This window comes from Balaenoptera acutorostrata, chromosome 4 (assembly GCF_949987535.1).
Source record: "Balaenoptera acutorostrata chromosome 4, mBalAcu1.1, whole genome shotgun sequence".
NCBI lineage: Eukaryota > Metazoa > Chordata > Mammalia > Artiodactyla > Balaenopteridae > Balaenoptera > Balaenoptera acutorostrata.
This window is the reverse complement of record NC_080067.1, coordinates 144251476-144395654: the sequence shown is the minus strand read 5'-3', so window position 1 is coordinate 144395654 and position 144179 is coordinate 144251476. Positions and strand designations below refer to the sequence as shown.

The following is a 144179-nucleotide window of genomic DNA, read 5'->3' as shown; positions in this document are numbered from 1 at the left end:
CGGGGCTTCTCAGAAGCTGGGGAACCACGGGGAATGCACAGCAGTCAGAGCAGCCTGTCCTCAACTGCCCATGTTTATCCCTCGGTGCAGATTCTGGTGGAGGGAAGAGATCCCTGCTGAAATGAGATGGGAACATCATTCTTCTCGGCCGCTGCTTCTCACCCATAGCCGCCTGTTAGAAACAGCTGCCCATCAGAAACAGCTGCCCAGGCCCCACCCCAGAGGCTGGGGTTTAAATTGCCTTGCGGTGGAGCTCAGATGATGGAATTTCTTAGGATCTTCCCCAGGATCCTAATGTGCAAGCAGGGCCAGGGACCACAGCTGAGCAGCTCTAATCATAAAGTGCAGATAGCTGGGTCCCCAAGGACCCAAGGGAGCATAGATCTTTCTGCCCAAGGCTGTGGCGGAGACCACCTGCATCTTGGTGACCAGTCCTCTCAGCTCTGGTCAGCTGGTGCACTTGGCTGCGGGTGTGGTTGGCAAGTGTGGATCTCGCTGGCGACCTTGTGGCCTCCTATTCGGGGCCCCCATGAGAGTGGCTGGCTTGGTGTCCAGCCAAGGGGCAGGCAGTCCTGCGTGGCCAACGCCTGGAGGAGGGACCTCTTTCCTCCCCTCAAAGGCTCAGGCCCAGCCTCTCCATCAACCCAGAACTGGAGCCCCTGTGGCCAGCTTGGCCCTTAAATGTTTTAATTTCTAGTAACTTGGGCAGGAAACCTCACAACCTTTTATGAGTTGCCTTCCACAGACCAGGTGTCTACCTCCACCCAGGAAGACACTGGAAGCATGGCGTCGGTGGGCAAGGCAGGGATGCCAAGTTCAGCGACACAGGGCCACCAAGCTGAGCAGGGCCCCCGGGAAGGCAGGGAAGCCATGTGGATGGGCTTTTCCCTCTCGCTTCAGCTCCCATTGGATACTTAGCTCTTTCCGTGAGGCCTCTGGGCGAGGGGCTGGGACGCGGAGGAGAGGAGAGCTGCAGGGCTTCTTGTTGTGGACAGTGGCATCCGGTAGGTAGAGCTGGGTGCCCACTCTGTCCCAGCTGTGGGCAGATCCTTTCTAGAGAAAAGGGGAGTTTCCTTGGAAGCATTCAACCTATGAGAGTGTTCTGGGCACTCCTGGCTCGGAGTGACCGCCAACCTGTGTTTTATGGCCGCTGTGGGCGTCATTATACCCTCAGGGCCACTGTCCTGATACTGGGGTTGGGGGGAGAGTTCAGATGGACATCAGATTCTCCTGATGAAAAACGAAGAGAGTATGTGATGTCCTTACCCGGTGAAGACTTCCACATTCGGTATCTCAGACTTCAGGTCAAATCTTGCCCACACATTTGAGAAAAACTAGCCAACCACAGATAAACGTCTCTGCCCCCAGGGAGCTACAAGGTCCCAGGCCAGCCCCAAACCATCTTAACTACTTGTCTGCTATTTCTACATAACCCATGACAGGTGGACCTCACTCCCCTCCTCCCTAGAATTTATCAGACTCTGGGGTCAAAGGAGTAAAAAGTTTAGCAGTGAGCATGTGTGCATGTGTAAATGTGCATGCAAGCACACACGCACCAATGCACACAAACACACCAAACACACACACACCACACACACACACACACATATCCCAAACCTGCTCATACTCCAAGGGGTATGCCATGGTAACCTTCCTAGCCCAGTTGCGTGAGCCTGGACCCAGATCCCCAGGACCCCAGGCTGTGTCTTTCTTCCGGCTCCTTCCTCACCTCCTTGGCTTTGTCTGAAACAGCTGTGTCCCTGTGAGCCCAGGAACTCAGCCCAAGGCCCTCTGGCCATCCCCTAATCAACCCTTGGCTAACACAGTGCCCCCCAACTCCAGAAATGTGTGTTGAAGGGGTGGGAAGGTCCATTCCCAGCACAGGTAAGGAAAGTAAAAGAAGAGTGAGCCCTCTTCATCCTGGGCCTCCTGTTGCAGATGACAAGAGGGCCAGGCAGGCTCTGATGAAAGGTGGGGAGGAGTGTTCTTGGACCCCAACATGTTGCAGATAAGGGTGAAAGGACAAGACAAGTCCTTGAGCAGGAAGAGCTCTCCTGAAATTCAAAGTGGACACAGAAGTAGGGGCACCAGCACGTGACAGCTGGATGATGGGTGGTCCTGAGGCAGGATTCCCAGTCCCTGGGGTGTGGGACACCAAACTGAGTCAGAGGCCTCTCTCCTGTTTGCAGGATCTGAATTTGCATCTGACTGCAGAGGGGAAGGCCCAGTGCCTCCCCACACCCAATCCGTCCCTCATTTGGGATACATTGTCCACAAGTAAAAAGGGTTTGAGAACATTTTGGGGGGAGATAGCAGAGTGTAGTGGTTAGGAACACGGGCTGTGGAATCCGACCACCACTGTCCAAATTCTGACCCTGTGTGGCCTTAGTTGAGTCATTTAACCTCTCTGTGCCTCAGTTTCCTTACTCATAAAATGAGGATAATGATAGCACTTTAATGTTCATATTAATTTGCTATTGCTGCTTTACAAACACCCCAAAACCTAGTGGCTTAAAATAGCGGGAAACACTATCTCTGGCATTTTCTGTGGGCCAGGAATTTTGGGGCTGGCTTGGCTGGGCAGGTTAGTCTCAGGGTTATTTGGGGTTCCATCTGATGTTGGCTGGGCTGTCATCTCGAGGCTCAGCTGGCTGGAGGGTCGGCTTCTAAGGGGGCTCACGCACACACCTGGCAAGTCGGTGCTGGCTGTTGGTGGGAGGCATCTGTTCCTCCTGACGTGGGCTTCCCTGCAGGGCTGCTTGGGCATCCTCGCAACACAGCGTCTGGTCCCCCCAGAGAGAGCAATCTGGGACAGAGAGAGCCAGGCAGCTGCTGCCCTTTTATGACCCAGCCTGAGAAATTCTAACCCCATCACTCCTATTCTATTCATTCTATTCACATCCTCTTCATCAGAAGAGAGTACTAAGTCCAGCCCACATTCAAAAGGAGGGAAATCAGGGTCTACCTTTCGAAGGGAGGACTGTCAAAGAATTAAGAATGATAGGAATGCCAGGAGGGAAAGAAATAGGGTGCTATACAGAGAAGGCCAGAAAAGCTACTTAGATGGAATGATCGGGAGACACTTTCTAAAGGACAAGAAGCAACCAATACAGGCAAACCTCAGAGATATTATGGATTTGTTTCCAGACCACTGCAATAAAGCAAACACTGCAATAATGCGAGTCACACACATTTTTTAGTTTCCCAGTGCATATAAAAGTCATGTTTACACTAGACTGTAGTCTATTAAGTGTGCAATAACATTGTCTTTAAAAAAAACAATGTGCATACTTTAATTTAAAAAACACTTTATTGCTAAAAAATGCTAACCATCATCTGATCCTTCAGTGCTTTGTGATCTGTTTGCAATAGTGACATCAGAGATCACTGATCACAGATCATTATAACAAATATAATAATAATGAAAAGGTTTGAAATATTGCAAGAATTACCAAATGGGACACAGAGGCCTGAAGTGAGCAAATGTTGCTGGAAAAATGGTGCCTATAGAATTGTTCAATGGAGGGTTGCCACAAACTTTCAATCTGTAAAAACACAATACCTGTGAAATGCAATAAAATGAGGTGTGTCCATAATGGGAATAGCCAAGGGATGCACATTCCTGGTAGATGGAACCATAAGCTCAAGGGCCCAACGGAGAGAAGGATCTTGGGGGGCTCTGGAACATCAGTGAGGCCAGGATGCCTGGAGCCAGTGAGTGAAGGTGAGCGCTGCTGGAACAAGGGTGGAAAGGCAGCATTTCACCTGTCTTTCCAGGTTCTCAAAGGCTCTGCCACTTAGTGCAATCTCACTGCTTGCTACAGAGTGGCTCATTCAGGAGTGCTGAAAGGAGGGAGACGGCACCAGGAGAGGTCAAGGGCATCAAGGATGAGACAGAGGCACCAGCAGCAAGACAGTTTAGAGTGGGCAGAGAGGAGGAAGGGAGAGCAAGTCACAGGCCATGGGATGTGGCTGGACAAAGGCAGCTCTCCAAGGCCACTGGCGTCGCCTGACCTGGGGGGGCAGGAAGCTGAATTGCGAGACAGCCTCTTCCCCAGCCTTGAACGTGAACAGTTCACCACTGGGCTGAGGGTCAGATGGAGACCAAGAGGCAGTGAAGAAAAAGGCTCGGACAGTTCTTGCCAACCCACATTTAGAGGGCAGGTGACTTCCAAGCCTCCATTTCCCTACCTGTAAAATCTCTAATCCTTACCTCCTACATCTGTAAGATCCCTGATCACCTCAAATATGCTGGAGCTGCTCCTCTGGCTCAAGAGATCTGCCTGGTAAATATTCAGGGATTTTGTGAACTGGTTGTAAAACTGCTGACAAGCCTGAAATCAGCAGTGGTGGGAGTGTTTACACCACGGAAATTGGCAAACACTGCAAATCTGGACTTTTCTCCACCCCCCTTTTCTGGGGTGTTGGTTTATCCGTCTGCCACTAGCACGTGCTCTTGTTTTCAGAACTGAAAAAGGAGAAAATATGTACAGCACCCGGCACACGGTAACTTCTCCCCAGACAGTTGCTACTCGTCCACACATACTGTCATCAACGCAACCATAATGACCGCAAACACCTTTTGAGTCTAAAGACAGAAGAGTTACAGGACCTCCGGGAAGTCACACTGCATCCACCTTGCAGACCTCTGCGACCAGCCACCTCCATGATGCCCCGCTGCTCTGGACACTCACATTCTTACGCTGTCAAGCAAGTTACGTCACGGGGGCTTTAAGAGGAAAGACAGCTGAAGCAGCCTCCACAAAACCCGCTCCACTGCGGCCACGTGACACATGGCCCCAAACCAAGGGGGGTCTCCTCCTTGCTACCCTCCCAGTCTCCCCCACCCGCCCAGGCAGGACCCAGGACCTGCAACTTCCCCAGACAATGCCAGGCAGTCATTCACAGCCAGCGAGCAAATGCAGGGGTAGGGGGTCAAAGCCTGATCTCATCCCAAGAGCTGAGATTCTCATGCCTTCTTGCAGCTGTTGTTTTAATCAGGAGTCGTTTTCTAGGAGACACATTTTGCGATAGAATCGGATGTCAGGTCAGACGACCTGGCCTCAAGCCAGCCAGTTGCCAGATGTGTGACTTCATCCAAGTCAAGGTCATCTGTCGCTTTACCATAACATGGAATGATTGTTTTGACAATAAAGGAAATCATCGTGCTGTAACTGAGCACTCATAATGGGCCAGACACTCCCCCGGGTGCTTTACACTGGCGATGGCCACAGAGCAGGGTGGAAGTGGCAGGTGCCGGCAGGCTGCCCGCCCTCCCGAGCAGAGGATGGACAAAGATGCCAGGGCCGCTCTGCAGGCTGGAGCCCCAGCCCCCGACTAGCCTCTGTCCCCTTGCACATCAGCTGTCTTCTCCCAGGGCCCCCAGCCAGCCCTATTCCTGGGACGTATTCCCTGAGCGTGGGGCTCGTGGCCCCCATGTCCCTTCACGTGGTGGTCTCATGTGCCCTGTGTTTATTACAAAACAAGGTCCAGCCTTTCATTTCTAACACGGAATGAACGATTATCTGTCGTAGTGTTTGTTTCCTTTGAGTCAGTTTTTCTACTTTTGCTCTTTTTTTTTTTTTGGCCACACAGCACGGCATGTGGGATCTTAGTTCCCCGACCAGGGATGGAACCCGCGCCCCCTGCAGTGGCAGCGCAGAGCCTTAACCACCGGACCGCCAGGGAAGTCCCTGCTTTTGCTCTTTTTTTTTTTTTTTAACTTTTTTTTTTAAATTTATTTATTTTTATTTATTTATGGCTGTGTTGGGTCTTCGTTTCTGTGCGAGGGCTTTCTCTAGTTGCGGCGAGCGGGGACCACTCTTCATCGCGGAGCGCGGGCCTCTCACCATCGCGGCCTCTCTTGTTGCGGAGCACAGGCTCCAGACGCGCAGGCTCAGTAGTTGCGGCTCACGGGCCTAGTTGCTCCGCGGCACGTGGGATCTTCCCAGACCAGGGCTCGAACCCGTGTCCCCTGCATTGGCAGGCAGATTCTTAACCACTGCACCACCAGGGAAGCCCTGCTCATTTTTAATGATGGTTCTGCCAAAGTCATAAAGGAGGCCAGCAGGCACTGAGTCCAGAACTAGGAGCTTGACAAACCTATCATCTCACTAAATCCAGAACTGTGCCACCAGCTCCATTTCCAAATGAGGGAACTGGGCGCCACCCATCCCTCCAGAAAACCTAAAAGAGCTCTAATCCAAAAGCATCTCAATGAAACCAACCCCACTGGCTATTTCTTTTCCTTCTCAATCTCTACCAAGTGACCATTTAGAGCCACTGAATAAAGACTTCAGGCAGTCTATGCATCCTGCAGGACTCATTCACCCAACACGGAAGTTTCCAGAAGTTGATGGCTTCACCAAGGGCCAACAGGTGCCGTGTGAGAAGGGCTGGAGGGAACCAGCGGCCTCCACGCCGCTCCCAGGCTCGCACCACGTCCTCATCTCTGTCCCTCTGCCTGCGCTGTCAGGCCCCATGGCAGCACCCACCTCACTCCATCACAGCTGCTCACGCTACGACCAGGAACTCAAGGTGGCTGGGCCACCTTTCAGATCCAAGGCAGGTAGAGGAGGCCCCTTAGCTTTCACAGTTATGAACATCTAAACCTTCTAAACTAAGAGCAGCTCAGGCCCTTCTTTCATTTAATTGCCACTGGTGACCAGTGCACACAGATTTGCATCTGTAAAGCCAGTGTGTTTGTTTTCAAGAAAGCCTAGCCTCTCCCTGCTTTCTCTTTTGGTTTGATTTTTTAAAAAAGACATTCAACTACAGATGAAAAGCTCTCAGGTAGCATTTGAAGATTTGCAGGACTTTTAGATAACCAAGAAAAAAGTCTCAGAAAAGAGCCTTCTATCCCCGGGGCACTGCTTTTTCTTGCCTTCTTTGAGGGCCTTTGTGTATGTGTTTGTGTATTTTTTTATTTTCAGGATACCACTGAACATGGATATCTCAGAAATAAGGAACCAGGGACTATAAAAGTCAGCCAAGTTCCTTTTGATATTATTCCTTCTTTATTGTAATCTCTGTTCCTTCCATGACATTAGACAATTCTATTTATCTTGACTTTCAACCAACTACGCCAGTGACTGACTTTTTAGATTTCCATGTGGATCTTTGAGGAATTAAGACTTGTTTCTCAGGGAGACCGGCAGTCTATATGTCTTAGGGTTGAACACATCTCAGATTGGCTAGTTTGTCACTTTGCTACCTATTGCAAAGCCTCAGTCCTTCAGGAACCTTCAAAGCCCTAAGACACCTCAGCTGCTCCCATCCCAACGGCACGTTGTCCAGCATGTGCTCACACATGCCAGCCTATGGCTGGCAACCATATAACCCTCAGCACTGAGAATGTGACTAAAGGCCCAGGGACAGGCCCCAGAAGGGAAATCTACCACTGCCAATCCCGAAGGAAGAAATCCATGTCTCTCCTTCACCATGGCAAACATCTAAGCTGGAAATCTACCTCAATTAGGGGTGAGGCAAAGCCCGCCTGGATACTTCACCCCACAGCAACCCTCTCCCTCCTGCAACTCCTGGTGGGCACGGCTCTCCCACATGCACCATCAATGGAACCTCACACACCCATTGTAGGGGTGAGTAAACTGAGGCAATTGATGGCATTAAGTCCCGGTCCTATCTGCTACGGCAGAGTTTAAAGCAGATAAGCCAGAACCACGGGAGATAAAGACATAGTGTGTCTCTTCTTTCATTTATTTATTCAACAAAATGACATTTATTGGGTGCTTATGAACTGCCAAGCACTGGAAAGACACATCCGTCCAAACCACGGGCTTCAAGCCATCGTGACCAGTTCTGTGTTCTGCTCACAAGCTATGGCGTTAGAAGATACCTGATAAAAGGCCTCCTATGTCTCACAGACTCATGGTCTATTAAAAAGCCAGTTTCATTTTGCTCAAGCAAGCAGCAGTGGAGAATTAGAATGCTTTGTCTTGGGGTCCCAGAAGGCCTCCTTTCAGGGAAGCCTCACTACCCTAAAAAAAAAAAAAAAAAAAAAAACACCAGGAACACATCCGCATCCCCAGTAACTGCCTGGCGTGGGCCTTCCTTCCCCTGGCAATTCTCTTCCTCTAGTAACATCTATTTCATATGCAAAACGTAGAGAATGACATATGACATCCATGTTTAATTCTCCATTGATTGCAGTATCTTAGGTATTATCCAGGCTCCAAGACGTTTTCACACATTCATGACAACTACCTACAGGCATGCCGCCTCTGATCTCAGACCCCACGAGGGAGCAGCCCTATGCGCCGAAGTCAATTAGTACGTGCTCCAGGGTCCAGCCTGTTCCCAATGGAATGAAACCAGCCAAGGAAGTCCAGAGCATCCCACAGGAGCGAAGGCAGCGGCGTCAGATGCCTCAGAGGCCAAGGAGAGGGAGGACTCAGGCCAGCCCCCTGCATGACAATCCAAGAGTGCTAAGGATTCTTTCAAGGCTCACCTATAAAACATCACAGGGAGTGTTCCTTTGTTCTACTGGTAACAGGTATTTCAGATGATGAAAAAGAAATAGGAGAAAGCAGAACAGAGGGCCCTCTGAAATGCATTCTTCCTTAACATTGTCTGAATAGGCTTTCCCAGCTTCCTCTCCAGAGTCCCCTTCCAGCCTCAGGAGCAGAGCCTGGCGGAGAACCCCGAGAACTCCACGTTCCTACCTGGTTACCAGGCAGACCACAGCCCTCTGTTTCTATTTTGCTTATGAAACTGGGACATAGCCTCACTGTGTGAACAGAACACTGTGGCCCTTTGCAGTTGACACCTGGCTGAAGCTTCTCCCGTCGTGGTCTCTCTCCTCTCAGTGACCTGTGGTTCCCAGGAAGAAACAGACGTGTCCTCAGTGTTCTGATTACAGGGCACTAGGGAACATCCAAGGTCACAGCTGTCACCCGAGCCAGGAAATGCCATCTGGGGCCCTAACTGTTCACTCTGGTCGTCTGAGAAGTTCAGAGAGTCATGCTTCCATGTTTAGGCATCAGGAGGCCCCCCGGGCTCGCAGAGGTTCAGGTGGCCTCCCTCACCCACCCTGGCTGTACACAGTGCGTGCATTTGCCGTGCACACGTGTGCCTTTGCACGTAGGCGTCTATGCAGGCATCACCCAGCTCAGGGGTTGCCTTCTCAGAGGCCTTCCCCCTGCTCCCTGCCGGGCCCATGCTGCCCTCACCCACTTCTCACTCCTGGAAACCTTCATTTTCCCTTTCACTTAAGAAATTTAATATACACCGCCTTGGGTTTTTCTTGCATTCTCAACTCAAGTATTAAATTCCCTCCCAGGCAGAAGCAAAGCCTTACAGTTTCCTAGGGTCCCCTCAGTTCCCCACAGCACACAGAACCCTAAAATCTCAGGTTTAGTGCTGCATCTCCTAGACTAGCTGGCCTGTTGAAATGAATGAGGCTTCTTGAGGAAGCCTATTGGGCTGCCTGGGGTCAGGGATTTTGTTTAAGTCATGCCTGTGGCCACCTAGCCAGGTTTCCTGGGAACTGAAGCCTCATTGGTTTCCAGGATTTATCAGCGCCGTTGAGTTCTGGTGGCTCTGGTGACCCAATAGCAGCATGTCTGCCGTGTCGGGACCCAGCTTCTCCACTTCCGCTCCTCTGCCTGCTGCTGGCTTTGCTCTCCTCTCCTTCCTGCTCCCTCAGAGCTTCTTCTCATTGCCTTCTCTCTGCATCCCTCTTAGCTTTCGCTGCTGCCTGTGACTTCTCCATCTGGCTCACATTCCAGGGAGAGAAGAGACTGGGTGACCGGCCACTGGCCACTAGAGTCATCTCCTTCCTAGTGGGCGGAGCTCCATGTCAGGTCATCCATTGGCTGGTGGTCAGCTGCCTTTTTGGTCAGGTGTCCCTCTCTGGTCCAATCAGCTGTGAGCAGAGTAGCAGGGCCTCCTGGCATGAATCAGGGCAGCTTATCCAGGAAAATCCCTCTAAAGGGAGGTACAGCTGTGGTAGACTCTGGTGTCCAAGGTCTCATGAGGACACAGAGCAGTACGCCTTGCGGTACAGTGATTTTTCACTTTCCACTTGATGAATGACAGATCCTTGAGACTCCTGGAGGGCTTTTCTTTTAACGGCATGGTTTTCAGTAGCCACTGAAGGCTAAATTGAATTTGCAAAGGAACGGGATTACTGTACATTGTGGATAGCTTTCCATTGCTACCCATTCTTTAACTGTGCTAATACACTCTTTTGAACTTGATGCATTCTGTTCACACAATGGAAATGTCCTCTTTCCCTCTCTCCTTCCTTCCTTCATTCATTTACCAAGAATGCACTGAGGAATGACCATTTATCAGGTATTGTGCTAGGGCCTGAGGGTACAGAAATCAAAAAAAAAAAAAGTTGTTCCTGTCTTCAAAGACCTCATAACAGTAAAAGAGCTTACAGTAGTACATGGGTTTGTGAAATGTTCATCATTTTTCCACAACATTCTTCCTTCTGGGAGGAAGTGTTTTAAAAGGTGCCACAATCACACTTTTAAACTCAGTACACAGAACCCAAATTGCTTAGAGTCAGGACCCAATATTTACCCTGGCACCGTAAATATTGCATTTAAAGGGGAGTCCATTCTTGGAGTTGAAATGTCTCTGGACAGCTGGGTTCTTTCCCTACAACCTCCCAGACCGCTGGGTCTGCTAAGCAAAGAAGCTCTTCACACTTCCCACTACACTCGGCAAGTGCAAACTCACTCCAAACACAGGAGTGTCCAACCTTGCACTTGACTCCCAGAGGGCTCCAATGTGTAAGTGTGAAAAGAGACACGTCATCATCATAACAATAAGGTCCCACTTCCCTCCCGCTCTCCCTGGGCCCAGCATCACCCAGGGAGATGGGGGCAAGGCCGAGCTCCTTAGCAGTTCAGCAGGTAGCGCTGTGCACATTTTCCTAATAAAATGCCCAGCAGCCCAGGACTCACACTCCAGCCACATCATGAATTACTTTAGGCATGAAGAATTCCAGTGCAAGGTTGGACATTTAGCGAATGTTCATGAGATTGAAGGCAAACGGTATTGCATCCTCTCTGTGTGTCTGGCTCTCTCCACTGTTTCTTGGACTTGCTTAAGCAGTTCCCTCCAAAAAGACTATTCCTTCAGAGCTCTCAAAGATGTTCTCTCCTCGATTGTTTAGTGACTTCTTCAAAAGGACATCACGGAACACAAATACAAGCAGTGTTCTCTTATTTCCGGGGCTTTATTGTTAGTTTCATTAATTTTATTAACCCTAAACCCATAACAAGAGCTTTAGGGAGTGTGTAGGAGATCGCAGCTTCAGGCAAGCTCCCAGTTCTTACCAGTTGTAGTTTCTAATAAAACTCCTGCATAAATGTAGACTTCTGTGCTCTGCTACCAATAAAACAGTAAGCTTTTTAAAAACATATCAACCCAAATGTTTTATCCCACAGATAAAGGTTCAGATCTGTGACTACGTAGCCCAGGCCCTTCCTCTCCTAAGATAACGTCCTACCCATCATCGGTTCACACTGGCTTGGAGCTCCCTTGGCAACAAGTGTGTTGGATTATTGCTCCTTGACATCGTCATGCATTCTCCAGCACTTTGGCTCCAAAGGCAGTGGTTTGCCCTGCCCCCCATGCTGCCTCAATAGATTATGTCCTTACAACAAGCAAGAGGACTTGCTTAAGACCATTTTTCAATGTCGAGCATCTTTTAGATTCCATCCTTAAGCTAACAGAAGTTTCTTAGAATCGTGACCCACAAACATAACTTCCCACATTTCTTGCAATACGATGAGTTTAAACACAAAGCCTCCCTTTAAGCCGGAGTCTAAGTCCTCTTGGAAGGTGGCCAGGACATCCCTGACATCTCTACTTTGTCTCCACAGCACAGAGAGTTACAGCTGGGTTCCAGGCATGGGTGCTATAAAAATTCCATCTCACACAGCCTAGTGATAAATCAAATCCAAGTTTATTTATGAAGCGGCTCCTGCAGGGTCCCCGGCACGGTGCAGTGTTCTGTCTACCGGCAGAGGATGTTTCTTCAGGTTGTGTTGATGTTTGCCCAGTCTCACCCACACATACTCATTCTCTGCTCAACTGTTTCCCAAGCAAAGTTGCTCCTGGCACAAACCCAGTTTCCTTGAAGGGATGCCAATGCCTGCTCCCACCCACCTTTCCTTCTGACCAGCTAGTTGATGTCTACATACCTGCTGTTGTGGTAACCCAACCCACCTCCTTCCTATCACCTAGACGGCCCATGCTGCAACTCGAAAACTAGAAATTATAGAAATTAATCTATACATTTCTAAAAGTAGTGCCCTCCATCAAAAAGTGTAACTGTAGGTGTGTAGGGTTGAAAGATACATATAATCTGAGGGTTAAATATCCATTGTCTACTCAGGGTTGATTACTCTTTACCTAGTAAAACAGCACAAGGCAAAGATCACCTTGGAATCCTTAATGTTCAGGTTTTTCCACAGTTTTGTCCCTGGACATTTTTCCTGTCATTGCAGCTTCATGGGGCTCCCAAGTTTCAGGTCAGTGAAACCCCAGTGGGGATACTCAGACCCACAGGTTTGTCCTTTGTAGTACAAAGCCGAGTATGAATTTGAGTAAAGCAAACAAAAAAATAAACTGCAAAAAAATAAAAAATAAATAAAAAAAATAAACTGCAAGATCCTGGAACAGCTGTCAAACCTCAACCTAGCGTGTTGGGACTTAACAGACAGGCAGTGGGAGAAGCAAAAAACCAGTCTAAGAAGAAAGAAACTGGATCTTTGAAATTTTTTGCTGAGACCTGACCCTTCTGATTATGAATTCTTCCACTTTCTATCACCAGTACACTCATTTTGTCATATTTTCCCCAAGACAAAACCAAACTCTGAGAAAGCCTGAAACCCTGTGGAGATTTCTAGAGATGGACTCCTGCCACCCATCTCTGAAAGTCTTCTCTCCTCCCATCCTCAACGCCGTGGAGTCCGGTTCCCACCTCCCCACCTGCCCCTCCCATCCTGGCCAAAACACAGCCGAAAACCCATCTCTTTTGTGAGCTTGCTCTGACAAGTACAATTCTGCAACAATTACCATATTCTTCCAGAAAAATCTCAATTAGCAGAGCAGCTGTGAATCCACTCACAACCCTTGGGGGCAAGGTCCATTACAACCGCAGATTTTCCGAGTTCTGAGCACCTGCCGCCCTCCAGGGTAGAGGAGCCGTCCTGTGGCTGTCGTTCTTGAGGGACACCAGCTCTCCCTGGGGTTGAATAAGTAGCTCAAGTGGTTTACACAGTCCACAAACCCTGCGGAAAGATTTCTGGTCCTGGTCTGTGCTGTCGTCTGACCTCTGCACCATCTCTTCAAGGGAACAAGACCTTGTGAGCATGGAGTTCATGCCTCTACATCCACTGAAGCCTTCTCTGCCTGCTACAGGCTCAGCAGAGTGGCTTAGCCTCCAGGCATCCCCGCGTCACCCTGTGTTAGCTTCCGAATGCTGCTGTAAGTAGCTACCTCAAACCTGGTGGCTTAAACAACACAAATGCATTATCTGACAATTCTGTTAGAAGTCTGGACCGTTGGGCCAGTCCACCTGAGTTCCTGTCTCGCTGCTGGAGACATCCCGGCCCTCGTTTTTTTGTTTTTGTTTTTGCTTTTTTTTTAAAAAGAGTTGCATTCTTTTTTTTTTTTTTAATTTATTTGTTTATTTTTTAGCTGCATTGGGTCTTTGTTGCTGCACGAGGGCCTTCTCTAGTTGTAGCGAGCGGGGGCCACTCTTCGTTGTGGTGCACGGGCTTCTCATTGCGGTGGCTTCTCTTGTTGGGGAGCACGGGCTCTAGGCGCACGGGCTTCAGTAGTTGTTGCACGTGGGCTCAGTCATTGTGGCTTGCAGGCTCCAGAGTGCAGGCTCAGTAGTTGTGGCCCACGGGCTCAGTTGCTCCACGGCATGTGGGATCTTCCCAGACCAGGGCTTGAACCCATGTCCCCTGCACCGGCAGGTGGATTCCCAACCACTGCGCCACCAGGGAAGCCCCCCAGCCCTGGTTTTTGGCCTCCTCTTTCCTGTTACCAGCATCGCCTTCCTTGTGCAAATGAGAAGGCAGAAAAGACACCGAAGTGGGACGAAAGGGAGGGTCAGCTACCACCCAGCAGAGGTCACGGAGACTGTCGCCAAGAGGCCTGCAACTTGGAGAATGTGCAGAGAAGCTGGCCAGAGGAATCTGAGGGGGAGCTGGAGACTTTGTCCTGCCCATTACACTACTTCCTTTTAAACCTCCAAAGATATTTTTTTAATAAATATTTCTATTAAAATCTGTGGAAGGCATATCCTTGTTCCCCGTCCCCCCCCCAAAAAAAATACTGGGCTCAAATCAAGTTTTGTGCAGGACTGTGTCACTTCTGTAGGTTCTAGGGGAAAATCCATTTCCTTGACTTTTCCATTGTCTAGAAGCCACCCACGTGACTCTTCCTCCAAGTGCAAAACCAGCAACATGGGGCCGAGTCCGCCTTGTGCTGCCATCTCTCTGGTTCTCCCTCTTCTACCTCCCTCCACCACTTACAAGGACCCTTGTAATTACAGTGGGCCACCTGGATAATCCAGGACAACCTCTCTACTTGAAGGTCATCCGATTAGCAACCGTAATGCCACCTGCAAACTTATTTCCCCTTTGCCATGTAACATAACATATTCACAGGCTCCAAAGATTGACACGGGCATCTTTGGGAGGACGTTATCCTGCCTACCACACACTCCATCAGACATCCTGCCACTTCCCCGCATAATGTGCTCAGGTGTCCCCTCCCACTTGCAAAACCAACCCCCTTCTCCAGATCTTGGGGATTCCTCCCTGTCCCTAGCAAGGCCTCTACCAGCTTTTCCTGATTAAACCTCAAAGCTTCACCCCTTGAGAACAACCCAGCTCTTTGTCTCCTGAAGCCAAATCTTTGGAAAACAAAAGAACTCTGAAGAACTCCTCAAAGGCAAGACACCAATCCCTCTGGCCTTCTCCAGGTGGGGAAAATACCTGCCCCTTTCAGGGAGGGAGAAAAGACAGCTGGTTTCTCAGCTGTCTTTCTGATAATTGCCTTCTTGTGTCTGTTCGATGCCTGCAGTGTGCCTCTTCCTATCATTATGCTTGTTTGGGTTTGGGAACACATCTTATACTCTGGAACCTTCCATCAGAGCTCACACAGTGCTCTGCACACATGTTCAAGCATTCACTGATTTCACACCAACACATGCAATGGGAGAGATTTTAGCTTTGTCTCGGCAGGGCTTCAAAAATCGTCAAAAATATAGAAGAATGTAGGGCTTTGCCACCAATCTCGATAGCCAACAAAATCCTACAATTGGAAAGCTTAAAACTTTTGCTTGGGATCTATTTGGATATTGTGCTAGAACATTTTAAAAAACACAAGCCATAGAGCAATCAAAGAGAATGAAGTACCATTTGGAGAGCATGAAAAAGTTGCAGACTACCATTCCAAATGTTTAGCCTTAAGGAAAGGAAATGACTCATTCATCTATTCAAGAAACATTTACTGAGTTCCTATTATATGCAAGGCCTTGTTTGAAGTACCAAGTTTATGGTCACAGGAAACCTTGTGTTCTCTCTTGTTTCTCCACGGTTTAATCAGAGGGGAATTACTCAGAGTAGAGTAAGTATCGTGGAGGATGTGGGCTTTGACATGAAACCAGAGGTCAGATGTCCTGGGTAAGCTACAAAACTTTCCAGAAACTTCTCCCCCCTATATCTTAACAATGGTAATACAAATGACATCTGCTCACAGCATTTGGGAGAAGACAGAATTGCACACATAGAGTGAACTCAATAAATATCCCTCTTCACCCCTCTCGTCTCACAGAACACACTCAAAACAATCCCAGATCACTAGACTTCCAGGTAGAAAGAAGGAAGTGGCTTTCTTGTAATCCCAGGCTTTGTTTAAACTGTTCCCTATGTCTGGGATGTTCCTAAGCCTCCGCTTTTCCACTTAAGAACTCCCTGCTTTCCTCAGCCTCTCCCTTCACACCTCATCCCAGACAATTAGTCCACCATCTCTGCATTCCCACATGCTACGGACTGAATTGTGTCTCCCCAAAATTCATACGTTGAAGCCCTAACCCTCAGTGTGATGGTATTTGGAGGTGGCATCTTTAGGAGGTAACTAGATTGTGAGGGTGAAGCCCATTAATAGAATTAGTGCCTTCTAAGAAGAAACCACAGAGAGCATTCTCTCTCTCTCTCTCTCTCTCTCTCTCTCTCTCTCTCTCTCCATCATGTGAGGACATCTGCAAACCACAAAGAGAGTCCTCACCAGGAACTGAATCAACCAGAGCCTTGACCTAGGACTCAGCCTCCAGGACTGAAAGAAATAAGTGACCGTTGTTGAAGCCCCCCAGTCTGGTATTCTGGTGTAGCAGCCTGAGCTGACTAAGACACCAGAGTCCTGGGATCACCACTGCTGCCCTAGTGGCCATCTGCACCTACCTTTTCTTCAAGGCTGCGAACCCACAAGGGCAGGGCTGTGTCCTTATTCCCCATCTTACCCCAAGCATTTAGCACAGGATCTACTGCCCTGAATTGTTTCCTGTCGCTGCCATAACAAATCATCGCCAATTTGTTGCACTAATAACACAGAGGTATTATCTTACAGCCTTACTCAAAAGGCTGACATGAGTCTCACTGGGCTAAAGTCAAGGTGTCATTAGGGCTGTGCTCCTTTCTGGAGGCTCTAGATGAAGATCTGTTCGCTTGACTCCTCCAGCTTCTGAAGGCCACCTGCATTCCTGGACTTGTGGCTTCATTTTACCATCTTTGAAATTATGCTGCCATCTCTCTGGTCTTCCGTCTTCCGCTTTTGAGGACCCAGGATAATCTCCCAACGGACTAACAACCTCACTTTCATCTTCAACCTCAATTTCCTTTTGCCGTGTAACATACATATTCACAGGTTTCAGGGAGTGGGATGTGAATATCATGGGGGCATTATCTTGCCCACTACAAGCCATAGAAGGAGAAATTGAATAAACCTGGATCTTAATTTATGATGCCTGCAACTCAGCAAAATCCTAACACCCTCTTCCTGCTGCCATCCTTTACAACCCATACCCCCGATAAGCCTGGTTTCTAGTCTTGAATATCTCAGGAACTTATTCTGAAAAACATTGCGTAAGAGATACATCACCAGTCCTATGATGCTTGAGTTTTTTCTTGCTGGCCTTTAGTCCAGCAACCACTTAATCTTCACTTGTCTCACTTGAATTACTACTGTAAGTGCAGGATAGCCTTCTGGGAAAGGTTCTGGAATGGGGAAATACAACCCGCTTCTGGCGGGTTGGACCTCTAATTCTTTCTGTTTCTGGAAAATCATAAATCATCTGCGTTGCTTCCCAGTCATCTCTCCTGAAAGTCTCTCATCTGGGAAAATAGGGATGTGTGCTATCTACTATTTATAAGGGAGCGTGGCTCCCTTGTTGATTTGGGGAAAAGTGGATTTTCCTGCAAAAAGCTCAAAGCGTTTTTATGAATATAACATCTCACTTCCCACAAGATCTTTATAGAGTTATAGACAGAAGAAATAAAAATGGCGGCAACTTATAGAAGTAGTACTGAACATATTTAAAGGCAATAACTGAGATTTTTAAGTGGTTTAATTGGCCACCCCATAGAAGGTAGGTGTTGGCATTTTCTATTTGATACTCCAAATCAACCTGACATGCGACCAGTTCCTCTACAGATAGATATGTGTGTGGAAACACACACACACATTCATATAATTTCATCCATCCACCAACTTACTCATTCAGGCAGTGTCTACTGAGCCTCCACTGTGTTCCCCACATCATCACAGGCACGGGGATGTGGAGAAAGTGGGTGAGACGTAGTCACTTACCCTTGAGGGTTCAGGGTCTGCCAGGGCAGAGTGGCATGGAAGCCAGCCGTAGTCATACGATGTGCTGAGTGCTGTCTTTGCAGGCACTGGGTGGGGAGGAAGGGAACCAACATTCTTGGGAGCTCCCCAGGGAGGGGAAGTTTGAGCTGAGTCCTGAGGACTCAGGTAAGTTGTAGGGGGTAAGAAAGAGCATGGAAGACAGCGGAAGTGAAAAGACATTGCCATGTGAAAGGACACATGTGTGAAAGAGCATCGTGCCTCAGAGCACCCTGGGAACTCTAGGTTCAGGCAGAGGGAAAACCAAGGTCACATCATCAGCGGCGTGGGCAGCCACTGCCAAGGAGCTTGGACTTTACCAGTGGGGCCCCTGCATGACGTAAAGCAGGACAGGAACACAGTGGGATCTGAACTGGAAAGAGCCCATGAGGAAGCTCTGTGAAAAAGAAAGGGGAGTCTATTTCTGTTTTACACCTGAAACTAACACAAATTGTAAATCAACTATACCTCAATTTTTTTTTTTTTTTTTTTAAAAAGGGACGTGGAGGTAGGAAAGACTGGAGCTATGATCTAGACTTGGAGACACCTGCAACGATCCAGATGAAAACTGATAAGAGGGCTGCAGAATAGCACTTATGGGCTGATCACTTGTGTTTGAATGTGTGTTGATGCACAAAGGTACCTGGAAAGATGTTCATTAAAATGTTAACAATAGTTACCTCTGGTGGCAGGACACAGGGTGAATTGTTTGCTTGCTTCTTTATACTTTCCTTGGTTGCTTGAAATTTTCTACGTGAGGATATGTTATCTCTATAAGCAAGAACAAACAAAAAAAAGTTTTGTTTTTGTTGCTTGTTAAAAACTGACACTGACCCTGAGAGACTGAATATACAAATAGGCAATGGCCAGACCATGTATAAAAATAGAACGTTGACCCATATCCTTCAGCAATCTGCCCAGGAAACCAACCCCTTATGTGCAATAAACAACCCAGGAAGCTAGCCTGCTTCCTGGGTCAGACTGTAGTCGGAGGTGTAGAAACCCAGACTGTCATCTAGTAAAACCCAGGAAGCTAAATATTGACTTCCATAACAACTGGCTCAAAATGGCCGGGACTTGATTAATAACTGACAGCTTTCCTAACTTCTGTCTCTGCTTCCAACTTAGTACCAACTAAAGAAAGCTAACTATGCACCCCTAAGCAATCACATAGGATACCCCCCTACTCATTGGCCACCCATAGCTTCTCCAGACCTATAGCCTCCAATCAGGGCACACCCGAAGCCTTCCCTTTTCTCCGCTATGAGACTTTCCCACTCCTCTGCCTGCCTTTGAGTCTTTGCCAAAATGCAAGTCACATGGCTGACTCTCTTGCTATAGCAGACTCTAGTAGTCTTTGTTTTTCTCATGTGGTTGGTCTTCATTTATTCCACAACACAATCAGTTCTGCTACGGGGGATAGTAAAGTGGGGACAAGAGGAAAAGCTTTTAGGAAGAAGAAGCCACGGGATTTGGTGTCTCCTGTCAGTGGGGTGAAGGCGAGAGAAGCAAGGATGCCTCTGGCTTCTGGCTTGGGGTTCTGAGCAGATGCTGGTACCATCCGTGGAGTCATGTAAAGGGAAGGAACACACGGGCAAGGTATGTGACAGGGTCTACGGGACACAGGAGGCACACATGGTGGAGGGGGTGTGGAGGTTCGGAGACAGACTCTACGGAGGTGTGGGGAAATCTAGGGGAAACCAGCCAGGGGTGGGGAGGCATCAGGGCTGGGAACAGCTGGAGCCATCACCACCCGGAGTCCACAGGTGCCAAAGAAGGAAACCGGACAGAACTGTGGGAGAGAGGGCCACCGAATGGGACTGTGGTGGTAGGAAGAGGAGCTCAATCCATTTCAATTCAACCTGGAGCCCACAGGAAGGCTCCACTGTCCACTTGCCCTTCCATCTCCTGTCAATGCTTCCCATGAGCTAAACCCACCAGGAAACCAGAGGACATGAGAGACCCAGTGCATCCATAATAGCCATTCTCCTGTGATGTGGAGAATCAAGAAGGGTTCAGGGAAGCTCTGCAGGGGCACTTAGAGAATACTTAGCCCAGACAGCCTGGGGATAATGAGCTCCATCTTGAAAATGTTCATTTTGAGGTTCCCATGGGGAATGCAGGTGGAGTTGTCTAGCAAGCAAGTCAATATGGCAGCGTAGACATTGAAAGATCTGAGTTGGAGAGGTGGGTGTGGAAGTCATCTAAATATCAGGAGAGTTTCAGCACAAGTGACCTCTCCCAGAGAAAGAGTGAGGGATGAGAAGAGAAGTAGGCTGAGGACAAACCCTGGGCGACCCCAACATTGAGGTGGGAAAACAGGAGAAGGGGTCAGGGAAGGTCACTGGGAAGGAGAATGGATCAGAGACCTAGAGACAAGAATCAGGATGTTCATCCGATTTTCAGTCATACTTTTCAGCAGTCAGGTCTACCAATAAATTAGGGAAAGATCTAAACAAAGGTACAAGGTCAAACCAAACACAGATAACTTTTGAAGTTCACGGTCTTTCGGGGCTCTAGGGGGAAGGGCAATAAAGGAAGAGTTACTGGGAGTCACAGCATTTGCACTTCCTTGAACACGTTTTCTAAAGTAGTCCCAGCAAGGGACTTCCCTGGTGGCGCAGTGGTTAAGACTCCGCCTGCCAATGCAGGGGACATGGGTTCGAGCCCTGGTCCAGGCAGATCCCACATGCTGTGGAGCAACTAAGCCCGTGCGCCACAACTACTGAAGCCCGCTTGCCTAGAGCCCGTGCTCTGCAACAAGAGAAGCCACTACAATGAGAAGCCCGTGCACCACAACGAAGAGTAGCCCCTGCTCTCCGCAACTAGAGAAAGCCCATGTGCAGCAACAAAGGCCCAACGCAGCCAAAAATAAAAATTAATTAATTAAATTAATTAATTAAAAATAATTTTAAAAAATTTTTAAATAAAGTAGTCCCAGCAAGCCTGTTTGACAAGCTGCCCTGGAGGAACTGATTTGGCGGGAAAGATTAGGGTGACAAACTACATGATTGTCAATACAGGTGATGTCACCAGTGCTTCGAATATGAGACTCATACCTTCAGCACTGGATGCCAATCAGTGCTTGGTAATTATTGTTATTTTTCTTTCAAAATCCCCGAGGAAGTTTTAACGAACACAAAATTACAAATAAATTCATAAAACATCCGGTCGCCTAAACCAAAAGACACACTACCTGCTCCCCGCATCTCACTTTTTCCACTTGCAAGGGTACGTTTTTCCAAGAGCTCTTCCTCTCTGCCAAGCCCCCTTGTTGTGCAGAGCACAAAAGTAAGATGTTCTCAATGTCTATTTTCTCCAGCCAGGCACAAATTAGGTTATTGCTGATGTGCAGAAAGCCAGCCCATGCTTGAACAAATGGGCTAAATGGCCACCGTTTCCAAAGATGGAAAACGGTTCACACTATCAGCAATCTCTTAACCCTTTTTCGACTCGTTGTGTTTAATTCCAAACCCTTATTCATTTTTTTTCCCAAATCCTGGGCCCTCAAGTTTGCTCCTTCCATAGGCAGCCTTTTTTTTCTCACTTAGGCCAGGGAGTTGGCTGCTCCTTGGAATCAATTCCAGTCCCAACACACTAGGAGTAGGCGTTGCTGAAGAGTGGGTGTTCCACAACAGCCCTGTCCAGCAGAAACATAATGCCAGCCACTCTGTCATCTTACAGCTTCTAGGAGGCACACTTAACTGGAAAATTAAATAGGCGAAATTAACATAGTGATATATTTCACTTAACCCAATGTAACAATACAGAGTATTATCATTCTAATGCAATCAATAGGGAAACTATTGACGAGATATTTTACATTATTGCATTATTACTTTTCTCATTATGTCTTCAAGATCCCCTGTTTCGATTGCACCTACAGCACATCTCAATTTGGGTCAGGCTCATTTCAAATGCCCAGTAGTGACAACGTGGCAGGTGGCTGTCATATTAGTGCAGATCCTGGCCCCTCCTCTGGTGACCACCCCAGGGTTCTCTCCAGCAAAATTTACTCATTCTTCCCAGAAAAAATGAGCCCATCAGCCCATCCAAGGAGGAACTTGTGGGCTAAAGAGGCTCTCTTTGTTTTGCACGTATCAGGAAGTTATTAGAAATTATCATACTAAGTGAAGTAAGTCAGACAGAGAAAGACAAATGCCATTTGATATCACTTATATGTGGAATCTAAAAAAAAATGATACAAATGAACTTATTTATAAAACAGAAACAGACTCATGGACGTAGAAAACAAACTTAAGGTTACCAAAGGGAAAAGGTGAAGAAGGGATAAACCAGGAGTTCGAGATTAAAATATACGCACTACTATATATGGAGTAGATAACCAACAAGGACCTACTGTATAGCACAGGGAACCATATTCAATAGCTTGTAATTATATATATATATATGTATACTGAATCACTTTGCTATATATCTGAAACTAACGCAACAGTGTAAATCATCTGCATTTCAATAAAATTTTTTTGAAAAGAAAAAACCTAAAAAAAGGAAGTTATTAGAGATGCTGGTGCAGGAAGGAGAGTGAGCTGGCACATAATCCATTATGCCTTATTGTGTGATGAACAGCGTTATCCAAACCAACGCAGGGTCCATTAAAGCTAACACACAAACAAAATCTCTCCTGGTCCACCTGAGCATTTATTTGAAAAATATTTCTTGGGACTTGGGGAAAAGGAAATAAATAGGAACATTAGATTTCTGGCTAGGAGCACCAGCATCTCTGAATTTATGATATAAGCCAAAAGTTTGCAAAGCTAGATAAAACATGACTTTTCGAGGACATATCATTTGCAACTGTTGACTTCCACAGGCAAGGCAAAGTCGAGAGAAGAACACCAATTTCTATTTTTCCTTTTAGAAAGAGCAGATGTAATTACTTCAGTGTATGTACTTGTGTTGAGAATTCAATCAAGTGACTTTAGAGAAATCAAATACACCTTTGCTGGAGAACGGAAAGGAAAGAGTGATTCAGTGGGAGGCTGAGCAAAACACACAGCACCGCCAATGGGCCCCAGGGGAGGAGCACAGAAGCAGGAGAAAATGCAATTTTAAAAGGACTGTATCCCAAGAGCATGAAACCCAAACAGCGTTGCAGCAGACAGACCCCAGGCGCGGGAAGCACGAGGCCATTTGCAACCTATGGGTTGTTAATAAGTCAGTCTCGGGAGATACGGAACACCAAATGGGCGTCATAGCTACCCCCAAGGGCTGCCTGTTACCATGGCCTACGCCAGTTGTCAGTGGGAGCAGAGAATCAAAAAGAGTTCCCTGTTTAAAAAGAGTATGATGTGAACATTGAACACATGCAGCAACAGAAAACCCCAGAAGCCACTGTGCCAAACCCATCCCTCCACCCGGCTTCTCCGAGAGCTGACCAGGTGCACAGCCCAAGAAGTTCCTCTCGCTGAAGGTGGGAGTTTTCTCCCTTTCTACCAAAGGCATCTTCTGTGAGAAGCACATCTCAGCCACAGGGCCTTCCAAGCTCATTCAAACGTAGACTTGAAAACTTAGGACCAGAATGGCCTTAAGTCCCCAGACAGAGCCATGTAGGGCTAAACAGCTTTATTGTGCAGTAATTTGCCACTTTCTATACAGAAACAGTCCAGAGCTGTGGCTTAGTGGACCCAGAGCCTTTGCTGGTGTTCCGACCCCATCCCCAGAGCTCACTCAGGCCCCACCCTCACTAGCTGTGAATAGACAGGAAGGAATCAACAGTCCCCTTTCCAGATCTCTTTCCCTCCCAGGATGGAAGACGCAATTTGAGTCCTACTGTGGTCAGAGCTGCCCAAAGGTGTTCCACAATGCAAGGCTGTTGCTTGGGGAAACTGTTTCTTCCTTTTAGCAAGATGAGACCAGAAAAGAAACAAACAAAACTGGCAAAGGATCGCAGAGAAGTTGCCCTCTTGACTTTCCTTCGGCTTCACTTTACAAAGGCGCTTAATTTCACAAGAGAAACACGCAGCCTGAGTTGGGAGAAGAAGGGAAAGGCAAATATTTCCAATGCCTGATGAATATTCACAAAGTATTGCAGGTTCAAGTGGGAAATCGCCCGCAAGGAGCGAATGAATGATAGGTACAAATCCAGCCGACTTCTGGCCACTCTAACCCCAGATGAGACTTCCGTCTCCAGCAAACACACCCAAAGTGAGGCAAGATGAAACAGGTCTTCCCTTGGCATCAAGCCCGGACGGAGCGGGGCGGTGGGGGGGTGCCTCAAGGAAAGAACAAGCCGTGCTTTCTGAGAACACTGCCGTGCACCCCGTGACATCAGTGCCAAGCCAGGAATGCCAGCACCCCAAAAGGAAAAGATGATGCACCCAAAGTGATTTGTTGGGAAATTGATCTCAGGAGGAAAGCTCACTGTCACCCAGTCACCCGCAATGGCCCGTGGTGGCAACTTGTGTCTAATTTGCATAAGAACATGATTAGGGATTGCACCTCCCATCCAGCGAAATGCTAACGTCGGTTGAAGCTCACAGGCATTCATCACAGTCACTGGTTATGAATGACTTGCCAGGTGTTCTAGGCTGGCTTCGGCACGATGGTCGGCACTGGAGCCTGTAGGGGGGCTTCGGCACGATGGTCGGCACTGGAGCCTGTAGGGGTGAATGGTACATGAACAAGGAGCTGGGCGGACAGTCCTCACCCTCTGTCCATCTCCCTGCAAAGCCAGCGGCCCCGGGCAGGCATCCCGACAAGCTCCATCTCCCAGCTGCCCGTATGCTTCTCAGGCTTCGGCAGATGGGGAGGCATGACCTTCTGGATTTTCGCCATCCGATGCAACTTTTCTTTTTAGGTGAAATCCACATAACATAAAAACTAATCTTTTTTTTGTTTTTTTTGTTTTTGGCCACATCCTGTGGCATGCAGCATCTTAGTTCCCCAACCAGGGACTGAACCCGTGCCCCCCTGCAGTGAGAGCGCTGAGTCCTAACCCCTGGACCTTCCAGGGAATCCCGAAAACTAATCTTCTTCAAGTACATTTCAGTAGCATTTAGTACACTGATAAAGTTGTGCAGCCAGCCTCTCTATCAAGTTCCTAAACAGTCTCGTCACCCCAAAAGGAAACCCCATGCCCATTAAGTTGACATCCCCTATTCCAGCACAACCTTTAAAAGAACATCTTCTCTAATTACAAAAAAATAGCTCCCCACACTCCTGCCCTGACCTCAGACCAGTTTCTAGCCACAAGAAAACATGGCGTCCTCTGGCAGGGATTTAGGTTTTATTCATCTTTGTATCCCAGGGCCTAGCACAGTGAGCGACATGTGGTTCCCAGTTGAAGTTATGGGATCAAAATGGTAGAGACAGGGCGCTGAGCCTGCACTTAAGGCGTCAGGGATGCATAATTCAGCTCATCTGTTTTGAGGTGAGCCCTGAAGCTGCACTTCACCCCAGACTCCATGTGAAGTTCACCCAAGGCCTAAGCTGGCTGGGAGGCCAGTGAGCGCCAGGAGGAGAGAATCCTCCTTCCTTTATGGAGTCCAGACCCCAAGGGCATCCCAAATGGCATGTCCACAGATGAGCTCCATGACACCGTTCCCTCTCCCCTTGGAAACCCAGCCATGGGTGGTCCATGGGATGCTGTGATGTGATAATATCACATCAGGAAACAGCAAGCATTTTTCAGGGATGGGCATTTGATTGTGGCATATTTTCCCCTAAGAATTCCATCCATCTCCAATAACAGCAGCAGCTGCTGCTCTAGGAATGGGGGCTTTGCCCTCATTCCCCACCAGCGAGGCTGTTTTGGCTCTTTCAGAGCAGATGTCCTTTTTTCTTTTGCCTCCAGCTGTGGGTTTCCACCAAATGAGTCACTTCAAGGACTTTAAGTCACTTGAGGCTTTAAGCACCCCTTCTGCCCGGCCGCCCCACACTATGCCTCTGAGGAGGGTCCGGGACTTGCACTGACCCTTTGGGGTGGGGTCTGGTCTGGATACTGCACTGGCCCTGGCATCAGCCTCCGCCAGAGGCGAGAGCTTTGGGGAGAAGGGCTGGAGGGGATAAATACGCAAAAATGCCCAAAGCCTGGGTGCTGAGGTCTGGGGTCTCCCTGGCTCCATGAGGGGCAGCACCACGCTTGAACATAGAAGGATTGCATTTTCAAGCCCATAGGAAAAAACGCACTGGGTGAAAGCAGAAAAAGCAGCACAAAGAGTCTGTAGGTGATTCCCAGCCCTGGGCTGTACCCGTTTCTGGTTAAGTGATTCTATTTTAGAAGCTCGACTTCCATCTACCCTCTGAGTCTAGCAACAGAGTCTAAGGTAACCTCCCATGTGTGTCAGAGAGTCTTCCTCTATTTGGATAATATGTCACTCTCGTCTTTGCTGTCACCGGGTGACTGAGTCTCTCTTTCCCAAGTCGAGGGGAGGGAGGAGGATTGTGGGTGGATGGGCCCCGAGAACAACGGGTACCCTGAGAGTCAGAGCAGCCTGTGGCGCCAACCGTGTCAGCCAGACGGAGAGCGAGGTGGGCCAGCCCCGAGCAAATAGCAAAGAAGGCCAAGTGTGGACCCGACAGTCTCCAATTCCCACTGCACCCCAGGAACCAGCAAATCTGTACATCAGATACATGTTCTGTGGAACCTAGATGTGGAATTCTGGGAGAAACACATTTAAGCAATTACAAATAATTGTAATATTATATATCTGTAAAACAGGATGATTCGGAACAAGCCTAGCTTGTTCTAGAACACTCCAAGAACGAGACAGAGTCGGCAGCATTTCCTAAACCTACTATCCCTTCACTTTCCTTCCCCTTCAAAACAGGATCCCTTCACCCTCACTCTGGGATGTAGAACTTGTTCCAGCCGGGTGAAGAAGTAGGTTCATACCAGCTCATAAGAGCCAACTGTTACATATTCAGGAATTTTGAGAGCTGGTCAACAGTTGATAGGTTGGAATCAGCCGTGGTGGGAGCTTTTACAGCACAGGAATAGGCAAACTCTCTGATCAAGGCTTTACTTCCCCCCTCCCAGCCAACCCCCGTGGAGCTGCCTTTGCGGCAAAACAGTGGTCTTAGCCCAATTTACGGAGTCTCCTGGACTTGGAGGGGGCGTCAGGGCGTCTGAGGATTCCCCATGTCTTGCTCTCTCCTCCGTGGAATCCTTGGACTGGCTCCCCTTTGTGGGGCCTTCTGAGGCCTCAGCAGTTTCCCTTCTGCACAGACTGGAAGGGAGGGGGTACGTTCCACTCCACTTCTCCCAGTGGGAACACCTTGAACCAGCCCCCCAGTCTCAGCTCTAATGGGAGGAAACCCACCCCACGCTACTTATGACATGTCCCCAGACAGTGACTTAATTATGAGAAGAAAAATGGTATTCCTGGAGCCTGGCCAAATGGAGAACCAGAAACCAGCATCCAGCCTAGAGATTCAGGTTCTGCTTGCCAGCCCCTGAGAGCCTTGGGGGCAACACACGGTGACTCAAACAAATGAAAACACAAGAGACTGCGGAAGGTGAAGGCAGTGAGATTTGATGCCTACTCAGTCACCTGGTGGGCTGCGTCAGTCAAGTGCCATTTGAAGAGAACCCAGAATGCTGGTACAGGTTCACAGAAAACTGGGCTGCCCGGGAAGTTGGGGCAGAGGTGAGGGAATGGCCACACCTACCTGTCTGATGCAGGTGGAGGAGAGCCGTTCTCTTCTTTGAAACCTGGGGGAATACAAGCCTCATGGAATGTAATCATATGTGTGAAAAATGGTGAGATGGGATTCTCACATCTACTGAAACCTCACAGAAGTCTTTTGAGAACTTATGGCTAAGATTGTATTTTATCTGCTTCCCAGGGAAAATAAGATGCAGTGTACTTCATTGGATAGAGACCATTCAAAAATACATCAAGCTTCCTTTTTTTTTTTTTTAATTAAAGTATAGTTGATTTACAATGTTGTGTTAGTTTTTGGTATACAGCAAAGTGATTCGGTTATACATATATATATATATATATATATATATTCTTTTTCATATTCTTTTCCATTACGGTTTATTACAGGATATTGAATATAGTGCCCTGTGCTATACAGTTGATCCTTGTTGTTTATCTATTTTAAATACAGTGGTGTGTATCTGTTAATCCCAAACTCCTAATTTATCCACCCCCTTCCCCTTTGGCAACCATAAATTTGTTTTCCATGTCTGGGAGTCTGTTTCTGTTTTGTAAATAAGTTCATTTGTGTCATATTTTAGATTCCACATATAAGTGATGTCATATGATATTTGTCTTTCTCTGTCTGGCTCACTTAGTATGATAATCTCTAGGTCCATCTATGTTGCTGCAAATGGCATTATTTCATTCTTTTCAAGCTTCCTGTTAAAAGGAATTTCTTGTTTCATCCTAAAAAAAACAATTGTAGATGGGAAATATTTTTCAGGATGAAAGCTGATGGGATAAGTTGTCTACCAGCAGTCCTTGGAAAAAAATGCACCGAGAGGTGGGGAAGTAAGGTCAGTGGCCCAAGATAAGGGACCAAGTGGTTGTCTGGGCACTTGAGTCTCCAGACCCCAAATCCAGTGCATTTGCCCTCCGCAAAGCCCTGGCTGAGGACATGCCCATTCCTGAGTGCTAAGGCAATGATTGCATGGAACAAGCTTCTCTTCAAAAGACTGTCAAATGCCAACAGCAGATTTTGCCAGAACAACACAGACTTAATGAAGTGCAAAATGTAGGCCTTTTGCATTCCAACCGGAATTTCACCAGGAATTTAAACCACATCTCCGGTAAAAGCAATGCAGTTTCATTGATGCAGGAATTAGTGTAATCACTGAAATACATTCGGAGGATACAAGCTTTCATAGGAAAAGAGGCCGTCGGCTTTAATCTGCTCGAAATGCTATCGCTTAAATTTTAAGTGCAAAGTTAAATGACAGGATGCCTATAGATCGTGCAGTAAAGGTGAAGTTGAAGGGGGAAATGATGCAGGGAAATAACCGTTTTCTTGTAAAATTAAACATATCTTGTTAGAGCAGAGAAAATACCCTGAATCCTGCTCTCCATCCCCCCACCAATTTTTTTGCTGGTAGCAGGTGGAGTCTCCCAACATGTGTTTCATGGTGGGGACCAGTTATCCTGAACCCTCAATTACCTGCTCACTGCTCAGAGTGAACTGCCAGGACCCTTCTCCTGAAACCCAATTATTGTCGCTCCTAGGAAACGGGCAGCAGAGGAAACAAAATTCAGTTTTCCACTTGCTAGAATCCTTAACAGCAAGGGGTCTGTGGGAAGCAGTGAGCTGAAACAATTGTCCGAACTTGGAACTCTGGCTAACGTGAGGGCTGAACTCCTTCCTGCACTGTGAAAACCCGCGATGCGGTGTGGCCTTACTAGGCTCTGCCAGTCTCGCCCCAGAAAATGGGCAGAAACGTCATGCCCATCAGTCAGGGAGGGACTGGGTGTTCTGAAGCAGCTTCCCCTGTCCTCACCCTAGAACTTACCAAACCCTTCATAGAAAATTTGGCACCTCCCAGTTCTAGAATCTTCGGGAGCTCGTCTTGGGGCTCAGCTCTGCTGCAGAGCTAAGAAACTACTTTCTCACCTCTCCCGGCCCCTCCTCGTCCCTCCTCAAGACTGGAAAGTCAGATCTATTCTGCTGGCTCTCCAGGATGGAGGACCGCAGGCCAGGGGCAGGAAGAAGAAAGGACTGGAATGGCTGTCCCCGTTCTGAGCTGGACACAGCTTGCCATCCTTCCTGTGCCAGGCGCGGTGCCTTCAGCAGACAGGAAGGGGTGGTCCTCTGTCTGCGGGCGATGCTTGAATTCCATCCCTTCCCAACCCCGGGATATCCTATTCGCTCCCATGCCAGTGCTTCCCTCCAGAATTCCCCAACGCTCCGTTTCCACCAGCTCTTCCCCTCCCTCGTTTGAAAATCCAGGTCTCATGCTTATTATTCCCAGCCACCTGCCACCTCCCTCTACCTACAGACAAAATGTCCCCTGCATCTTCAGCCCATCGTCACCCTCTTCCCCTGCAGCCTGACCTGCATTCTGACCACTCTATTCAGAGTCGCCAGTGGTCTCCTGGCTGCCAAACCCAATGACCTCTCCTCTGCTGAATATGGGGCCTTGGCGTCCCTGACCTGGACCCTCCCCTCAGCAGAGCCTTCTCCCCTCTGCTAACTCCTCCCTCTCACTCCCTGCCCCCTCTGCTCCTCAGACCACTCTCTGTCGATACCCCCTGGGTATCTGTGGTCTCGATTCTTTGGTGGTCCCTCTATGCTCTCACGTTCTGGGACAGCTCACCCATCCCACTCAACACCACTGCGCTGGGGCGTTGCGCATCTCTGTGCTGTTTGATTAATGGAAAGAGTCCTAGACATGCAGCCAGCACCCTGGACAGTTCTAGCCGTGTTACCTCGGGCAAAGACTTCAGCCTTTCTTGAATCAGTGATTCAAGTCTGCCACACCGATTCCTGAAAGATGAGAATGAGCTGCAACAGCAGGTGAAGCCACAGAGCTCGACACTGACCCATAGGAGGGATTCGATAAATATTCACCCCGCCTTCCAACGGCCTGTCCCCCTTCCCAATTTAAAATTTTATAAAAGACACCAGAATGTTCCCACTTACCACACTGTTATTGGACACACAAAGTCCTAGAAGGTCTTTATTTTTGCATCCCTTTCCCTTCTCCTCCACCTTCCCCACTCTAGAGTGGACCCTTACCCCAGACACAACCCCGCAAATCCATCACTCCTTTATTTCCATCTCTTCCACTCTACGGGGTAATTCACTCCAAGGGCACCCAAGTGAGGCAAGATCCTTCTCATTGCCGCACTTTTCCTCGCGTTGCTCACACACACATGCACATACACACACACATCCTCACATCTCTCCACAGTAGCCGAAGGGAAAGAATATGAGCTTCAGAATCAGGCCAACCTGATGGAGAGTCCTATTCTGGCCCCATTTTAGATGCATAAGCTTCAGCAGGTCACTCAACCCGACAGATCTTCATTGCCTCCCCTGCAAGTTGGGTCAACACTTCCTGGTGGCTATGGTGCCCCACCCCGTACTTGGCACGTAGTATATGCTCATTAAAGGTTGGCTTTCATTTCCCACCTCCTTCAAGATGCCTTTGCTAATTAGCCCAGCCACTGCCTACCCCTGTCTCTGACATGCTGGCAAATTCTTAGTCTCTCATCCACCGTGTAGAGTGCAACTCACATAGATATGGGACAGTGTGCGCCTCTCACATCACCAAGCAGGTTCTTCGCTTCCAGATGGGTCTACCCATCTGTGTCTTGGATTGCATCTGAATTTCTCACAGTTTCCAGGACAGTGTTGAGCTTATAAAAATTGTGATTATTATAGCTACAAACTGGGTACCTTCTTCAACCCAGACACTATGATAATTTGTAACCATTTGTTCAATGTCTGCTACGGACCAGGTGATTTATTTCTTTTTCACAGTAAACCAGCAAAGTAGGTCTTATTATTCTCATTTTATAACTGAAGAAACGGACACTCAGAGACTGAAGTGCCCTGAGCAAATGCACACAGATTGGAGGTGGGAAAGCAGCGTCCCAGACAGGCCTGCCTGCTGCCAAAGCCCAATGCCTTGTCCCAGGCCACACTGCCCAACGCAATTACGTCATTTCATCCTCCCATCAACCCAGCAAGGCAGCATTTCACCCGTTTTACAAATAAAGATCCTGTAGCTCGAAGTCCCCCAGCTGGTGAGCCGCCCAACAGGGGTGCCGCAGGTCTGGCTGAGGCTAAGCCACGCACGGGACTAATCAGGGGAGAATCAGCAGAGGAATTCTCACTCCAGAAGGAAACGTCCAAGTCCAAGGTCTCTGAAGAAGGGAAGAACCTGAGGCAGCCCCCTCTTCAGAGAGCAGGGAAGGTGGGAAAACTTAGACTGGAATCCAAGGACTCAGAGCTCACTCTGGCTCTGCCTCCTGGCAAGTCAGTTGGCTTCCTGGGGCCTCACTTTCTTCCTGTGTAATAAAAAAAAGAATGAAATTTTGCCATTTGCAGCAACATGGATGGACTTGGGGGCATTATACTAAGTGAAATAAGTCAGATAGAGAAAGACAAATGCTGTATGGTATCACTTATATGTGGAGTCTAAAAAATACAACAAACTAGTGAATATAACAGAAAAGAAGCAGACCCACAGACATAGAGAACAAACTAGTGGTTACCAGTGGGGAGAGGAAAGGTGGGGAGGGGCAACATAGGGGTAGAGCATTAACAGGTACAAACTATTAGGTATACGTTACAAGGATATATTGTACAACACAAGGAATAGAGCCAATATTTTATAATAACTGGAGTATAACCTTTAAAAAATGTGAATCACTATATTGCACATCTGTAACTTATAGAATATTATACATCAACTATACTTCAATTTAAAAAATTTAAATTTAAATTTAAAAAGGAGGAGGACAAAATAAATGATGCCCACAGTTCCAGGACTGCTAGCTAGGCACGCAAAGCACTGACTGGATCTCAGTCATCTTGCTCCCCTCCTCTGGGCACCCTTGTGCAGTGCACAACCTACACAACTGTATGCAGTGGTCCTGAGAGGTTCTTACTGGTTCTCACTCTCCAAGGTTCAGATTCTTGAAATCCAATGAGAAGAGAAATCACGGTATTGAATGTTGGTCTCCTGTGATCTGTCCAAAGTGACCTGTCATTTCCCTCCTGTGAGCACTGAACTTGCACATTGTACAAAGTCATATCCAGGTGCAGAGCAGTCAGGGTTAGTCCTCTGACCTGGCAGTGGGTACTAGACATTCTAAATTTAGGTTCATGTTGTGGAGCCCCCAAGCTAAGATTTTTAATAGGAGCATTTGCCCTTTAGTTTCTGTCACATAGTCCCAGTGGAACGTAGTAGCCGTTCTGCCACCCACACACCTGTGACTTTAAACTTTCCAGTCTGTCAGAATTTCTGATTATTATAATGGTCTCCCATAGTTACAACAGCTCAAGGTACAGGACAAATAAAAACGACTTCACCTCCCTACGACACAACAGACGTCAGTGACAGGCATCACCACCAGCCCCCAAGGAAGGAGACTCTTCAGATAAGGACTTATGCAAAACGACGAGCATCAGGGCGAGGGGCCAAAGGCACACTATTGACTTTGAACTTTAATCACCGCTTGTAACTACAGCTCTGAATTTTCTCTCAAATGTGTTCCAGTCGTCAATGGGAGCATCAGTGGAAAAATGCAGGAACGAATATAACAGGAAACCACCCCCCGCCCCCCCCCCGTCCTCTGTCTGGAGGACCATGACCTGCAATTCATTATTGCTGTTTGTAAACCTTTTCCTGAAGTAAGACAAGAAAGCATTTTAGAAGCTAATCTTCCCCTCTCGTTTAGAAAATAGATATGCTTTTCTTTTTGTTAACACAATTTACTTTTTTATTATGGTAAAATGCATATAACATAGAATTTACCATTCCAACCATTCTATAGAATCTACAGTTCTGTGGCATTAAGTACATTCATATTGTTGTGCAACCAACACCATCATCCATCTACAGAGCTCATGATCTTCCCAAACTGAAACTCCATAGCTATTAAACCCTAACTCCCCGTTCCCTCCTCCCCCAGCCCCTGGTAACCACCATTCTAATTTCTGTCTCTAAGGATTTGACTACTCAAGGGACCTCATATAAGTGAAATCATACAATATTTGTCCTTTTGTGACTTTATTTCACTTAGCATAATGTCCTCAAGGTCCATCCATGTTGTAGCCTTTTTAAGGCTGAATAATGTTTCATTGTATGTATACATCACATTTTGCTTATCTATTCATCTGTTGATGGACACTTTTAGATGTCTTCCACCTTTTGGCTATCGTGACTAATGCTGCTGTGAACAGGAGTGTACAAGTATCTGTTTACATGTGCTTTTCTTGACCAGTAAGGATGGGGAAAGCTTTGGCTGATCTGTCATTAGGCAGAGTTCAGTTATTTGCATTGTGAGATGCAGATTCAATTCAATGAGTCTGCTGAAGTACAGATTTCTTGCAATTCACACTGGAAAATGAGCCCATCTGAAGCTCCTCCATGACACAGAGCCTGAGACAGATGTCGCCAGTATTCCCTTCCCATCTTTCTCCTTTCCTCCTCATACCACACTTACCTCTCGGGAGGAAGCTTCATCCCTTTTTCTGTACGCGCCCATCCCCCCACGCTTGCTCTTGACAGCACTATGTGTTGACTTCCATTCCACCAGACCCCTCACTCCCACACTCTCCCCTTCCTTGTTGGGTCAGCCTCTCTCCCTTCAGCTTCTTCTCTTTAGCATGCAAATGTGCTAAAAACTCCCCAGTTCAAATTCACCAACTGTATTAGTTTCCTTGACTGTCACAACAAGTTGCCACAAAGTGGAGGGCTTAAAACAATAGAAGTGTGTCCTCTCACAGTTCTGGAGGTCGGAGTCCGAAATTAAGGCGTCAGCAGGACCATTCTCCCTCCAAAAGCTCTAGGGAAGTATCCTGCCTTGCCTCCCAGCTTCCAGGGGTTCCAGGTGTTCATTGGCTTTTGACCACATCACTCCACTCCCTGCCTTTGCCATCACATGGCCTCCTCTGTGTCTCTGTCTGTCCTTTTCTGTGTCATATGAGGATGTTTGAACTGGATTTGGGGCACACCCTACTCCAGTGTGATCTCATCTTGATCCTTATCTTAGTTACATCTGCAAAGACTCTACTGCCAAATAAGGTCACTTTCTGAGGTTCCGGTGGACATGAATTTGGGGGGTGGGACAAGGTTCAACCCACTACACTAGTAAATCCCAATTGCCAAGCCCAACGGACATGGCTCAGTAGCTGTATGCAGCATTTGTTTTGGTTACTTAGAACAGAAATAGCTTTATATTTCCTACTGATTTTTTAGATGATAGAACTATTAACAGAAAGTTTAAACATAAAAAAATTGAAAGAAAGCAAATCCACCCACAAACTTACAACTCAGAGATTGATCTCAATTAATATTTTGGAGGACATTCTTCTACACACACACACTAATGCAAAAAGGCAATATATGCAAAGTAAACGATATGTTTTATTTTGTTTTTTCACTTAACGCTATGGCATGGACAACCTGCCAGGTTGATAAACGCATACTCATTCATTCAATAAATAGGTGCTGGGGCTCGCTATGTGTCAGGCACTTTTTCCAGAGCCTGAGATCCATCAGTAGATAAAACACACAGAGATCTCTGCCCAGGAACTTCCTTTCTGACAGTGGCAACAGACAATAAGAAATTAACACAATAAATAAACTCTTTCATGCTGGAAGGTGAAAAGTGCTACAGAAAAAGTAAACAGTAGCATAAGGAAGAGAGATGTGAGTACCTGGAGGAAGTGATTGAGATTTTTAAGAGGAGGTAAATTTCCTCATTAAGAAGGTGATTTTTACACAGAGTTGAAGACCCCAAAACATTGGGAAATCATATTTAGTAACTGCACAGTATTCCATTGATTATAGCTGCAACAATATGTTTAACTAGTGCTCTATAGATAGACATTTGTTTCTAATTTTTAACTATTATAAATGAGGCTGCAATATCCACTGCCTACAATAGATAAATGTTTGTAAAATTATTTTCTTAGGATAAATGTCTAGATCCAGAATTGCTAATACAAGGCATCTAATCATTTCTAAATTGTGAGACCTCCTGTCACTCTCTCCTCCAGGAAGACTTTGCCAGTTTACACATCTGATAATACATGCAAGTTCACAATTCCACTGCCCCCCCAACACATACACTCCACATACTGTATTTATGGTTTATTTTTAATGTTACTAACTTTAGAGTAAAAAAATATTATATTTGCACTGCTTTTACTTTGCCATGGTTGAACATATGCTTTTCAGCTCCGAGTATTCCTTCTCTTATAAACTCCTTATTCATTTCCTTTGATCATTTTTTTCTACGGGGGTATTCATTGCTTTTGTAAATCAGAAATATATATGTGATGTGTGAAAATATTTTTGGTGATTTGTCTTCTTGCTTTTTTTTTTTTACAAACATTTATAATTTTTATATTGACAAAAATACCAGCATTCCAAGATAGTTTCTGGATTCCTCTCATGGTTAGAAAGGCTTTCTCAACTCGGAGAACTATAAAAACACTCAAATCTTCTACTCCTTCTGTAGTTTTTATTTTTTTGCACTTAGATCTTTGATCCACTTGGAATTTGTTCTGATATAAGGAAGAGGGAAGGGATGCATCATTTTTCTTCCAGTTGTCCCCCACAGCGTGTGCCAAATGCCCCCTTTGCCCCCCTAAGACTCCAGTTCCACCTGCCACCTGGCTACCTGACTGCCCTCCCTCTGCTCTTCACATCTCTCACTCCTTTCTCAGCACCCGCTCTGGGTTCTCTGCTTCTGGCTTCATATTGTAATTGTTTTCCAGAATCCTGTCTTCTATATCCTCTACTCACTCCACAGCCTCCAGAAGAACTTTCACCCATGCCCATAGTTACACTTCCACGCATATGTGCTAACAACCTCCAAATCTAGAGCTCGGTCCAGGTCACTGATAAGCTTCAGCCCATAGGAGGGAGCAGACACTTGAAACTAAACCCGCCCAAACCACATCATCCTCTGCCTTCTGGTCTCAACCATCCTGCCATCCCCCTTTCTCCTGCCCACTCCCCTCCGCGGTCTCTAATCTCCGAATTATTTTAGTTGTGCTTCTTATTCAGCCCCCAATCCTTTGCCCCCTCTTCACCCTCATGGCTGCTCCCTTAATCCAGCAGCTAGCCATTTCTTCTTACCAGCATGCCTCTAACCCAGAGGTCAGCAAATGACGGCCCAGGGAGTCAGACCCAGCCTGCAGCCTCCTTCTGTGCTGCCCATGAGCTAAGAATAATTTTACATTTTTAAAGCATTGTAAAAAGTCTTTCAAAGAAAAAAAACAAAGAGTATGCAACAGAGACATCTGTTGCTTGCAAAGTCTAAACTGTTTTACTCTCAGCCCTTTGCAGAAAAAGTTTGCAGAACCTTGCCTCTAATCTACACTCCACTGGGGGCCTCCAGTGGGCTCAGACCTGCAGGCATTCTGTATACGCCCACCACTCCTCTGCCCACAAGCACCCCTTGGGGGTTACTTATGATTTTCTTAGAGTCATGTGAAACAAATGTCTCAGTTTCTAAGTTACCAGATATATGGGATGGAACACCTTCAGATCAAGTACTTGATAATTATTTAGCTTCTATGTGCTAAATTCCATCGATCACATGCCAGGAGAGTCTCAAGGTTTTGTTTGAAAATACCTTTTTTTCTTTATGATGGTAAAAGGAATATAAAGTCATTCCGGAAAATTTGGAAAAATCAGAATGTTTAAAAGGAAAATTAAAAGCACCCATAGCCCCCCTCTCAGAAGTTCCCTATTAACATCTGTGTGCATTTCCTTCCAATCTTTGATATTTCCTGTGCATTTGAGATCCATCCCGTTTTTCCGTCGGGTTTTTCCCCCACGATACTAAAAATTCTTAAAGTGCTCTTTGGACATTTTCTTAGACACCGTAAGTTTCCCCCATAGAATTCGTATATAATTTGCAATGGAGAATTTCCCATCAGGAGAACATCTATTCTGGCCTGGGCCACCACGGCGGCCTTCTCTCCACAAGCTGTGCCCCCAAAATTCGAGGTGCTTCCGGTGATTCTGGGATCAGGTCCTTTCCAGTTTGTAACTCAGTCACATGTTATTTCTTTGAGGTTAAAGTTCAACACCAGGCTATTTTGCACCTTACCTAGTTTTATGTAAACTGGTCATCTTTCTAATAGAAAGAAAAAGAACATGGGGGAGGAGGGGGGCAGGAGAGTGGCTTTTTCACACAGAGTCACATTTACCCTAAACCAAAATAACTTAGGTTAAGTAAATCATCAAGATCCTTGGCGCCGCTCCTCCCGTCCTTTTGCACGCTGTACAGCACTTCACAGTTAGCAGAGAGTTCCTCTACATTATCTCTGGTCTAGCCAGGTGCACGATGCTGAAGGACCAGGGTGGCGGGTCTCACCGAGACTCTGATGCGCATGCGCATGGCTGGGGGCCCAGGGCAAGTTCCGGAGAGGCGGTGGGGGTCGAGGGGGGAGGTGGGGGGTAAGTCGTTTGTGTCCCGGGCTGTGCAGGAACGCAGGGAGGTTTGTCTGCATTCCCAACCGCAGCTGCAGCTCTGCAGCTCCCTACGCTGAGCAGCTCAAATGCTCTTGCAAATGCAATTCACATCACCCTGTCGAATTCACACCTGGGATTCCAAGAAAGAAAGAAACGTTAAGAGCTAGAGAATCCACATTCCCTTCTGTATTTCCCCTGCGTGCATTTGCATTCCTGCCCGGGTGCTGAAGCACGCTCACAGCTCAGACCTGGAATGGCCCTCTCCCCAGTCCAGGGCTCCCTGAGACTGCTGTGGACAAGGCCTGGAGGCTGTGCTGCCTTCTTCTGCCCCCTCCACACCCCACCTCTTCTCCTCGCTGGCCTCGCCTCTTCTGCCCCTTGAGACTCCTACTTCAGTCTCCTCTACTCTCCAGGTACTCTCACAGTTCATTGGCCTTTTTGGTTTCTCAACTCTGCCTGTTCCCCACCAGCCACTGTAAAGTGGGAGGCCCAGTTTACCTCCCCATCTTCCCTTGGATGCATCTCACGTGCACCCACTGCCACACCTTCACTGGTGCCTCTGAGGCTGTTTCCAAGTCCAAGCTCGTACTGCTTGCCGCTTGACAGGCCGATAAATCAAGAGATAAGCTGTTGGGGCAAGGAATAACGACTTTATTCAGAAAGCCAGCAGACGGTGAAGATGGCAGACTAGTGTCCCAAAGAACCATCCTACCCAAGTTAGAATTCAGGCTTCTTTTGTACTAAAAAGGGAGGGGGTGTAGTTGGTTGTTGCAGACTTCTTGGTGCCCGAATCCTTTGTTATTGCAGCTATTCAGTAGGTCCAGTCAGGATGTTCCTATAAACCTCCAAGAAGACAGACTGTTACCCTCTGTTCTGCAACTTTTTATCTCATGAATGGAAAAGTGTTACACCTTTAAAGGTCAGAGCCTTGAGAATGGGCTATCCTGTGTATTTCAGGCTATAGGCAACATTCTTAACTTGTAGCAAAAGCAACAGGATACAAAGGTTAAAGTAAAAGAAACAGATCCCATGTGGAGTCAGATTTGTTCTTCCCTACTCCAAGGCCACCTTTCCACCATACTCCTTGGGATGTTCAGCTTTCTTTGTTTGCTTCCATTTTTGTTTGTTTTTAAAAGGCACTTAAGTAGCGTATGCATTGACATTTTTTCCCTGACATGAAACACAAACATTCAATTAACCACATGCTAGTTCATTAGTGTCGACTAAAAAAAAAGTATATGCGCACCTAAGAGTTGAGAGTTATGTTTTATTCAGCAGCGAGGACTTCAAGCCTGGGAGGCAGCATTCAAGTAACCCTCAGAGAACTGCTCCGAGGAGGTGAGGGGGGAGCTAGGATATATAGGAGTTTTACAGCAAAGTGCGGGTAGCAGGAGCAAAAGATTACTGTTAAGAAAAGAAAACTAGGTATCTCAAATTAAGGAATTTAGTGCTTTTCTATGCATGGGAAAATGCAAGAGTCTAGGCTCACTGAAACCATTCTTTTGATATGCACCTCAGCTATCCGAGGCCAATATCCCGTGTTTTCACATCCAAAGTTTCCTCAAGGCTCACCATGGGGAGTGGCCGCAGTCTGATGGCTGCTAGATAGCAGATATTCTTTGTTTCCTTCCTGAGTTCCCTCAGGGCTCACCAGCTCACCACTGGAGGGCTGCAATTGCTGATGACTCTGACATCCTTTGTTTACTGATATGGCTGGCAATGTTTTATTTCTCAAAAGACAATGTTAGAAAACAAAATTCAACTGAGTACATTTGAAGATCAAGTTAACTTTATTCAACAATTCATGAATCAGGCAGCATCCCGTCTAGCAAACAGGCAGGAGGGGCCCTGTACAAAATGGATGGTTTTTAAAGGCCTAAAGGGGATGGGACAGGAAGTCATAAACAATTGAGGATTATTTCAAGCAAGGTCACCTACCTTGGGGGAAGGCAGGGGTCTGTGTGGTAGGCTTCCTCATCTGTGGCCAGGAAATTCCAGACTGACTGGTAAGAGGTCACATTCCTGGGAGGGACTGAACCTGGATAGGTGTTCAGTCCCCATTGACTGATGTAGAGCTTAGCACAAGTGACTCCATTTATGGATCCCTGTTTCTTTTCAACAACACCACACGCAAACACCCCATCTTCACTCTCTTCCTCTCTCCCTGCTCTTTCCCACACCAGCCCCCTGAGAACTCTTCTGTCTGCTTATCCATGTCAATACTGCTGCCCATAAAATTAGACAGGAGGCTCAGTTTGATAACAGACACAAAATACATAGCTGCTCAAACACAATTTTTTTTTTCTTGTTTCTAGTTGGATGGCAGCTCTCTGCCACCAGTTGGGGACCCAGGCCCCTCCATCTCATGACTCCATCATCCCTCGCAGAAGGGGCAAGGGCATAGGAGGGGACACACCCACTATTTAAGGCCTTGGCCCAGAAGGGCACACCCACTCCTGATGGGCCAGGACTCGGCACGTGGCCACCCCTCAATGCAAAGGAGTCCGGGAAATGTGGTCCAGTCCTGAGCTAGGAAAAGGTAAAAAAATGGATTTGGAGGATCAACTGGCAGGCTCCCGGGACTGTCCAGAGCACTTATCTCTGCTCCCCCATTGACCCTTCAGACAGGAAGGTTACAGCTGAGCCAGAACATGGAGAAAACAGCTTCACACTGGGGGCTGGGGTATGTGTAGGTTGCCTCCATGAAATGTGAAAGCATGGAAGATGGCAGAAAACTGTTAGGAGTCAGCTATTCAGACAAAGCCCCCTCTTCCACTTCCCGACCCGGGGAAACAAGAACCCAGGGTGACGCTGCACAGGCAGCGAGCTCCTCACCTGGGCCAGCGCCAGACCTCACTCCAGCTCTGCAGACAAGGCCGCTCCACGCTGGCCGATCCTGAGCCGAATTCAGCCCACGTGAAGTCACACTTGGAGATTCCCTCTCAGGGCGAACTTAGCAGCGAGAGCTCAGACATGAGGCCCCCTGGGCCACAAACATCCCACCTTACTGGGGGTGCCTGCAGTGAGCAGGGACGTTGCCCGTGACCTCCATCCAGATCCCCCAACCCCCTCCATCCTGTCCCAATCTCAGCTGCTTCCTTCGACTCCTGTCCTGGTATCTGCTTTGAAATAAAAGCAAGGTCTTATTTACAAACGAAGAGTTACTGAGGGTAGCGGTCTAAAGTCAAAGCTATCAGACCAAACATCAAGCTTGCAGACCAAATGCTGCCTCTTCCTTGTGCTGAAATCTAAAACCGGATCTATGGGATTGATAATTAAGGAAACTATCCAACCGTGAGCAAGGTTAATCCGGTAAGTGAAGTTGGTACCACTCAAATCCCATCCCCAGCTGTTTTCTTATTCAGGTAAATGTTTTTTCTCAACAGACTGTGTTTCTCCCTTAACCAAAGGGAGAAAATGCACGGCAAAGTCAAATGACACAGAATAAAAGCCTGAGGGAAGAAACTGCTTATAAAACTTTCAGAAAGCTTTGAAATTATTGGCTGAACAAGTAATTTCCTACGGTGGTTTATATTATTTCACAGCAACATCAGTTCCAAATGTCCCTTTGCACTCGGATTCCGGGAGAGTTTTCCTAATGCTTTGTCATCAAATGATTGTACCGATGCGTTAATCATGAAGGCCATGAGAAAGAAAATAACCACAAGCCAAACCTGCAGATGTTAAATGTTGAGGCAGAAACCAAATGAAATGTGTAAACACATAGAAAGAGAAAGAACATTTCCCCCACACTTTTTTTCACCTTGGCATTGCATCAACCATTAGGGTAAAATGCATGCATACTTACCAATAAAAACCAGAATTTTTTTAAAACTGAAATTTGACTGACACCTTAAAGAGTTCACTCAAAATTCTTGCCCCTAAATATAAGGAGAGTGGCAAAGGAACAATTTATTACAAAAGAATATTTATTACATGTCTGTTCCATGCAGGCACATATCATGCATGTGGTTTTGTTTAACTTTATAACAACCCCATGAATTGGCTATCATGATTACCATTTTGTAAATGTGAAAACTGAGGATCAGTCAATGAATTTTAATAGTCTATTGGTCTACTCAGGCTGCCATAACAGAATACTACAGACTGGGGGGCTTAAACAACAGCAATTTATTTTCTCACAGTTCTGGGGGCTGGAAGCTTACGATCAAGGTGGCAGCAAGGTTGGTTTCCGGTGACCTCGGTTGGTTTGGAAGACCTTTCTTCCTGGCTTACAGACAGCTGTATTCTCACTGTGTCCTCACGTGGCCTTTCCTCTGTGTGCACACCCCTGGTGTCTCATCCTCTTGGATTAGGGCTCCACCCTTATGATCTAATTTAACCTTAATTATGTCCTCAAAGCCCCATCTCCAAATACAGTCACACTGGGGGTTAGGGCTTCAACATATTTGGGGGTGGAGTGGAGGTACAATTTGGTCCATAACTGATAGCATGACCAGGAGCCCACAGTTGCTGAGTGGTAGAACCAATACTGTCTGAATCTGAACATTTCTTTATCCAGGGTGCACTGCCTCTCACATACCACAGCATCTCAGAGAGAATGGGGACACATCCCACTGTAAAAGCTGACTCTTAGAACTTGCTGACAGGGAGACAATTTCACAGCAGTTAAGCTCTGTCCCCGTGAGAAGGGTGGTGAAGTCCTTACACAAGCTAGATCACAGAGCCCAGGAGTCCAAGGCAACCCGTCCAGATGACACCCCCCAAAAAAGGCTTCATCTATGTTGTTAATAGCTACACAAATGGTCAAATGATGGTTTCCTACCATATTCCATCCACAGTGGGATTTCCATGACCTCCAAAGAGCCAGCTTTTCATTCAGTTTCTCTTTTCTTTTTTTTCCAAACCACCAGCTAACGTCCTGGAGGGTGAGTCCATGGACCAGGATGTTGAGAGCCCTGTGGCCATTCACCAGCCAAAGTTGCCTAAGCAGGCCAGGGACGACCTGCCAAGACACATCAGCCGAGACCGGACCAAAAGGAAAATCCAGAGGTACGTGCGGAAAGATGGAAAGTGCAACGTCCACCATGGCAACGTGAGGGAGACCTATCGCTACCTGACCGATATCTTCACCACCTTAGTAGACCTCAAGTGGAGATTCAATCTGTTGATTTTCGTCATGGTTTACACAGTGACGTGGCTCTTTTTTGGAATGATCTGGTGGCTAATTGCATACATCCGAGGAGACATGGACCACATAGAGGACCCTTCATGGACTCCTTGCGTCACCAACCTCAACGGGTTCGTCTCTGCTTTTTTATTCTCCATAGAGACAGAAACCACCATTGGTTATGGCTACCGGGTCATCACGGACAAGTGCCCAGAGGGAATTATTCTCCTCTTAATCCAATCTGTTTTGGGGTCCATTGTCAATGCATTCATGGTGGGATGCATGTTTGTAAAAATATCGCAACCCAAGAAGAGGGCAGAGACCCTGGTTTTTTCCACCCATGCGGTGATCTCCATGAGGGATGGGAAACTGTGCCTGATGTTCCGCGTAGGGGATCTGAGGAATTCTCACATCGTGGAGGCTTCCATCAGAGCTAAGTTGATCAAATCCAAACAGACCTCAGAGGGGGAGTTCATCCCCTTGAACCAGACGGATATCAACGTAGGGTATTACACCGGCGATGACCGTCTCTTTCTGGTGTCACCACTCATCATTAGCCACGAAATTAACCAACAGAGTCCTTTCTGGGAGATATCCAAAGCCCAGCTGCCCAAAGAGGAACTGGAAATTGTGGTCATCCTAGAAGGCATGGTGGAAGCTACAGGTAAGGTGTGCTCCATCCAGGGGTTATCTGTGGGATCAATGCTCATTTTAAACTGAACCTCACATTCTTATTTTTGACAAAATATGGAAAACGGAACCTCACTCGCCATTGACGCCACCTCTTTATTCATGAAGTAGTATGTGGCCTATAACCTTAAGTATGTCCACCACAAAGTCTAACAATTTCGCTTTTTAAAAGCCCTTGGGAAAATAAATTAATAAACAATTTTTTAAAAACACCTCTTAATATATTTTAAATTTTCATATATTTACTTAAATTAAAATTTGATCTCTCTCTAAAGCAATTTTTAGATGGTTTTAAAACACGGTTTAAATTAAATACTTGAGGTTATTTATTGCCAAGCCAGGAGGAAGAAGTTAAGCCTTTCAAAGGAAGCCTGACAAATTGCTTTAATAAAAATACAATTTTGCCCCTTCTTTGGGAGCCATTTGCAAGACCCACAGCCTTGGTTTTTCTTTTATATCAAGTGAGCACTTGGTATCTTTTCTCTATACTCTATCTGCCAAATCCCCTGTAGATATAATAATGCAGACCCAGTAAACAACTCTAACAGGAAAGAAAAAAAAATTGAGATCCACTCATCATAATCCTATTGACCCATCTTCTTTGAACAGCTAACTACTGGTGTATTTTAACAAAGATAATCTGTTCTAAAAATAGAGAAATGGTCTGTTTTTATTGAAGTCTTCACTCATATCTTACCATAGGTGTTACACATCCCAGGAGCAAAGGAGATTCTGCCTGTATTTATCTGTAACTTTCTATGAAATAGAGCCATAAACTCTGCCTTAAGCTAACAATAATGCCCCATAGGAAAAGTATAAACTAGAACACTAATTCAGCTTTGCTTTACTATTCTTCTGAGTCATTAGTCTTGGAATCCTCTTTAGTTATACAATCTGCCCTTCTGTGCTTTGAGGTCTTCAACTTGAGGCTCAAGGTAGGTTCACACAATCTGAAAACGCACGGCCACCAGCCAGACCCCAGACTCTTCATCCACCCATAACCTGACCTCAGTCATCCGTCAAATGAAAGTCATTGTTCCCGTGTCTCAGCCTCCCTGGACCCAACAGGCAAAGCCATTACCTCTAACAAATTTCTCTTATAGTGGTAAAAACTTTTGCAATAGTTTATTAAAATGCAGCAAATAATGAAAATGTGAGTAAAAGGCTTTGCATGAAGTGTGATCCTTTGCAGAAGGCAAGAGGAACGTCTAAAACAAAAATAATCATTGTGAAATTATAAATAAGTGCTGCACATGTGCACTGGGCTATCTGTACCCTGAGCCTGACTTTGGGGTGCCCTCGTGAGCCAATAGTTGTGTGGGGGGAGGGAGGAGGAAGGAGGGGGGAGGAGGGAGAAGGAGTGGGGAAGAGGGCGGGGAGAAACCAACTCAATAAGGGAGCTCCGTCATTTTCCCACAGACCAGAAACTACTCCCACCTCGGCCAAGCACCTGGACTCTGGGTCCCCCTAGTGGTAGCCACTGAGATACAGCCTCTGGCAGCATAAACTGACCACTTATGATGCGCTTTTAATATGAGCTTTCTCGCTATAAACTCTCCGGATAGGACAGAAGGGAAGGCAGTGGACAAGCCTTGTTCTCCTTCCATCTCAGAGCTCATGAAGCAAAAGCCAGTGGAGACATACCCTCTGGTTACTGGTGTTAATCCGAGCTTCAAATTGCAGGAGCTGTGTTCCCTCAAATCAGAACCCAAGCTCTAAAAATAAGTCAGTCCGGAATAAGCAAATTACCTTTGTGTGTCTCTGAGTCGGAATTCTCCCTGGGGCAGACCCTGTCTTTCTGAAGATAGCTTGTAATAACTGAGCCTTTCCAAATAGGGGAACATCCTTTTGTTGGTAGTTAATAGTGATACTTACCTCTGAGCATTCGGTGGCCTTTCTACTGCTTTCGTAGAGAAAACTGGGTATTTGCCAGCAAAAAAAGAATCAAAGGCGACCACTATTAACTTTCTAAAAGTAATAATAATAATTTTCTAATTTCTGGAAAGTGGAGGAAGGAGTGTTCTAGAAAGTTCTGGGTTGGTCTGGAAGCTGAACACGTCTTGATCCTTTCCTGATAGGATTCGTACAGCTCAGTCTTTCCAGCACATCTCATCTCTTAACCTTACGAGGCACACTTTTTTCTTTGTGAATGAAAAGCACAATTGGGATTTATGGGTATTAAGTAGGCCCTTGGGGTGGGGGGAATGCTTCAATGAATCAAAGCCACAGGAAAGAAATAGATGTGGACCAAATGCACCCTGAGGAAAACAGATGCACAAGGATCTAATTATTCATTGGAAGGCTAGATGGGAAATCAGGAGCCATGAAAACAGCAAGCTGACACAAAGCGGCCTCTGCTTGACTCATGCTTTCTTTCAAATATGTCTTAGTTGACCTGAAACTACTCTCAGTGACCTCAGTTAGGATGCCTCTTTCAAGGACGAGCCTCACCATCGCCACCACTGCAACCTCGATGTGATGCCCTCCCTCTCTCTGTCTCGCATGCTGTGGGCACACAGCAACCCCGACGTGGTATTTTCTGGGGATCCGAGCTACCATGCAGTAGGCTGACCCGGCAGGTCCTTTAGTCCGCTGGGTGCTCAGGCCCAGCACAGACCAGCTGGCTGACACATAATATGCCCACCCCAGCTGTGCTGCCCCAAGCCTGCTTTGTCGCATCACTCAGGGTCAGGCTCGTCTTTAGAAAATGGGAGTAAGCTCCTTGAAGGCGGGAGGTGAGTCTTGCCCACCTTTGATGTTCTGCAGGTCCTGGCCCCAGTCCTTCATTCAGTGAGCTCTCTGGCCTCATAAAAGACAGACTCACACCCACAAAAGACAGACCCACGTTCTTGGTGGATGGTTTCGGTCTGGTCCTGCCCCCAAGTCAGGGGGATGTGTCACCTCTCAAGAACCTTCCAGTCATGTGGTTCTATTTTTGAAAATGAATCAAACCCTGGAAAATTCTGACACCAGCCACCCAGACATCTGGGAACTGGCCGTGTCTCATCCCACAAATATATTTTTAAAGGGGGCCCTTTATGTTCCTGACACAGGGGCAATTTGGAGATAGTGATGTTTACAGAAGGGTTCATAGCTACATAAACAAACATGCCGAGCAGCTGTGGCAAGTGTGCCTTAAATAGTAAAGCATTCATATAGACTGATATTTATAGAGGGCAAACTGGCATAGAGGCTGGATGACAGCCTCACAGAGCTGGGCCCAGTGCCAGCCAGCTCCTCACTATAGGTTTTCTGATTGATGAACTTCCATATTTACCCCCAACGATTATGCAACTATGACAGGCAGCCCTTTCCAACACCTCAGCAAATATGTCTCCTTAGAATGAATCCCATTAAGCATTTTTTTTTAATTTTTATTTTATATCGGAGTATAGTCAATTCACAATGTTGTGTTCGTTTCAGGTGTATGGCAAAGTGATTCAGTTATACATATACATATACCTCTTCTTTTTCAGATTCTTTTTCCATATAGTTTATTATAGAATGTTGAGTAGAGTTTCCCGTGCCATACAGTAGGTCCTTGCTGATTATCTGTTTTAAGCTTTTTTTTTTGCATTTTTTTTATTACAGAAACTATAAAACTTATACAAAAGTAGACCAAATCATATAATCAACTCCCATGTACCCATCATTCAATTTCTATAATTGTCAATTCATGGCCAAACTTGTTTCATCTGTGTCACCCACTCACTAACTGCCCCTCCAGCATCATATTTTATCTGCAAATATATCAATATGTCTCTGAAAGATAAGGACTCTTTTAAAAACATAACTGTAGGGCTTCCCTGGTGGCACAGTGGTTAAGAATCCGCCTGCCAACGCAGGGGACACGGGTTCGAGCCCTGGTCCCGGAAGATCCCACATGCTGCGGAGCAACTAAGCCCGTGCGCCACAACCACTGAGCCTGTGCTCTAGCCCGTGAGCCATAACTACTGAGCCCATGTGCCACAATTGCTGAAGCCCATGCGCCTAGAGCCCGTGCTCCACAACAAGAGAAGCCACCACAATGAGAAGGCTGCACAACGCAGCAAAGAGTAGCCCCACCTCCTGCAACTGGAGAAAGCCCGTGTGCAACAACGAAGACCCAATGCTGCCAAATATAAATAAAATAAAATTAATTAATTAAAAAAACATAACATTGTTATGAGACGCCTAAAACAATTTCTTAAGATCCATTATCTACTAAATGCTCCAACTTCCATTTGTCTCATAAATGTCTTTTTAATTTTTGTTAAATCTGCTGTTTGAATCCAAATCAGGTTAACACACTGTTACTGGCTGAGATCTCTTCCAAGCCTTAGTCTATGAGCTCCTCTTCCATCTCTGTGGGGCTTTTTTCTTTCAAGTTTTTCTCAGAGAAGAGAATTTCTGAAATATTTATATACTACATAGAAAGCTGGGGAAAGTGGAGGGTGGGAGGAAGCCAACTTAGTGAAGACATACTAGATAACATTTTGTAGATGAGGAAGCAGGGCTGACTGTCCAAAAGTCAGTATCTATGGGTTACCAAGGAGGAGGGGGAGTGTATATCAGAAGTAGGCAAGCAAACCAGAAGTAGGTGAGGGAAAACCGGAAGTAGGTGAGGGCAAACCATCCTTCCCCCCAGGAAAGCTCAGTTCTTTATTCACATGAGGAGAGCTTAGTCACATAGATCACATCACAGATCACAGGATCTTTGAGTTGCAAGAGTCTTCGCCCTACTCTTAATTACTTTACAGGTGAGGAAATGGAGGCCAAGCTAAGACTAGTGAGCTGCCTAAGGTGCGATAGTTACGGGCAGAGCAAGAACTTGAAACCCTAAACCACTGATGATGTCCAACCTCCAAGTTCAGTGCCCTTTGCATCATGAATGCTGCTGGTTCGTGAAGATTCTGTAGAGCATGCACCCAAAAAGAAGACTGGTACTTAACGTGCAGACAGGCTCTCTTTTCTCCCATCATTAGCTCTTTTTCTTTAAGGCTTCTCTTTCGGTCTCCAATGTTATCAGTTCATTTTAAAATTCTTTATTACATTCCCATGAATTTTTAACAAGCATATATTAAGATGAGTTGTGCCACAAAACTGTTCTGAAATCAGAATTAAATAAGCACCGTCTACAAAACTCCTGGAAGAGTATAATGTTCTGTCAAATCTGATTTCCAAGGACAACTTTTCTTTGCCATAGTCAAAATGCCACTTCACTGTAACAGAGGAGAATACGAGATCACAGAGTTTGAAAAGGTGGCATTTCTCAGCTAAGATGGTTGAGGGTTAGCATTACAGTACTTTTAAGCTGTTTCTACTAATGCTTTTCCATAGCCATTGTATTTTTCAAATCTTATTTTCTCCTTTAGATAAGTTGCTGCTAATCCCTCCACTGGCAAGTCATTATCTCCAGATTTACCGTTTTTCTTTTAAGAGTTGTAACCCCAACTACCTAGCCTAGGAAAAGAGTTAATTGATAAGATCTGGAATGCTAAGATCTTGGGTGAAAATCTCGTGGTAAATCTCTATAAGGCGCAATTTAAAAATTCAAAGACATGTGAATTTATTTTTCCTGGATGGAAATCTACCACTCATCAACATCAAGAAATCCAACCATCCTTTCTTCTTCGAGCATTAGGTTCAGGTGATTTATTCAGGGCTTCCTACCAAATGCCTACCTCAGTATAATATACCTAGGTAGTGTCGGTGACTGGATAAAAACTGATAATACCTGCTCCCTAAATACGGTAAACTTTTTGTGATCCTAAGCAGTTGGGGGACATGTTCTGGTCCTAACAATCTGAGGTTGGATGCAGTAGAGCACACGTAGAATTTTAAACTTTTCCACCACCCCTCTAGAAGAAAGATACTGTAACTCTGTTAAACGTTATACCTCTGTTAAACATTATACCTCTGTTAAACATTTCTCATAATTTAGAAGGCACTTAGGATCTCATAACTTAGATAGCAGTGTATCGAGGTCACCATATACTATTGTGGTTGAAAAGACAAAAATACTGGATAATTGGGGCTTCCCTGGTGGCGCAGTGGTTGGGAGTCTGCCTGCCAATGCAGGGGACACGGGTTCGAGCCCTGGTCTGGGAGGATCCCACATGCCGCGGAGCGACTAGGCCCGTGAGCCACAATTGCTGAGCCTGCGCGTCTGGAGCCTGTGCTCCGCAACAGGAGAGGCCGCGATAGTGAGAGGCCCGCGCACCGCGATGAGGAGTGGCCCCCACTTGCCGCAACTAGAGAAAGCCCTCGCAGAGAAACGAAGACCCAACACAGCCATAAATAAATAAATAAATAAAAATTTAAAAAAAAAAAAAAAAAAAAAAAAAAAGAAGCCTGAATTCTAACTCAGGCAAGATGTTTAAAAAAAAAAAAAAAAATACTGGATAATTATTAAACTTTTCATTATTAAAACATCAATAGCAGAAAATCCATTGTTCTTCCTTCTCCAAATGGGACGTGAGGAACTCATAAAGTAGATGTTCAGTAGAAGTCAGGAATGGTCGCACAATATATGCAATTTAAAGTTCAAACCCAAGGGAAAAAATAGACTAGCATCTAAAAGTTAGCTCTGACTCAAACTCTGAAGTCAGTACTCATGTTGGGAAGAAACTGCACCATTCAAATTAAGAGATGAGTATCAAAGAGTGGGAAGCCTCTAATTAGTGCACCCTTAAATAAATCGAGCTTTATTATTTCCTAGGGCATTCAGTAATATGAGTGCTGACAGCATGATGCCAGTGAAGCAGTTCTACCTGACAATTTCTAATGACCAGAAGAGGATCATTGGGGAAAACCATATAACTTATTCACACGTGCAAACACACACACACACACTGCACACACACACACCTCTGCTAAATAGCTAAACAGCCAGAAGCCAGAGGGGCTTCTTCCCCAGTTAAGCATGCCCTCGCTCCTGTGTTTTACACCAACTCACTTTGTAAGTGAGTTTATTTGTTCTACTAATTATCTAGTACTCCTCTTTTTTAAAAGTAATCTCTCTTGGCCATAGCTCAGCTTATCTGTACTTCTTTGTGTCCTTTATACTGTCAGGCAATCCTGGGTTCAAACCACAGTTGCTGCATTCACTGTCTTGCTTAACTTCTCTAAGGCCTCAGTTTTGCCTCTCTAAAATGGGAACAACAATGGTACCTACATCGCTGGTGACCTTTCAGCTTCACGGGTTCTGTTAGATCAGATCATTCCTTCCCCCATAGACTGCACAGGAGAAAGACAGCAGAGAGGAGGGAAGCCAGGCATTTGGGAGGGTCAGTCCCAGGGACTGGCTTCCACTGTTTCCAGGGACTGTGCAGCTGGCGTCTCCACACGATGACAACTGACTCTCCTCAGAAAGCACTCTGAATAGTCAAAATGGCAAATGTCAACCCTGTGATAGCCAGTGCAAGAAATGCACACTCACAACGTGAGAGTAAACGCCAGCCTGGCCTCTGTCCCAGTTACCTACCACGAATGATGAGCTCTGAATTAATGAGGATCACTGCACTCAGAATAGACTCTGCATTCCTATAGATAGCAACATTTCATCATTATAATTTCTGTCCAAAGGGGACATGAATATAGATTATTCTCAAGTCTTCTAAGGCAGCTGCTCAGGGAGGACAGGACCAAGAGTCTGCATTTGAAAACAAGATTTCTATGTCCCCAATCCTCCTCCTAGGTTTTTATAAGAATGCTATGGCGTCAGTTGATGCCCCAATTTGGAGAATGTATTTTTGTGCTGTTAATTCAACTGAATAATATTTATTTACATAATAAGTCCTTAGAGATACTTCTGCTTTAAAGTATAGATATACTTCAACAAAGTGGACGGTAAATGTGAATTTCTATATGGCCAATTCCATTGTTCTCTATTTACTGAGAATGATAAAAGATACGGTACAGTCTGGTTTGGCTCAGTCATGTTGCAGTAACAAATACCTCCAAGGGCTTAAAGCACAAAGGTTTATTTCTCATTCCTATTACACGTCAGTTGCAACTCTGTTCACATCCTGTTGACTCCAAGATACAGACGAAAGGAGCAGCCCTACTTAGGAACATGCCATTCTCATGGCAGGGAGAAAAAAGAAATGACAAAACACCCCGCTTCTGCTTGCCATTTATTAGTCATAGCAAGTCATATGGCAGTGCCTGATGTCCATGGAATGGGGAAATGTAATTCTCTCACAGGGACTTGGAATAAATAATTCAGAACAAAATAATACAATCTACCACAGGTACCCAAGTGGTTTTGAAAACCCCTAGACCGAGTTAAAAACTTTTTGCAAGTTAGGGTTTAAAATGTGCGGTAGTCATTAATGTTGTTTGTGAAATATGTCCAGCTTTCGTCCTTCTAAACACATGTCAGGATCACATTTCCTTGTTTCTGTTGGACACGGCCATGTGACTTACATTTGTCCCAACAGTATATGCATACGTCATGTGTATCACGCTGCTGGAAACCTTACAAGCTAAATATGATAATTCCCTTCCCACTTCTATAGTTCTCATGGAAGCACATGTCACAGTGAAGTTTCTGTCATTCTGGACTCTTGACTGGCTTTGAAGAGAAGACCCTTGCCAGCTCACTTGGGACTTGTAGCATGACTGAGAAATAACCTTAGGTTGGGTTAAGCCACTGAAATTTGGGTTGTTTGTTACCACAATATTAACTAACCTCTTTGGCCTGATACAAAATTTCATGCAAACATTTTGACAGGTTGGCTGTTGTATACTGCTCACAGCCCCAGACTTGCCATGAAATGAATTTTTGGCTAGCTACTTTGCAAAACTTCTCCTCCCTCCTTTAAACTCTCTCTTCACTGCTTAAGACTCTGAGGTCAGACAGGCTGAATTCAAATTCTGCCTCCACTCCCAACTGTCCATGATTGGGCACGATTGTCCATGATTGGACTGGGTACATCACTTTCCTTAACTTCACCAAACCTTTTTCCATTCTGAAAAATGGGAATGATATCTATGAGGAGATTCCGTGAGATAATACAGGCAAGTCATTCATCATGGGACCATAGTATGTGCTCAATAAATTTAGAGAGTGAATCTATGATTCTATAAATCATACTATTCTCATCCATCATTCATTAGGTGCCTGTTGAATGCCAATTACTTTATTAGATGCTTTCCATACATTATTTTCAATCCTCAAAGCAATTCTGAAAGGTTAGGTACCATCCCCATTTAACAAATGAGGAGGTTGATTCTGGAGTAGGGAGTCGGGGAGAGTAACTTGCCCGAGGCCACCCAACTGGTGAAGTAGTAAGGCAGGATTCCATCTCAGGGCTGCCCACCTTCCCAGTCTGTCTCCCTTGTGCCTCTCCAGGGAAGGCATAGTACACAGCAGCACACTGAAAGCAGTGGTTATTGATTAAAGGTCACCAGTGTGTGGACGATTATCGCTCAGTGATATATTCTCTTTTGATTACTGGCCTCGGCTTCCCCATCAGGCTCACCTCACCAGACCGCAGGAGGCAGGTACGGGCAATCTGCTCTTTCATAACAGTTGGCAGTGAGTCTCTTGAAAGGGCACCTACTTGTTCGTACTCTCAGATTCTGCCCAAGTCAATGTTATCAGGCAACCACGCCACTTGACGCTGGGCCAACCCCATCTGAAACAGCCTGGCACCATGCCAAGTGTAACCCAAAGAGCAACCAGGCAGCCCGCGCAAAAACCCCTAGGGGAGAAGAAAGAAAGTTTAACATTGAAAGGGAAGAATCAATTTTGACGCTGAGCTTCCTGCTAGAAAGCACAATAAGAAAATGACTTAGGCTCTGACCAGCCTAAGTAAACCCTGTTGGGGTTTCCATTTCACTGCAAAACATCCAATAAGACCCTTTTGGGGGTTTGAGGAGGACGATGATCATTTTTCTCTTGTCACTGAGGCCATCCTTAGAAGATGTTAATTAAACATTTGCGAAGTAAATACATTTTCTTTTACATTTTCTCAAGCATAGTTTCTATAGAGTGAATATTAATAGAAATCTGTGAAAGCTGATGGATAAAGGGGAGGCTGGTGGGTAATGATATTAGAGAACACACAGCAGGGAGCTCCAAGGAGACAAGACTGAATGTTGAGCCCAAAAGGGACTAAGGCTACATTGACATTGGCTCTAAATGAAGTATCTTTAATACAACTCAGAGAGCTAAAGTAGTAACAAAGTATTAGTAATAAAGTATTTGCTTTAGATACTTGGTTATATATGTTGTCTCTCTCCCCAAAGTTGGAAAAGGTGTAAAACCTAAGGAGAACAAAAATGATGCTGCAAAACAAAATTGTCTACGATTCTTACAGAAGCGCTTGAGAATCCACAAGGTCCAACATGGGGCAAGAAAGATTTCCAGACACCTCCCTGGGTCTTTACAGCATGAGCCCTTTACGTTCACCCAGAGGGACCTCAGCATGTCCAGCCTGGCCTGCAGACCCTGTGTCAGCCCCCAAGGCTGGGGGAGGAAAGAAGCCACACTCATTAAGCTAAAAATGGATGGGCCATGGCTACCTGGAAGGAGGCTGGCAGCTTGACTGGCCATCAGCAAACCAGGCCAAGAGCAAGGAAGGGCAGGGATGTTTCCAGTACCACCTCACCGCCTCTGCTGCTGTGGGGACCTGGCACAAAGTCACACCCTGTGTTTGGTGGATGACTTAGCAAAAGCCTCACCTGTGACCAGAAATGCTCACTCCTGACATCGAAGAGACTAGCTGGGTGCACTTGGAGCTCCTGTGTCAGCAAAGCAAAGTGTCCTCTATTGCCACGTTGAAGGGTGGAATGACACAGTGGCACTTCTTTCCTTGAGTTCACTCCAGTACATGTTCACTCAGGTGGAAGGGGGCATCTCATGAACGAGGAGCATCTGTAACCTGGGCAGGAGATGGCCTAGTAGACAGGAGACGGAGAAGACGTTAGGCAAAAATGTGCCACGGCCTTCAGTGTTTCTCACAGGTCCCGCCCTGGGGTGTCTTCTTTTTTTTTTTTTTTTTAAATTAAATTTATTTATTTATTTATTTCTGGCTGCGTTGTGTCTTCGTTGCTGCGCGCGGGCTTTCTCTAGTTGTGGCGAGCGGGGGCTACTCTTCATTGCGGTGCGCGGGCTTCTCATTATGGTGGCTTCTCTTGTTGTAGAGCATGGGCTCTAGGTGCGCGGGTTTCAGTAGTTGTGGCACGTGGGCTCAGTAGTTGTGGCACATGGGCTCAGTAGTTATGGCTCACGGGTTTAGCTGCTCCGTGGCATGTGGGATCTTCCTGGACCAGGGCTCGAACCCATGTCCCCCACATTGGCAGGTGGATTCTTAACCACTGCGCCACCAGGGAAGTCCGGGGTGTCTTCTTATGATGAAGCAAAATCCACAGATGGACCCGAGGCATATGCATTTACGTTTAAATGCTTAGTCTCTTTATTTTCCCATCCACCAAAATCATGAGCTCCACATCCTCCTCTCTCTTCAATCCTGCAACATCACTCCCTCTTAGATAACAATCTGGCTTCACGCTTCGTTGAGAAAATAGAAGCAATCAGACTGGGACACTGGCCTTTCCACCGGGCCCTATCTCACCACCACAGCCCCGCCTCCGCCACCTGGGCCTCTCACCACTCTCTGGAGCCCTGTCCAACCCGGGGCCAAACCTGGACCGCATCCCTGCAGCCTTCTCAAAGACTTTTAGACTACACCATCTTCTTTCCCCCATCATCAATTTTTTTTCTTAATAGTTTATTTCCAACAACATAAAAATATTTCCTAATATCTATCATTTTTGAGAACAAACAAAAACAAAACTAGACTTCTCCTGGTACCATGTCCCTTTCCAGTACTGTCCCATTTCTCAACGCGCTTTCCCACATTACTTCTAGGAAGAATTGTCTGCATCTCCATCACCACTTTTTTACTTCCCTTGCCAAATGAGCTACCATTCCTAGCACACCACTGACACACACCAACAACATCCATCCTGCTAGCTCCAGAGGCCACCCCTCTATTCCTGTCTTACTTGGCCTCTTCTCATCAACACGCTGACCACTTCCTCCTTCTCCAGCCTTTCTTCCCCGGCGTTCACCACTACTTCTGCTTTCCCTCCTTCTTCAGTGAAAGCCCCTTTCCATCCTCATCTTCAAGCTATTTCTCCTTTTCCCCAAAATCTCAGGGCCCATTCCATCCAGAGTCCTAGCCTCCATTAATTATCCTTTTCTGTTATTTCAGCCAGGACCTTGGCTTTAATTACCATCTTTTTTGCATGTGACATCAAATTTCTATCTCTGGTCCTAACCTCTCCCCTGAGCTCTGAATTCAAAGATCCAGCTGCTTACTTGGCATCCCTATTTAGATGCTTGTACAACTAATGTGACCAAAGCAGAAACTAGATATCCTAGCATCCCCTAGACTCTGCTTCCCTCTCCATCTTCCCCATGTTCATAAATATCATCATCAACCATGTGATGGCTTACATCAGAAACTTCGGGAGCATCCTTGATTCATCTCTTGCCCTTACCGTCCAGAAGTCCTATAGGTGTGACTTCCAAAATATGTCTATCTCTATGGCTACTGCCACAGATTGTCATAATGTGGAGCCCACGACATTCAATTGGGTCTCCCTGTTTAACTTGGACCACCTTACACAAATCCATTTTGCACACAGCAGCCAGAGGGATGTTAATAAAAATGTAAACCAGAGCAAGTCATTCCCATGCTTAAAACCCTCCCATGGATTCTGGCTGCATTTGGAAAATCCAGATTCCCTGCCGTGGCCTACAAGGCCCTTCTGGCCTGGCTCCAGCATGCTTGTCTGCTTTCACCTCCAACCACTTTCCCACCCAACTCACCACGCTGCAGCCACGTGGGCTCTCCGTTCTGAGCACAGAGCTCTTGGACAGGGAGGTCTTCTCTGCCCACCAGATAGAAACTGGCTCCCATCGCTGTGCATCTGTCACTCTGTGCAGAACTTGTCACCAGCTGACAGTATCCTGTGGACTTGTGTGTTAACAATTAGAATGCAAGCTCCTTGAGAACAGTGCCTTGTCCTACTTTTTGCTATAGCATACTGGGAGTTATCCCAGTACCAGGAACAGTTCCTGGACCGTAGTAGGGCACTGGATAAATATGTAGATGTAAAATAAATGAATGGAGGGATGAATGCATGAAACATCCTATAGAGTCACAAACCAGATTGGTCCCTTAAGCACCAGAGAAAGTCTAGAGTCATTTTAAATTGCCCCCCTCCCCCCAAATCAACCTGGCCTTGATCAACCTGAAACATCTCCCTCCTGACATTAAGAAATATTCTGGAAACTAGTTCCGAGCACCCCTTCTTCAAGGCTACCCACCGTTGAAAATCTCAGTGGCTTCCCGGGGCACTATCCTGGGCCCTGATCACTTCCTTCTGCACATCCTCCCAAAGCAACCCATCCCTGCCTCTTGGCATCAACTCCCATAGGTGTGCAGGTTGTTCCCACAGGTACAGCCCCACCCCTGCCTCCTGAGCTACAGACCCAGACAGCTAACTGGTCCTGGACGTCTCCATTTAAGTGGCTCTCGGGTCCCTTAAATACAACTTGTCCTAAACTCAGACCTGCTCCCTCTCTTGTATTCCACCCCTTGAGGAATGGAACCTCTAGTCTTTGGTTGTCCAGGTCAGAAATGTGGTTGTCATTTATGCTCTCCCCTCCCTCGGGCACTGCAGCCTTCTCGCTCCCAACCATTTCCCCAAGCCCACAGGGCTCCTTTGTGCAAATGAGGAAAAGCCATCCCTCCTCAACTCTACTGCCATCTGCTGGGAAATTCGTGTCATAAATATATCTGTACCGCTTAGATTTAGTGAGTTGTGCAGTGTACAACCTGCACAACCGTATGTGGTGGCCCTAGCTAAACTTATCCATTCCATCTCGTACCTGTCTCTAGTATCCACACGTCCTCTCCTCTCCAGCATCTTGGCCACTGCACTGATTCACAGCACCGCTCCCTCCCTCTGGGCTATTACACTGCTTCCATACTGACTTCCCTAATTATAGACTCTCATTTCTACAATTACCCTCCTTGCAATTAGTAGAGTAAACTTTGTAACTTACAGATCCCATCTCCTCACCCCCCAGCTCAAACATTCTCAGTAGTTTCTGGTTAACTAAAGAATCGAGTCCAATCTCGTTTTCATGTCACAGTCTTGCCACCCGTCCAGGAGCCCTGTCACCTTCCCCACTACCTGCTTGTGCTACTGAAATTCCTGAACGCACCATGGGTTATTGTGCCTCCGGCCTGCACATGTGCTGACATTATCTCTGCCTAGAATATCCTCCTCCAGTTATCTTCCCAATAACCCTTACTCACCCACCAAATCTCCCTTCAAATGCTGCCGCCTGTGAAACCTTCCTGACTGCTTGGCAAACTCTGGCGTCCTCCCTCTCTGCTTCCCCTGCGTTTCTACAAATCTCCATGATGTCTGACTGCATTGTGGATGACTGATCACATGGCTGGGTGTCCCCAACAGACTCTACATTTTGAGGATAAAGATTATGCCCTTTTTTTCTATCCCCAACAACTAGCACAATTTGCCACATGGTAGGTGCTCAATAAAAAGAATGACTACATTGATGGTTTTGTAAAAAGCAAGGTCTGGCCTTTCTAAATGTGTCTTAGACTCCCTGAAGCATTTCCTTTTCACCTGGCACCACCTTATCTCAACTCTACTGAGAGCCAAGGACTACATCTGCCTTCCCAATGAGGCCGTTATATCATTTACTTTAAAAACTAAAGACTTTTTATTTAAAGAGCCTGTTTATTTTACAAGATCCTTTCCCCATCCAATATTCACCAGGCATCTTATAAAGTCCATCCAATGTAAATACAGATAGTTTAAAGCAGAGATCCAAAAGGCAAACTTGTCCCAGAATTTGGTCTTAAATTACACAAGGGGCTCTTCCAAGTAGACATATCTCTGGGCCCCTTTCTAAAGCAGGTCTAGTCCACTGGAGGCTCAGTGGGGACAGGAGATGGGGCTCCCATAATGAGTCCCTCATGACTTTCATTCCCCCTCATCCCACGCATGGATATTTCCCTCTGATGTTGTCTGGCTCTGCTCACAAATCTCCTCCTCTCTGCCAAAGGACCAAGCAAATAGCTCAGAAGAGCAAATCATGGGAAAGGGAGATTCCTTTACCCAAGTTTCTAATCCATAAATAAATAAAGGGTCTCTCACTATATAACCCTCACCTTCTGCAGTGATGAAGGATGAGGGTAGGTGCTAGATCAGGACACACCAGCCCACATCTGAAGCATCCTAAGCGGGCTTTCTGAAGGTAAAATCTCTACAGGCAAAGTGTCTGAGGCTGAGGAGTACTCAATCTGCAGGCAAGGATTTTCCAGAACCTCCCATGTGCCTGGCATTGGGCAAAGTTAGACAAACACAGTCCTGCCCTGAGGGAACTCACATTTTAGAGCAGGAGGTTGGCAAAATGTTTTCTGTAAAGGGCCAGGTAGTAAATACTTCAGACTTTGTGATGTCTCTATTACAACTACTCAACTCTGCTGCCTTGGAGTACAAGCAGCCACAGGCAATACGTTTCCAAAGGACCGTGGCTGTGTCCTAATAAAATTTTATTTATGGACACATAATTTTCACGTGTCATAAAATATTATTCTCCTTTGGGGTATTTTCCAACCATTTAAAAATGTCAGAACTGCTTTTAGCTCTCTCCTGTTCTAGGCGATAGGACTGGACATAAAAACAAATTGCTATACAAAATGGAATAATGTATATACAGAGAACATTTTTAATGGGGAGGTGCGCCAGCGGGTACAGGAGCTCTGCTCTCGTACTCCCAGCCAGAATCCCACTTCCGACGTGTGCCACGTGATAAGCACCAGTGACAGCAGCAAGCATGACACCTCCAGGGAGGAGGGGGAGCGGCCACAATCCAGGAGAGAGGAAAGCACTTACATTTGCTCTTTGCATTTGCATTCCCCCAGAATGAGAAGATAATGGGGAGCAGAGGGTCCCTGACCTTTGAGAGAGAGCTAAAATTGAACTTCTGTTCAAAAGCGGAGATTCATCAGCAAACAGTACTATTATTAACATCATGGTTTAAAGGGAAAAAAATTAAAGAATGTGAGTGTCTTTGTTTCGGGAGGGTTCGCACTGACACTTCCTTTTGTGCTTGCTCTGTTTTTCTCTGGCTGCAAACTACTCCCCCTACTTAAAGTGATACAACTCTCTCCCAGCAACATTTATTCTTTTGTTAAGTTAAAATATGTATTTATTAATTTATTTTTTATTGACGTATGGTTAATATACAATGTTTCTGGTGTACAGCAAAGTGATTCAGTTATACAGATTCTTTTCTATTACATGTTATTACAAGATAGCGAATATAGTTCCCTGTGCTTTATAGTAGGTCTTTGTTGTTTATCTATTTCATATATAGGAGTGTGTATCTGTTAACCCCAAATTCCTAATTTATCCCTCCCCCCCCCACCCTTTCTCCTTTGGTAACTAGAAGTTTGTTTTCTACTTCAACATTTATTCTTAACATCAATTCATTTGGAGGTTGAAGGTCCTAAACTCCATTCCACCCCGAAAGAGCCTTTCTTTGTCCAAACTCCCCTCTGCCCCCTCCCACTCTCACCCCCATTTTCTTAGGAGGCTGAGGGGAATGTATAGCGATTAGCCATCAATGAAGACACTCAACCTTTGCTATGTATTACACATCCACACAACCCCGCTCTCTATCAGGCGATTATGGGACTCAGTCCACACAGAAAGGTGTCCTTAACAACTTCATTGGAAATGCCTCCAATCAAACAACTTGCTGTCAACACAACTGTCACTGACCCAACCAAATATGGTAGGGGGAAGACCTCACCAAGACCCACAACCTGCTTTGGCTGTATTGCTACCTAATCGCAGGAGCTTGGTTTAGAATAATCATAACAAACTCTTGAAAAACAGTTGCACATTGGAACTTGCCTTGACAAAAATCATTTTCCCTAGAATGGATTTTCACTGGAAAACACACATGGGAAATCCTCAGCTTCTCTCCTGGTTCGCTTTTCCCCATCTTTCCCACACTGCTTTCTGTGGCTTCTTTTCTTCCCGTTCTGAATTCTCCACACCCTGTAAAGTCCAACAAGCGCCCCTTCCTCCGCAAGGCTTTCACATGACGCAGCCGGCCCCTTGTTCTCACCTCTAATCGGGTCCTGTAATGTGCCCTCCTTTTCCAAGTGTCATTGTCACCTCCCGAGTGGACCCTAAGCTTCTTGTCTTCTCTCTCTCCAGTCCCCGTGGTACCACGCTGAGCACAGGAGACCACAGTGCACATTGGTGATAGCTCGGGGACCTGTCAAGGTACCTCCTGAGCTGCCCCTATGGATCCCAAACATGCCAGGAGGTCTTTGTTAACAATTTGACAAGTGTCGGGGCCAGAATCTGTTATGAGGTCAGTTATAGACACTCAGCATCACCCACCCATTTCGGATCCTCACGTTGATCCTGTTAGCCGTGCTGTATCACGAGTCAGGAACAGCACAAACCATCTTCCACATTTTACCACATTTGCTCAATCTACACACAGGTATCAACATAGCTACATGTGCTTACGCATGTATATGAATTTGAGATTTTTTTTAATCATTTGGAAGTAAACTGTAGACAAGCTGCCACTTCAACCCTAAATTCTTCAGTGTATATTTTGTAAATGCAAAGACAGTCTTACAAAACCACAGTCTAATCATCAAAATCAGAAAATTGATATTGATACAAGGCTATTATCTAATCTAAAGACGATTCAGATTTTGCCAATTTTCCAAATAATTTCTCTTATTGTCAAAGAAAGTCACAGGGCGTACTTTGTTGTCATGTCTCAATCTCCTGTGACCTATTGGAGCTCCTCTGTGTGTCTTTAACTTTCCAAACACTGACTTTTTTTGAAGAGTAGAGGCCACTTACTTTGTAAAACGTCCCTTAATATGGATTTTTCTCATGTTGCCTTGTGGTCAGATTCAGGTTTTGCATTTTTGACAAGAATACAATAGAAGTGAAGCCGGGCCCTTCTCTGTACATCAGATCAGGAGGCACGTGATACTGGTTTTTCCCAACTTGGGTAGGGGTGCCTACCAGCTTTCTTCATTGTAAAGTTATTGCTTTTCACTTTGTAAAAAGCATCTTGCGGATAGACACTTCGAGACCATGTAAATATCCTGTTCATCCGCAAACTTTCATTATAGCATCCATTGATGATTCTTACCCAAATCAACTATTACTAGAATGGTTATCAAATGGCAATTTTCTAACTCCATGATTCTTTCTACATTTAGGTGTTGCCTTTCAAAACTAAGGAAGAGCTTTTCTCCCTGCATTACTTATCTATTTATCTATCTACCTACCTACCTACCTATATCAGTACGGACTCATTCAGTCTTATTTTGTCCCATGGATTACAATCTGCTTCTACCATTAATTATTTGTGATGCTCCAAGTATTTGAGATTTGGCCAATGGAACCCCCTACTGGCAGGCTTCTTATCCTTTGAACATTTCCCCATAATTTTTTTGTGTTTTCTTCCTTTATGGCACAAAAAGATGTTCCAGGCTCACATTTTAATTTTTCCGGTCCCTGCTATGGAATCAGACATTTCTCCAAAGATTTTTTTCCTTTTAGTAGAGTATGGTCTTTAGCACCAAGACTTGGGCATTAGGTGTGCAGAACAGATATTCATATTAGGCTCCTCCAATTACAAAGGAAAAGGTCAGTTCTACCCCAGCTCCGCTGGCTGCTAAATGTATGTTTCTGAACTAAACCAGGAGTTCAGAATCTCTGCACTCGAGAAACTTGTCAGGGAGAAATCTCAAGCTCACTTCCTCCAATATTTATCAGAAAGTTGTTCTGGAGTGAAGCATATGGGGAGGCCTGCCTGAAGTTACACAGACCCCACATTCTTCCAGAAGGTCTATAACCCAGCTTTTGCACCTACCAGAGAAGCAGAGAATAACCCTGGACTTAGAAGCCTGCTGCAGAAGGGTTTTACTGAGCTGCGTGAAGTATAACCAGCCCCGTGAAACGGACCTTGTGTCTCCTAGAAGGCGATGTTGACTAGAGTTCACAGTTCCACCAGTTTGTTGCAAACTCTCAGGAGACATTTCTTCATGTCACAGCACTAAGAATAGCTGGACTTTTGCTTAGGAATTGATTTCCTTTTATGTGATGGGTGCTGTAAGTTCGGTATCTAGCCAGGTCTCCCTTGTGGTTGCCATAATGCCTAGAACCAAGTTTGGGGTGCACGTAGCAAGGCTGCATGTGGTTGTGGTGTGCGTTTTCATGATGCCTCATTCCTGGTGCTTTTTATGACCCCATCTTCGGTGGCTTTCTCTCCGTGGCATCACCCCCGTCATGACGGTGCTATGTATATATAGGCTACACGTATTAGTGGTGTAGAGCTGCCATTAAAAATACCACAGGCTGGGCAGCTTCAACAACAGACATTTATTTTCTCACAGTTCTGGAGGCTGGAAATCCCAGATGGGGCTGGTGGTGGCAGATTCGGTTTCTGGTGAGAGCTCTCTTCCTGATTTGCAGATGGCCACCTTCTCCTTGTGTCCTCAAAGGGCCTTTCTTCTTTGTGCTGGGAGCGAGAACTCCCTCCCTCTTCTTAAAAAGACACCAATCCTGTGGGATTAAGGCCTCATCCTTATGACCACATTGAACCTTTGTTTCCTCCAAATAGGACCCACCTCCAAGTACAGGCACGTTGGGGTTTGGGGCTTCAACATGAATTTGGGGGGAGGGGACACAGCTGAGGCCATAACGCCATGTAAACTGCTCCTATCCTTGTGGACCACGTCAGAGTGATAATAAAGGGACACAGTGTTTGCATCCTCAGTAACAGTCTGCAGCCTTTATTGCACTGACACCTAGAACACAGACCCTGACACGCCTGCCACTTGATCAGTTGTGCTTTATCTAAAATTATATACAGCAAAATCCACTAAAACTTGGCTCATTATTCTATAATCAGACAGTATGGAAAAGTCCTTAAAGTGCCCCATCATCCCTTGCCCAGAACAACCCACAACGCTTCTCTCTTTGGTGGAACGTGAGCTCACAGTTGCTGAAAGAGTCATCGGGGTGGGAAGGTGAGAACCACCAGGGTAAACACACAGCAGGGCAGCCGTGGGTCCAGTCGGCCTCGTCTCAGAAAGGGAAAGCCTGAGGGCACACGGCTACCTGAGGCTGGAGTCCTGGGCATGCCACATCTGCCGCCCAGCTTGGAGCTTTCTCCCTCCGGAACCTTCTCTACACTTCCCTTCCAAGTCCCTCTGGCAGGAAAGGTGCTGCTGGCCCAGCAGCTGGCCCAGCAGGGTTCTTCTGCGGCTCTGGGAGCTCTGTTTCAGCGCACGTGATAGGGTTTCTGCTTTTCTTCCCAAATCGCCTATCGATTCATTTTGAATGATCAGCTGTGCTGTGTCATCCATCCTCCCCTGATCCCCGCTGCTTACAATTGCCTGAGGGGCTCAGGTTCTCAGGGAAGCAGGCCTGCCCAGCAGAGAGGCCCAAGGCTCTGTGCACAGCTCCTGCCCCCTGCGTACGGCTGCCCCGGCCTCCACTGTCCTGCCCAAGAGCCACGCAGCACGCCTCGCCTCACACCTGCTTCTTGCCCATGGGATTTGGCCGTTTGGACCGCGGCTGTCAGGTCCAAGCCATCACCCAGGATTCTGTCTTGAGGACTCATCCATCACAGCCCAGACCTACATGCTCCTTCACCTCCAGCTCAGGTACCGACCCGGGGCCCTTTCCTTGTGAAAGAGGCATTTGAGACACCACCCCCCAGTCGGCGACATTCATCAAGAGACCACGGTATTTACACCCCTGCTTAGATGTCATTGAACAAGTCATTACTTGAGTGCTGCCTGAAACATCGATTCTATCCTCAAGAAGCAAGAAAATACCTATGACATAGCACTTGGCACCGTCAATTTCAGAAGGAAAGATTATTACATTTAAATAGTTGATCTGATAGAGTTCCAAATTGGATTAATGTTATTAATTTCCTGCTGCCACAACAGAGAGTATCACAGGAATGTTTCTCCCTACCCATTAACCCTTTTCTTTAATTGATTTACAATGTTGGGCTAATTTCTGCTGTACAGCAAAGTGATTCAGTTATACATACACACGCACATATATATATATATTCTTTTTTTATATTCTTTTCCAATATGGTTTATCACAGGATATTGAATATAGTACCCTGTGCTATACAGTAGGACCTTGCCATTTATCCATCCTATATATAATAGCTTCCATCTGCTAACCCCAACCTCCCAGTCCACACCCCTCCCCGTTGGCAACCACAAGTCTGTTCTCTGTGTCTGTGAGTCTGTTTCTGTTTCCTAGATAGGTTCATTTGTGTCATATTTTAGATTCCACATATAAGTGATATCATAGGGTATTTGTCTTTCTCTTTCTGACTTACTTCACTTAAGATGATAATCTCTAGTTGCATCCATGTTGCTGCAAATGGCATTATTTCGTTCTTTTTAATGGCCGAGTAGTATTCCATTGTATATATGTACCACATCTTCTTTATCCATTCATCTGTCGATCATTAACACTTTTTAATAGAAGCCGGAAAACAAAATGGAACATAAACAGAGTATAGCTAGTCATTAATGAGACTGTTCTTACAAGGTTGCTCACAGAATCCGTTTTGTTGTCGTTATTCACAATACAAATAAAGATATGTATGAAAAGCTACCCCTTCTATATTAAAAGTAAAACTTAACATATCTAATCCATCCCTTTTATTCTAACTTTAACTAAATAACCATTTAGCTGAGGGAAGTGACTTTAGAAATTTGGGCTAAATAGATATTTCCTTGGCATATTGCCAGGCAATTGTGGATCTCAATGGGAGATCTGTTTCTTGGAGAATATCAAACTGTCAATACTCTGACTCTCTGAAAGTGAATTATAAGTACTCTCCTGTCTTCCTGATTCACTCCGAAGCCAGGGTCTAAACTCTATTTCAGGGAGAGAGAAGGACTCAAGCCCTGGGCCCCGAAGTCCTCTCCGAACCAGGAGGACATAGTACATCCAACCAAGACATGGCTTATATTGGCCCCCACATTCCCATCATTTTCCTGATCTTTTTACTAAACTGGAAAACAAGGATGGGGAATTATTCTTAATGTAAGTGCAGGAATTGGGGTTGGTACAGCTGAAGTGGTTATACTTGATCTTGTCTGCTTTAAACCCATGAGCTTTAAACACAATTTGAACCCCTTATGCAGCTCCTTGGAAATTATTCTGAAAGGGAAAAAAAATAAATTGCATTTATTTCTCAAAGGGAGAGGGAGAGGAAGTTGAAACACAAAAGTTAAATGGGAATGTGGGTGCCTCTCAATGCTCTTTAACCTCTGGAAGTGGACACGTATATCAAATTCCATTGCCACCAACCCCAAGTGACTATCAAAGTGTGTTAGAATTCAACTATGTCAGGGATTGCTTGTAATAAGTGGGCAACCAGCTGAAGGTAGAGAAATCTTCTTTTAATTACATAGCAAAACATCTCAGAAGACATATTTGATCCACGCTGGTGGATCATAGCAAAAGCATGTTGAATGAATGAATACATTCATATCTGTGCCCCTGTTTTAACTTAACGGGTCCTGCAGGGTCCACGGAGTTCTAATGGCTGTGCTTTCCAGGTAAGCACAGGTGTGCTAGTAACTCTACCGATTCCACCCCTGCCAGGTGGCTTCAGCCATGTCTCACTACACCCCACTATTATTACTGATTTCAACTCAGGCCAAAAACCGAGAAAAGCACAGTGGCCTGAAGCTGTATCTGGAGACCATTCCAGCCAGGGGCAAAATTGTGAATCAGGTGCAGGACAGGACATCCAAGAGGAGTTCTTCAGAAGTCAGACTCAGCTGGTGCTTTCACCCAATGGGTGTCAAGTCCTTCCAGCTTCCAACAAGATCTGCTGGGCTCCTTGAAAGCCAGCGAAGCGAGGGGTCAGAACCTAGCTTGGTGGCCCAACTCTTCACCCACATTGAAGGTAAATTGAAATTGAAAAGTCACCTGAAGCTTCACCATGAACATGTTACTCTGATCTATGCCTGCTTCTGATTCATCTTCTGTTTGGAAAAGGAAGGACTCTATGGATTTTTTTTTAAGTCATGTTTTTGCCCTGACTGTGGCCATAGGCTATTATCTGGGCCAGGTGCCATCCTTGGTAACCAGGTCCCCAGAATTGAGCAAAATATTCACAGGGCATTGGCAAATTTAGAAATCTTGAGGTTTCCTAAGGTTCCCACAACCAAGACCTCGTATCCCACCAATGCCTGTTACAGCTGTAAAGGTGTGTAGCTGCCCAGCAGACAGTGGCTGAAGTCAAAAATTTACACCCACATTTTATTAAAAGTCTTGTAGTCAACAGTCCTTGAATTTTATAAATTTAAACAAGATTCAAGGGGAAATGGTTACTGTCAGGTGTATGCTATAGAGTGGAAGCAACTAAATGTAAAAAAAAAAAATTAAATGATAAACCTCTGTACATAGAATAGTTCATAATGATGACCACAATGAAAGTAATAGTAATTTTTAAGTAATTACATCATGTGTTGATCATTTGTCAATTTTAATTACATAATGCTATATTGAGAAGGTGAGGGTTTTTATAAGGACAGTCTCTAGTTGATTGCAGTGGATGTCTTTCATCTTTCTAAATCCTCAATCCAAAATTAAGTTCACTAAGGGTACAGCAGCTTGGGCCATTGATGATGAATAAGCTGGTGCCTTGGCCATCTGAGATCCAACCTTTGATTCTTAGCCTGGGACCCAAACCAGCCTGGATGATGGGGAGGAGCCATTGCTTCCCTGATGTGAACTAAATGATGTGAGGAAAGGATTTTCAGGTCACCCAAGCTTCCCACCCACTCCTGATGCCTGACAGGAGATAAGAGACTAAGCCTTGTCTTTCACAATCAACATGAGATTCAACATACAAATAGCCCAGCATGACATGTCATGTGTTCTGACACTCCGTGGCAACTGTTTTCTCCTATTATCAATAGACTGTTAATTCCTGAGAGGAAAGAAAAGAGGAAGGGAAGGAGGATGGGGATTTATGGAATGCTTACTAAGTACTAAGAACTAGGGACTGTGGTTGGATAGACGATGGATAAGTAACACTCTGAAAAACTCAACGCCCCCTTCTTGGGAGGCTTTGATAACAAAGAAACAGAATGTGAACACCGAGCCCCTTAAAAGGAAAGAGAAAAACAAGGTGGAACCCCTTTGAAGGGGGAGTGAGAAGAAAAGGAATATACACTTTGCCTACCAATTTTTCTTGTCACCCTTCTCCTTTATAACCCAGCAGACCTTCTAAAATTCGTGATTTTGAAGTGATTCCAGGGTAGGAAATTCATCAAGATTTCATCTCATGAAGGACAGTGGAGGGTAGGAGAGATCATTTTCTTCCTTACTTGGGCTCAGTCAACCAGAAAAGGATCACTTTTTAAAAGCTGTAGACCCTGAAAGTTCTTTCCTAAATGGTACTTCTTACTCTCTCCTGCACTTTAACTGTACTTTCAAGAATACACGTATATTATAATATATAATAATATATAATATATATTATAATGCAACATATAATATTATATATTGTACATATGCATACATATATGTACATAAATATACATATACATATATACACATTATGTATATCTATATGCATATATTTAATGATATCTTCACTACAATTGAATCATTGCATTGGCCAAAAAGTTCATAACATCTTAGGGAAAAACCCAAATGAACTTTTTGGCCAACCCAATACATTAGTTCAGTACATATTCAAAGAATTCTCCATTTGACCTCCGGCATACTCTCTTTGGATCTGATATTTTAGCCAACACTTCCACCCATAATGCCACTGTGTCTAGTAAATACCTTTTCTAAAACTGTAGGACTAAGAGAAAATACTTACTAAGCAACCAAGTCTGGTTTCCAGCAAAGTATCAGTACAGACAGGTCTCATTAATGAATAATCTCAGGTATCTTCTCTGACACCTGCATCCCTCTTCCCCACCTGTTTGGCCACTGGAATTCAATATCCCAGAACAAGCCTTGCCAGGGTTCAAGAAAAACCAGAGTCTGAGAGTAGTTAAAGCAGTAAAAGGAGATTTTAATCAGGCACTATTACAATTACACTATTACTATTACACTATTACAACAAAATCTCAGTATAGAACTGGGCTCAATTCCAAATACAGTGTGGACAAGCAGGGTCTTTTAGCCAAGGTGGTGGAGGGGGAAGGTGTCGGTGGATGGAAAAATACTAAGAGGAAACAACTGGGGTAAAGGAACATTCTGACTAAACCAACCTAATAGGACTCTTAACTGAAGGCGGGCCAGGGTGATCAGACATCATCTAGGGAGTGATGAAGACCAAGAACCAGATCAGATACTGAGGGTGATCAGATATCAGGGAAGGGGGAATGGGGGTTCTGGCTAAACCAACTTAGCAGGACTTTTTTGCTAAAATTGGGCGATGCAAAGACAGACACATAAGTCCCGAAGTCAAGGCCTCCTTGGAGAGAGGGTTCAGAGGAGCCTCCCTAAAGTCAGGTCAGGGAGAGTCTTTGTCACCAGCAGTGGGTTGTGTTACACACTACACTAGGCTGACCAAGACGGTGCAATTCACCAGGGAGAGCAGTGACCTCTTGTGACCAGAAGATGCATTCACGTCTTGACCCTACCCTGTCCTTGACCCAGATACCTGGTTTACCCATACCCCCAGTTCCTTTATCTGATGAGAGGGGATAATAACCTGCCTGGCTTAAATGAGATTACATAAAAGAGCTTAGCATAGAATCTGAAATATTGCAGACAATCGAGAAAAAAAAAAAAGTCTTGCTTTTTAAATACTGGTATATCTCTAGTGCTCTGAGGCTCTACTCACCTGTAAAATGACAGATGGTTCAAACTCCTAAAAATGTCAGGTTAGAAAAAGCACTCATCCTCCTTATTAGCTGGCAATTCTTTCTTAGGTTGAATCTCAGCAGGATGAGCTGGGAATTCCATCACATATAATTCAGGTAACTTTAGAACACGTTAGCTCTAAAATTATCTTTATAGGGAAAAAAAACCTGTCTGCCAAGCCCTTACCAAAAATATCAGCTCAACTAAGAACTGGAGAGCTGCCTGCTTCTCATCAGGTGTTCTATACCTGAACCAGGTCAGACGAGAGGGATGCCTCCCATCTTGGATGCTAGGACTCAGTGAACAAGAACAAGAAAATTTAAATCATTCAGAATCATTGAATATGGTCTAAATAGCACTAAAAAAATTTCAATCATCTGACTTGTTTATCTGGCAACTTGATCCATCTAGTTTCCAGAATCCAACCAAGAACCCAAAAGTGAGGGGAGAAATGCAACCACAAAAGACATCAGAGTGTCCACTGATTAAACCTCATGCATTTTAGCACAGTATCTAAGGCTGACGTGAAGATAAGCAGAGCCTGTTTCTTTCATTTTTCTAATAAGAAATCCTAAGGTCAGTTGACTGGATTGCCAGACCAGAGCAGACTGGAAGCAGTAAATAAAGGGAGGAGATGGGTTTGCAAACAGCTGGCATGTGGAAAGCAGTGAGAGTTGGGTCTGGCAGCAAGTGAGGAAAGCCCAGAGCCCTACACCAAAGAAAAAGAGCCCAAACATGCAGCCGCTGGAACTATTTAGGCGAGAAGCCCACGTTCCAACACCTTCCAATCTCCTGAGATCAGGTCTGCACTGAAGGGCAGCACAGTATTTAAGGTTTCAGCAACATGGCACGGGGACATGAGAACATGCTTAGATGACACTCGGCATCGTCCGCTTGCAAAGAAAGGGGAGCGTTTGCCACACTGCTGAAAGAATTCTGGCTTCAACCGAGAAGGGTTTGTTTATTTATATTGCCATTTAAGGGGAAAACCTCTGTCGTCTGGAATATCCATCCTGCGGCGTGCAATCCCACGTGGCGGAGCCAGTGGCTGGGGCCCAGCCGGGTATGAGCCTTCCAGGCTCCCAGCAGCCCAGGTCTCCAGCCCAGTGTGTCCCAAGTGAGGACGCCCCCGTCATACTGTTCTAACCCAAGCCAGCACCTAAAGCACTTCTAAGGGCCCTGGCGGTCTGTGTGGATGACACCCTCCGCCCTAAGGGGCTTCCCTGTGTCCTAGAAGGTACCCTGCCTTCTGGGGGCCTTAGATGCTCCATGTGGGAGGATGGCATGGACTAGGGGACCAGCCCACTGGGGCAGCCACGTGAGCCACTCTGGGCCTCACTTTCCTCATTTATTTGGCCAAGTATTCTTAGGAGCTTGAATTTGCCTGCCTTTAGGGAGGGTGCATGCTCCGGGTTTTGCTGCAGGCCCCCTCTCTCCTCCTGCCCCCAGCTCTCATTTTCACCTTCATCTCCTCCCTCCTCATCATGTCTGTGTCCTGGCACCTAGGTGCCTAGGAGTCTGAGGCCTGTGACCAAATACCTAGGCCCCCGTCTACCCTTGTATCTTGGGAGCATCTAACGCAAGGAAGGGGGCACGTGGAGGTCAGAACACCAGATTCAATGCCTGGTCTTTGTTTTGTTTTTTTTGCCGCACCGCGCGGCATGTGGGATCTTAGTTCCCCGGCCAGGGAAGGAACCTGCGCCCCCGGCAGTGGAAGTACGGAGTCTTAACCACTGGACGGCCAGGGTAGTCCAGTGCCTGTTTTCTAAATCATAGGAGTTCTTTTCCTCCCACGCAATAGACACCCTGATCCACCACCTACATAGCCAGTTGGATTTGGGTAATGAATCTCTCTTTATTTGCTTCAGTCTAAAGCAGTTAAATTTTAACTGTCACTGTCCTCAGCTGTACACATAAGAGTCGCCCAGAGCAAAACCATTTGATTGCCAATGAAGGATCAATGTCTGTTTCCTCATTTTTTTAGTCATTTTGATTTCGATGTTTTTACACGACAAGTAATAGTGGTACATGGTAAGAAATTCCAATAGCATAAAAGAATGTGTAATGAAAAATACATCCCCCGCCCACCCTCTCTTTTCTGGTGCCTCTACCGGGAGAGAAGGGTTCACAGCCACTTGTATGCCTTCCAGAAATGTTCCATACTTATTCAAGCATACGTCCACATGCATTAATACATATTTATATTTTGTTACACAAGTTGAAGCATACGTTTTTGCTCCTGGTTAATTGCTTTTTCACAATGTAATCTATGTACGGATTCAAGTATTCTTTTTTGTTTGTTTTATTGTTTTGTTTTATTTATTTATTTATTTATTTTAATAGATTTTTTTAACATCTTTATTGGAGTATAATTGCCTTACAATGGTGTGTTAGTTGCTGCTTTATAACAAAGTGAATCAGCTATACATATACATATATCCCCATATCTCTTCCCTCTTGCGTCTCCCTCCCACCCTCCCTATCCCACCCCTCTAGGTGGTCACAAAGCACCGAGCTGATCTCCCTGTGCTATGCGGCTGCTTCCCACTAGCTATCTATTTTACGTTTGGTAGTGTATATATGTCCATGCCACTCTCTCACTTTGTCACATCTTACCCTTCCCCCTCCCCATATCCTCAAGTCCATTCTCTAGTAGGTCTGTGTCTTTATTCCCATCTTGCCACTAGGTTCTTCATGACCTTTTTTTTTCCCCTTAGATTCCATATATATGTGTTAGCATACTGTATTTGTTTTTCTCTTTCTGACTTACTTCACTCTGTGTGACAGACTCTAACTCCATCCACCTGACTACGAATAACTCCATATCGTCTCTTTTTATGGTTGAGTAATATTCCATTGTATATATGTGCCACATCTTCTTTATCCATTCGTCTGATGATGGACATTTAGGTTGCTTCCATGTCCTGGCTATTGTAAATAGAGCTGCAAAGAACATTTTGGTACATGACTCTTTTTGAATTATGGTTTTCTCAGGGTATATGCCCAGTAGAGGGATTGCTGGGTCGTATGATAGTTCTATTTTTAGTTTTTTAAGGAACCTCCATACTGTTTTCTGTAGTGGCTGTATCAATTTACATTCCCACCAACAGTGCAAGAGGGTTCCCTTTTCTCCACACCCTCTCCAGCACTTATTGTTTCTAGATTTTTTGATGATGGCCATTCTGACCGGTGTGAGATGATATCTCATTGTAGTTTTGATTTGCATTTCTCTAATGATTAATGATGTTGAGCATTCTTTCATGTGTCTGTTGGCAATCTGTATATCTTCTTTGGAGAAATGTCTATTTAGGTCTTCTGCCCATTTTTGGATTGGGTTGTTTGTTTTTTTGTTATTGAGCTGCATGAGCTGCTTGTAAATCTTGGAGATTAATCCTTTGTCAGTTGCTTCATTTGCAAATATTTTCTCCCATTCTGAGGGTTGTCTTTTGGTCTTGTTTATGGTTTCCTTTGCTGTGCAAAAGCTTTTAAGTTTCATTAGGTCCCATTTCTTTATTTGTGTTTTTATTTCCATTTCTCTAGGAGGTGGGTCAAAAAGGATCTTGCTGTGATTTATGTCATACAGTGTTCTGCTTATGTTTTCCTCTAAGAGTTTGATAATGTCTGGACTTACATTTAGATCTTTAATCCATTTTGAGTTTATTTTTGTGTATGGTGTCAGGGAGTGTTCTAATTTCATAATTTTACATGTACCTGTCCAGTTTTCCCAGCACCACTTATTGAAGAGGCTGTCTTTTCTCCACTGTATATGCTTACCTCCTTTATCAAAGATAAGGTGACCATATGTGCGTGGGTTTACCTCTGGGCTTTCTATCCTGTTCCATTGATCTATATTTCTGTTTTTGTGCCAGTACTATATTGTCTTGATTACTGTAGCTTTGTAGTATAGTCTGAAGTCAGGGAGCCTGATTCCTCCAGCTCCATTTTTCGTTCTCAAGATTGCTTTGGCTATTCGGAGTCTTTTGTGTTTCCATACAAATTGTGAAATTTTTTGTTCTAGTTCTGTGAAAAATGCCAGTGGTAGTTTGATAGGGATTGCATTGAATCTGTAGATTGCTTTGGGTAGCAGAGTCATTTTCACAATGTTGATTCTTCCAATCCAAGAACATGGTATATCTCTCCATCTATTTGTATCATCTTTAATTTCTTTCATCAGTGTCTTATAATTTTCTGCATACAGGTCTTTTGTCTCCTTAGGTAGGTTTATTCCTAGATATTTTATTCTTTTTGTTGCAGTGGTAAATGGGAGTGTTTTCTTAATTTCACTTTCAGATTTTTCATCATTCGTGTATAGGAATGCAAGAGATTTCTGTGCATTAATTTTGTATCCTGCTACTTTACCAAATTCATTGATTAGCTCTAGTAGTTTTCTGGTAGCATCTTTAGGATTCTCTATGTATAGTATCATGTCATCTGCAAACAGTGACAGCTTTACCTCTTCTTTTCCGATTTGGATTCCTTTTATTTCTTTTTCTTCTCTGATTGCTGTGGCTAAAACTTCCAAAACTATGTTGAATAATAGTGGTGAGAGTGGGCAACCTTGTCTTGTTCCTGATCTTAGTGGAAATGGTTTCAGTTTTTCACCATTGAGGACGATGTTGGCTGTGGGTTTGTCATATATGGCCTTTATTATGTTGAGGAAAGTTCCCTCTATGCCTACTTTCTGCAGGGCTTTTATCATAAATGGGTGTTGAATTTTGTTGCAAGCTTCCTCTGCATCTATTGAGATGATCATATGGTTTTTCTCCTTCAATTTGTTAATATGGTGTATCACATTGATTGATTTGCATATATTGAAGAATCCTTGCATTCCTGGGATAAACCCCACTTGATCATGGTGTATGATCCTTTTAATGTGCTGTTGGATTCTGTTTGCTAGTATTTTGTATGTATTCTTTTAAACTGCAAAATAATAGTCTATTTTATGGATGTGTGATCATTTATAGAGCTAGTCCTCTACTGATGAACATTTAGATAGCTTCCTACATTTTTTCTATTACAAACAACACTACAAGAAAACTCTTTGATTTCCATAAAATAGATTCTTAGAAGTGAGATTGATGGGAGAAAAGAGGATATGCATATTTTGCTTTTAAGGATACTGCCAAATTGCCCTCAAGAGGTTGTGTTGATTTAAAAGCCTGCCTCCAGAGGGGCTCGTGCCTGAGTAAACAGATTTTCACCCACGCTGGATATAAGCAGCTCATTGATCTTTGCCAGCAGGATAAGTGAAAACTAGGTGTCATTTACATTTCTTAGAGTGGAGTTGCGCATCTTTTTATATATTTCCTGGTGCTGCTTTTTCTGCCCTTTGCCCCTTTTTTCCAATGGATTTTTAGCTTTTTCTTATTGATTTGGAAAGCCTTGTTTTAGATAAAGAAAATTAGCCCTTTGCCGGTTACATGTTTTACACATACGTGTTTTTCACAATCTATCCTTTGTCTCATGGCTTTCTTTGTTAATGGTATTTTTATTTTTTTATCTTTAGCCTGGATATTTTTATAATATTTTTATTTTATGTAGTGAAACATCACTTTATTATGAGATCTCAGTTTTATGTCATAGGCATGCTTATATTTTAGGAACATAGGAATAGGCCTTCCCTATTCCTATATTATTAGCATAAAATAACTCTGCTTTGTTTTCCCATAGTCCTTTGAACAGTTTAACTTGTAGACTGAGATCTTTGGTCCAGCTGACTCAGCTAGGGAGCCAGCTTGCATTTTGCTCTGAGTGACCAGCTGATTGTCCAAACACTACCCATTGAATAATCCATTTTTCTCTCAGCTGATTTGAGTGCTTATCAGCTTTGCACTTTATGATTTTTCCTGACCCTCTTCAACAAAAGAAAACACAAGTCAATAGTAAATATTCCTGATCTTTGGGTGATTGTTTCAAGTATCAGTCTAAGCTCCGCTAAGTTGCTTATGCCAACACGACTTTTTACAATTGTTATTATTGAACAGTATCCCCCAAAACCCATATGGTAATGTCCTAACCCCCAGGACCTAAGAATGTGTGCTTATTTGGAAATAGGGTCACCGTGGATGGAATTAGTTAAGATGAGGTCATACTACAGTAGGCTGGACCCTAATGCAAAATGACTGCTGTCCTTATAAAAAGGGGAAATTTGGACACAGACACATGCTCAGGGAGAATGTCACATAAAGATGAGGTCAGAGATAGGGGTGGTGCAACTTCAAGCCAAGGTTCGCCAATGATTGCCAGCAAAGCCCCAGAAGCCAGGAGGGAGGCCTGGAACAGACCTTCCATCACCACCCTCAGAAGAAACCAAACTGCGCACACCTCGCTCGCAGACTCCGGCCTCCGGACCTGTGAGACAGCAGCTTTCCGTTGTTGAAGCCCCTAGTCTGTGGTACTTCCTTATGGCAGCCCTAGCAAACTAATACAACAATTAGAGGGAAAGTTTCGACTTCTTATTCATGGCTGGAGACCAGTTCGTTTGCTGTTGGAGAAGGTTCCATGGGGAACATCTCCCCTCTGTGCAGGTCAGCCTCACACAGATGTGGTCACCGTCCATCTCAGGCCATCAGTGAGATGCACTCTGGGCCTCACTCCCACCCACCCCGCACAGTTTGATGCTGCAGGCAGCCAGCTCACCAGACTGCAAAAGCCATGCCCTCTGCCTCCGCCTACCCAAGTAAGGGTTCCTCCCCTGCGGTACATCAGGAAAGCGCTGGGCCCGGGGTCCGGACCAGCATTCTGCTATGGTGAGGCAGCGCCCTCCCCATCCCTGGCCGCTCTCAGCTCCCAGCAGAACTCTGCCCACTCCTGCCCTGGCCTCGGCTTCCCTCCCGTCATCTCCCCTCCTACCACCTGCCAGGCTCTGAGCTCTCCTTCCCTCTTCCTGGAAACAAACAAACATGCTGAGCTGGGCAAACAGACCATTCCGACCATTGACGAGACGGTGCATCTGAGTTTCCTCAGCTGAGAAATATTATCTACAATGTGCTCCTAAAACTGTAGAAAAGCCAGTGGGCTAAGCGAAGGAAGGGGGATGGGAGGAAAAGGATGATCCTTGCAGGCAACCCTGAGGAAGGATTTATTCAAAGCTGCTCTCGTTAAATGCTGTTTTTTAAAAAAGCAAGAACCGTGAAAATCCTTCCAGAAATGGGGGTTTCTCAACAGCTACATCACACTGAAGTCCACAGCCACGTCTGTCACCGGGGAATCCACCTTTGCGACACTGGCCCCATCTTTTTCTGCAAACACGACTTTTCTTTCGGCATTGCTTTGTGCTTGTATGGGAATTTTGGGTGATGGCTTGTAGCTGATTTCCTCCCTCTGGGAACACACAGCTGAAGAAATTATCATGTAAATCAGGATGGTAATATGATTCAGAGGACACGCTTTTCCAGGAATGCTTCCCTCAGAGATGAGAGGCAGCGTGGGTGGAAGCAAGCTGGATCTACTCGGAAAGGCAAGCCTGGATGTCGGGGCTCTGGTTTGGCCTGAGCACTGTTCCCAAGGGTCGGCTGCTCCCTGAAGCATCCCTGCCTTTGCTCCCTGTGGCTCCAGAGCTCTTGAAAGCTGCTGGTTTTGCAGCATCTTCCCAGCAGGCTGCGGGGTCAGGTGGAGCCCCCTTCAGTAGTTCTTGGGCCAACAGAGGACCACTCTGTCACTGCTCGGGCACCAACCGATCTGTAGGGGGTTGAAGGGTGACCCGCCCCGCAAAAGATGTTTAGACCCTAAGCTCCAGTATCTCTGAATGTGACTTTATTGGAAAAAGGGTCTTCGAAGATGTAACTAAGCTAAGAATCTCAAGATGAGATCATCCTAAATCCTGTGACAAATGTCCTTATAAGAGATAGAAGAGACAAAGACACAGACACAGAGGAAAAGGCCATGTGAAGACAGAGGCAGAGATTGGAGTGATGCAGCCACAAGCCAAGGGACATCTGGAGCCGCCAGGAGATGGAAGAAGCAGGAAGGATCCTCCCCCCAGAGCCTCCAGAGGAAGCACAGTCCTGGTGACGCCTTGATTTCAGACTTCTGGCCTCCAGATCTACAAAAGAATACATTTCTGCTGTTTCAAAGCCAGCCGGTTTGTGGTGATTTGTCATGGCAGCCATGGGAAACGAACGCTCCATCCCTCCAAGTAATCGCTCACCGTCTGCTATCTCCTCACAGACCATCTAAATAAATAATATTTGTGGAATAAAGAAACGGACAAGACAGAAAAGTGTCAGGTCCAGGCCAGCCCCCCAACATGTGGGCACGCCAGACGTCTTTCACCCTGATAAAGAAAAAGAGAAGCAGGTACCCAACACCTTCATCAGCCAGCCAAGGCCAGCATGCCAATCACACACCCTGACCTCAGATTACACGGGAGCTCCAGGGACGGTGGTCTCAGTTGGCCAAGGTGGCTGCCCAGAGCCCTGACCTTCCAGAAAACGCCCTCTTTACCTTCTCTTCTTTTTCTTATTTTTTTGTTGCCAGCTGACTTCACTAGCATAATTCACCAGCCACATATACATTCACAGAGAGAAAGTTTAATGAACAGCAAGATGAGAAAACATTACTCATGTTTTTCCTTTTTCAAAAAAGGTTATGAAGGGCTTCCCTGGTGGCGCAGTGGTTGAGAATCTGCCTGCTAATGCAGGGGACACGGGTTCGAGCCCTGGTCTGGGAAGATCCCACATGCCACGGAGCAGCTGGGCCCGTGAGCCACAATTGCTGAGCCTGCGCGTCTGGAGCCTGTGCCCCGCGACGGGAGGGGCCGCGATAGAGAAAGGCCCGCGCACCGCGATGAAGGGCGGTCCCCGCACCGCGATGAAGAGTGGCCCCCGCTTGCCGCAACTGGAGAAAGCCCTCGCACGAACCGAAGACCCAACACAGCCAAAAATAAATAAATAAATAAATAAATAAGAAAATCCTTTAAAAAAAAAAAAAAGGTTATGAAGAATCTGAGTGCAGACATCCTAAGGAAGCAAGCCCTTGGGGGATGGACCAGAGTGAAACCAGCAGGCTTGTGCACACACTTTTCAGAAGCTCCTGACCAAATTACAGGTTTCTATTCTGCTCAGGACAGCGCAGGATCCTGTGCTAAATTCATCGATAAGCACCTGTCACTCTCCTCTCCGACTGAAACCAACACAGGAACAATCCACAGAAGATGAAGAGACAGGCCCAATCAGAGAAGCTTGGCGAGTTATCAAATTACCATCTGGCTATTTCTAGATCATCCTTCACTTGGATCATATTATCCCTGCCGACACTTTGGGCATTTCCTCCCCTCATCTGAGAGTTTCACATTATTGCGTCAAATGAAAAATGCCAGGAAAAGTCAAGCATTGAAAACTCTCAAGCCTGGAAAGTTAGAAAGACAAGAGGAAATCTCAACCTTGGCATTGTTATTTCTGACCGGGGCCATGGGACTAAGCTTTTTACTCCTTGATACCTAATGGACAGATTTCTTGGGGTTACTTAGAAATCTTGCAGTCAGCTCTAGGGTCATAGCTCCCTCCACAACTGGCATAATCCTCATCCCAGAGCCCTTGATGGAAACCTTTGCAGAAACACAAGATCTGCCACAAACAGTGAATGCTGCCTGCTCTGGAGAAGAAGGGATTCTTCAGTGAGCCCTGAGGTCCCAGAGGTGTGGGTTAAAAAAGCTCCATGAAGGGTCATGGAGATTCTGGCTGCAGTGTTCTGGTCAGTATGTGTATTAGTATGGACTCTCCAGAGAAACAGAACCAATGGGGTAAAGATCAACAGATGATAGATAGAGTGATAATAGCTAACAGGTAGATATAGATAGATAGACGACAGATAAAGAGACTTATTATGAGGAATTGGCTCACATAGCTGTGGAGGCTGAAAAGTCCCCAGATCTGCAGTTGGCAAGCTGCACACCCAGGAGAGCCAATGGTGTAGTTCCAGCCCAAGTCCAAATCCAAAGACAGGAGAAGACCAATGTCCCAGCTCAAAGACAATCAAGCAGAGGAAACAAACCCTCTCTTCCTCCACCTTTTTGTTCTATTCAGGACTTTAACGGATTGGATGACCTCCCCACGTGGCGGAGGGCACTCTGTTCTGCTTAGTCCAACAATTCAAAGATGAACCCTATCCAGAAACACCCTCACAGACACACCCAGAATAATGTTCGACCTGGGCAGCTGGCGGCGCCATCAAGTTGACACATACAATGAACCGTCACAGTGTGGATACGCCAGGTTTCAATGACAGCCACGTGAGGCCCAGAGCTGGCTGGTCAGCCACTCTGTGGCTCAGACAGTGAGCAACCTTGGAGACTGGTGCAGTCTCAGAACTGTTGGTTTTGTGCGGGGAGCGGGGGGGTGGGGGGGGGTGAAACATGCTAGGTGGTCACGGGAAGCACAACTCTGAGAAACAGTCCCGTCACAGGGCTGAAATGGACGTGACCTTGACAGCAGCTGAATATTCTGGAAACCAGCAGAGACAGTGTCGCCATGCATGCTGGTTTGACCTTCCTGCAAGAGCCCTTAGAAATTCACCATCAGTTGCTCACTGAGGCGCTGGCTGATTGGACCAGGGTCACAGTCTGTGATGAGCAGAGTTTCGTTACCTTCACTCACATCATTCTTGGGCGTATCTTTCACTCTGATCTGTCCCCAGAGGGCTTGCTTCCTCAGGAATTTCTGCACCCAGTTGGAATCTTCATATGCTCTTTTCACTGCAAAAGGGGAAAAAAATGAGTAAAGAACAAGTAAGAAATGTAAAGCAATGACACTCCAATAAAGATGTTAAAAAAAAAAAAAACAATTAAGAATGGGCCGTTATTTATATATACTCCTGGCCAGTTGGGGAAACCAGTTGAGAGGGAGTGAATGGGATCTACACATCTAGCTTTCGTATCAGAGGAAAAAAACCAAAACAAAACAATACATGATTCGCTGTAGACCATTTATTTATACACAAATATCTAGCTAGAGTCAAATAAGAATTTTAATAAAAGTTGTCACAACAGTAACTGGCCCTTCTGCTGACTCAGGGCTTCCCTGGGAACTGACGCTCACAGATACACAGTTGCTTCAAAAATATGAGTAATCAGGATGTTTGATAAAGATTTTTCAGGTCAGTAGATAGGGTTCTTTCAACCAAGTCTAGAAGGGGAGACAGTATGATATGCTGAATCACTGCAAAAGGCAGCAGGAGAATTTCCTGAGACAAACAGGGCGCAGGGCTCAGCACCACCCCCAGAGCACAGAGGGTCCTCCCACGGTGACGGTCACTCCCCTTCATTCACTCCCTCACTGGCCTGCGGACATCCTCACCCTTGTGATGTGTTTGGGTTGGCAGAGCTCACCGACTAGTTAGGATGAGCATCAATTCCCACCTTCCATTCATCCAGCAAGAACTCTCTTTCTTCCCCACTCTTCCACCTTTTTTTTTTAAGTTGTTTTTTTTAAATGTCTTTATTGGAGTATAGTTGCTTTACAATGGTGTGTTAATTTCTGCTGTATAACAAAGTGAATCAGCTATACATATACATGTGTTCCCATATCTCCTCCGTCTTGTGCACTCCTCCACTTTTGCCCAAAATTCATGCAATGACTACCAGTAATAGTTAAAACTAACCACCACTGATTGAGCAATTACTGCATGCCGGGCACTGTGCTAAGGACTTTATAGGGACTAACTCACAGAATTGTTATTGACCCTCTATGATGGAAACACCGTTATTATCACCCTAATTCTGTGGGTGAGGAAGCAGAGATTTAATTCACTTGTCCAAGGGCACGGGGCTTCTGTACCGGTCCTCTATTGCTGCACAACAACGTACCCCAAAATTTAGTGGCTGAAACAACAAGTAGGTGTTGTCTCACAGTTTCTGTAGGTCGAGAATCAAGAACTGCTTAGCTGAATGGTTCTAGCTCAGGGTTTTTCATGGGATTGCAGATGAGCCAGGGCTGTAGTCTCCCAGGGGCTTGATGGGGCCGGAGGATCCGCTTCCATGTGGCTGTTGGCTGGAGGCTTCAGTTCGTTGCCTTGTGGGTCTCTCTACAGGCTGCTTGAGTGTCCTCACAGCATCACAGATAGTTTTCCCCAAATCTGGCGGTCCAAAAGAGACAGAGCGAAACCTCAGTGCCTTGAATGACCTCATCTCTGAAGTCATACATCATCACTTCTGCTTTTAGTTCTTCACTAGAAATGAGTTACCAAGTCCAGCCCACACTTATGGGGAGGGAAATTAGGCTCCAAGTCTTGAAGGGGGAATAGCAAAGCAGGTAAATGGTGGAGCTATGATTTGGATCACTCAGTCTGGCTCCAAAGGCCATGTACTTCACCAATAAGGTCATGATCCCTAAGTTTACTGGATTACATGAATCTCTCAACCACACATGCAAAACTCTGTAGCTGGTCCAGTTATACCACCTTCCAGGTCCAGGCACCACCACCTATCAGAGTGGCTTTCTAGGTGTTGCTGGAAATTGTGCAGCAAGCAAGCCTAGGACCCTAGAACAGAGGTTTCTAAACCTCCCAGAGAATTTTAAGTCACTTAGGAGAGCATTCCCCACCTCTCTCTGACTTTGCTGTGGAGAAGCCATCATTCCCCACTACTATTCCCTGCACCCAGAGGTATCTATCTAAAGCACAGTGTTGACCACATCACTCACTTCCTCAGATCTTCAGTAGCTCCCCATTGTCTATAGGATTCAGTGCAAGTTCTCTGGTATGTCACTGAAGGCCCTTCGCAATGTACACCTAATTTACCTGTCCAGTATCATCTCTGCCCCCACCTTCACTTCAGCAACCCATGCCTCAGCCCCAATGAACCACTCACTAAATGCTGTTCCCTCCAGATAAATGCTGGTCCCACTGCTCTCCACTTATCCTCCAAGGCTTTCCTGATAAATCTCTCTTCTCTGAGTTCTTTCTGACTACCCGCCAAGTTAGCCAGCAACTTCTCTCTGGCCCCATAGGACTTTGTACATACCACTCAAGTTGCATTTAACACATTGTATTGTGAATTTGTGCCCTCCACTAGAAGGATATTTCTGTGAGAATAAGATCTGTGGGCCGGGCAGAGAGCAGGCACTCCAAATGTTTGCTGATGAGTAGATGGATGGACAGACAAATGGTTGGACAGTTGGCTGCCCGGATGAATGAGTTGATGGATGGGTGAGCAAATGAATGGGTTGATAAATAGATGGGTGAGTGGGTGGGGAGATAGGTGAGTGGATGGATGGATGGATGGATGGATGGATGGATGAATGGATGGTTAGTTGGCTGCCCGGATGAATGAGTTGATGGATGGGTGAGCAAATGAATGTGTTGATAAATAGATGGGTGAGTGGGTGGGGAGATAGGTGAGTGGATGGATGGATGGATGGATGGATGGATGGATGGATGGTTAGTTGGCTGGCTGGATGAATGAGCTGATGGATGAGTGAGTGTATGAATGGGTTGATAAATATATGGGTGGGTGGGTGGAGAGATAAATGAGTGGATGGATGGATGGATGGATGGATGAATGAATGGATGGATGATGGTTGGATAAATGATTGGATGTATGAATGGTTAGATTGGTAGATATGGGTAGATGGATGGGTGAATGGCTGGATGGAGAGACACAGCTTCTGATCTCATGGAGCTTACAACAGTCATATAAAAATAAGATTAACTATTAATATATATTCTGGAGAAATTTACTAAAGAAAAATGTTATGGAAAATAGCCTAATCAGGATAAAACCATATGAAAAACAAAGTGTAAAATTTTAATACAAACAACAACAAAAGGGGAGGAAAGGACAGGAGAAGAAATGAAAGGGCAAATATAAGCACCAGTATTTCACAAACCCAAGGATTTGATTCTCTTGAGCAACATTATCGTTTTCCCCCCAAAGGATTGAAAATAAACTCTCTTGGCCAACTTGCTGTCTGGGTAGGACACAGGCTGCATATGCCCCATGTGCCCGCGAGCAGACCCAGCGCAGAGCTGTTGCCATGGAAAAGCCATTGTCCCTGGGCTGTGTTTACAGAAGTCCTCTTCCTCCCCCGCCCCCAGGCTGTCACAGAGCAGCAGGTTGGAGCTTGCCTTAAGCCACAGGAGGGACGGGTCCTGCAGTCAGAGGCAATTGTCCAAGGCCAGCAGGGTGGTGGGCACTGCCGGCACGCTGGCATCTGAGGAAAGCGGCTAGAACCAATGATGGATTTCAGCCACTGAACAGATAGAGCTCCTGGGTGCAGCCTCAGTCTAGCCAAGAGCCCTATCCTTACAGTCAACTGGGACCAGAACTGCAGTCACTCCCCTTAAGGTCTCAGGCCACAGCGCTGGGGAAAGTGGAGCTCATGAAGGAGATGCAGAGCCACTGTGAGACGGGAAATCTCCAGCAGTGTAGACAGAGGCCCTCTGCTTTCTTGCACGGTTCCTCCACCTTGGCGCTGCTCACATTTGGGGCTTTGGGTTGTGGAGCCATCCTGTGTGTTGTAGGGTGTTTTGCAGCAGCGTCCCTGGCCTCTACCTTCTAGATGTCTGTAGCACCCCTCCCCCAGTTGTAACCATCAAAAGTGTCTCCAGACGTGGCCATTGTCACTGGGGGTGGGCAAAGCTACCCACTGAGAACAACTGATCTGGCAGGAAGGTCGACCCCTCTGCTTTCCTGTTGTTTTGTTCATTCACTGGTCACCTCCCTACAGGCCCACCATGGGCACAGCCCCTCACTAACATGCCAGTGTCCTCCAGACGCCCAGGACCCTGTGCACATGCCCACAGCCCTCGGGGGCCCTTCCACTGGGCCCTGGGATTGTTCATCCGTGTTCATGCTTCGTTCCACAGTGAGTTATCAGGTGCCCAGTGTCGGCTGGTAGCGGGATACAATGGTGGCCAGAGGACAAGCCCTGCCCTGGGGAGCTTAGAGCCCACCTGCCACCTGACTATGAGCTCCTTGGGGTCACAGGACACACGCCTGACCCATGGCAAGACCACATCCTGGAAGAAGGGCCCACAGCCCTCTCTCAGCCTCTGACCCGGCGGTCAGTTCTCCAGTCTGCAGGCATCGACAGCCTTGCTTACCGCCCTCAGACCGCGGGCCCTCCGTCCGGCCTCTCCCAGCACAGGTCAAGCTTTCAGACGCCCACGAGTCTCCTGGGGATGGTGTTGACAGGTGGGTTCCGACTTAGTAGGTCTGGGTTCTGCATTCCAAGCAGCTCCCAGGGGATGCTGCCACGGCTACTCCTGGGGACCACACGTGAGGGCTGGTGGTCCAAGCCACAGTCAGGAAATCTGACAGATGCCTTGGGCAGGGTTAGGGCACCGCCTCCCATGGACATGGGGACTGCAGGGGCGTCCGCCCTAAAGATAACTCTAGCAACAGGAATTTGGGGATGGGGGTAACACTGACAGACTTTTCGGGGGCAGACCTCCAAATTCTTCTTCTCCAGTACACGGAAATCGTGTTAAGAGTCAGCTTGCTGGTTTGCTATTGCTTCTAGAAGAGGTGAAGGCCTCTAGTGACAGCCTCCAGGGTCTGAATCTAGAGGTCAAGGCCTCCTCTCTTATCACACACCCTCTCCTTGGGGCTGGAAACTTCTGCTCAGGTTGGGGCACAGAGGAGGCGGCCTAGGACTGAGGCACCCAGGGCTAAATTCATCCCTGCAGCCGTCCCCTCCCACATCCCGGGACCAAGGAGAGATCAAGCAACAGCTTCTTCCAGAGATGGTGGGGTCCCGAGGACCCGAGGTGCAGCCCGAGGTTTCCCTGCGACAGCACCTTTCCTACATGGCGTTCGCGGTGACAGCCGGTGCTCTTTCCCCAGCGCTGTCAGCAGCGACCGAAAGCAGCCTGGGCCATCTGACCATCACTGAAAGACACGCAAGTGTGAGCGCCACCTGGTGGTGCAGAGGCCACACAGCGGGCCTGAGAGGGCCGCGTAGCCGAGGTGTCCATGGGGCTGGCGGACAGTTTCTAAAACCAGTGCAGTCAGTCGCTGGAAAACATCGCTGAGGTTTATTCTGTGCGCATTCATATCTCTGAGGTATAGCCATCACCTCTGAAACTCCAGATAATGAAAGGAAAGGGCTGTGGGGTTTGCACTGACCCTAGACCAGACACAGTAATAGGACAGTAAATAAAACACGGTTGAGGCCTCCTGGGCTCAGTCCAAGCGAGACACTTAGAGCATGATGTGAAGGACGTCCGCTGAGTTAAGCCCAGGGCACCTGGCAGCTCTAAGCAGGGCAACCTGAGCCCACCGGGGAGGCTGGGGGTTGGGGGGCTGTCTGGGGAGAGCCGCCCTTGCCCCTCCTTAGCCACCCTAATGGGGCAAGTTGTCTGGATTTTACGCATTCATTCATTCATTCGTCATTAATTGAGCACATAGTATGCAGTGTTCTAGGCAGTGTGGACACAGCAGTGAGTGAAGCAGGCCCCGGCTCTCATGTGTTTACATGCAAGGGAGCGGGAGAGGGAGGCTAAGTGAGAAAGTACATGGGTCGGGGTGGGAGGTGCACAGAGGAAAAGGAAGTGGGAAACGGGGCTCTGGAGCAGGGGACAGGCGAGTCAGGGAAGGTGTCTCTGAGAAGGTAATGTTAGAACTTGCCTTGACAGGGAAGGTGTGAGCCATGAAGATCTAAGGGGGAGAGTATTCCAAGCAGAGAGGACAGGAGTGCAAAGGCCTTGCGGTGAAAGGCAGCTTAGAGAAGCGAGGGGGGTGGAGCAGAGGCGCAAGACCCCTGGCTCCAGACCCAGCAGCCCTCACGGGCCACTGTGAGGACTGAGGCCTTTGCTTGGAGAGGGGAGCGCGGATGGAGCTGAGCTGGGCGTGGCGAGACGTTCGTGCATCTTCAAAGGATCATCGGCTGGTGTGTGAGCTGGGATGACCCATGTCCAGGTTTGCCTGGGATTCAGAGGTTGCCCAGGATGTGGTAGGACATTCAGTGCGAAATCTGGGAGTGTCACAGGCAAGCATGCACCAGCTGGTTACCCTGTGTGTGGCCAGCAGCCAGGAGAGGGGGAGAAGTCTGCTGCGGGAACGCAGGTGAGAGGCAGTGGTGGGGCAGGTGGGGCTGGAGGTGGGAAAGCCACCCATGAGCTCCACATCTACACCTGGGCATACACAGGGACTAATGGGCTCTTCCCTGCCCCACACTCCAGAGTAGCCTGTTTTTCACTGCCTCCAGGGACCTCAGATAGAGACCAAGTTCATGTGGGTGCATGTGCTGGAATCACTAAAAGGGAAACCCCAGAGCTGAGAGTCACACCATGAAAGCGGGCAGGTAAACCCTGCTCTTCAGCCGTCTTCTCTTCCAAGTCTCCTCCAGGCGCCTCCAATGCACAGACAGGACAAGTACCAGCGAGAGCCTCTTCCCCTTCTTGCCGCCACTGATCCACCTGGTAAACTCCTATTCATCCTTCAATGCCCGGTCCATCTTTCTTGAAGACTTCCTTGCAACACTTTCACCCAGACACCCCTTCCCTTCTCTCTGCCCCCTCTAGCCTTGAACACGCCTCTAAAATTAAATGCCTCCATCTATCTGATTACTACGTACATTAGAGTCTGCACCCTCAGGTCTGACCCCTCCCTACATCCTGGTGCCCAGCCCCACCTCTGGTCCATAACAGAGGTATGATGAGTGAGTGGGATCCAACCACAGAAACAAGTGGGCTTGGCCACTGGACTAGGAGAAGCCCTGTTCTGAGACACACCCTCCTCTCCAAGGCTTGGAGAGGAATCCTGTGCCTGAGAAAATGAAGGCCTCAGGAGGGAGGATGGATGAGCTGGAAGAGCTGCTCCCTGGGGAGAAGCAGGGTCAGACAAGGAAGACGAAGCAGCCACCTCAACACCCCCTCCTGACCTCAGGAGCATCTTACAATAGTAGGTGTTCATCATGCTTCCAGCATGCACAGAACTGCCAGCACTCCTGCAGCCGAGGTCAGGCCACCGGGAGCGAGGGTTCCGGTCCACAGGGAGCCTGTCACCGGTGGTCCTCAGCTATGGCTGCGTCAGAACCATCTGGTGAGCTTTGAGCAAATACCGCCCACAGGCAATGACACCGGAATCGCAGGGTGGAGCCCAGGCACCAGTTCTTTTGAGAAGCTCCCAGGATCTCTGATGTGCACCCAGGGGCAAGAACCACTTCCCTAGCAGGAGTGCTTCTTGCCCTGTGCCCAAGCCCCATTTGGATCTGGCGCCACTGCACGAGATGGACCTGGAACAGTGGTTCTCAGTCAGCGGCAAGTTTGTCCCCAAGAGACACTTGGCAATGTTTGGAGACATCTTGGTTGTCACAACGGGGGATGAGAGATGCTGGAGAAAAGTGGGGATGCTGCTTGACATCCACCCTTGCTGATCCAAGAACCCCGACTGCCCCTTCCTGTTGAGCTCTGCCAGTGCTCTGCTGTTCTCGCACTGGGGCTCTGTGGGCTGACCCTAGGCTGGGCTGGACCTCCTTGTCCAGACGGGATGCACATAGCTTGGGGCTCTATGTGCTGAGAGGAAAGAGCTGCCAAGCACGCCCACAAAAAAGAATTATCCAGCTCAAAATACCCATGGTGTGCTGTTGAGAAACCCTGACCTAGATATACAGGTGGTGAGCCAGAAGGAACTAACACTCATTGGCACTTATTGTTACACACCCAGCTCTGGTCTGGGTGCTTTGCCTCTGTCGTCTCATTTGATTCCTAAGGGGAAAACAATGAAAGAGGTACTAGCATTGGATTCCCATTTTACAGATGAGGAAAGTACGTCTCGGAAAGGTAGGGGGACCTGCCTGAAATGACACAGCAGTGCTGGTAGAGGTGGATGTCCCAGTGTCACCAAGTCCAAGCTCATACTGCTTGCTGCACAACAGGCCAGTAAATCTAGAAAAGAGTTTTTGGGGCAAGGAATAGCGACTTTATTCAGAAAGCCAGCTGACCGAGAAGATGATGGACTCGTGTCCCAAAGAACCATCTTGCCTGGAGTAGAATTCAAGCTTCTTTTTTTTACTAAAAGGGGAGGGAGTAAAGTCAAACATTTCCTGGTGCCAGTCAGCCTCCAGAGGGGATGTGTTCATTTCTTCCTTCCTGTGGCCATTCACAGGTAGACCTGGTCAGGGTGTTTCCTGTGAGCTAAACAAAGGTATTTTAATGTAAAGCTCAATATGTGTCATTTAAGTTTATAGGCAACATCCCTTTGGTGATTAACTTGTAATAGAATACAGAGGTTCTTCCCTGTGATGCCAGCAGCCCTCTTAGCAGCCCATTCCCCTCATCACATAGCAGCACCCGAGTCATGCCATCCTGCCCAGACCATGAGGGTCCAGTTCAGCCGAGGGTCGGCCCAAAGGATCCAGGATGGGGACTTGGCAATACCCAACAGGAAGCCAGGACTAGGGTACTCTTGGGTCGACAGAAGCTGACCTTGCCCATTCCCCAGTCTCTCCGTCATACTCCGTCTTCTCCCCTCTCCTCTGATCTCCCACCCTGGTTAGAATCCCCCCACTCCTGGTTGTTTGGTTTATGGAAAATCATTTCACCAGTGCAGGCCACAGCCTTCTCATCTACAAAATGCGGAGTAACAGTATCTTGCTCTCGGGTTCTCAGGGTGGCTGTGCGGTATAAAATGAGATCACACGTCAAAAACAACTAGCAAAGTCCCTGGGCATCGTAGCACGTGTGCTCGTTTCCTCCTTCTACCCACATCCCATCCATTCTCTGGTTTCCATCATGTGTCTTCCAGGAAGCCTTCCCTAACCACGTCTGACACTTCCTTCTCCAAATAACTAAACCACCAAACCTCTAGCACGCATTCACACAACACCCCCTACTGCTGTTCAACTTTCCGTCAGGGTATTTTGTTTCTCAGATACACTTTAAATTACTAAAAGGGAGTAAACTTTCAAGTACAAAATTTTCTGTGATACTTGTTGGAGGGATGAACGATTTCACCCAACACACCCTTGGATCCACCTAAAACCCTATTTTAGTCTTACGCGTCTGCCTTGAACCACTGAAAGAGGCAGGAGGGGCTATGCTCCTGGACGGAGCTGTGTGAATCCCAGCTCTAACTCTTACTGGCACCAAGGTGGCAATCTCCCCCCCTTGAAATAAGGTGGAATAATTAAAAATTACCTCCCCACCTGATCTTGCTGTGTTTCCTTTTACGATTCAGAACTACTTCTGATTGCCATGAATCTGCATCCTGCCAATTGCTAAATGTTTATCGTAAAACCAGAGTGAGTAATGATTACCCCTTCCCTGGAGAAATCACTCTTGCAAAGATTACCACATCCCCTACCATGGATGGCCTTGTCAGCTAGGCTCTCTCAGGGACAACCTCCCCATGTTAACGCTCTGTTTTACTGTTGTGTGATCCATAATAATAATAATAGATAATGTTTATTTAATGACTATTCCCCCAAGTGACTTCCATTCATTATCTCCTCTAATCCTCACAAGGATCCCAAAAGGTTTGTACTGTTGCTATCTCATTCAACAGACGACTAAACCAAGCCTTAAAAGGAAGGCAAATACCATATGATATCACTTATACGTGGAATCTAAAAAAAAAGGATACAAGTGAACTTATTTACAAAACAGAAATAGACTCACAGACAGAGAAAACAAACTTATGGTTACCAAAGGGGATAGAGGGGGGTTGGGGGGGCGAGATAAGTTGGGAATTTGGGATTAACATGTGCACACTGCTATATATAAAATAAGTAAACAACAAGGACCTACTGTATAGCACAGGGAACTGTACTCAATGTCTTGTAATAACCTATAATGGAAAAGAATCTGAAAAAGAATATATATATTATATATACCTATATGCATATATGTATATACATGTATATAACTGAATCATTTTGCTATACACTTGACACTAACACAACATTGTAAATTAACTATACTTCAATTAAAAACTAATTCATTCATTCATTAAAATTTTTAAGTTTATAAAAGGAATATTTCCTTTTTCCAATCTCTGTACAATCAGTTATCTATCCTTTAAATGTTTAAAAGAGCCCACAGTAAAACCACTTCATTTTTTGCAACTAGTATTTCTTTTTTATGAAGTCTTTTAACTACCAATTTAGGTTCTTTAATAGTTATAGGACTATTCAGGTTTTTCTATTTCTAGTTGAGTCAGTTTTTGGAAGTTACATATGTTTTAGAAATTTGTCTATTTCTTCTCAATTTTCAAATTTACTGGTATAAATTCATATTTCTTGTTACATTTTTACATCTCAAGGCATCTTTAGTATGTACATTCATTAATTCCTAATACTGTTTATTCAAATTATCTTTTTTTCCCACTGTGTTCATCTCATTAGGGGTTGGTCAATTTCATTAGCCTCCAAAGAATCGACTTAATCCTTTCCATTACATTATTGTTTTCTCTTTCATTATTTTCTGCTTTTATCTTTATTGTCGCTTTACCTCCTTTTCTTTGGATTATTTCTGTTACTTTTTTCTCTTAAAGTGGGTGTTTCACTTATTCATTTTCTGTCCTCTTTTTCTTTTCTAATATAATTTAGAGTTAATTTTCTAAGAGTCCCTTTAGTTTCATCCCACAAGTTTTAATATGTAGTTTTTAAATTATGGTTCAATTCCAAGAGTTATCCAATTTCTATGATCTTGGATCATTAACAGATAAATTATTTAGACATGACTTTGTTTCCAAAAGCATGGCATCTTATTAATCTTCCTTGTTATTGACTTCTAATTTAACTTCATTATGGCTGGAGAATGTGAACTGAATGATAGTTCTTTGGAGTTTATCAAGTCTTGGTTGCTGATTTTGTACATAGTCAATTTAATAAATATTCTGTATGTCCTTAAAAAGAATATGATCCCAGCCCTTGGATGCAGTGTCTGACACATGTTCACGATATTAATTAAGCTTGTTAATTGTGTTCTTTGTATAGATATGTGTGTTCTTACTGATTTCTTGTCTGTTTAATCTATCTGTTACTGATAGAGCCTTCGTTACATTGGTGAATGTGTCCATTTCTTCTTGTTCTATTTTGAGACATGTTATTAGATGTACATAAATTTAGCATGTTTATATCTTCTGATGAGTAGAAACTTTTATCATTATGAAGTGATCCTTTCATCTCTTGCAATAATTTTAGCCCTAGTCCATTTTGTCACATATTAATATAGCTACACAAGTGTTCTTCTGGTTACTATTTGCCTGATATACCTCTTATTATTATTTTTTTTCAAACTTTCTGTACTCTTCTGTTCTATGAACGCCTCTTTTTCTTTTTCTTTTTATTGGGGTATAATTGATTTACAATGTTGTGTTAGTTTCAGGTGTACAGCAAAGTGAATCTATTATAGAAATACATATATCCACTCTTTTTTTAGATTCTTTTCCCATATAGGCCATTACAGAGTACTGAGTAGAGTTCTCTGTGCTATACAGTAGGTACTTATTAGTTATCTATTTTTTATATAGTAGTGTGTATGTGTTAATCCCAATCTTCCAGTTTATCCCTCCGCCCCTTAACCCCTGGTAACCATAAGTTTATTTTCTACATCTGTAACTCTACTTCGGTTTTGTAGACAAATTCATTTGTAGCCTTTTTTTTAGATTCCACATATAAGCAATATCATATGATATTTATCTTTCTCTGTCTGACTTACTTCACTCAGTATGAGAATCTCTACGTCCATTCATGTTGCTGCAAATGGCATTATTTTGTTCTTTTTATGGCTGAGTAATATTCCATTGTATATATGTACCACATCTTCTTTATCCATTCCTCTGTTGATGGACATTTAGGTTGCTTCCATGTCCTGGCTATGGTGAATAATGCAATGAACATTGGGGTGCATGTATCTTTTCGAATTATGGTTTTCTCCAGGTGTATGCCCAGGAGTAGCATATATTTCTGGATCATACAGTAGCTCTATTTTCAGTTTTTTAAGGAACCTCCATACTGTTCTCCATAGTGACTGTACCAGTTTGCATTCCCACCAACAGTGTAGGAGGGTTCCCTTCTCTCCACACCCTCTCCAGCATTTATCGTTTGTAGATTTTTTGATGATGGCCATTCTGACCGGTGTGAAGTGATACTTAATTGTAGTTTTGATTTGCATTTCTCTAATAATTAGTGATGTTGAGCATCTTTTCAGGTGCTTTTTAACCATCTGTATGTCTTCTTTGGAGAAATGTCTATTTAGATCTTCTGCCCATTTTTTGATTGGGTTTTGTTTTTTTGATATTGAGCTGCATGAGTTGTTTGTATATTTTGGAGATTAATCCCTTGTCAGTTGCTTTATTTGCAAATATTTTCTCCAATTCTGAGGGTTTTCTTTTCGTTTTGTTTATGGTTTCTTTTGCTATGCAAAAGCTTTGAAGTTTAATTAGGTCCCATTTGTTTATTTTTGTTTTTATTTTCATTACTCTAGGAGGCGGATCGAAAAAGATCTTGCTGCGATTTATATCAGAGAGTGTTCTCCCTATGTTTTCCTCTAAAAGGTTTATAGTATCCAGCCTTACATTTAGGTCTTTAATCCATTTTGGGTTCATTTTTGTATATGGTGTTAGGGTGTGTTCTAATTTCATTCTGTTACATGTAGCTGTCCAGTTTTCCCAGCACCACTTACTGAAGAGACTATCTTTTCTCCATTGTATATTCTTGCCTCATTTGCATAGATTAGGTGACCATAAGTGCGTGGGTTTATCTCTGGACTTTCTACCCTGTTCCATTGATCTATATTTCTATTTTTGTGCCAGTACCATACTGTTTTGATGGAATGCCTCTTATAAATAGGATGCTGTTGGATTCTTTAAAAATTCAGTAGAACCATCTTTGTCTTTTTACTAGGAAACTAGTTGAGTGCTCTAGGTCAGAGGTCTAAGGGAGGTTTATACAACTTTTCTGTTCACATACTCCTTAAAAATTTGGGCAAACAGGCCTCTCACAGAGTTTTAATTTGACATCTAACATGTTTATCATAAGTTTAAGTAATTGCAAAAGATTTTTTGGCATACTGTAAATACTGACATCAACTATAAAATGATTACATAATTCATTTAAATATATTTTATGAAATATATATAGCAATTTAATAGTTATCACCTATTTTAAAAACACAAGACAAGCTTTTCTTTAAACATCTGACATTTTACAGTGTCCTTTTTTCCCTTGAACTTGTATTTTCATTTCATCTCCCCCAGAGAACTCTATCATAGTGTGTTACATTTTTTGTGCTTCCAGATCTTTTGATTACAATGTCAGACTTCTTGGCAACAAGAATACATATACAAATTTAAATTTGAAAAAAAATTCTTGTAATCATAAAACTTCAAGGATTAAACTGTTTTCTTCTACATAGATATCATTACAACATAAGTAGAACACAAAAGATCAAAATATAAATATATTAAAAAAAACAAACATTAAAGGGAGTTCCCTGGTGGCCTAGTTGTTAGGATTCCAGGATTTCACCACTATGGTCTGTGTTCAATCCCGGGTCAGGGAACTGAGATCCCACAAGCCACGTGGCACAGTCATAAATAAATAAATAATATATTAATTTTGGATAATTATTCAGTACAAACAGAAAAATTTTATTAGATATACATCACTTAAGGACTTGGGTGGAGTTTTTATTTTTCACATGTAGCTGTAGATACTATTACTTATTGGTAGTCTGAGACAGGGATGAGCATTATTTTCATTCCGATTTATTATTTGTTTAGCTATAAGTACTGATAAGTATTATTCCTATAAATACATACGGAGGGGTAGAATGTGTATCACTATAGCTTGTCACTCAGTTCTTTGAACTTCTTTGGAATCATTTGTTTTAAAAATTACATATTGATTAATCATCAAAACATATGTTAAATGATCCACATGCTGAGACATGAGTTAGGTCTTATTTTAGTTTTGGGGTTTTTTTTTTAGTTTTTTTCAATGCAGACCATTTTTAAAGTCTTTACTGAATTAGTTACAATATTCCTTCTGTTTTATCTTTTGGTGTTTTGGCCATGAGGCATGAGGGATCTTAGCTCCCCGACCAGGGCTCAAACCTGCACCCCTGCATTGGAAAGTGAAGTCTTAACCATTGGACAGCCAGGGAAGTCCCCTGTTTTACTTCGTTAAAAGCAAATACTTAGGGGCTTCCTTGGTGGCGCAGTGGTTGGGAGTCCGCCTGCCAATGCAGGGGACATGGGTTCCAGCCCTGGTCCAGGAGGATCCCACATGCCACAGAGCAACTGGGCCTGTGCACCACAGCTACTGAGCCTGCACTCTAGAGCCTGCAAGCCACAACTACTGAGCCCGCGTGCTACAAACTACTGAAGCCCGCGTGCCTAGAGCCTGTGCTCCGCAACAAGAGAAGCCACTGCAATGAGAAGCCCGTGCACAGCAATGAAGAGTAGCCCCTGCTCGCTGCAACTAGCGAAGGCCTGCACACAGCAACGAAGACCCAATGCAGCCAAAAATAAATAAATAAAATAAATAAATTTTTTTTAAAAATTGAGTTCTTTAAAAAGAAAAAAAAAAAGCAAATACTTAGAAACCAGCTACTTACAAAAGGGTTTGTTACTCTTACCCAGTCCAGGCTTGTACTGCTTGCTGCACGACAGGCCAATAAGTCGAGAGATGAGTTGTTGGGGCAATAAATAGCGACTTTATTCAGAAAGCCAGTGGACCGAGAAGATGGTGGACTCGAGTCCCAAAGAACCACCTTACCCGAGTTAGAATTCAGGCTTCTTTTATACTAAAAAGGGAGGGGTTGTGGTTGGTGGTTGCAGACTTCTTGGTGTCGGAATCCTTTGCTCTTGCAGCTGTCCCTGTAGGTCAGGTCATGATGCCCCTGTAAACCTCCAACAAGACAAATGTTATTCTCTGTTCTGCAACTTTTTATCTCTGTATCAATGGGAAAATGTTATACCTTTAAAGGTCAGAGCCTTGAGAATGGGCTCTCCTGTATATTTCAGGCTATAGGCAACATTCTTAACTTGTAGCAAAAGCAATAGAATACAAAGGTTAAAGTAAAAGAAACAGATCCAACATGGCGTCCAATTTGTTCTTCCCTCTTACGTTACTAGTCAATCACATTCTAGTCATGACAGTCAATCACATTCTCAGTTTCAGAGAGTTATGCAAGAGTGTGGGTGTGGCGGGGTTATCAAGACTATTACCAAGAGTATCTAATACTATTAACCAGTATCCAATTAATTATATAATAATCAAAATAATCAAAGTTAATTATGCTGGTGACTCTTGTAGTTAGAGGCATATCTTCTAGCCTAGTCTCCAAAAATTTTAGAAAACTAGAAATATTCATTTCAATAGACCTTTTCAAAGGTAAAGTTGAATAGAGCCACAGATACCCCAAAATACACCACCAGACGTGGACGTGCCCACCAGAAAGACAAGATCTAGCCTCATCCACCAGAACTCAGGCACTAGTTCCCTCCACCAGGAAGCCTACACAACCCACTGAACCAACCTTAGCCACTGGGGACAGATACCAAAAACAACGGGAACTACGAACCTGCAGCCTATGAAAAGGAGACCCCAAACACAGTAAGATAGGCAAAATGAGACGACAGAAAAACACACAGCAGATGAAGGAGCAGGCTCAAAACACACTGGACTTAACAAATGAAGAGGAAATAGGTAGTCTACCTGAAAAAGAATTCAGAATAATGATAGTAAGGATGATCCAAAATCTTGGAAATAGAATAGACAAAATGCAAGAAACATTTAACAAGGATGTAGAAGAACTAAAGAGGAACCAAGCAATGATGACGAACACAATAAATGAAATTAAAAATACTCTAGATGGGATCAATAGTAGAATAACTGAGGCAGAAGAAAGGATAAGTGACCTGGAAGATAAAATGGTGGAAATAACTACTACAGAGCAGGATAAAGAAAAAAGAATGAAAAGAACTGAGGACAGTCTCAGGGACCTCTGGGACAACATTAAACGTGCCAACATTCGAATTATAGGGGTACCAGAAGAAGAAGAGAAAAAGAAAGGGACTGAGAAAATTTTTGAAGAGATTATAGTTGAAAACTTCCCTAATATAGGAAAGGAAATAGTTAATCAAGTCCTGGAAGCACAGAGAGTCCCATACAGGATAAACCCAAGGAGGAACACGCCAAGACACATATTAATCAAACTGTCAAAAATTAAATATAAGGAAAACATATTAAAGGCAGCAAGGGAAAAAAAACAAATAACACACAAGGGAATCCCCATAAGGTTAACATCTGATCTATCAGCAGAAACTCTGCAAGCCAGAAGGGAGTGGCAGGATATACTTAAAGTGATGAAGGAGAAAAACCTACAACCAAGATTACTCTACCCAGCAAGGATCTCATTCAGATTTGATGGAGAAATTAAAACCTTTACAGACAAGCAAAAGCTGAGAGAGTTCAGCACCACCAAACCAGCTTTACAACAAATGCTAAAGGAACTTCTCTAGGCAAGAAACACAAGAGAAGGAAAACACCTACAATAACAAACCCAATACATTTAAGAAAATGGGAATAGGAACATACATATCGATAATTACCTTGAATGTAAATGGATTAAATGCTCCCACCAAAAGACACAGGCTGGCCGAGTGGATACAAAAACAAGACCCATATATATGCTGTCTACAAGAGACCCACTTCAGACCTAGAGACACATACAGATTGTAAGTGAGGGGATGGAAAAAGATATTCCATGCAAATGGAAATCAAAAGAAAGCTGGAGTAGCAATTCTCATATCAGACAAAATAGACTTTAAAATAAAGACTATTACAAGAGACAAAGAAGGACACTATATAATGATCAAGGGATCGATCCAAGAGGAAGGTATAACAATTGTAAATATTTATGCACCCAACATAGGAGCACCTCAATACATAAGGCAAATACTAACAGCCATGAAAGGGGAAATTGACAGCAACACAATCATAGTAGGGGACTTTAACACCCCACTTTCACCAATGGACAGATCATCCAAAATGAAAATAAATAAGGAAACACAAGCTTTAAATGATACATTAAACAATATGGACTTAATTGATATTTATAGGACATTCCACCCAAAAACAACAGAATACACATTTTTCTCAAGTGCTCATGGAACATTCTCCAGGATAGATCATATCTTGGGTCACAAATCAAGCCTTGGTAAATTTAAGAAAATTGAAATCGTATCAAGTATCTTTTCCGACCACAACGCTATGAGACTAGATATCAATTACTGGAAAAGATCTGTAAAAAATACAAACACATGGAGGCTACACAATACATTACTTAATAACGAAGTGATTACTGAAGAAATCAAAGGAGAAATCAAAAAATACCTAGAAACAAATGACAACGGAGACACGACGACCCAAAACCTATGGGACGCAGCAAAAGCAGTGCTAAGAGGGAAGTTTATAGCAATACAAGCCTACCTCAAGAAACAGGAAACATCTCGAATAAACAACCTAACCTTGCACCTAAAGCAATTAGAGAAAGAAGAACAAAAAACCCCCAAAGCCAGCAGAAGGAAAGAAATTATAAAGATCAGGTCAGAAATAAATGAAAAAGAAATGAAGGAAACAATAGCAAAAAATCAATGAAACTAAAAGCTGGTTCTTTGAGAAGATAAACAAAACTGATAAACCATTAGCCAGACTCATCAAGAAAAAAAGGGAGAAGACCCAGATCAATAGAATTAGAAATGAAAAAGGAGAAGTAACCACTGACACTGCAGAAATACAAAAGATCATGAGAGATTACTACAAGCAACTCTATGCCAATAAAATGGACAACCTGGAAGAAATGGACAGATTCTTAGAAATGCACAAACTGCCGAGACTGAACCAGGAAGAAATAGAAAATATGAACAGACCAATCACAAGCACTGAAATTGAAACTGTGATTAAAAACCTTCCAACAGGGGCTTCCCTGGTGGCGCAGTGGTTGAGAATCTGCCTGCTAATGCAGGGGACACGGGTTCGAGCCCTGGTCTGGGAAGATCCCACATGCCACGGAGCAGCTGGGCCCGTGAGCCACAATTGCTGAGCCTGCGCGTCTGGAGCCTGTGCCCCGCGATGGGAGGGGCCGCGATAGAGAAAGGCCCGCGCACCGCGATGAAGAGCGGTCCCCGCACCGCGATGAAGAGTGGCCCCCGCTTGCCGCAACTGGAGAAAGCCCTCGCACGAACCAAAGACCCAACACAGCCAAAAATAATAAATAAATAAATAAATAAGAAAATCCTTTAAAAAAAAAAAAAAAAAAAAAAAAAAAAACCTTCCAACAAACAAAAGCCCAGGACCAGATGGCTTCACAGGTGAATTCTATCAAACATTTAGAGAAGAGCTAACACCTATCCTTCTCAAACTCTTCCAAAATATTGCAGAGGGAGGAACACTCCCAAACTCATTCTACGAGGCCACCATCACCCTGATACCAAAACCAGACAAAGATGTCACAAAGAAAGAAAACTACAGGCCAATATCACTGATGAACATAGATGCAAAAATCCTCAACAAAATACTAGCAAACAGAATCCAACAGCACATTAAAAGGATCATACACCATGATCAAGTGGGGTTTATCCCAGGAATGCAAGGATTCTTCAATATACGCAAATCAATCAATGTGATACACCATATTAACAAATTGAAGGAGAAAAACCATATGATCATCTCAATAGATGCAAAGAAAGCTTTCGACAAAATTCAACACCCATTTATGATAAAAGCCCTGCAGAAAGTAGGCATAGAGGGAACTTTCCTCAACATAATAAAGGCCATATATGACAAACCCACAGCCAACATTGTCCTCAATGGTGAAAAACTGAAACCATTTCCACTAAGATCAGGAACAAGACAAGGTTGCCCACTCTCACCACTATTATTCAACATAGTTTGGGAAGTGTTAGCCACAGCAATCAGAGAAGACAAAGAAATAAAAGGAATCCAAATCGGAAAAGAAGAAGTAAAGCTGTCACTGTTTGCAGATGACATGATACTATACATAGAGAATCCTAAAGATGCTACCAGAAAACTCCTAGAGCTAATCAATGAATTTGGTAAAGTAGCAGGATACAAAATTAATGCACAGAAATCTCTTGCATTTCTATACACTAATGACGAGAAATCTGAAAGTGAAATTAAGAAAACACTCCCATTTACCATTGCAACAAAAAGAATAAAATATCTAGGAATAAACCTACCTAAGGAGACAAAAGACCTGTATGCAGAAAATTATAAGACACTGATGAAAGAAATTAAAGATGATACAAATAGATGGAGAGATATACCATGTTCCTGGATTGGAAGAATCAACATTGTGAAAATGACTCTACTACCCAAAGCAATCTACAGATTCAATGCAATCCCTATCAAACTACCACTGGCATTTTTCACAGAACTAGAACAAAAAATTTCACAATTTGTATGGAAACACAAAAGACCCCGAATAGCCAAAGCAATCTTCAGAACGAAAAATGGAGCTGGGGGAATCAGGCTCCCTGACTTCAGACTATATTACAAAGCTTCAGTAATCAAGACAGTTTGGTACTGGCACAAAAACAGAAATATAGATCAATGGAACAGGATAGAAAGCCCAGAGATAAACCCACACACATATGGTCAACTTATCTTTGATAAAGGAGGCAAGCATATACAGTGGAGAAAAGACAGCCTCTTCAATAAGTGGTGCTGGGAAAATTGGACAGGAACATGTAAAAGTATGAAATTAGAACACTCCCTGACACCATGCACAAAAATAAACTCAAAATGGATTAAAGACCTAAGTGTAAGGGCAGACACTATCAAACTCTTAGAGGAAAACATAGGCAGAACACTCTATGACATACATCACAGCAAGATTCTTTGTGACCCAGCTCCCAGAGAAATGGAAATAAGAACACAAATAAACAAATGGGACCTAATGAAACTGAAAAGCTTTTGCACAGCAAAGGAAACCATAAACAAGACCAAAAGACAACCCTCAGAATGGGAGAAAATATTTGCAAATGAAGCAACTGACAAAGGATTAATCTCCAAGATTTACAAGCAGCTCATGCAGCTCAATAACAAAAAAACGAACAACCCAATCCAAAAATGGGCAGAAGATCTAAATAGACATTTCTCCAAAGAAGATATACAGATGGCCTACAGACACATGAAAGAATGCTCAACATCATTAATCATTAGAGAAATGCAAATCAAAACTACAATGAGATATCATCTCACACCGGTCAGAATGGCCATCATCAAAAAATCTAGAAACAATAAATGCTGGAGAGGGTGTGGAGGAAAGGGAACACTCTTGCACTGTTGGTGGGAATGTAAATTGATACAGCCACTATGGAGAACAGTATGGAGGTTCCTTAAAAAACTACAAATAGAACTACCATACGACCCAGCAATCCCACTACTGGGCATATACCCTGAGAAAACCATAGGTCAAAAAGAGTCATGTACCAAAATGTTCATTGCAGCTCTATTTACAATAGCCAGGACATGGAAGCAACCTAAATGTCCATCGACAGATGAATGGATAAAGAAGATGTGGCACATATATACAATGGAATATTACTCAGCCATAAAAAGAAATGAAATGGAGGTATTTGTAATGAGGTGGATGGAGTTAGAGTCTGTCATACAGAGTGAAGTAAGTCAGAAAGAGAAAAACAAATACAGTATGCTAACACATATATACGGAATCTAAGGGAAAAAAAAAAAAAGGCCATGAAGAACCTAGTGGCAAGACGGGAATAAAGACACAGACCTACTAGAGAATGGACTTTAGGATATGGGGAGGGGGTGGGGTGAGATGTGACAGGGTGAGAGAGTGTCATGGACATATATACACTACCAAATGTAAAATAGATAACTAGTGGGAAGCAGCTGCATAGCACAGGGAGATCAGCTCGGTGCTTTGTGACCACCTAGAGGGGTGGGATGGGGAGGGTAGGAGGGAGGGAGATGCAAGAGGGAAGAGAAATGGGAACATATTGTATATGTATAACTGATTCACTTTGTTATAAAGCAGAAGCTAACACACTATTGTAAGGCAATTATACTTCAATAAAGATGTTTAAAAAAAAAAAAAAAAAGTTGAATAGGGTATTCAGTAATTAAAGTTGTGGCAAAATTGAATGCAAATCTTTGCCCTGTAAGTCTGAATAATGTTGAAGAAACTCTAAAACACTATCTTACCACTGATACATGCTGCCTTCTCTCAAAGACGTCATAATGACCTGCTAGAAGTGGACATTCTCACTTTCTCGTCCTTAAAATCATGCAGATGGTCCACGGAGTGGGACACCAGCATAAGACAGGGCTCCCCAAGATCAATGTGGTTAATAAAGAAGAGTGTGCAATTCCTGGGGCCAGGCCTGCATGCAGTAAGCTCTTTCTGTCTCGAGGTGGAGAGCAGGCAGAGAGGGTGTTCGGAGGCCGATGGGCCCAGCCAGCATGCCTTCTCCCAAGCCCAGATATTTCTAACACGGGGAAGCAGACCAGGCGTGGAGTCCTGTGTGTGTGTGCATGTGTGTGTGTGTGTGTTTGCTGCTTGGGTGACAGGAGACATCACCGTCCAAGAGTCTTTGTTTTGTCCTCGTGGGAACAATACATGCTGTGGCCATAGTAGGAGATGAAAGGGTCAAGGTGGCTAAAGGGAGACCGGTGCTCCGTGTGCTAGCCCGCTCTGCCACTCATATGGATTCAAAGCATCGCACCTGGGCCAGAACACCTACGGCCAGTGCTCCCCGCCCAGGGCAGGGCGTGCAAGACCCAGAGTGGTGCCCAATTAAAAGCGTGTCCACCGGCTCTGATATTTCTTATCACCCCTTTGGGGCCTCGGGAGGTCTTTGCACACTGGGGCACTGATGCTGGTGAAATGTGGCCATTCTTGGTCAAGTGCAAGGGGACCAATCACAAAAAAAAAAACGGGGAAAAGAGACTGCAGGTGTGTGCCAGGTGGACGCGTTCGGGAAGGGGTCCCCAGATGGTGAGGTTCTGCAGGTGGTGCTGTGCCGAGCCTTCCAGGCAGAGCCCCCCACCCAGGTGGACCAAGAGCAGCCTCACCGCAGTGTCCCCTAGCCACCTCCACTTCCCCTCCCGTCCCCTCTTCCTGCCTCTCGGGACTTGCCTTTCCTCCCAGCTTCGTCTGTACCGACACCTACGTTTTTATCATGTGTCGGCATTTTAAGTATTTCTGAAGGGGACAATTTTCCGGTTGCCTACACAGCTAGACGCAGAAGTGCTTGGGTAGTTTTACAAAAGGTTTTCAATCTCTACCCGGTAAGGAAGGCCAGAGGAAGCCAGGAGTTAGCAGACCTAATCCTGAAGTCGCAAACTTGACCAAGCATCACCCTGTCCCTGACAGCCCCCACCTGTGGACTGTGGTCCTTCCACTGGGTTGGGCTGGAGACCACTGGCTCATGTGAGTACCCTCCACAGTGAGGAAGCTGAGGGACCCCAGGGAGGTCCCGGGCCGTGGTGACACAAGCTCCCCTGCCCTCCAGATGCGTCTCCCATCCTTCCTGTGCTCTTCCCCTCTTTTATTCCTGCCTCTTTCTCTTTCTCAAGCTTCCCTTTTTCCATTCTCATCTTCTCGGCTACATCTCAGACCTACCTGGACGCTTATAGCATCTCTAGCGGTTGGGGTCACAAGAGATCTGCCCCAGATGTGAGGGGGTAGCCACTGTCCCCCACCCCAACTTAGAACAAGGGCTTTGCTGCCAGGGAGGTGGTTGGCAGCTGAAAGCCGGGGCTCGGTCTTCAGGAGTCATCTACCCACCCTTGGTCACACCTTTTGGTTTCACTTCTACGACTCATTTGGTGCCAAGTTCATGGTCAGGAATGCAACCTCACAGCACATTTCTCATGTGGAACAGTGTGATCTGACTGTGCTGCAGGTTCCAGCCGTGCCTGGAAGAAAACAAAACCCAGGGACGACCTGGAACTCTTCCTCCGAGCTCCACCCGCCGCTCTGAGAACCTCCATGAACCAAGCTCTAACCAACAAGCCCTGACAAAGCAGAGAAGCATTTGAGGCCAGGAAACTTGATCAAAATACATCTCATTTGAAAACAGAGTGAGGAGTATTCCCAGCTCTGTTTCCAGCTAATGTAAACACTGAAAACAAATTACTCACTTGGGGAGCGAGAACAAGGAGTTTTCTGTTTTGAAGTGTGGGAGCCGACATTTCTAGACAGATCATGTTTGCGGGGAGGCAGAATGGAAAGAGGATTGGCCTGGGGATTGGAGGGTCTAGGTGAGCCCCAGGCTCTGCCACTAGCCGGCTGGACCACCCGGAGCAAACGGTCGCTGCCTCTGTCTCCCCACCTGCCACAGGAGCGGGGGGCGGGAATGGCCTCTGGTGTCCTTTCCAGCCCTGAGGAGGCAGGATCTGTGCCACGGAGAGTTCTTTTGGCCTCAGCATCCCTTTCCCTCCCATCAGTCCTGCCTCTGGTGTTTGCATTGCCTGGTGTACCCTTGGGAATGAGCACAGTATTTAGGTATACTTTCTCTTTCCACTCATTCTGTAGACAAGCCAAAAAAAAAAAAGAAAAACTATCACCACCCCCCATTTCTGCAAGGCGTTTTAAACCATCAGAAAGTTGCACACAAGCCTCACTTCTGCCAGCTCGCTGCAACATTTTAGCAAATGAAAAGCTCATTTCAAATGTTCTGCACTGCAGATATTTTAGGACCAATGTTAATGGCTGCACAGCAGCAGAAACTTGATAGAGACACTCGCACACGTGCAGAGGCATTTCCAAGAGATCTCAGTTTTCTCATCCAAACTAAATTGCAATGTCATGCTTGTCTTCAGGGTCCAAATGCTTCCGCCTCTCCCTTGAATTCACGGTGTGTTCCTGCCACATGTTTGTGATGCTCTGATCTTGCTTTTATTTTCAACCTAATCTCTAAAATGAAAGTCTGCGTCAGGCTGTGGCTGGCATGAAATCAGTTAATTGGGCCCTTTCTGCAGATGGCCATGTCCCCTGCCCCCACCTCATTCAAAGCTATTCCGTTCCATGTGTAACAAAGTGATCGATAAATATTTACAGAAACAGGAGCCTTGTTTTAGGAGAAAACATCCTAGTTAGAAAAATGAGTCTCAGCGCCTGAGTCCAGTCAGGCATGGTGTGATGAATTTGAATAGCCAACGGACCTGAGTTCAAATACCGCACTCAGCACTTCACCAGCCTGCAAGACAACCACGGGAAAGACACTGCCAGAGAACGCAGTGTGTCATTTCCCCTGAAAAGGCGCTTCACGTTGCAGGGACTTTTCCAAACCAGGTGGTGGCCCAGATGGGTCAGTGTTGAGAAATCACCACTTTATTTACTTGTCTTTCTATGAGGAATGATATGGCAAAACTGGAGGAGTGTGATTTCCACCAAGTCCAGAAAATCAGGGGAGCCCCTCTGGTTCACTGTGGTCATCCCGATGGACCCTCTCCCAGTGGAGAGTCCCTTTGCTTTATTTTTTATAGCTAATATTTTACAATTCCTTTAAATGGAGTATAATCCATAAAAATTTTGAGTCACTGTGTTATACCACCTGAGCTAATATAATATTGTAAATCAACTATACCTCAGTAAAAAATTAGGTTAATAAAAATTATAAAGGCTCGGGGTCAGCATTATGAGCCAGCAACCTGTACACAGGGCCCTGACTTAGTTTAATGCTCCACTGTCACAGTCTTGATATTCTTGTGACAGTGTCCCTTTAAAGGAAGGAGAAGAGAAGAAGGCAGGGAAGAGGGACCAATGTTCCCCAGAGAGCTTGGGCAGGAACTCCAGCTGCTGATGGAGAAGTGGGGCTCTTCCTGGGGATGCTGGGGCAGATCCCCGCCCGCCCATCTCAGGACCAGCTCCTCCCAAGGCAGAAATGCCTCCCTGGGTTCCCACTGGCTGTGCTTCATGGGGCCAGAGCAGGAGCAGAGGTGGCCCCCCCAGGACACACATGTCTTCTCTCCAGTCCCCGTCTCCCAACTGGTCCAGCAGGGGTCCTTGGGACCTAGGTGGTTCACCCTAGCAGGTGTGTCCAAGGTCTCCTGCAGCCCCTCAGGCCCAGGGATGCCCACACAGCCAACTCTGTGACTCTGGCCAACACGGGCCTTGGAATAAGATCAGAGCCACTTGGGGGAGGGCATTCCCAGGTCCCAGACACCTGGGGGCTGGTGGGAGTGGAGGAGGGGACTCCTCGTCCCCGGGAGCAAGGCCGGTGCAGGCCCCAGGGCAGGGGCACCCCGAACTCCTCCTCCACCCTGGGGGCAGCCTCTCCCCCTCCCCGGGACCTTCCAGGGGAGCAGTACAGGGTTGCAGCTGGAACCTCTCTCCAGGCCAGAAGGAAGCACAAGTGCCACGACAGCCCCCAGGGACGAAGGAGGAGCAAACATCCCCCATTCTTTCCAGTGGTTTCCAGCACCTTCCAGAGAAGAGAGGCCCAGGGGCCAAGTCGTGCACGACCACCACCTCTGTCCTCAGCCCACACCCAACCAGCACAGCACCCCGGCCAGAAGCCAGACCAAGGGTCTGCTCTCCAGGGCAGCGTCCAAGCGGGCAGGCTGGGTGAGGACAGAAATGAAAACTGCCCTTGGATCGGATGCCAGCTCCCAGCTCCAGGAGCTCCTCCCGGCTCCCTCCCTGCAGCTCTGCGCAGCCCTGGGGGGTGAGAGGCACTGGCCGCCCACCTCGAGGTGGGGGCACCGGGGGCCAGAAGTCAGCCCAGGACAAGGGCCACCAAGCCATCGTCTACACCACAAACCAAGCCGAGTCTGCAGCTGCGCCTTCGGAGGGACCAGCAGAGAGAGGTGAGCTGCTGGGGATGTTGAGGCAGGCCCCTTAGCGGTCATGAGGGGTCTGAAGCCGACGGGCTCAAACCCAGCAGGCATCTTCCAGGGAGGAGTTATCCAGCCTAGACCCTGGACACACCACGGAAGGAGCCCCAAGCACTGTGATGAAGGTGCCGGTCTCCAGGAGCAAACACAGTGCCCGTAATGCCGGGCAAGAAGGCGGTGGTGGTGGGCAGCAGACGCCAGTCTGGGCAGCAGGGGTGCGTCACTTTGGCGGGGCACAGCACATCACGTTGCACCCAGGCAACGTGGCCTCGCAAGCCCAGTCCCCTTGGGTGCTCTGCTCCATTCAAACCCACTGAAAATGTACTTACCCTGAGCCATAAATGATCCATGGATCCAGGAGCTACGTCTTTCAGGCTATGTGCATTTAAAAGCCTGGAGCCTAGCTGAAATCTTGAGAGTGAATTGGTAAGAGAAGGTCTGAGAGGTGAGGCGGGTCTGTTATTCCATCTGCAGAGAAGGCTGGATCCCAAGGGAGAGTATAAGGGGAGAGGGTGCTGAATACTTCACTCATCTCAAGGATATTTGCCTCTTTCTATGTCCCCTGCTTTTGAATTTTCCCACCTGGAAAAAGGCTGGACCTAGGGTAAGCACTAACAATATTTCAAATGAAAAATAAAATAGAATATATAGTGGCAACAACAAAAACAGCATTGCTGCTGTGAATGCAATAGGCAAGCAGGCTGTACCTGCCCGGTCCCCGTCGGCTGTGCCAGGATGATCAGTGCCCATCATCAGCACGAGCCCTAAGCCCACGGGGGTCCCATGTGCTATGGGAACGTGGAGAGAAGCCACGGGACAAAGGTGGTGGTGTGACACTGTGTCCATGCAATGCCCCCGGGGCTGGGCTGCACGCGTCCCAGTAGTGGCATCCGCCAACTCCAGACACAGGAGAGGAGAAGGTGGTGACAGCACCAGAAGCCGGGCCAGGGGAGGATGTACCTCTAGAACCCGGCCCCAGCACAGCACCTGCTGGCCTCGCCTCCTTTCTGCCTCCGCTCCCTTCTCTTCCGTCTCGAGGCTGGGCTCCAGGTCGTGGCCTCTGAGGAAGAAATGCTACCCAACCAGTGTGAGTCATCACCGCCGGGAACTCCCGGGTCATCCGGAAGAATCAAGGGAAGGCCCTGCACTAATCATGGAGCTTTCAGAGGCCAAGAATCAACTGAACAATCATGGAAGGTCACATCATATTCGAACAAGACCTTTAACTTTGCAAAGAATTTTCCCATCATTGTTCTCGTCCGTCCTCCCCCACCTATGTCCCACCTTCCCCCTCATACACTTTCACACGCTCACTCACACACACAGTCACAGCCTGCACAGAGATCCACAGAAAATCTAGAATCACTTCTTCCTTGGAATAAAGAGTCTGTTGAAATTCTTGTAAAGAACAGCCAGTGAGTTCATTCGGCTTCTTTAAAAAAATAGCAGCTTTGATTTGCATGTCACGTTCAGAGATGTCATCTTTGAAAGTGTAATTATTTCAGAAAGCAATGTGGCTACCACTGGGGGGGGGTTGGTCTGGGGGCTCAGGGTTTCACATTGTAGCACTGGGTATCAGTTACCCTCTTCAGTGCCAGTAACACACATGCGTGCATACACACACACACACACACACACACACACACACACACAAGCTGGAGCACAAAGACCAGTGTCACAAGCCCAGGCAGGACTAACTAAGATACAGTTTGACCCAAGAGTTCAAACGATGTCATAGGACCTTCCCTTCCTCCTTCTCTCAGCTGTACTTCCTCTGTGCTGCCTCTGTCTCAGCCAGCCTCTCTCACACCTCTCAGGTTCAAGTTCAAAGGGGAAGGGCTAAGGTCCTTTCCTGTAGCTCCCATAAGTTCTGAGAATCACTGTGATTGACTTGGGTCCCACGTGGCCTCGGGAAGGTCCACGCGTGTTGGCACTGACCTGGACACGGGGTCCTCACCGGAGCCCAGGAAAAGAGCTGTGTCCCCAAACACAGCCAGGAGCTGTGCAGAGAGGATGAGGAAGCAGGTGCTGGCGAGGCAAACCCCCAATGCCCACCACATCCAGGCTCCTCCAGGAATTCGCCTCTGCTTCCAGCAAGTCGCTTAATCACAAATTTGCTCATCCGTCAAATGGGAATGGCAGCAGCTACTCCCCCGGCCGCTTCACAGAGCGCTTGAGAAGATCAAAGGAGGCCAATGGGAGCGGGAGGGAGGTGGGCACAGGCCCTGCCCGAGGACACAGTCAGGGCTCTGACCCCCGGCTGGCCGGTGCCCTTTCTCCTGCACTTGCTGCCTTCAGGGACTGTGGGAAGGGGATCTGGGATGGTCGCTGAACGAAAGCGAGCTGGGAGGAGTTATCAGGAGACGCGGAAACTTTATTTCCCACTGGTCAATACAGGGGACTGTTACATCAGGAAGACAGGAGACCAGCCAGAGAGCTGACAGTGGCTTCTGTCTGCCCAGCGCTGAGGGCAGTGCTGCATGCCCACGATCCCAGTGCCTCAGACACAGCAGCCCTGAGGGGTGTCGGCTCACTGACCCCGGGAATGAACGAATGAAAAAACTGAGGAGGTGGACGGCGAGCTGACGAACTGTGCAGGTTGCTTTTACATCCATGATCCCCAGTGCTCATAAAGCTCCCACGAGACAGAATATCAGCTTCTAAGAGATGGTGAAAGTTGCCCAGAGACAACCAGCTTCCTACATGGGCATCTCTTGCACATGGCTCCAGACCCTTTCGGGGTCTCCATGCCTGACCCTCCTCGTCGTCACGGGGTCTGCGCTGGAGCGGGGTGACGTCACACTTTGAGGACTGTCCTTTAGAGTATGGAGTCGTCTTACCTAATTTTTCTGGAAGTTGTTATAACTAAGACTGTGTCTCCAACTTTCTGTGGAAAGCATTTCAAGCCCCTAAAACAGGTCATATATTCTTACCTAGGGTAGCCTGTTAAAGATTAAAAATATTACATAGGAGAGTAAGAAAGGCAAGATAATTAGAGGAATACGTTTGCTCAGAATACCAAATTAGAATTACACCAGAACTAGAGACAGGATAGGGAAAAACTGTGAAAGAGGAGAGTATATGAAATACTGACTGAAGTCCCATAATCCCAAATGTATTAGTTTCCTGCCATAACAGAGTACCGCAGACTGAGAGGCTTAATCAACAGAAATCTAGTTCCACAGTCTGGAGTCAAAAGTCCAAGATCAAGGTGTCGAAAGAGTTGGTTCCTTCTGGGGGCTGACGGAAGGATCTGTTCCAGGTCTCTCTCCTAATTTCTGGTGGTTTGCTGGCAATCTTTGGCATCCTTGGCTTATACATGTATCACCCTGATCTCTGCCTTCATTTTCACATGGTGTTCTGTGTGTGTGTATATGTGTGTCCAGATTTCCCCTTTTTATAAGGACACCAGTCCTATTGGATTAGGGCTACCCCAATGACCACATTTTAACTTGACTAATTATATCTGCAGTGACCCTATTTCCAAATAAGGTCACATTTGAAGACACGGGGGTTAGGACCTCAACATACGAATTTTAGGGGGACACAATTCAACCCATAACACCATTCATCCTAGAATCAAACTATAGAATCAAAGACCAGTTGATAATGGTAGTTTCCCTAAAGCATTTAAATGCATTCGCTTTATTTTTTTCAACACATTTAGAAGCTTGCCTCTACCATCAATCACTCACCCTACTTCCCCCTAGAGTATTTTCGTCCCTCCCTTCCTTTGTTATAACATCCCATGAAGAGAATGTACATTCACAGGTCCCAGCCAGCACCCTCCGAGCCTCATGCCCTGTGCCCTCTGGCATGCTTGGTGACAACTTCACACCTCCAGCTCAACCACAGCCTCCACCCTGGGCTCACAGCCTTACCGCCAACCTTACCAATCCATTGATTTTACTCCAAATCCATCATCACTTCTTCCTTTCTCCAGCCTAAGTTCTTCATTTTTTATTTATGCAGCCTAAGTTCCGTCTTCCACCACTTTAATAAAATTCTTGGCAGTACATTAAATTTTTCCTTTCACCCTTTTGTTCTGTTGCTAGAATTGTTGCACCGGCTGGAAAAATGTCAGCCCTGCGGGAAGCCAACCATCCACCATCTCTAAGCTGCCCTTGAGCAGCTGATCTCTGCTGGATAATCCCATACACGTGACGGGCGAATGAGCATTGTTATAAATTCATGGCACCCAACCTCACGTGGCCCTTCACCACCACCCAGTAATACCACTATATTTCTCTTGTCAACTTGCTCTCCCAGGTTCCATGAGAAGCATTTGAAACTTTCTCCAGTCATCCCCCCTCAGCAAATAATCATACCCCTTACTTCCTAAAGGAAATTGAACACATCAGATGAGCACCCTTCGATTCCCCCGCAAAACAAGCCTATGAACCTCCCTCCACGTCGTTCATCCTTTCCTTCCCTCCATTGCAAGAGAGAAGGTGGCCCTCCTCCTGCAGAAGTAGGTTCCTACTCCTATACTTTGGATCTCATCCCCTCTCACCTTCTCTAAAAACTCAGGTGACCAACCATCCCAGTTAACCTAAGACTGTTCTGGTTTTTGCACTGAAAGTCCTGGGTCCCAGGACACCCCTCTGTCCTGGGCAAACAAGGACAGCCGTTCACCCTAAAACACTATAGATAAGATCCTCTTTCTCCTGAATATTCAGCCTCTCCCTTGCCAGTGAATCCTTTGCATTGGTCTGTAATTGTACTCAAGTCTCTCTTATTAAAAACCTAACAAAGATAAAGAAACGCTCCCCTGTTTCCACAGTTCCCCATTGCTCTCTTTCTCTCTCCCCACACAAGCAAATTAAGAATTGTCCATACTTCCCTCCTCCCTCTTCTCTTTGCCCATCCACACCTCCCACTGGGGTCTGACCCTACTGGTCCAGCAACACATCTCTCACTCAGCTCCTCAATGACTTCTAGTCTCCAGATCCAACGAGCCAGTTCCAATCTTCATTTTATTTGTCCTTCCAGCCATTTTTGATGTTGACCACACTTTCCCTCTGGCTCTGCTCTCTTCCCTGGGCTCCTATGACATCTAACCTTCGTGGTTTTTCTTCCCCTCTGTCCATCCCTCAGGCTCTTGTTCAAGCTCATACTCCTGTAACCAGCCATGAATGTCAGAGTTTCTCAAGGTTCAATCTAAGCCCTCTTCTCCCTCATTCTATCCTGTCTCCAATTCTCATTCCCACCCACAACTTCAGTTACCCCACACCAGTGACTCTTAAGCTTACCCCTAACCCAGACCTGTTCTCAGAGTTCCCGAATGCTTCATCCAACAGCCCACGTGAAAGCTCCTCTTGGAGCTTGGGTTTCAAAGGCACCATAACGCAACACAACCAAACTAAACTCACAAATACCCCCTAAGCCCGGTCCTCTCCCAGGAGCGCACATGTCGGTGTACAGCATCTCCATCCATCCAGCTGCTCAATCCAGAAACCCAGGAAACATCGGGCCCCTGCATCTTCCCTGCGCCCCTCTCCAATCCAGCTTCAAGCTCAGCCCATTTCAACTCCTACCTCTTGAATCCATCCCCTCTCTCCCTCTCTGCGGCTGCTCCACTCACCCAGACCGTCAGGAAGGCCAGCTGTCCAGCCCACTGTCCACACTGCAGCCCTTTTCAATGAAAATGCAGATCAGGGAAAAACAATAGACAGAATATGAAAAGACCCTAGTGAGTGGTACAGACAATAAATGAATCAGAATTCCTGAGAATAAAGTTGGCTGGGATGCTCAGAGAGGCCTCCTCATGGCATTAGATGGGACTTTGACAGGCAGAGGAGGAGAAAGAATATTCCAGAAGGGAGGAACGGCACAAAAGTGTGGAGGCTGCTGCCCTCCAGCTGCTCTCTTTATGGAGAGCTTACAGTGGATCAGGTAAAATTCCCTGCATGCCTTGTATAGTACACCTCACAGCAACCTGGAAGGTATTATTATTCTTCTTTTACAGATAAGGAAACTGAGGCTCAGAAAGACGAAGCAACTTGCCCCAAGTCACACAGTGAGTGACAGGCAGACAAGGGTAACCTACTCCCAACAACGACTGTGGGCTGCCTCCTTCCTGCCCAGACCCACCTTGTCAGGGCTGATTGCTCACAGGGGACAAGAGGGAACTGGCCCCAGACATTCTGAATCAGCCTCAAGTGGGCCAGGCAGGATCAAAGCCACATCTTAGTGCACTACTTTTCTAGAATGCAGACATGCCAGACAGATTGTTTTAAGAGCTGGAATGAGAGTTCCTTGTTATTTCCACAAATGAGGACATCCTTTTGTTTATCAAGTCCAAAAAGAGATAAATAGACATTTGTCTCTCTCATACTCTGCCATGAATCTTTGTGCTTTACGTAGAGGTTTGAGGATATTCAATCCTTATAAGAGTCCAGGGCTCAACTAGTCTCCAGGGACCTAGAAAGAGAGACAGACAGACAGACAGAGAGTGAGAGACAGAGAGAGAGAGAGAGGAAACCAAACAAGCTACTGGGTGTTCTCCCTGACCCAGGGAGGGTCTTTCTTCCATTTCTTCTATTAGAGTAACACTGTCACTTTTGTGAAATACAAACTTCTTATCAGATCACTGAATCAGTGAGGTACAGGGAGCTCCCAAGTCAGATTGTTAATAAAAATCTTAAAATTATATTTGAAGGACTGCCAGCTAAAAGGCAGATTCCAACTCATAATGGAGGAATGCATGTATAGTGCAGAGTCAATTAAACATTTAACTTAAGAATGAAGACTTTGCCCCAAATGTGTCGCCGAGGAAAAACCCTATAAAACGGTCAGGTGAAAAGTAATGCAACCACAAGTCTACTCCACCTCTTCATTTAAAAGCAGAGCTGGAAATGTACAGGGGAGGGCAGAAAGGGAGCCCTGTGCCCAATGTAAACGTGTCAAACCACGCAGAATCTCCACAGACTAAAACCATCCCGCAAAGAGTTGAGAAAGCCTTTGCAAAAGCGAGTGCACCTAATGAGATGGTGCTGGATGATTTGGCGCCCCCTGCAGGCAGGCAGGCTCCCGGGCGCCTGGGAGGATGGAGCCCATCTGTGCACCGCTGCTGGGACCCAGGCTGAGGAGGAGTACCTGTAGAAGGACCCCCAGTTTCATCTCCTATTGACCCCTCTCCCACACTCTCTGCCTGAATCCCTTGGGCCCATGTGCAGACCAGCACAAACTCACCTCCACTCCAGACCTCGGTGGCCCATTTCTTGATTATCTGTCTCATTTTGTTCTTTCATTATTCCATCCATCCATTGATTTATTAAGCACCTGCTATTTGCAAGGTACTGGGTAAATACTGCGTTAGGTAGAAAGCTTACTCTTGAATAGGGAAAGGGAAAGTGAGACAGATTTGCAAATAGCTATGGTTCAAACAGGAAATGAGCTGGGATGCGGGGGGGCCCCAGCTCAGCCTTCTGTGCTCTGGGCCTTGGCCTTGGCTGGTACTAATCACTAGGGATGCTCTCCCACTTGGCATTGTCTCTGTACCCCTTCTCAGTCATAGTAATTCCACCTGACACCCTTTTATGCAAACATTTTAGCGTTCTTTAAAGTTGGTCTTCCACTATACATTTTCTGATTAATGCAGATCAAGTCATAAGTTATTACTTTCCCACGTATTGGTGTACACTCATGATCAGTATTTTCACAGTAAAGGAGTCCTTATGAAGTGCTGTGAGTTGTAAAGTGAAATACAGGGCCTCCAATGAACTGAGAAATATTCCCCAAACCCTTCTCCACCAAAAAGGCCACCAAGGGGATGTAAAACAAAGCTACCAAGGCCGTCCAAAGGAAGCAGGGCGGCATCACCCATGAAGGTCTTGGCAGGGGCATGTCCCTGGCGCATAGAGAAGATGCTCACTGAATCAAGTTTATGCCATGTGGTCACCTTCTATTCAGTGACGTAGAATAAACATACGGGATACAAATGTGGCTAAATCAGAACCCAGGCTACTTCATTTGGAAGCAGTGCCTTTTGAAACCTCAGCAACGGACAGCCCACCAAAGGCAATCTGCGGTTCATGGCTGAATCTCTGTGGATGGTGCAGACAGCCCCTGGCAAAGGGCTACTGTCATCCCCACAGCTTCCCACCACGGAAACCCTAGTTTCCAATTGATTTCATCATGAGACTGTCATGGAGGGCTTTTGCAACCTACAAAAATATTCCTCTCTATAGGTCTCCTTCAATTTCTCATTCTATATTCCTTAATAATTGGCATTGAGAAGTTATACAGTTGTCATGAATTTTGAGTCTGTGGAACAATACCGAACAATTAGAGGAAATTGAAGGAGTGGCCAGAGGAGGAAAGGCATCCCATCCTCCTTCTAGAAATATAAGTGCTAGGATTCCTCGGGTCGAAACTTCTCAGGTTTCTTCCACCATAGCTCATGGACATTTTAATTGCAAAAATTAAATAGAGGGGCTTCCCTGGTGGTGCAGTGGTTAAGAATCTGCCTGCCAATGCAGGGGACACGGGTTCAAGCCCTGGTCCGTGAAGAACCCACCTGCCGCGGAGCAGCTAGGCCCGGGCGTCACAACTACTGAGCCCACGTGCCACAACTACTGAAGCCCACGTGCCTAGAGCACATGCCCTGCAACACGAGGAGCCACTGCAATGAGAAGCCCACACACTGCAACGAAGAATAGCCTCCTCTCGCCGCAACTAGAGAAAGTCCGCACAGCTACAAAGACCCAATGCAGCCAAAAATAAATAAATAAAAGAAATAAATTTATTAAAAAAAATTTTTTTTTAATTGGCAAGGGTTTGGAAAAAAAAATTAAATAGACGTCAAAGGGAGAGAAAAGAGAAACACAGTGATTTTAACATTACCATTTCCTTTAAAAAAAAAACAAACTTTAAAACCCCAGTGTAATAAATCCAGTAGAATGTGGCTCTAGAAATGATGGACCCCGGGAAATAACAAAAAACAGGGGAGGAGGCTAGTTTTCATCATCTCGTCAGTCTGGGAAAGGTCCTGTGACATCTACGGTCCAGGAAGCAGCACAGTGAAATCAAGACCCTCTCTTCCAGGAGCAGAAAACGTGCACCTACTGACAGTTTGGTTAGGAGAAAATGCTAAAGGAGTGAAGTTAGATTATCCAGAAAGGAAAATAAACAATTCTGGTTTTCATACCCCAATCTAAATATTAACCGGATGACATCCATCCCCCTGAGGCCATGGACCAGTTCTCCAGGTTGGTGCCCACCACGTGTGCACGAGCACCTCCCAGAGGAGAGGCCAGGCGACTTTCCCCATGGCTCCCCCGAGGAACATTCTAAGAGCTCGGCAAGCAGGTGGCAGCAAGGAACCCACTACTTGCAAGACTATGGCCCCAAACTCTGCACACACAGCAGCCGGCCTCAACGATGCCAGCCTCCACCCCCTCAGGCAGAGCCTCTTCCCCTGTGGGTTCCAGGCCTTGATCGCCAAGTCCTAGCTCTTTTGGGGAGCATTTTAATTCTTGAAAGAGAAAGGCAGAGGTCATGCTCAAAGCTGCCCCTTCCACGAGCTCCTGACATGCCCCCAGGACTGTCTAAAGAGCGTCTGTGGCATCAGCCGCCCTGTCCTGGGTACTCCAGGCCAGAACAGTTAATGCCCGTAACACCTGAGACGTGGTGCTGGCTCAGATCACGGGTCCCGATCTGAGGTTCAGGAAACACAATCACTGTTAGCGGTGCTGTTACTTCCTCACCAGCTACACTGTGGTCAACCAAGCCACAGACCCCGCCCTCCATTTCCTCCAGGGGTTAACTGTTTTAAAATAGAGGAACAACTTTTCTATGTATCAGTAGAAAAGTTGAGGTTCAGTAAGGCCAACAGATCAGGAGATCATTGCCATTGCAAAGACGACTTGTTACAGATCCTATGGCATGCCACGCCGTGGAGGGGGTGTGTGGTGGGAAGAAGCACTAAGATTGGCCAGGAGGCAGAGGGGGAGGGGAAACTATGGGAAAAGCTTTTATTGTGGTTTCTGTGGGGAGTGTTGACCTAAAAAACAAAACAAAACAAAAAAGACCCACGTATTTTACCAGTAAAATGAGTTTATTCAGGAATAGCAAAAAATTGCAGTTCGGGACAAACAAACTATGGTGAACCATAGGCAAGTCCAGAGAACAGAGGAGGCAGCTTGAAAGCAGGGAATCGGGGCGGGCCGTGGGGTTTGCCATTAGTTGCAGACGGTGGGCAGCTTGCGTTGTAGGGTCAGAGGAAACCTTTCTTCCTGCCGGGTCTGTACGTTTCAGGGCTTCCCGACTCCATTGTAAATGAGGTTTCCTTTAGCCATTTTCGCAGGTGGGAGGTGCAAGAGTGAATGGGCTGGTTTGGATGATTTTAGCAGACCCCGAGCTAGGAGCTGTCCCTGGTTGTCTGACACCTGGCCCTGGGGTGATTGGGGCAGGTGAACAGTGGCCCAGGAGTGTGAAAACCTCATAGAGGAGATGGTTGGGGGTGCGGACTCTGGATCGGTCAGTTTGTACTTAAAAATTTCTCTCACAGGCAAGCTGTTTACTATCAGTCAGTATGTGCAGAGATTGGCTAAGCCTGGGAGGGACAGTCCCTCCAGGGCCAGCAAGGCCCCAGGTGTCAAAGCATCAGAACACAAAAAATAAAAGACATGCTTAGTACATTAACTCAGAACCAAGCCACAAAACAGCCACAAAATACTGCTCCCCCAGCCCACCCTGACCCCAAAAACATACACGTCCCTAGGCCAGGTCCTTACACTTAATAAAACACTCTTAGAAAGACCCCAAAAATCATGGGGTGCAAGGGAACGAGCTAAAAAGAATCACCAGTACATTGAGGATACAATAAGCATAACATAACAGCCTACGCTTAATAGAAGGTACCATTGACTAGGAACACGTTAAGGGCTCGGCACCGTGCTAGATACTCGTGTATTATTCCATCTGACATATGATTTGTCTTCCTCCCACTGGGACAGAGGAGGGGATTCCCCCCTCCCTTCAATCTGACCCACGCACACAATCTACGCCACGCTGCGCAAGTGCCACTGTCACAAAGAGTCTGAGCTGATTGCAGATACACCATGACCTAGAATCGAGGCACCTGCTGTTCCTGTCTCTGGGGAACTCTGCTCAGCATCTCCGGCACACCGGCTGGAACATCGCAGCACCCCTCCCGGAGGAACAGTGAGATGAGATGGCAGAGATTAGCCCGAGGAGGAACACAGTGTCGTTATACGGACGCTTCTTGCCTTAAAAGGCAGAGCCAAGTAAATGCTGAGGCTCCCAGAACATGGTATCATGCCAGGATAATAACAAGCAAGAAGTGAGAATAGAAACCAAAGGGATGGTCCTGTCACTGCCCGGAGCTCAGGCGAGCCAGAACCCAGACACCTGGCAGCGATTCAGAGCCAAAGGATGAAGCGTGGTGAGGGTTTATCTCGCCACACCAAGTTTCCATTCGTTCCTTACAAATGTTTGATTCTCATTTAACATCAAAACCCTGTATTTGAAACATCATACCCTCCTGGGTTACATTTTTCACCATAAATGGTTTGGAATGAGGAATGTGGAGATTAGTTGATATATGTACTTGAAATCAAGGCTTCAACACAGAATTTAGCTTAAGCAGGCTAACGGGATGATGCCTCCTTCCAAACAGTATGACGCATGTTTACGAGGATGTGCTCATTCAAAAGGCTTGTCTCACACGCTACAAGCCAAACCCAATTTTCCGCATGTCAGGAAAGAATCCAAATTTGAAGAAAGGGAGCAGAATAGAATCGTAAGCAGGAGTGACCCCAAGTTCGCTAACTGTTCACCATTAGTTGAAGAACAAGGAAATTCCAACAGATCACAAGAATGTCACTAGATTTGTAAGTCAGTCTGTAAAGGTCTTTGTTTTTAAAGATCTGTTGCTTGTGGTTAAAAAATCCTTTAGGGTCTGGTTTTATTGTTTTTGTTTGTTTGTTTGTTTGTTTGTTTTTTCAAAAGAAAAACACTGGCTTTCTTGCAGTCAGTGTTTCCCACACTTGCTGCTTCTTCCCTTGCCCATCACTTTCCCTCCCCCTAGGGGAAGGGCACCTTTGAATCTTCCAGAAAATGATTTTGAGGAAAGGAGGGAGGGCAGGAAGTTTGGCTATGGTTTTGCAGGTATGCCCTTAACTTTAAGAAGAATTTAAAAGATGCTCAAAGCATTTCCTTTTTTTTCTTCAATTTTATTGAGATACAATTGACACACAGCACTGTGTAAGTTTAAGGTGTACAGCCTAATGATTTGACTTACATGTATTGTGAAATGACTATCACAATACACTATGACTAGCACTAATATCACTATTAGTTAGTATCCGTCATCTCATACAGATACCAAAAAAAAGAAATGAAAATGTTTTTTCTTTGTGATGAGCTCTCAGGATCTATTCGCTTAACAAGTTTGAAATATACCATACGGCGGTATTAACTATGGTCATCATGTTGTACATTACATCCCTAGGACTTATTTCTCTTATAACTGGAAGTTTGTACCTTTGGACCACTTTCCTCCAATTCCCCTTCCCCACCCCACCCCCACCTCTGGTAACCACAAATATGATCTCTTTTTCTCTGAGTTTGATGGCTTTTTTTTTTTTTCCAAATATAAGTGAGATCATACAGTATTTGTCTTTCTCAAGCCATTTCCTTCTGACAGGCTATTAACGAGGCAGAGTACAAATGGGTCCTCTGAGACACAGAAACTGTATCTCTGCAAATTGATCAAACGTGACTCCCAAGGTGTAAAATTTATGAAAAGGCAATAAAAGTGAACTATGTCTAGGCCAGGCTTAAGCTATACTTAATTTTCAGTGAAGGGTCTCCAGTTTTTGTACACTTCCGAGAGATAGGACAGATTCATAGACCTAAAGGAAAATCAGGAGGAGGGGTCCCCCCATTCTGTTCCCTCCCCACACGTAAATCATCCCTAAAAAAATTCGAGGGCTCTACACATGCCTCTTACAGGCAGAGGCAAACCTCAGGTTGGAGAACTAAAAGTTGTTTTGATAGGTATTACTGGCTTCGTATTCTTGGCCAAATCAAATGCAAATCAGTTGATGTTCTTTTTCTCTAGTAACTGTGTCACCTTTGCCGAGACCCTCCTCTTCACTTTCAGCTTTCTACACAACTGCCCAGGTGCAAATTTGGGGCAAGGGGTGGTCTAGAGACCTAGGTCACCCACTGGGATGCCAACAGTATCCACAAGATGCCAAATTGAGCCTTTGTTGAAGTGTCTAGTTCTCAACGGTAGCACCTTAGCCCAGAGCTTGTTTGCAAGTGACAGATGGAAACTTCAAGGCACATGGGTTCTGCTAACCTGAAGCCCCGTCCTGCTCTGTCTTCAGGGCCCAGCTAAAGGCATCCTGGTCCAGAGCCTTCCCAGCCGGCCCCAACCCAGAGAGAATCCCTCAGCCTTTAAACTTGGAAACACTCCCTGGGCTGCTCGTTTAGGTTTGATCACATGCGGCCTCTAACTACCCATTATCTTTTTCCCAGCTGAAGGCTTTCCCTCTCCACCTGGATTTGTGCCATTGAAGGGTTATCAGTGAAAGAAATGCTGGCTATGCTTTGTCATTTCCTCTCATTTCTTTAGTTCCCCGGGTCTTTCTTGAGCACTTACCGTATCCCACTCTGGGCACGGTTCCAGAAACACAAAGCAGGAACAGTCCCTGCTGTCACAGCATTTATGTTCTATCAGGGAATACAGGCATTTTATCAAGAATTGCAGTGACAGTCTCAAAGGGAACAGGCGGGTGTGATGGGTGAGAGTGACAGGGAGGCCTAACTCAGTGCAAGGGTCAGGAAAGACCCCCTGGAGAAGGCAATATGGCCCCCGAGGAAGGTCTCAAGCCAGCCAGGTGAGAGGAGGATGGACTTCAGGTAGTGAGAGCAGAGACCCGGAGAGAGAGCTGTAAGGATTTGGGGTTTTATTCGAGGAGCAATAGGGAGTCACTGAAAGGCTCTAAGCCAGACACAGATAGAAGCAGATCTGCTTTGTTCCAAGGTCACTCTGGTGGCAGGAGGAGAAAAGAGAGGAGAGCAGAAAGGCTGAAGGCAGGAGTTGCTGCTGGAGATGATACGGGTCATGGTGGTGGCCATGAGGGGAGGGAGAAGCAGAGATCCCAGCAATATTTCAGAGGCAGAATCAACCAGATGTGTTCAGGGAGTGGATGCTGGGGGGAGGAGAGAATTCTGTCCGGCTGGTGGTAATGGTACCCGGAATCAGAAACCTGGGGTGAGGAGCAGGCTTGGAGGGAAAGTGGCTGTACGTGTTCCATCAGGAGCATTTAATGAGACACTGGAGGGGAGATGCCCAGTGGGCAGGTGAATGTCCGGGTCTGGAGATCAGGCATGAGGGTCAGGCTGGAGGTTTGAAAGCCAGCAGCACATGAAATCACATGAGTGAATGAGATCATCCAGGGAGAGGGTGTAGACAGAGGACCCCGAAGCCCCAGAAGAGGGCCCTGATGGCCAAGAGGACCGGCCTGGTCAGCTGCAGAGCCAATCCAATGAGCTTGCACATAGTAGGAGCTCCACAGTCATGTAACTGATTTTTGCAGGACATGATCACCCATCTGTTGCCTGCCCGCAGTTTCACCTGAGTTTGGGGTTTTATAAAAAGCTAGATAGGTGGGATGAAGTCATCATCTAGAGTTTCCCTCAACATTTTTAACTCTCAATTGCCACAAAAACAATGTAGGCAGTAGTTCATGTAAGTTTTAGTCTTCTCAAAACCACAGTACATGCTTTTAACACGGATGAATCAATGTACTGGACAGGAGCCCACAGGTCCATAGAAATGGTCCATCTGTACATCTTTACCCATCAAAAAGATCCTAAGTCTTTGGAAAAAACTGAGCCCCACGCCCAGATGTCTATATTGTTCTAATTATCAAACTCAAAACTGGTTTTACTAGAATCTTAAAGTCAGTTGAAATAGGATGTTTATGTTGAACTCTACAAAGAGTAATAGGATCACATAGTTTTCCCAAGTTTTGTAAACTCATCAGAGGGCATCCTCAGGCTCACAGACTCTGCTTTTTCCCTCCAAGACAAAGGCATTTTAGTTATAAATGTCATTTTATGTCTTATTTGAGAAGGAGTTCTACAAATTTTAAGGCAACTTTTAAAAACACGTTCAAGGGGATTTTATAATTTTATAGACAACACTCAGATAAGTAGAGATAGAACTGACTTTCTCTGTGACTGAAATTAACTCTTCTCTTAAGCTCCCTTTTTGTTTCCTCCTAGAAAAAAGAAACCTTAAATTTGGCAATTAAAAGGTAACAATCACTTCCAACTTTTTTTTTTTTACAAATTCTTTTTTTTTTTTTGGCCACACCTTGTGGCTTGTGGGATCTTAGTTCCCCAACCAGGGATCGAACCTGAGCCCTCAGCAGTGAAAGCACAGTGCCCTAACCACTGGACCGCCAAGGAATTCCCTCACTTCCAATTTTAAATGGGGTTAACTCAGATCTAAACTGTCGTTCGAGATGTCCCCCTCCGCCACCCTAGGAGCACTCTGAATTGGGGTGGGTTATACATCATTTTGGCACGAGGGATGGAGGGGTGTGGCTTAAGTACATCCTGTCTCCTTGCTGCTCCCCCCAAGGTCTTCAAGGGCATCCCCTGGTGTCCCTGTGTCAGATCCAGGTGCCGAGGCTCCTGGGGAGAAGTTGCTGGGCGCCTCTCCCCACTGGGCCTGCCAGTGGCTCCACCCTCTCGGTGGAGCGATGTGGGAACACACACACACACACACACACACACACGCACTCCCGCGAACACGCTCTGGAACACACGCACTTGCACGCACACGCACTCCCGCGAACACGCTCTGGAACACACACACACACACACACACGCACTCCCGCGAACACGCTCTGGAACACACGCACTTGCACGCACACGAGGGGAGCTTGCACAAGGGCAAAACGCACCCACATACACACAAACATGCACAGTGCACTCACATGCACACACATACACCCACCCACTCACTCTTGGCCCCCCCCCCACGCCACTACCAGACACTCCCCTGTCGGTGCTGGCAGACAGCCTGTCAGAAGCTGGGCCGACCCTAGGCTGTTCCGTGAGGTCTGAAATCTTCCAGGGCCACGGAGAAGGCGCTGAGTCCTGACGATCTCCGATTCCACTTCAAACTCTTTAGGGCCTTTTGTCTTGGCCTCTTCCCACGCCTAAGTCAGGCCCAAGGCAGGGGGTCCTGAGCCATTTCCTGGACACCCGGGCAGTGTGCAAACCCTAGTCACATCCCCAACACCTCCACACGGTCCCCCCCTCTCCCCAGCTGGTCTCACTTTTCTGAATGGCACAGGAAGACTTCAATTCTCATAGCTGTGGCTTCTGGAACTCCCAAGTCCTTTTTATTTTCTCTCCACAAAGTTTTGCTCTTGTCAATGAAAGCCCTGCTGTCCAGGCCACTGGTGCAACTTTGGACTCAAAGTGTAATTTAGAGTGTGTCAAAGCTGAGAGCTGGCCCCTCTCCACCCACCCCACGAAGCCGTGAAAAGCATTCACGCCATGAGTGGGAAGACACAGGGCAGCCAGGAATAACCTGGGATCATCAGGAACAAAACTGCATTCATGAACGTTCCAAAAGATTTTCCCTCTGCATGTTCATGGGTCCCTCCAGGAAAATCCCCACTGCAGGAATCGGCTCGAAAGTGATGTTTCCTCGACCAACAGAGAGCACGGTGAAAACTGAAAGGCTGGTGGCCAGCGTGGGACAAGCACTGACAGGGTAGAGTCTGGCAGCGGTGTGGGGCGGGCCCCAGGGTGAGTGGGTGTGTGTAAGTGTGTGTGCTTTGGATGTCAGCATCAGGACCAGTTTATTACTTAGCACATTTGATAGCATCTCTATGTAGGTCTAGACCCAGAGAAAATTCTCACCATCTCCTTGGCCACCCCTTAAAATTAGTATTTTTTGATGAGAAAACGTAGATTGAAATGAACATCAAGAACAGCTTTGAAGGGGAATTGAAGTTTGGGGGAACTTTTAAGGCAATATGCCATTCAGGAGAATATGGCCAATCACCCTGAACTGTCGTAGTGATAATGAGAAACTCATTCACTCATTCATTCATTTACTGAAATTTGATGAGAGTTTATCATCAGTGGTGCTGGGTCATTGGCCCTATTGCAGCCCTCCACTGGATGGTCAGCTCTCTGAGGTCAAGGTCATCACTGAATCCCCATCACCAAGCACAGAATATATACGGCACTTGGAAGGTATTCAATAAATTCTTATTGAACAAATGAATACATTAGTCTTCATTTGGTTTTGGTCTAGTTGGCAGATCAATGGACCCACGTGTTAACCCCAGCAGTCTGGCTAGAGAAGGTAACACACATCAGGGCAAACTGGCACCAGGGTCAGACAGATTGTTTTAGGATGCTGTTGACAGCCAGGCTAGAACGCTTAGGGGGTTTGCTGCCTCTCACAAGTGCAAAGTCCATGGACAGATAAGGTGTCTGCTCCCAGTCATCTTTTCCTATCTCTCTGCTTTCACAGCCCCAATATGGCCACCAGCAGTCAGCAGGGCTATATGTACCCTGGTTCACAATCATGAGGAGAGCTCACTTATGCCCATCACTTTATGCAATGGTTTGAAATTCATCCTGAACGAACCACTGAAGGAACATCATATACCTTCTGGAACCAATGACCGTGGCCAAGAAAATGAGATGTATCAACAAGCTTAAGCCAAGTGGGACCCCAAAGTTCATGGGCTATAGTGGAGGGGGTGCACCTAATAAAACTCTGAGTACCTTTAGGAAGAAGGAATATAAGCAATAAGTATTCATTGCAAGTTCATGATTATCCTCCTGTCTTAATCCTTCTTTGTTTCTCTGATCAATCGACTCTCCCACTCTCCACAGAAAATTTCAAATCTTCCCCCACCCACCTCCTACTTCAATAAGAAAATAGGCACTTTCAGACAGAAATTCGCTCAACTCTGCCACATATCACAAATCTACCTGGACCAACACCCATGGTCTGTAAGGACAGAGCCTCCTTCTGCCACCTTGATTTCCTAGCTTTACCCGTCTCTCCAGAACCATAAGCTACTGATTACATCTTCTCCTACATTAGATGGAGCCCTGCCCACTCAACCAGAGCCTTTCCCATCAGTATTTGAATGTGGGCAGGTGTCCCACATCTTTAAAAACTCACTCAACCCCATGTCCCTTGCTAACTATTGCCTTCTCTCCTCACCTTCATAGTCAGGTTCTTGAAAAACTTTCCTAAATTCACTCACCCCATTTCCTCACCCCAAGCCCACTTCTCAAACCACTTCACTGACTCCTTTACCCATCAGCTCTCACTAAGTTGATAGTGACCACCATGTGTGAAATCCAGTGTATAATTTTCAGTCTGGGGCAATTTTCTCTCATCGGTTCTTGGCACTGTTAGCCACCTGCCTTTCTTGAACACCCCTCTCCCGTGGCTTGTGCCACCCTCCACTCTTCTGCCTTTCTTCCTATCTCTCTAGCCACCCTCTCTCTCTCAACATGCTGGGCAAGCTAATCCTTTTCCACCTTCAAATGTTAAATTTTCACAGTAGTCTCATCCTCAGTTTTTCTCATCACATACCCTTCCCTTGGCAATTTCATCTGCCCCCAGGCTTCAATTCCATCCACATGCCACTGACATCCCAAGTATATACCTAATCCAGACCTCTTCTGTGGATTTGAGACTTGGTTATCCCAAGGACCTATTCAATATTCTTGCATATCTCAAAGTCACAATAAAATTAACATTCCCAAAACCAAACATGTAATTTTCCTGCACTCAAGATTCCCAGTGGCACCACCATCCATCCCATTGGCTGAGCCAGAAAACTGGGCATCATTCTTGGCTCTTCCTTCTAACTCACCCCCATGAATAATTCATTACAGAGGTCTATCCATTTGGCCTCCTAAATACGTCTTCAGTCCGTTTTAGTCTCCCCATCTCCACTGGTTCTCTTCTGCTTCTGATAACCATAATTTCTTCTTTGTACTATTGATGTAGCTTCCTCACTCTTCTCCCCACACACATTTTGCCCTCCTCCAAGTCATTTTTCCCTCTGTAGCCAGAGCAATATTTTATTTAGTTCCCCTCACCCATACCCCAAACACACTAGTCTTTCAGTTTCTTGGACACCTCAGGGACCCTCCTCCAACAGAGCCTCCTTCTGCCAGAAACGCTCCCTTGATATAGTCCACTTATCCCTACCTCACTCATTCCGTTGCTCCTCCTTAAAGTCTTAACCCAAATGCCACATCCTCAGGGACACTTTCACTAATTCCCACACCAACCCAAGTGTGATTTCCTTGTTATGTTTTATAGAAGAATCTACCTTTTCTTCATTGCATTTATTACAGTTATAATTTTACTTTCATTTAGATATTTATTCCATTCTTAGAAGACTATAAATCCGATGAACCCAGGGACCATGTCATCTTTTGATGCCCAGAATTCGTCAAAATGCCAGACACATAGTAGGTCCTCAATAAATATTATATGATGAATGAATAAATGAATTATTATCACCTGGGTCCTTTTATTCATTTAGCCATTAACAAATACTTACTGGGCATATTATCAAACACTGTTGCCAAACACTATAGCAGGGGACAGAGATAAAGTAGTGGCCAAGACAGAGCTCCTGCCCACAGGAACCCCATCCCCAGACTTGAAAATGTAGGAACAAATACTGACAATTGCAATTTGGTGAGGAAGATTCTGGTAGGGTGAGCACTGGCCACTGAGAAAGCACATGACCTGCCTATAACCCAGTTGCAGTTTAACTAAACCCTCTCTTCTCTATTTTCCCTTAAACCTCTTCCTCCTCACATGCACGCACACACCTTCTCCTAAAGCAGAATTGTTTTGTTCTTTTGTTTTTGCTTCTCTTTGTTTTGTTTGAACCTAGGATCCCACAAATTTTAGCGAGTTCCTGAGCCCTTGAGCCTTTACAAACTGTTGTATGTTTGCATATTTTAAGAAAAGAGGATCCATGAATTTCATAAGATTCCCAAAAGGGTCCTTGACCAAAAAAAGTTAAGAACCACTGCCTAGAAAATGCAGAATAATGGGGGACAATGAAGAGACGGGTGACTCTTCAAATATCAGGTATCAAAGGGTATTTTGAAATGTCCAAAGAATAGTAAGGCATAAAGTAAACCCTGACATCAACAGGAAGATGAAACATGATGTCTCCAGATCTTTCTCTGAACGGTTTTTATTCCTTTTGAAAAAAATCAACAAGCAACCAAACACTTGATGTAAGGGAAAAAATGCTATTGATCAATGCTGCTAATTCTACAAGAAAGGTCAGCTTTTATGCTTGACCAAGGGAAGGAATGGCACTAAGAGAATTGCCAGTGATGTCCTCAAGCAGAGCCCTACATCAAGGCTTTCACATGTGAAATTTCTTGTAGATGACGTCATCATTTCTCTACTCTGGTCATTATTTTCCCAGCTATGACAGATGAGGAATAAGAGAAGCTAAGTAGCCTATCCAGGCCACACTGCGGCTCTGGGCAGCCCAGATTCAAACCTGGGCCTGTCTGCTTCCAGCTCCCACTGTTCAGCTCCACTGTATCATTGAGAAGCCTATGGATTCTATGATAAAAGGAAATGAGCACGTCCAGAGATTTCAAATTGCTTTAGCAGAAGGAAATCTTCATACAGCTTCCTGTTCTGAAATATATTCCCTCTGTAGGGTCAAAATGAGAAACAAGAATGTGTGTGCATCTAAGTTTGCTTATTTTACAAAAGGAAACATAGGGTAAAGCAGAAACAAATGAAAATGGCTGCATATAGGAGGTGGGCAGAAACAGGATAGAAGAAGAGGTGGGAATGAGACTTTTCTGAATATATCTTTTTATGCTGACTTAATTTTTGAACTATTTAAGTGGTTTAAAATTTCTTTAAAAAAAAAAAAAAAGGACGACCAAAGCAAATCCTAAAAGGAAATACAATTAGAAACAAATGAACCTAACTAGATATAAAACAGATAACAAGCCACATAGGAAAAAGGATGAATCCAATAACTTTGGAACTCAGTACTTGGATTGTACTACCTCAGTGGGAATAGTCTAAGATTAAAAAGAATTTCAATTTTTAATTTTACCTCATAGGTTTGTGGATGATGGTTTCAAAAGTACACAGAGCACCTGTAATATTAACAAAAGGTTGTTTATTCAGATCATACGAGATAGTTTGCTACCACCTCTTTCCTTCAGTAGAAACTCACAGGACTTACAGAGTAAAAGGAGGAAGTGTTAAGATAGCCTTTGATGGGTGAGTGTTCTATTATAGAATTTTTTGGAAGCAGGGAAGCGTTCTAATTGGCTTTCAAGTGCATTTGGCAGTCATTGGTTCACTATTTACTGGTACATACTGGGGCTTTCTTGTAAAGTCACAGGGGCTTTCCTGTTTCAACTGGAAGCATATCTGGTCCTCTGCTGTGAGGTCTGAGTCTTGTACAAACAATTCTTCAGTAGACTTATAAGTGTGATAATTCCAAAGCTGCTTTGTGTGCTCGTAGGAGAGAGCCAATGATAAATGTATAGATTTTTGGGAACCCGGAACTGTTGGAGAAGAGAGAAACAAATATAGAATGGGAGAGGTTGAAGAAGAATCCTGCAGTTTATGATTTGATTTGAGGCTATCTCGTGATTTCTTTCAAAAAGAATCAAGGTTGTTTAGTGTCTCCAAGCAACATTCTGAAGCTGGTAGCCACTGCTCCAGATTGAGTAGAGAATAAGTACATTTGTACGGAAGACAAGGTAAGAATTGACAGGCTTAGGAGAGCTGGTGGGGAAAAAATGGTAGATATGATGGGAAAGACAAATGGTGAGCAGGTATTATTTGGCAGTCAAGTTACAACACCCAGTGGCAACATCCCTTGGGCCATGATGATTCATCTACTCTCCATTTTATTTTGTAAATATAAGTATAAGGCACTTATAGGAGTTATAAAGGTCACAATGAACACATGACCCCTGTTTTCAAAAATAGATATAATAGTGTGGCAGTTGAGGACATAGGCTCTAGAGACAGGCTCCCTAAATTAGAACCCTAGTTCCACTCTTACTGGTATTAGTCTGCTAGGGCTGTCATAGCAAAATACCGCAGACTGGGTGGCTTAACCAACAGAAATTATTTTCTCACCATTCTGGAGGCTAGAAGTCCAAAAGCAAGGCACCATCAGCGCTGGTTTCCGGTAGGGCCTCTCTTCTTGGCTTGTAGACAGCTACCTTCTGGCTGAGTCCTCACGTGGCATGTGGAAAGAGAGAAAGCTCTCTGGTACCTCTTCCTCTACAAGGACAATGGTCCTACTGGATTAGGTGACTTTTGTTTAACCTTAATTCCCTCCCTAAAGTTCCTATTTCCAAATACAGTCACATGAGGGGGTTAGGGTTCAATATAGGAATTTTGGAGGCACACAATTCAGTCCATAAAGCTGTGTGACCCAGAAAATTTACTTAACCTCTCTTGGTCTTAGTTTGCTTATGTGTAAAATAGATATTGTAGCATCATCTACCTATGAATGCTGTTGTAAGATGTTAGTTGGTTGATGCACATAAAGTATTTGGTGCCAGGCATACAATAAACACTTAATAAATAATGTTTATTACTTAATTCAATACTTGATTTATGAATTTATCAGTTACTTTGGTGAGAGGACAATTAGGAGTACACATGTAGAATGCCTTTTTTTAAACATTTAAAAAAATACACTTTGCAATATTTTCCTGTGTAGCTAGAGGTGAACCTCACTGTCCATCCAAAATTTCAGTAACAGAAGAAGTACAACTGTTTATTGAAGGTATTCTTAACCTGAGCATAAGACAGGGCTTGTTGTTGTTTAAATGATCAGCAGTTGGCTGAGCCTAATGAATTAAAATCACTATTACATTATGGCAGAGATTACTCTATACTGCTTCTTTTTGACACTGGGCTTGGTAAATCACCAAGATCGTTCTCCCTCACAAAGACTTATAAACATTAGTGCAGAACACTTTATTACTGCACTAATTCAGTGCAGTTTTTATTGAGAATGAGAACAAAGAGTAAAGGAAAACATTACATCATGTAGCCTGGTATTTGAAATAAAAAGACAAAACGCCTGCAGTCAATTCTTTGTTTCTGACTATTGGCAATATAGATTAATTTTACAGAATTCCAAAGTGGTGAGGGTGGTTTATTCCATCTTATTTTATTGGAATCACATTCTCCAGGCAATTTTGATGCATTTTCTATCTACTGAGTGCTTACCTCCAGCTTTATCCAGAGGGCTCTCTCTTGAGGATGGCTTTCATCATATTGGTATTCTGCACAAAACATCTCCAGTCATCATTTGTCACCGTGAATCTAAAAATAAGGCTTTGCCTGTTACATCTCCATCTTGCAGGGTCTGACCCGTGTTTGCTCAGTGCCTGTTAGATCCCTCAACTGGGCCTCAGTCTGGTTTCCCGGCTTCCTGGGCTTTTTGTTCACCACCAATGACAAGCAGTCCCTCCTTCGCCACTCCTTATTCTAACGTAGTCTTACTCAAGGAATGAAACACCACCAAAAAGATGGGCTGTTTCTATTCACTTCCAAGTGAGTTAAACTCTTGGAAGATTAACCAGAGAAGCTCTCAGTGGAGAAATTATGAAGTGCAATAATTTTTTTTAAGACACACACACGTGTGTGCGCGCGCCTCTGGGCTTTGGGGAAATAACTTAGACCAGACAACGCTGCTATGGAAATCAAGCAGGCTCCTCAAGCACAAAGTCAAAGGCATGCCTGACCCACGAACACACCAACAGGCCGTTCCTCCTCTAACCCCACTGGCCTCAATGCTGTCTTGCAATGTCAGTGTCCACCTGTTTCTTTCGAGATTGTGAGGCCAGATTCCCCAGGGATGTGACATGAGTGGTCTCCACACCTCAGTTTCCTCATCTGTAGAACAGGGATAGAATAATAGCACCAGCTCATGGGGCTGTTATAAGGATTAAATGAAATAGACAAGGTAAAGGGCTTAGGGAAGCCCCAGCTCACAGTAACTACTTGGGAACATTCCATGAAGATGACAATGACATGATAATGAGGAATGAGACAAAACGGGGACCATCATTCATAGCACAGGTCTTATATGCCACGTCCTTCTCCCCGATTTCATCTTGCCCACCTCTAAGCTGACTCTCAGTTGTGGAATTTCCTGTGGTTATTTGCACAGAAAGCAGTCAAGGAGACTAAGTAGACAGCATCCTACTCTACAGAGACCCAATTTCTGACTCACTGTCAAGGAAGTAAAAATGCACGAAAAACTAGTTGAAGGGTGAGAAACACAATCATGTATTTCTGTTTAACCCCACTAGCTGGATCACGGAGCCAAGGAGACCATGGATGGAGTTTATGCCCCAGATGCACTAAGCCTCCCTCCTTCCCCTGCCCCCACCATACATTCCGAAGACCCCAGGCACCCAGTTGGATGTCAGTTATCGCGAACCCTTGGTCATTAGGGGACGCAGGCAGGGGTCCTCATTTCTGGAAGTCCCAGTCAGAATTCCTGATTCTGAGCTTCTACAGGAATGAAAAGATGGACAGTAAGTTCCCTGAGGCTGGGAACTCAGTACCCAGCACAAGGATTCCATTTAATAAATATGACCCGAATAAATGAGTGGTTAACCATTCTGATCACAGGATAACTTTAAGAAAAGACATTATAGCTATTTTGAGCCAACAGATGTTTGGAAACATTTAAGTAATAGTACAAAGCAGAATTATATAGATCAAATTATGTCACAATTCTTTTTAATTGTTTCCAATTCTTTACATAAAAAGCATAAGTTTGTATAAACAACAAGGACCTACTGCATAGCACAGGGAACTATATTCAATATCTTATAATAAACCATAATGGAAAAGAATCTGAAAAAGAATATATATATATATATATATATATGTATAACTGAATCACTTTGCTATACACCTGAAACATTGTAAATAACTATACTTCAATAAAAAAAAAAGAAAAAAGAAAAGAAAGCAGTTCTGAAAACACAGAACAAGAGGAGCCTTTGCACAAAAGATAAGCAGGCTAATACTGCAATAACAAATGGAATTAACAATCTTTTAAAATATAGCACTTGCTAAGTACAAAATAATGCATGTCACGTATTACGTTACAGGGTATAAGAAAACACTTCCAATTTGACTGTTCGATTTAAGAGCTAGAACGTTACTGCTATATCTACTTCTGTATTCCTTCTCCACCCTAATGTAACTACTTATTTCTATCATTCCCTTAATTTCTTTAAAAAAATAATTTTGTATGTGCTCCTAAATGATATATTACTTATGCTTACTTTTAGCTTTATAAAAATGGTATCGTTTTATATATTCTATACAACTTGCTTTTTCACTCAATATTATGTTTTCTAATTTATTCATTTATACACTGATGTTTATTGCCTATTTTCCATGGATTCATCCTGTTGTTCTTTTACTAATTTCTTAAGTTGGACATTCTGCACAGACTTTCTTCTTTTCTAATATAAGCATTTAGGTCTATACATGTTTCTTACTTTCCATGTATCCCACCATCCTGACATTTTACATTTCAGTATCATCCAGTTCTAAGTATTATTGAACACCCATTAGAGTTTCTTCATTGAAGTTGTTTCAAAGTATGATTATATGTGTTATGAAATACATAGTAGTTTCTTTTCATTCATCGTTTCTTTTTATTCATGATTTGCATCTACTCATACACAGAATTAGGGGATACTCTTCTTCAGTTTTGTCCTCTGTGAGATTCCCCACCCTTTTCAGCTCCCAGACCCCCTCTTCTCTGTCTATAAAGACAGGATTTCTCTCCACGTGTTGGACATCCATACTGCTGCCCGGTTTCACAGGCTCAGAGTTCATTCTCAGAGTAAGGCAGTGAGAAGAGAGGAAAACGCAGCCACAAACTCTTTGGTCCGCAGAGACCTCTTTTCCCAGTCCTCTGGCCAGAAAGATTTTTCTCCCAGCTCCAGACTGCGCAGCACTGAGGGCTGGGTGCAGAGAGACAAAAATTAATGAGGACTCCCCACCCCCATTCTCCAGCCCAGAGGGGCATCTTGTCCTGGTCCTTTGGCCAGAAAGACAGGGTTTCTCTCTGAGATTTTGTTGCAGCACCACAGTCCAGTTCTGCATAGGGACCACTCCAGGGTTAAAGCCAGATGATAAAAGAGAGAAAAAAACAAACCAAGAAATTTACCCCCAAACAAGTCATTCTTCAACTTTTGGTAACCCTCCCTAATCTTCCCACTAGTGGTAACTTTTCAGAGTCTGCAGGTTGTTGCATTTTGTGTTTTGTCTAGAAGTCTTCACTGTAAGCAACGGGAGACAAAGGCTGCACTGACTGCATCCTCACCAAGCCCAGAAGTCCCATCCCTTACTTGTTATTGAACTTATTTTTGATTAAAATTTGGGAGTTTGTAACTTTCCAGTATCTAGTTTGTATTTTAGCTGAGGGTCCTTCCTAAGTAAGCTGACATGACGCGGAAACAGAAATCTCCCACTTTCTTTTGTAAGGACCACAAGCCATCTTTTAATTTAATAATTCATGTCAGACATTTGCAGTCAACGTTTCTCTATAGTTCTTTAGGTCCATTCCCTTCACTTAACAACAGGTATTTGGGGGGAACCTCCAATGTTGAAGCACTACGCTAAATGCTACGAATATGGAAATAAAGAAGATAAACGAACTTTGAGGCATCCATGGTCCAACAAGGAAACCAGACAGCATGAGCTGCAAAGGCTGTGAGAAGGCTGTGATGGGGTGTCACTGAAATGTCCTGATAGCCGTGGGCTCCTAGTTCCAACTCAAGTGGGGTCGGTCCCAGAGGGCTTTAGAAAGGAGATAATAAATCAGCTCTTGAAAGATGAGCAGGAGTCCACCGGGGGAAGGGCATTCAAGATAAAGCAAATAGCACAAATACAGGCATAAAAATATAAATGCAAATGGCAAGACAGCCAGCATGCTCAGAGTAAAGGCTGTGATCTGAACTTGGAGATCAGATTTTTCAGGTTTTGTTCATCTCTACAAAAGGAGCTTCTCTTTTTCCAGAGATTACTTCACTCACTTCAAAAACCTACCTCAGTGGCTTCCTCTGTGATGCAGTGGTTAAGAATCCACCTGCCAGTGCAGGGGACACGGGTTCGAGATCTGGTCTGGGAAAATCCCACATACCGTGGAGCAGCTAAGCCCATGTGCCACAACTACTGAGCCTGCGCTCTAGAGCCCACGAGCCACAGCTACTGAGCCCGCATGCCAGAGCTTCTGAAGCCCACGTGCCTAGAGCCCGTGCTCCACAATAAGAGAAGCCACTGCAATGAGAAGCACACGCACCGCAACAAAGAGTAACCCCTGCTCGCCGCAACTAGAGAAAACCCATGCACAGCAACAAAGACCCAATGCAGCCAAAAATTAATTAATTAATTTAAAAAAAAAAAAAAAAAACCTACCTCAGGACACCGTAATGATCTTTCTGATATGAAAAACAAACACAACTTGCATACACACTGATTGAATCTTTTTTTTCTGACGACCAGGCGGTCTCCATTTACTTTATATTTCTGCACATACATAGATAGGTAGTATCTAAACTTTTATATGCATGGTAAATATACATGTATCATTCCTGTTTTCCGTTATTAGTGTTGTGGATATTTTCATGTTTTTCATTTTTAATCTTTTTTATTAAGCAAAGAAAATTCTGCATCCTCGGCCCACACTCATTTCAAAGCCTGAAACACAATCCGTGAAAAATTGGTCTCAGAGTCACGGTCACACTTCAGTGAGTTAAGTGACATCGAAAATCACAAGCTCTGCTGTCACACGCTGATGTAATTTTGGCGGCTGCACCTTAGTTGGTTTTATTTTGTTACTTTTTCAGCATCAGTAAAAATCACATTTTTTCTAAGAATGGACTGGGACCAATGTCAATACATAAGACAGGAATCTTTCTGCAGAAAATGAAAATTATCAGCTTACACTAGAAATACTTTTCGATATTGTTAGACAAATAATATTCTTTTCATCTCTTTTCAAATGAATTAGGACACCAAAAGGTGAATAAAAATTGGGAAAGCATCCACAAGCATTTGTTTAAATCTCTCTTATTCATTTTTGATTACATAAATTAATTCTATTAAAGTGGTACTATGAAAAGGGATTTTAAGCAATAAGCACATTCATTTGCTAGGGCTGCCATAACAAAGTACCACAGACTTGGGCGGCTTAAACAGGAATTTATTGTCTCGTAATTCTGGAGGCTGGAAGTTCAAGATCAAGGTGTTGGCAGGGTTGGTTGCTCTCTCCTCGGCTTGTAGATGGAGATGACCATCTTCTCCCTATGTCCTCACATGGTATTTCCTCTACACGTGTCTGTGTAACTTATCTCCTCTTCTTATAATGACACCAGTCATATTGGATTAGGATCCCCTCCCAATGACCCCCTTTTAACTTAATTACCTCTTTAAAGACCCTCTCTCAAACAGGTCACAATCTGAGGTACTGGGGGTTAGAACAACATAGGAATTTGGGCTGCGGGAGAGTACAAAGTTTAACCACTGGTTGTTTTTGACAAACGGCCCAAGGGAACAAGCTATTTGCATTGGGCAAGCTCTGTCCCAAGTCAAAAAGAGACAAGCCTTGTAAATGGGATTTTCTAGGGAACTGCTAGAAACTTCAAATGATGACAATTCTGAGCGTGAGGCTTTGAAAGAGCTCCAATCCTGTTCTGACCCCTCCAGTAGTTGCTAGAATGCTCTTTTGCACCATGATCGCAGGCTGTTGATTTTTAAGGCTAACGTGAAGCTGAGCAGGGGGCAAGTTAAAATTTCCCAAAGCTCAGGGTTCTTACTGCGATTCAGCCATTTTTCTTGAGCAAACACTCCTGGAGTTCATTTACAGAGTTCTAAAAGAGTTTGCTTTGTCAGTTTCTGCCAGCGTTCTCATTGCTTTCATGGAGGAGAGGGTTTTCAGAGGTCCTTTCTCCATCAGTCCCAATGACATCCTCTTGGCTGCATCCTGTGTCGTTTCTTCATACCTGTATCCCAAGTTTCTAATTCTCTCTTCAGTCAATCCCAATTGGATGTTAAACCTCCATATAGATCTTAATTTTAATAATTGTATTTTTAATTTCTAGTTCCATTTGGCCATTTCCATAGCCAGAAATCAAAATCTAGGTGGGTTTTAATTTATTTGCCTGTCTCTGTTTTCCAGTCATGTCACAATAAACATATGCTTCCTTGGTGGGAAGAAAAGTTTGAAAGGTATTTTATCACCTTTTCCTTTTGACTTCCTGTTTGTGCCTCACTCTGAGCCCACAGAATCCTGTCATCACCTGCCTTCCCCCATCACTCCCAAACACAGATAAAGAGCTGGTAACTCAGAAGAGAAACGTTGAGAAATAAAAGCAAGATGCTGTTGTTCTTTGCTTTACAATGCCCAGTAGCCCTGCAGTACTTGTTTCAGAGGCATGGGGGTGGGCGGGCCACATAGTTGGGTCAGTCAGGGAAACACTGAAGAAGGGTAGCATTCAGTTTCAAGGGTCAGAGGAAGAGCAGAATGTGGATGAGGGCTGTATGGGCTCAGACTCTGCCAGCTGCAGTGGGTCAGTCACTTCAGTCCCTGGTCCCCAACTTTCTTCTTCTAGCCACGAGGAACAGGTGCACTGCTGTGGGAATATTTCGTAGATCTGAACCCTTCTGTGTAAAACCTACATGTGTCCTGTTCTCCTTACCACACCTGCATTCAGCATAAAGCAATTGCCTAATGTATCTTATAGGCTGTCCTAAGGAATAATATACTGACAGACTGGCTGGCTGCTTCCCTGGACGAATGAACACAGGGCTGCAGTAGGACTGTGGTGAGTCCTACGTGGTTTTACCTTTGTGGGCCCTTTATTCCATTTAAAAATTTTCTAATTATATTTTTATATAATTATATAATATAATATAAAGTATATAATCTACCTTATATAATATGTAATATACTTTATATAAAGATGAATATTTTCATGGGCCCATAAAAGCACTGTGGGCCCTTGGTACTGGGCCTACTGAGCTAATGGAAAGTCAGCCCTGAAGGAATGGCTGAATGAACGCTTCCATTTCCTGAGAAGTTTCATAAGAGAATTCTTCGACCTCAGAAAAAAAAATGCACCAATGGCATTCCCCGTATTTTACACCAAGCCTGTTGCCTAGTTTCCTTTTCTAAGGAGATGGGTGGGATTTCCCTTGTTCTGCCTTTTCACATTTAAAAGAAAGTTATCCCCGACTTCTGGGCTGCCAGTAGCTCATACGGCATTTTTGTGCAAATTAGAAAAAGTCTTCTTGTCTATAAGCAGGAAGGGCGGGTGAGATGGGGGGCGACTTTAAAGTATTATATTATCACACAATCTGAACAACCATCTCCACCGGTCCTGGGGAAAGTACAAACTCAGATCAGCATCCCTTCCAACCTCATTTGGGGGACCACAGTAGCTGCCTCTGTGTCACGGTAATGGGAGGGTAGCACAAATCCGTGACCTCCAGCTGAAAGGCAGCATAAGTTTAGTTTAAAATGTCAAATTTCATTCTAAGTCTGTGGCCAAAGCCAAGACTCAAATCCCAGCAGGACTCAGGCAAAAACTCTAAAAGCAGTGTGAGACCAGAGTCATGACCTCAGATGATCCTGGAGTAAAAAGTGGACAAGACACAACCACATGAGTGTGTACCTGCGTGCATGTGCACACATGCTTTCCTGTGTGTGTGCCTGACCTTGCAGGCAAGTGCCTGCAAATGCCTGGTGTGAGCCAGAACTTTCACGTTGCTACCTGGGATTCCATGGGGAAGCCTGGGATCTCCACCACATGCCCTCCTGCATGGTAGCACATGTCTACAACAAGAAAGACACCTCCTTGTAGTTGTGGCACTGTTACCAAGTCCAAACTCATACGGCTCGCCTCACGGCAGGCCAATAAATCAAGAGACGAGTCGTTGAGGCAAGAAATAGCAACTTGATTCAGAAAGCCAGCAGACCGAGAAGATGGTGGACTAGTGTCCCAAAGAACCATCTTTCCCAAGTTAGAATTCAGGCTTCTTTTATACTAAAAAGGGAGGGGGTGTGGTTGGTGGTTGCAGACTTCTTGGTGTCAGGATCTGTTCTTGCAGCTGTTCCTGTAGGTCAGGTCATGATGCCCCTGTAAACCTCCAACAAGACAAATGTTATCCTCTGTTCTGCAACTTTTTATCTCTATATGAATGGGCAAGTGTTATACCTTTAAAGGTCAGAGCCTTGAGAATGGGCTATCCTGTATATTTCAGGCTATAGACAACATTCTTAACTTGTAGCAAAAGCAACTGAATACAAGGTTAAAGTAAAAGAAGCAGATTTAATATGGAGTCAGATCTGTTCTTCCCTATTATAGCAGCCTATGCGGGTCACAGTCTCAACACCACATGCAGCAGTCCTGCCTGTCTCGCTGAGTCCCCTGGGCGATGCAAAGCCCACAGACACACACACTAAAGCCTCCATTCTCCTCTCTGCAGGGATGACGTGCCAAGCTCGAAGCTCCTACATCACTAGTGAGATCCTCTGGGGGTACCGGTTCACCCCTGTCCTGACGCTGGAGGACGGGTTCTACGAAGTCGACTACAACAGCTTCCACGAGACCTACGAGACCAGCACCCCATCTCTCAGTGCCAAAGAGCTGGCCGAGTTAGCCAGCAGGGCTGAGCTGCCCCTGAGCTGGTCCGTCTCCAGCAAACTCAACCAACATGCAGAACTGGAGACTGAGGAGGAAGGAAAGAACCCTGAGGAGCAGACGGAGAGGAATGGTGATGTGGCGAATCTAGAGAACGAATCCAAAGTTTAGTCCCCTGGCTGGGCCACCCCTTCTCCTCTTTGCCCACAACCTTCCCTTGTCTCTCATTCTCTTTCTTTTCTGTCTCTCTTACTTTGTTCTTTCCTTATATTGAAGTTTGGCATTACCAGAAAACAAATCTTCAAGGTGTAAAATATCTACCTGCCCTCTCAGTTATTCAGATTGACAAGGCAGATTCAGATTGGGTTAAGATGTCATGTGCCCTCATTTGTGACCCAAGCCTGGTCTCCTCCTTGAATACGACACATCCGAGTCCTGGAGATTTCTGCTACTTACCTGCATGTGTTGTACAATACCAGATCACTCAAAAGAGTGCATCCAAGAGTTTACCTGGGATATGATGAGGAAGGTCTCTGGTGCCTATTCATTCATGCAGTGAGACATAGAGTCGAGCCCTCAGTTTTATACATGTCAATAAATTTCATCTACAGGGCGAGGTGCTTGCCCCCTGCGGGCATTGCAGTTATAGGACCCAGGTGAGGTAAAGACAAAACACTGTACATATATATGCCTTATGTAATTATTTTCTTTTGCAGTTAGTAATAAAACCCAGCATGTACAAAAGTACTGTAGAACAAAACTTCTAAATAATGTACATAGATGTAAAATTAATGTAGGTTTAGATATATAACTTTAGAGATAAGATTAAAAAAAAAAAAAAAGATTCCCAAAGTACAGTAGGCATTTCTGTTCTGATGTCCTGTTTTCTGGATTTCTTTGGTCCCATTGACCGCTGGCCCTTTAGTGCATGGCCTTTGCTCCGTGTCCCAGACTGGCAGCCGTTTGGGTACCTCACTGTTCCCTTTAATTGAATCTAATAAGCCATAGGTCTGGGAGAAGTTTGGAGGTTCAGTAGATGGCAAAACACACCACCAGTATGCTGATATACTGTGAAATGTTTACAAAACTGAGGTCTCTTTTTTAAGTAACAAGACCTCACTGACTAGCCTGGGGCAGAATTTCAGGAGGAGGACATGCTCTGGCATGTCACCAATGATGTGTGTTTTTTTGTTTTGTTTTGTTTTTGTTTTCTGCCACACCTCGTGGCTTATAGGATCTTAGATCCCTGACCAGGGATCAAACCTAGGGCCCCAGCAGTGAGAGTGCCAAGTCCTAACCACTGGACCACCAGGGAATTCCCACCAATGATGGGAATTATGTGTTTATGCTTTTCAAGTTAGCTCTCACCCTTTGTAGTACCACAGTTTGAGAAACTTTTCTTCTACAAAATCATTGACTCTCCAACTATTTTCACTCTATAATCACAGTTAAAATATGAGACATGTTAAGTTAGTAAAAGGTGGTTTGGGTCTAAAGTCATGAAATTCGTAATGGCATGTAATGGGCGAAGTATATTGTAATCACTGATCTCACATACCTTGACTCCATCTGGCACTCTTCCTATACCTGGGGGGCTTATCCATCAGCATTCCTTGCATTGGTATTTATCATTATTATTATTATTATTTTATTATTATGAAATTTCCAGAGTTCAATATTTAAAGATTAGATCAACAATCTTGGTGACTGTCTAAGAAATCTTTCTAGAGTATGCCACAGGTTAGAAATCAAATCCAAAGTGTCTCCCAATCAAAGAAAACAAAAAACTACAGCCTTAATTCATTTTAATCTGCAAAGATAAAAAGAAAGAAAGAAAGAAAGGAAGGAAGGAGAGGAGAGGAGGAGGGAAGGAAGGAATAGTATTTTGTACTGAAAATCTAATTTCCAAAATGAAAAAATTTTCAAATGAAAAAATAAGAAAAGGAAGAGAATCTTAGACAAAACCTCAAGGGCAGGTGGAGATTTTGCACTGAAACAGATCTTTCACATTAAGTTGGCATTTATAAACTGTTTGTTCCCTAACATAATCATCCATCATAAATATTCATTGACTGGATCAAAGTTCATTTTCAACTTCTACAGCTGTGCTCAGTTTGAGGCTTTGCACCATGGAGGTCAAAGAGCTCAAACTAGCTGTCCCTCCCTGCTGCCCTTGCCTTCCCTGACCAGATAGCACAGGCCTTCACACTGTAGTTTGGGGACCTTGTCTACTAAAAAGCATGGCCCAGAGATAAGGAAAGTAACTCCTCAATTTGACATAGGGGGTGGGTCTCTCTTCTCCCACTTCTGACACCTTGTATCAAGACAACTGCTTCTTGGCACTGACCATATGGAAAACAAAACTGTTGGCCATAATTCTTTCCTTTTGCCAACATTTCATTTTTCGCATTGAATATTTGTTGAATCATTTATTCATTCCACACACTCCAAAGAGGAGGTTGTAGTTGAGGAGGAGGAGGGAGCCCCATACACTTCTTGCCAGGCTGTGGGGAGGTACTGTGGCCTTACCTCATTGTAGCTTTAGGAAGGGCCCTCTTGCCTTGGAGGCGCTATCCCTGCAGCATCACCAGATTTGCAGGGCGAGGCATGGTAGCACAAAGCAAGATCAGCTGGGGCTGCAAAAAGTCTGCTAATTTAGCTCCTAAAGACTCAATGGGCCTTTTTAAATCCATTACTAAGGCTTAAAGGACAACACACACCCTGTTGTCTGGTTGGAAGAGCAGTTGGGAGCCCTTGAGCACAACTGAATGAAGAGCCTTGACAACCCTTTGGTCAGGCACACACGTCAGTTCTGTATCTGTGACAGGGCACCCAGGTGTGAGGTCTTTCCCTACTTCTCACTGTCTTTGGTGTCAATGTGGTTGGAGATGGAACATGAACCAAATCTCATTTTTGTAATGTGAGCCTCTGAATCTTTAAATGAGGATGCTCCAGAAGAACCTTTTATTAGAATGTCCTTATCAAACATGTCTATTTTTCTACAACTATTGATAACACAGTTTAACAGTGTATTTTGTGTCAACTGTTAAAATTTGGAACTGAAAAAAGCTCATTAAGACTGAATTTTCTAAGTAGCAAGTATTGAATGGTGTCTTTCATTAACAGTTCAGCAAAGATGACCCTACAATTTCTACCCATTCTCTTCCACCATATCCAGGCTCCGATCACGCAGTCACTTTGTTAGCAAATCCAGAGCTATGGAAATAAATAAGCCTATTTTAATGCACCAATACTCATAATGAATGAGGATCACGCTCAACTTGATATTTTGGTCTGTTTGATGGTGTATTTGAGTCCCTTTCCCATAAAAGCATGGCAGTATCCATTAGCCAGATAAGAACTTTGGGCTAAAGGGTTACAGTTTGCCACAGTTGACTCCAGTTTGGAGGAAAGGGCAGACTCAGCTGGGAGCATGACCTCCCCAAGGGCTGACAAGACCCTCAGATTCTCATTTCCACCCACCCCAACATGCTTTCCAACTGGAAGAGCACCTATTTATTTATGCCAGCTTTATGTAACTGATAAAATTATTTATGTCTTTGGATGTCCCATGGGCAAACTATACTCTTTTGGATTAACACCTTTGCAATCACTGTAATGTCAGGTCATTACTTTTCCATCCCTTCGAAACATGGCCTTTTAGCCTGGTTGGTCCAATACATAGACACTCTATGTCCAGGAGAAGGAAACCTCTCTTTCTCCACTCCCTTCCTCCATCTGTCCCTCTCTTTTGCTCTTTCCCTAGTTCTCCAGTTCCAGTTCCAATGATTTAGTTCAATATCTTATGTTCCCTAACAGAAATCCAGCTACTGTTTCTAAAAAGGTCAATCTATTTCTTAAGCACAATTTTCTCTTGCTGGTTTAACCAAACTAGGGCTCTGAAATGTCTGTTTTTCATTATACTCTAATTTAAAAATTATTTATGACTTCATTTAAAAGCCTAAGTTTTAAAGTCTCCAAGCAACATTCTTTTGTTTTCCCTTGCTACATTTTCTTACATTTCAGGTTTCTTACTTTCTCCCCTTTGCTTTTTTATTTAGATTGAAGCCAGTATCTTTGGGATGTTCAGAAACTATTTATAAATATGGGAGCTGGTGGACAGAGAAAGAGACTGTAAAAATTCCATTAGAAAACTACGTTAACTCAGCAAAAGAATGTGAAATCATTTGCTTAGCTAAGTGATACAAGATTTTTTAAAAAAATATATATATATATATTCATAGCCATTTCCAAAACAGCTTGCCAAGAGTCTGACTAGTTTACAGTCTTTCTTTCCTTGACTTGGGTGATACTCTATATGATTCAGAAGAGTCATAAGTGTAGTTGACAATTAAATGTCCTACATAGATGGTAAACATTATCTTCTATGGTTTCATTTCTATGGATGGCTATAAAGTCAAAAAACATAGGCAACATATACATAATAGATGATTCATTGATATTGCATTACAATATAATCAACTAATAATATCTTGTTTCTAGACTCTATGGCCACCCTGCATTTAAGAAAATGTTATCCTTTAATTTAAAATTGAGTAAAGCATACCTCTTCCTAATATTTCTGCCCTTAACGTCTTGGAGAGCTTTTGATGTAGAATGTCATCTAGCAGTCAAAGCTCTGTCAGGCTACTATTTGATTTTGACAAAGCACAGTATGTACAATAATAACCAAACAATATTACATCCTACATTGTGTGGTGTTTTGGAGCATTCAGAGTACTTGCACAAGTTTTCTCATTTAATTCTAATCCACCATCAGAGCTTGAGTATTATAATTTACGTTTTATAGACGGAAAACTAGGGTTTGGGCAAACTGAGTAACTTCCCCAAGGCTACAAGGCCAGTCAATCACAGATCCTGGTCTCAAATCCAGGTGCTGAGGCTAAAATCATGGGCTCTTTTTACCACAAAAAGGGTCAGCAAACCAAATCTGCTCACAGAATCTGGCCCACTGCCTGTTTTTGCACCACTTGCAAGCTAAGACTGATTTTACATTTTTAAATGGCTGGGAAAAAGAAAAAAAGAAAAGAAACAAGAGAAGGATATTTGGTGACATGCGAAAATTATATCAAATTCAAATTTCTGTGTTCATAAATAAAGTTTTATTGGAACACAGGCACACCCATTGGTTTATGTGTTTCTATGACTGCTTTCACAATACACAGCAGAGTTGAGTAATTAAAACAGAGGTCACATAGCCGGAAGACTAGAGTATTTACTCTCTGACCCTTTACAGGAAAAGTTTGCCAACCCCAGTACTGTGCTATTAAATACTATTAATACCATTAAGTACTATTACATATTGTACTGTACTATTAAAACATTCCTGGGCAAATTAGAATGATGACATTCTTTTCCAGTATAACTCTATTTTCCAGTATTGTGCTTAGGTTTGTTCAAGGAAAAATAACTCATTTTTTTGTAAGAGAGACAACTGCTTCACAGGACTTTGAGTTGGGTCTCAAAGAAAAGCTCCTTTCTTTTCATAACCATTCCCCCAAGAGTGGTAGATAGAGTAAACAGTCAGGCAAGAGCCAGTGGCCAGCTCAGAAAGTGATGTGGTACAACTACTCATTAATGAACAATTTTAAAAAATGGGAACTCCAGGGACTGAGCTATTGCTTCGCTGACATGCATAAGTATTTAAATATGTAGACAGCTGGGGCCTGGGTCTCTGCTGAGTGGGATGAACTGGACTTGCAGTAGTTGTCACACATCCAAACAAATTCCCCTCCCCTACATGCCTTCCCTCTAATTCTTTCCTGGAATAGAACTAACTAGACTGCTGAGTTGTCTCTGCATCTTCCCTTGCTAGTTTCCT

At 45.2% G+C, this 144179-nt stretch overlaps 1 protein-coding gene across 1 annotated transcript; it reads left to right on the top strand.

Annotated features, from left to right (window-relative positions):
* Positions 1 to 24501: 24501 nt before the first annotated feature.
* Positions 24502 to 138616, top strand: KCNJ6 (potassium inwardly rectifying channel subfamily J member 6). Its single transcript, XM_057544946.1, has 4 exons — positions 24502 to 24640; positions 26284 to 26391; positions 42883 to 43803; positions 138183 to 138616. The coding sequence occupies exons 1-4, from the start codon at positions 24502 to 24504 to the stop codon at positions 138506 to 138508; spliced, it is 1494 nt and encodes a 497-aa protein (XP_057400929.1). The 3' UTR covers positions 138509 to 138616.
* Positions 138617 to 144179: the final 5563 nt, after the last annotated feature.

Excerpts from the sequence above, each read along its gene's own strand:
- KCNJ6 (XM_057544946.1), top strand. The coding sequence starts at position 24,502 with ATGGTCGGCACTGGAGCCTGTAGGGGTGAATGGTACATGAACAAGGAG. Across the intron at positions 24,641-26,283 it reads GCTCCATCTCCCAGCTGCCC|TCGAGGGGAGGGAGGAGGAT; the intron begins GTATGCTTCTCA and ends CTCTTTCCCAAG. Across the intron at positions 43,804-138,182 it reads AGGCATGGTGGAAGCTACAG|GGATGACGTGCCAAGCTCGA; the intron begins GTAAGGTGTGCT and ends TCCTCTCTGCAG.